Genomic DNA, 134,586 nt, shown 5'->3' with positions numbered 1-134,586 from the left:
ACCAAACCCAGAATTTGGATCTGCTCCTTCCACCTCATTTACTTGAGCAGACCAGTGATTTTGGTGGAATTGGTACATTATTCAGGCATGTCTTGTAACACCCTTAGATAAACATTACTTTCCTTTTTACAGCTGAAAGACCAAGTCTCAGAGATATCAGAAGGTTTAGGCAATGCCATCAAAAGTCCAGCTGCCCCCTTCTCTGCTGTCTGAGCCTGCCAGCACCTGAGATTTTGACATTCATGTTCCTCTGATGCCTGAAGGACTTCTCCCAGGCACATCTAGAGGCTCTCGGTTCCTGCTGCTGCATGGATCCGCTTGTACCTCAAGCCCAAGCCTGTCGGAATTCACAAACCTACTGTTTTCCTCACCCAGCCTTTTTAAGGACCATTTCTCACACATGCCCAGAGACACCTGCTGCATTGGCTGCCATGTAAAATGCAGGTTCTTCCTGGTGGAGCAACAGGTGAGGCAACACCTTTGTCTTCTTCATGGCTTGAGGCAGGAGTTTTGATCTCAGTTCCCACATGTGCCTGGCAGCTTTGCTCTAACCACCAAGCCACAGGTTCTTTGGCTTGAAGCACAAGTTGGGGAAAATGGCCTAGCTCTCCATATGAAGCCACACTGCTGGCAAAAAATAAGTAAGATGGAGAGTGATATAGCTTGAGGGCAGGAGCAGGACTACAGTCCTGGATCTTCTGTGGGAATGGGCATCCGTGCTCCAAAACCTACCTGTGCAGTTTTAATAATTGAGTCTCTAATCTCCAGCTGATTTCCCTAACCTTTAGTTTTAGCCTTCGTCACAACTGTTGCTTGATTTAAAATGGAATACAAACCCAGCATCTCTCCTGAAAAACAGCCTGTAGCAGGTGTCTAGGACACTTTTTCAAGAGATGTGTGGTTTAGTATCCTCAGGCAAAAGTGAGAATAGGAGCTGAGTGTTCTGCAGCCTGCAACTCATCTGAGCAGCAGCTATTTGTCATTGAAAGGAAGGGCATCCCGGTCCCAGCAGCTCTGTTGGAGGCACAAGAGTGACCCATAGCACAGTGCAGGCAGTGAAGGCTCAGTGTGGGCAAGGTTTTGAAATGCACTCTTTTGGATGGCATCACCTTTTCAGGCTATTTTCAGCAGCTCCCTGCCCAGCACACTGCCTGTTGTGCTTTCCAAGAAGCCGTCAATTCCCACAGGCATTTATTTGGGAACTGAACTGGGAACTGAGGATTTCTCTGCAGAGATGAGTGATTACACCTTTGGTGCTGTGAGACTGAGTGTCCCACTCCCATTAGGGATCTAGGATTAAATTTCTTGTTTAGAATAAGGCACAAGGGTTTGATTCTGGAGAAGAAAAGCAAAGAACAAAAACCCTGAGGCTCATTCCTTTAAGTCTCCCTTTCCGGTGGAGACTCAGAAGTGATTCCCTCTACATTGGTGTGGGAAGTCTCCTTGAACCCAAGCAGGCACCTCTGCTGGCTGATGGCACAGGGCATCTCTTCAGGGGACTTCGGCAGTACAGGCCCTTCAACATGCACTCTTGCAATTCAGGAACCCAATCAAATTGGTGGTTATTTTAATTATAAATGATGTAAACCTGGAACTTACCAGGGAAAGGCAGGCCGTCCTCCGAGCCTGTTCCCTGAGAAGCTGCAAAAGGCTTGAGAATAGCACCATCTTCTGGAAATGCCTCATAGAGCTTTGCTTTCCTATGTCGGCTGAATGCACGTTTTTTCCTAGTGCTACTGTCATTCAAACCGATAGTTAGGTTAACGTATGCCCTACTGCTACCAAAAAGCAGTGTGCTCAAGGTATTCCCATGCTTCGGCAATAATTGAACACCACCCATGCATGTTTTTTCCAGTGTACCCCATGCTAACGGTGAACCAAATGTGATACACGTATAGGGCAGTTTTGTCAATGTAAAAGTTGAGGACACACCGTGTTTGCCACAGGGGCATGCCACGGTGCCTTAGAAGGCTAACTGAAACCCTTTGGGATAGTAACCTGCAATCCAAGCTAAACTAACTTTTACATTTTCTCTAAAGCCTTCATCTGAAAGCTGATTTTTCTCAAGGTAACAAAGAAAAGAAAAAAATCAAAGTGTATTGGGTTTGTGTGTCAAGATTTTGGTAGTAGGGGGGCTGCAGGGGTGGCTTCTGTGAGAACATGCCAGAAGCTTCCCCCATGTCCAACAGAGCCACTGCCAGCCAGTTTCAAGACAGACCCGCCACTGGCCAAGGCTGAGCCCATCAGCAACGGTGGTAGCGCCTCTGGGATAACAGATTTAAGAAACGGAAAAAAAAAACCCTGCACAACAGCAACTGCAGCCAAAGAGGGAAGTGAGAATATGTGGGTGAAACAGAGATCTCCCAGGATTGTCCCAGTATAGCAGAATACTTATCATTCCCTTGTCGCAGCCTAGGACAGACCCATAGTCAATGCATTGCACTGCTGAACCACCCAACATCCAGAGGCACATTTCTTCTCTTAGCAGCTTTCTATTACAGCTACAACAGGTTCAATGTAAGCTAAAACTTTAGAGTATTAATGACATCAAATAGCAAAATTACCTAAAACAAAACAAGAGATTATAACTTTATGTAGTTTGGAGTCTTAGCTGAAGGTAAGCTGGAAACTACATGTTTCTTGTTAGGAACAGATTTAGGATGCTAACAAAGTATTTCTTGCCATAAATACAGCCATAATATGTGTTTTCTCTGTCTACTCAAACTGCTGCATGAACATGCCCATCTTGTATCATAATAAGAGTTTTTTCTTAGGAAACATCAGTATTATCTCACTTGAACAGACATGAAAGTAGATAACATGTAGATAGCCACATACTTTAGATAAAGCTTCTGGCAAATTTTGCCACACCAGTGTTTTATCACATATAAATTATCCTACAAATACATACAAACCTCTTTAAAATTAGCTGATAGCTAATTAATTATTAAATGTGTGGGGATAATTTGAATAATGCAATTGCAAATGTATATTTGGCAATATGGAGAATTTTACTACCGAAATCTAGAGTTGCCTGCATTGTTCCTGTCAAGTGTTGCATTCTGCCTTTTGTATTTATACCACCTTAATTGAGGGCTAGCTAAATGCACACTTTGCTCACTACTAAAGAGTAATTTTCCTGGTAGCAAACTGATTTGCTACAGCCTTTTCTTTTACAGTTATCTTAACCTTTTAATTTAACATCTTTGCCCACTCTCTGAATTGAAGACTATTCCTTGTATTACTCACTAGACTTTCTAATGCTTGAGACATGACCAAATCTTTTTCTCTCCAGATGAAACCTAGCCTGAAGATGAAGCAGCTGGCTGCAGCGATAGGACAAGATGTTTTGATTTGTTAGCTTTAATGCATCAACCAGGCTGTGTTTCAGGTATTAAGTCACACAGATCTGCATGTGGGCTTTGCATAGCCTTAAATAGTACCTTGAAAAAACAGAATATCCTTATGTATCTTAAGGCCTACCATTAAATACTGCCAGCTCTTTGCTTCTTCTAAAACAGGTGAGAGAAGGGTGCATAATTCCCAGCGTAAGTTTTTTTCCATGAGTCATTATTAATGAGTGGGTACTAGCTCATTTGGGATCTCAGCTTATACCTATAACTTTCAAGTCCATACTTCAATACTGCATCTTCTTTCTGTTTCTCATTCTTCTGATTCTGTGAATTTCAGCCTGACCCTTCCCAGAACACTTTTACCTGCATTCTGCTCTCTTGCATCTCTCCCACAAAACGTTACATTACTGAGGACAAACAAGGGACTTTCAACAAAATTCACTTTTGTTTTCTTTCAGGAACAGGGATGCAGTTTTGTTTAACACTCCAATCAGTGTCATCCTTTTATTTTTTTTCCCCAAGTCAAGCTCAAACTATCTGCCTTTGTTAAATCCAGTTAAAACTAAACCCAGAGTCAAATTGGTTGCAACTACTGCTTTCACTGCTGTCCGTCATATGTGGTACGCTTGCTTCTGCTAATAAGCTATGGCTTACAGAATGAAGAATAGATTGCTTAATAAAACAACACCCTTCACATTCTGCTGGTGATGGAAAATAATTTGCCACACTTTACAATATACAGATGCATAGTGGTTTGAACATGGAATTCAGACAGCTGTTGGCACAGGATAAGAGAACGGAGCTCAGTTTCACTGTAGGTGAAACAAATATATTTTAAAGAAAAGTCATCCAGTTGCTATGTCCAAAGCCTTTCTAGAAATGACTGCCCTTTCTTGAGGAGGCTACATGTGTAGTTACTAAGTAAATAAATACATTTTTTAAAAAGAAGAGAGACATTACAGTGGCTGCCTGGCTGCAGAGCAGTTGTTAAATAGCAGAAAATGACTTGTGTGGCCTCTGTGCCCTAGCAACCACATGACAAAATGGTCCCTCTGATTGTGTCTACTTAGCATGTCTTCCCATGTGGCATTTGTCATTCTCTTGTCCAAGCACTGTGATGGCAGTGTGTCCAGGTCAGGCTTAGAGAAACCTGAAACGAGGACACCAGTCACATCAACATACATGAAGATACTCAGGGAGCTGACGAGTGCTATCATGTGTTGCCTATTACTGGTAACCTCTTCCATCATTTTTAATTAGCAACCACTGAGACTGTCTCTTCTCAATTAGGGACCCAATTAGGAACTTTTCAGCGTGAGTGATGGTGCATGGAGAGAAGTACATTAGAGATTCCTAAAGGACAAGCAAGCAGAGGGGTGTGATGAGTGATGCTAGCCTTTAAGGTCTCCGAATGCTCTTGGCTTCATGAATTCTATTGTGAGGCTGGCTTGCTCTGAGATAGGGGAGGCAGGGACAAAAGCAGAATGAAGGTTGAAGCTACCTCCTTCTTGTATGCACTAAGCAAAGCTAGTTTATCTGAGGGAACTGAGCACTTACACAGGCAAGACCTCTCCCTGGAGCTCCCTCCTGTCTCCAGGCAACGGAGTGGGGTGGAAGGTGATTGCTCCTCACACCAGTGCAAAAAAAGATCATCTCGGTGTCAAATGGCAAACAACCTGGCTTGTTGAGTATTGAAAGGCAGTCCCAGAGGAAGGTATTATGTAATACATGCCTAAGTACACTGGTAGAGCTGGTGGTATAAAGGGAGAACAATGCTTTCTGCTTGATGGCTGACCCGCACAGATTGTGAAGCCACAAGGCTGCCAGGTGACAAACATGAGCTGAACAGGCCTGTACTTACACCACCTGCTGGGGATGGGAAGGAGCAACCAGCGGGAGAAATGTGAAAAAGTAATTTCCTCCTTTCTGCGGCACATTTAATTTCTCTCTCCCTCCCTACATCATTACTTAGGTACAGTGTATAGTGACCTATATAATTCTGGAGGGTGTTCACAATTCACCATGTTTTGGTGCAGAGGGCCATAATGGACCACTGTTGACTTTTCAAGAATTGATTAACAATTTCAATTGTCAAATGGGTCAGATTTACATTGCAGGATCCTTCCTCTCCACCAGCCAAACTGCTTTAGGGGCAGTAGGAGAAGAGTGATGGTCGGTGCAGGAGTCAGCTTCGAGAGACAGAGACCAAGCTCTGGCTGGAGGGCACAGTGTGAGCTCCAGCATAAAGGTGAAGAAACTTGGATAGATTTGATGTTTCTTGTTTAGAAGAGAGGGATCAGCGAGCTGTCTCTCAGGACATTCCCCTGCTTTCAGGTAAGGTTATCACACTACAGGCATTGCTGTATCCCGAGGCTCTGGCAATTTCTTGGGAGCTCAACTGAAGTCAGGAATGATCAGCAAAGTACTGAAATCAGCGAAAACTATGTGCAGGCATTATGTCAGATTTACTTATAAGTATTTGGAAGCCTCGGTTTAGATCTCAGTTTGTAGTGTTAAAGACAACTTTACTATTATGTTCGATCCATAAATATCGATTAAGATAATATTGACCTACTTTAAAAGGTTATGTTTGGACACGGAGTTAAGCAAGAGTAATATTTTGTATTAATACTTACCTTTCATTTTTTGAATTTGAGGATTAATTTTGGTCAACATTGAACTTTCCAAGTTAAATTTAAGCATATCACAGAGCTTATCAATTATCAGGTTGTAGAGATCTGTTTTGTAACACACTTTATTTTAATTAAGAAAATGATTATTATCTTCTTGAATCAATCTGTTTAGACAGCCCACTGTGACTTTCAGAAGAGCTCTAGATGCAGAATTAAATGGTAAACTAAAATTTTTAACTACCATGTTTTACACCTGCATTCATTTTAAAATCTGTGCAGCACCTCAGAAACTTAAAATGTCCTTGGAAAAATCTAAAATCTATAAGCAGAAGCAGAGTTCAACTTTTTTTGGCAATCTTCACAAAAGCTTTTTAGATGTCTCCAGATCTTCCCTGGGGAAAAAATGGCTGGTTTTTTCTTGCTGATCCACTCTGATACCAGTTTGGATGGCTGAATTCTGCCTATCTAAATTCTGCCCTACAATTCCAGCGGGATAGGATGTTAGACACTTCTTGTCCTGAACTGCTGCTTATGTTCGTGGTAGCCTGATCCTTCAGCTCCAGCAGCAGCAGGAGGATATTGGGCATCCCACTGTGTATTGGGCCCCATTCAACAGAAATACAATATCAGAGCGGTCTGCTCCTCATTTATTATAGTACACAAGGGGTGTTGTAAGAGGAGAAATTTTCTTTGGGACTAATGAGCAGAGTCTTAATTGCAGTGGAACTAGGACAACAACATTTCAATTGCAGCATAACTGATTGAGGTAAAATGAGGATATTCTCCTCAGGCCATCCTGGGCCTTTTGAAATGATCAGATACGCAGATGCCAGTACTTCGTAACTGTACTGTGGGGTTGTTTGCACAGTTCAATCTATGACAATTCTTTTTGATTTCAAGTGTAGCCTAACAAGCATATACAAATGTAAACTTTCTAGTAATTTGTTTACCCTTTCTGGAATTGCTAGAGCCTCTCAGAGATACAAGTGATGAGGAATTATTTTTCCCCATTAAGAATTCCATATTTTGGATTCTTGTTCTTCTGAATTGAAATGAGAAGCCAAACTCTCTCCCAATTAAAGCAGTTTGAGACTGAGGTAAGATTTTATTATTATAAACAAATTAAAAACTCTTTGATTGTAATGAGATGAAAATAATGTTCATATGATGTCAAAACCTTGTAATGGAGAGGACACATCTGGTAGTCCAACAGAGATGAAGCCACTGCAGCTCCAGACTCCCAGATCCAACCAGGAGTGAGGCTGAGTATGTAGTCCCAATAGGCACACACACAGACACACGTATACAATCCACATATACATATACACATAGCTGGCCACACTGATGAACACGGACAGAAAATGCACCACTTTTACACAAACACAAGCCACACCAATGGCCTTGTCCTGTTCATTTCTCTGGTTCATCAGGATGAAAGTCAGTTGGTGGGAAACCTATCTAGATATATAAACAAAATACGGATTGCTCCAATAACTGACTGGGACCCTTACTAACTGGTCCTGGATCCTCAGTTTCCACAGCTGCTAGCACCTGTGCAGACAAGCCTCCAGTGCCTGCAGTCTCACAGACATAAGCACACTGTGGATCGCCCAGTAAGTGTCACCTGGATCTCTTGTCTCCAGTTGCCTCGCACAGACACACACACATATGCAAATGGGTCTCTCAGTCGACCCCAGCCCCCACAGTCTGGCCTGAACCCCTGATCCTTCCAGTAGCCAGCTCCTTCTGTGGGCTCACTCAGAGATGCACGCACACCCAGCTCCCACGCCACCCGTGCTTGCTGGCTAGTCCAGTGCGATTTTTGCTAGTGCTCACGTTAGCTCGCACACCTGCACTCATGCCAGTCACTGGCACCATGGACGGATGGGTCCCTGTGACGCGTGGTCCCTGATCCAGTTGCTGGCACTCAGACACCCATGCCCGCACGTGCACACAGAGTAGAGAGTCCCTCACCCAGGAAATTGCTTAGAAACAGATTTTAGTGACAGGACAGACTGTGGTGACCAGGTGCAGGGCATGGCCAGAGAAGCGTGCTGAGCAGCAACATGCTTACTGTCACCGTGCCTTTTATCCCCTTATCCCTCTATTTCCCACACTTATTCTTTCCTAAACCACCCTGATCTCTTGCTTTCCACACCGTTGGTTTCTCCCGTAGACATCCTTCAATAAGTCTTACACAGTCCCCAAATGCTCTTCCCGGTATCCCTGCTGTGGGTTAACCCCGGCAGGCAGCTGAACCCAACACAGCTGCTTGCTTACTCCTCCCTGGTGGGATCGGGGAGAGAATCAGAAGAGTAAAAGTGAGAAAACTCATGAGTTGAGATAAAGACAGTTTAATAGGTAAAGCAAAAGCTGCGCAAGCAAGCAAAGCAAAACAAGGAATTCATTCCCTACTTCCCATCGGCAGGCAGGTGTTCAGCCATCTCCAAGAAGGCAGGTGTCCATCATGTGTAACGGTTACTAGGGAAGACAAATGCCATCACTCCGAACATCACCCCCTTCCTTCTTCTTCCCCAGATTTATCTGCTGAGCATGACATCATATGGTATGGAATATCCCTTTGGTCAGCTGGGGTCAGCTGTCCTGGCTGTGCCCCCTCCCAACTTCTTGTGCACCCCCAGCCTACTCGCTGGTGGGGTGGGGTGGGAAGCAGAAAAGGCCTTGACTCTGTGTAAGCACTGCTCAGCAAGAACTAAAACACCTCTGTATCATCAACACTGTTTTCATCATAAACCCAAAACATAGCCCTATACCAGCTACTATGAAGAAATTCAGCAGCATCTCCTTCTTGCTATTGATCCTGTTTGGAATTTTTCTGGGTAATATGTTTCACTGAAGTATTTTGCCTGTTTTGTAATTGATAGTATGAATTAAAGTCAAATTGAGAAATATGCAAAAAATAACATTTCTCAGCAAAAACAAAATCTTGCTGAAGAACCATTACTTTTCTATCTGGATAATATAACTGTTATGTGTACAGAGAGTATAACATAAAGAATTAAAACAAATATAGGTCCTGGTCCTGCAGGAATGTACGCGAGTACTTAATTAATATAATTCACTCTGAACAAGTATAATGCTAAACACAGTAAATCTCTACTTGCTCCTAGTAATCAAGGAATAAGTTGATTTTGTTTGGCTTGCCATGAATATTGATTACAGAACAAATACCCCTAAAGATTATCCTTGTTTTAAGGAAAAAAAACCCTTTAATTCCTTTGTCTGCAGACAAATTGAGGTTTAGGGGTCTTGATCACAAATGCTCCAAAGCAGAACAGTTTCTTGCAGATCACTGCACTCTGAAAGCTGAAAAATCCTCCTTGGCAGGGGGTGAGATCTGCCTTTTCCCAGGTGAGGAGGTTCTGTTCAAAGCTTCCTTAAGAGTTTGACCTTCAAAAATGAAGATCTGAATTAAAGTTACAGGTATTATAGCATTTTAAGGTAAGGCATGTTCAGAGTCACTTACCCAGTGGTTTCATTTTATTCTACATTTATATTTGTTCACCCTTTTGAATGCTTGATTTGGTAGGGTAAAAATCTCAGATTGGTATTTGGAAATATCAAAGGATGCCTATAATTTAAAGAGAATGGAACATGAAGACTAATGTGAGACTGGATCACTGAGCCCACAGCCCCTACCTACCTGTGAAGATATTACTGCTTCTTGGGAAAATCCACAGGACATCCCAGGCTGAAGTATCCGTCCATCATTGTGCTTCAGACCCTTCCAGACCTGCTAGGCTGACTTAGCAAAAGGCTTGCAAGTAACGTAGCTTGCATGTCACAAGTAATGTAGTGCCAAAAGCAGTTGCTCTGCAGTATGGGAGTAAACTCTTAAAAACTGGTCAGTGATTCTTGCAAGGAGAAGATGTAGTAGCAACAGAATGCTCAGTGGACATCAGAAAAAGCAAATGTCAGCAAACGCAGGAAATTGGGAGCAATGGTAAGAGGAACAGGCACTGCATTTCGAAAGGAGAAATCAAATGCACACCTATAACATAGGGATTAATAGGGCAGATAGCAGCCCTTAGAAAAGGACCTAAGTATTATAGTACATCGCAAACTGAATATGGGTCAGCAACGGTACATCACTAACAGGGAAGCAATTCTTTTCACTGGACCATAAGGTAATTCAGGTTGGACCTCAGGAAGTCTCTAGTCCAACTTCCTGCTCAAAGGAAGATCACCTAGGAGGTCAGACCAGGTTTCTCTGGGCCTTACCCAGACTCACTGTGAAAACCTCCATGCATGGAGACTGCACAGCCTCTCTGGTCAACCCGTTCCAAAGCTTTACTGTCTTCAGCATTAGAAAAGCTTTTCCATATATCCTTTCAGAATCTCTCGTTTCAATTTTCCAGGATGCGTTAACAGAAGTAATGGTGACTATGGTAATTATTTTGGTCTGCTTGCACTGACGGAGTCTCAGTTTTACAGTTTGTATTTTTTATATTTTTTCCAATTTGGTGTACTGCACTTAAAAGTATACTGACAAGTTGCAGTGTTAAGAGAAGAACAATAAAGGGTGAAAAGAGGATTGGAAACATGATCCTTGAGGCAAGCATGAAAGGATGGGGTAGTTAGTGAAGAAAAGAAAAAGCAATGTACAGCACTGCACATAAAAACGTTCTCTTAGGCTGTAAGGAGACTGTGCTCATGGATGCAATGACAGGGACAAAAAATAATTGACTAATTGACATGTGAAGTTTGGTTAGACATCAAAGAAAGTTTTTTTAAAACTCCAAGGCCGATGTTGTGGGTGCTTCTTCACTAGAGGTTAGAAGAGCAAGTTTAGACAAGTGTCTGCCAGAGTTGTGCCTAGGGTCAGTGCTCCCTCAGTACAAAAGGGATGGACTGGGGGTCCTTTTAGTCCCATATTTCTGAGAGAGGGCTTGCTGCTATCAGATGGAGAAGAAAAAAAAAAAGATGTAAAAAATAATACTAGGTTGTTAGACAGCCTTTTGTCCCTCTTACACTCCCATAAATGTCTTAAATGCTTATCTCTGTGACCTTACCACTCCCTGTCCATTATTAGAGCTGTGGTAGGTTTCTTCACACCCATTGGTGACTTTCTGGCCTTTACTGGGACTTTCCCTTCTGCAAAACAGTCTTCCCTACCTGTTGTCATCTAAGTGCTTCCTCTTCAGAGTGCTGCTGAGGGAGATTCCCCAGGCTTCCAGACACAACTTTAGAAGTTCTTCCTACCACCTTCCCAACAAGTCCTCCCTCTTCTTCCTCACACAGAATGCTATTCGATAATGACTGCAAGAAATGAAGACTTGAAATTTGTATTCATTCACTTCAGAAACACACTGCAGCACCTGCTCTCCTCACATGGACACCTCCTCTGGACTGAGAAAGCACAGGCATGGTCACATAGCAGTGAGTGCCAATGCCACCATGGTCCTGTACATCAGGATGTACAGACACACCCTCCCCAGCCACAGGGGAATCAGCATATAGAAACACATGGTACATAGGGAGAGCTGCAAGTGAATTTTAAAAGCAATTTTTGCTATGAATTTGGGGGGTAAAAAAGCAGAAGAGAATTTCTTTTTGAAAATGTGACTGTCCAGTAGGTCACGCCACTGCTTTTCAAGTGAAAAAACGCCTGAACAAAAAGTGTTAAGAACTAATCAGCACAATTACCAAATTTGTGTTTTGTAGTAATAAATACACATAGATATCTGAGGATGAAAGAAAGAGTTTGCTGTTTTCTAACTCTTTGACATTAAAAATGTGTTCAGGGAGAGCAATTGTTTTCACTCTTTCCCACATTGCAGACCCCTGCTTTGCACTGTTCACTTCTTGCTTTTGTTTTTAGTTATCCTTCAGAAAACCTTTAAAAGTTGTCACAAACCCACAGGGATACATACCCATGTTAAAAATAACTGTATTAGACAAGTGAAAAGATAAGGCTGAGACATTTTTACCTGCAAAAGCATATAGGCAACATTCCTGTCAGATGCACAACAACCTATGGTTCTTTTGGACGTGTTGAAGCTATGGAATGAAATCCTGGCTTCAGGACTACTGTTTGTCTGTGGTAATTTGTGTGTGCTATTTGAGGGCAAAGGCTGTCCTTCCATTTTCTCCTCTGCCATAAATGTGAATCCTGCCATAGATGGGGAATGGTCTTATCTATGACTGGAAGATAATTTCCTGTTCAGAGAACTGACAGACTCATGATAAGAAAGGAAACATGAGGGTTTATGGGCTAACAGAAGAAGCACAAGGTAACAGGGACACAATAGTGACCAGCCTGACAATGAGTGGTTTGAGCCCATCAGTGGTCTGCATCTACCCATCTGTTATCAAGTGTTTGCAGCTATCACAGGCAAAAAACGTATTAAGAAAGGATTTGAAGGGAGCCACGGAGACGTGCTTTGGCATTTACTGAAAAAAATCTCTAAAGTGCAAGGGAAGTGTGTGTATTTCTGCCAGATGTTAGGATAAAAGTGCCGTAGAAATTTGTTTTGTTTTAAAAAAATGGAAGGGGTAACTCCCTTGTAATTACCTTATATTCATCATTGGGTAAAGGTATTGTCATGGGTAGTTACCATAGGTCAGTTAAATCCACACCAAGAATTGTTTCACACTAACTTGTTCTTGTCATTACACATTGAGATAAGATAAACTGAGCTTGCTTATCTTAACTTTTTCTACTCTTCACCATTTAGGTAATATCTTGTAAATTTGGTTTAGGTTTTTCAGTGCAAATTTTTCCATCTGCGTCTTTTGCCTCTTTTTTTCCCCATGTGTGCCCTGCACAGGGCCTCTCTAACTCCTGAAGACGGCGACTAGTGAACGCCTGGTTGACTTTTTGCTGCACAGAGCAGATGGGACTGCTGAGGTATTTCATTTCACACTAGGAAAGCTGTGAGGGGCCATAAGCCTTGGGGCCAGAAGGAGCAGTAAGTCATGGGGCCAGCAAGAGGACAGGGGCCACGAGGTCAGGTTTCAAATTAACTGTATAATAAGAGCATTGTACAGGGAGATGGGGGGATAGGGGATATGCATCCTGCAGAGGCCAGACTACTGATTGCAGGCAGTCCTAACAGTGGAAGATGTGGACACTGAAATAATAAAGAATCTACACGTTAGAGCAAGCAAATTTGGGCAGTCTTAAAATGGTAAAGCTGTTTTTCAGCCTTTGTTAAGTGTCTTCTCTTGGGTTGCTCTGTGATGGTACAGCCCTCCTGGAGAAGTTTCTATAATTCCACGTGGCATCTTCTTCAAACACACTTACAGGTCTCTGCATTACTAATGCCCTTTTGCTATGAATAGCAGAGCTGATATGGTTAAAGGCCTGCACACTGTATGCACATTAATATGTCTACCTGTGAGGCAATCACACATCTGACTGTAATATGAACACGGCGCAAGGGGAGGTCTATGTTGGTGATTTACAATGCAATTCCACTTGTGTGAGGTCAGAAGATCTCCATATATATGATATGACTCTTCAAAACAATGTAAGGAGGAATTATCCAGATTTTATTCTCACCTTCCCTTTTTTTTACAAGAGAAAGCTTTCTATTTGGCTCATTTACAGCACCTTTGGTTTATTTATAAATGCCCCTTCTGTACTTGGGTAGTAAGATGATTTTTGTCAAGAAATGGAAGATGCAGATGAAAAAGCTTATGAAATAATCCTGAAATGCTCCAGAAATCTTCACCTCCTGGTAAAACTCACTATAATCACACAAAAATGTTTTCATACCAGAAGACAGAACATGGAGTCTTTGGGAGAGTAGGGGCTAGGCAAAATAAGTCCAGAGAGGGAAAGCAGAACTCATGTAGTATTTGGAGGGAAAAGGGAGATTTCAGGCTATGAAATTGGAAATTGAAAAGGAGGTGTTAACTTAGGAACTGTTATTTCTGTTACATTCTGTTGGATAATGAAATTTCTGATGACACAGAAAAATCCTTTCGCATGTGGAACAAGCTGACCAGAAAGGGAGATGTTTCTAGCTTTACTACATGAATATAAGAAGAGAGAAACAAACTTTGTTATGTGATTGTGGATGTACTGAGTTTGCGTGACAAGGTTTGGGGGCGGGGGGCTGCAGGGGTGGCTTCTGTGAGAACATGCCAGAAGCTTCCCTTATGTCCGACAGAGCCAGTTCAGGCTGGCTCCAAGACAGACACAGAGATGGCCAAAGCTGAGCTAAACAGCGATAGTGGTAGTGTCTCTGTGATAACATATTTAAGAAAGGGTAAAAACTGCTGTGCAACAGCAGCTGGGAGAGGGGAGTAAGAAAATGTGAAAGACTCTGCAGACACCAAGGTCAGTGAAGAAGGAGAGGGAGGAGGCGCTCCAGGTGCCAGAGCAGATTCCCCTGCAGCCCATGCTGAAGACCTGAAGGCTGTCCCCCTGCAGCCCCTGGAAGTCCACAGTGTAGCACATATCCATGCTGCAGCCCATGCAGGACCCTACACGCGAGCATGATGGAGCAGTTTGTGAAGAACTGCAGCCCGTGAGAAGGACCCACATTGGAGTTTGTGGAGGACTGTCTCCTGTGGGTGGGACCCCATGCTGGAGCAGGGGGAGAGTGTGAGGAGGAGGGAACAGCAGAGGCAATGCACGATGGACTGACTGCAACCCACATTGTCCACCCCACTGCGCCCCTCAGGAAAAGGAGGAAGAGAAAATTGGGAGAGAAGTTGAGCCCAGGAAGAAGGCAGGGGTGGGGGAAGGTGTTTTAAAATTTGTTCTTATTTCTCATTATCCTACTCCGATTTGATTGGCAATAAACTAAATCAACTTCCCCAAGTTGAGTCTGTTTTGCCCGTGATGGCCATCGGTGAATGACTCCCTGTCCTTATCTTGACCCATGAGCCTTTTGTCATATTTTCTCTCTCCTGTCCAGTTGAGGAAGGGGAGTGATACAGCAGTTTGGTGGGCATTTGGCAACAGCCAAAGTCAACCCACCACAGTGGAACACACAGACTTTTGCTAATAAGTCACACGGATGGACCAAATATCTCGTCAGTAGAGATGCCAAGATGACACCACTTTTACTGGAGCAAACACAGCTGTCCAAAGGATGTCAAGGCTGTATTTTTCCATGCTGTGGAGGGTGGTGGGAGAGGTTAAAGAGGAGAAAGCTGGAGGACAGCTGTACCTGACATAGCTTCTTGATATGCTCTAAAAGAACCTGTCAGTAAAAGGAACTGCAAGATGCATGTTTATTTCTTTACATTTTTCTTTCTTTACACCTAATTTAGTAACACCCCTAAGATTTCCCTTTTTTAGGAGTGAAAGGAAAGAAATACAGCAAGACAATCAGCAGCTGTGATTTTGCATGTCTTGTGTGCTTGGTTTGTCATGCTTTGGTCTGTTATGTAAATCTTGCAAAGAGCAGGTTGTCCCTTTTTCTGGACGGGTTAGGCACTCCTGACTCATGAGCGATAAACAACTAATTTCTTCTTGGCTGCCAAATCTTACTGGCCTTACCTGTGCACTCCAAAGGTGTGTAGCCACCAGAGCTCCCCCAGCAATGTCTGCCACCAGTTCTTTACTTGTCAAACTCATGTCTCCCACTGGTAAATCCCAGTATTTTGCCTGTTAAATTCTTGATTTTCTCTAGTGGTAAGTCCCAGGGTGACTAGCTGTAACATTTGCTAATGAGTACATTTGAATGAATTTTTTTACGATGAAGGTGGTAAGACACTGGAACAGGTTTTCCAGAGAAGCTGTGGATGCCCCATCTTCAGAAGTGTTCAAGGTCAAGTTGGATGGGCCTTTGAGCAACCTGATCTACTGAGAGATGTCCCTCCTCCTGCCAGGGGGGTTGAACTAGATGATCTTTAAAGGTCCCTTCCAACCCAAACCATTCTATGATTCTATGTTTCTAAGTACATCATAAGTCACTGGAACATATGTTTGGAGTACAATTCACAGAAGCTGTGCCGAATGGATGGGCAGATGCATATCTTGTAGCTACGTAGTATGCTTGAATTTAGCATGCTACGTAGCATGCCTGTATTTAGCATGCTACATAGTGTGCTCCTCATTTAGCGTATGGTATTCACAACCATGACACCATGAGAACTTGCTACCCTTCCTATTACTCCTTCTTTATTGGAAAAACCTTTAATCTAGAAGTCCACCTAGGCAGGCTGTGGGCATCTCCCTCACTGGATATTTAAGAAAAATAAGCTTAGACAAACATCTCCCAGTCTTGATCTTGCCTCACTGTAAGATTGGCCAGACAATTTGTTGAGGTTCCTTCCAATCTCACATTTCTTGGAAAGTATCAATTGCTATAAGATGCCAGAGACAGAAGATGTCAAAGTACAGGGTAAGATGCCAGACATTCCACTTCTACATTCTCTCTTTAATGGGAAGGTTTTACAGCAGTATTTAGTTGTGGGAGCATCTCCTTTTTCTCTACACTACCACGGCTGTGATGGGGTATAGTCTTTACTGTAAAAATTATCATGGCAATACAAAATGCTGAAGGAGACCTAAAGGCCCCTTGTGGCAGGTGGGAATATGTGTGTGTGTGTGTGTAATCTATTGCACACACATTCAGGGGATCACCCCAGTTCTATGTAATGTAATCTATAAGATCCTCCACTGGATATACTTAATATTACTGGTGTGAGTAGTCGTATTAGTAAGGTTGAACATACTTTTAAAAATTTGCAATGTAAGCATGACATAGGAGAGAAGGAATGGATACACAAACTCATAGTGAGATTAATATGATTACCAGAAAAAGCACTAGTCATAATCAAGCACCTTTTGTCAAGATTTCTGTAAGCCTTACAACCTAAGTTAAAGAGAAAGCAGAAAGTGCCTATTTATTTGTAGGTTTTTCACAGACGTTCTTCCAGACATAAAAGATGGCATGAAAGAAGTAATAACAGTAAAAAAAAAAAGAAAATGAAATGCAAATCTGTTTCTAAACAATATTAGATGTGACGTATGAAGGCAATAATTTATTGGAGGATTTATGTCTGAATTTATTTTTCTGCCTTAAGATCATATCTATCTTTATATTTCCGGTCACCAGTGGTGTTCCCCAGGGCTCAGTGTTGGGGCCGGTCCTGGTCAGTATCTTTCTCGATGATCTGGATGAGGGGGTTGAGGGCACCCTCAGGAAGTCTGCAGATGACACCAAGCTGGGTGGACGCGTCCATCTGCTGGAGGGTAGGAAGGCCCTACGGAGGGACCTGGACAGGCTGGATCGTTGCGCCGGGGCCAACGGTACGAGATTCAACAAGGCTCCGTGCCGGCTCCTGCGCTTGGGTCACAACAACCCCAGGCAACGCTACAGGCTGGGGGAGGAGTGGCTGGAGAGCTGCCCGGCGGAAAAGGACCCGGGGGTGCTGGTTGACAGCCACCTGAACGCGAGCCAGCAGTGTGCTCAGATGGCCCAGAGAGCCAACGGCATCCTGGCTTCTATCAGGAATAACGTGGCCAGCAGGACCGGGCAGGTGATAGTGCCCCTGCACTCGGCACTGGTGAGGCCGCACCTCGAGTCCTGGGTTCAGTTTTGGGCCCCTCCCTACAAGAAGGACGTCGAGGTGCTGGAGCGTGTCCAGAGGAGGGCAACGAAGCTGGTGAAGGGTCTGGAGCACAAGTCTTAGGAGGAGCGGCTGAGGGAGCTGGGCTTGTTTAGTCTGCAGAAGGGGAGGCTGAGGGGAGACCTTATGGCTCTCTACAGCCACCGGAAAGGAGGTCGTAGCGAGGCGGGGGGGCGGTCTCTTCTCCCCAGTAACAAGCGACAGGATGAGAGGAAAGGGCCTCAAGCTGCGCCAGGGGAAGTTTAGGTTGGATATTAGGAAAAACTTCTTCACTGAAAGGAGAGTCAGGCACTGGAACAGGCTGCCCAGGGAAGTGGTTGAGCCTCCATCCCCGGAGGTATTTAAAAGACGGGTAGATGTGCTGCTTGAGGACGTGGTTTAGCGGTGGACTTGGCACTGCTAGGTTAACGAACGGTTGGACTCGATGATCTTCTTCAGGGCCTTTTCCAACCTGAACGACTCTATGATTCTACGAAAACTAACGGCTCTACCCTTGAAGAAGACCTAACAAGCCGATAAAAGGGAACATCTTGGCACCAAAGACTGAACGGTGGCCAGCGAAGCATGAAGTTTGATAAAACTGCAGAAACCGGGCGAAAGGTAAATGCGGCGAGGGCAGATCGCCACCACCGACTCAATTCACGACCAAAAAGACTTGCCCGCCCCCCGCCCCGAGAGGAGCGTGCGTGCTAATCTACAGAGCAAGCGAGGCTAATTTAAATACAGTCAACCACGAGCGTAGGAACTGTAAATCACTGACCACGAAGGGTACATTTAGGCGGCTTTATACTAATCGTGTAGCAGGATAAACGCGCTGTAGTTTGTGCGACGGTGCGCGCGATTTGTGGAATTAGCACCGAGCACCCTGCGCAGAATCAGCCTCTCCAGAAAGAAGAGCCCTCACTTCTCCTCCTCGCTCTTCTCCTTCTTCCTCACCCAACACCCCTGTTGGCAGGACCAACGCTGCATCCAGGACTGGTGATTCTCTTTTCCTTCTCTCTCTCTCTCTTTCACTTCTCCTAAGGTGATTAAGTTGTTAAAGCTGTTAAATTGTAGTCGAGTATTGCACAGCCTACCTTGACTTCCCATAAAGCCCCATAGCTGGGGTAGATACAACCGTCAGAGGGTTGACGGGTACCCAGCATTTGCACTCAGTATTTGTCTCTATAAAAGCTTTCTACTGAAGCTGGTGTTTGTGTACGGACCTTGAGTCTTGGCCCGCCTTAATCCACTCCGAGAGGATTTGCCAATCTCACTCGCTCCAGGACGCCCTGCAGTCCGTCTTGCTACAGTTCCTTCTCTGCGATGCCAGGCAACGTGAGGGTTTCCCAGAGGCGTTGGAGGGCCCGGGGGGCTGGCCTTACCTGGGGAGTCCAGGGCTCTCCTTCCTTCCTTCCTTCCTTCCTTCCTTCCTTCCTTCCTCGCGGTGGGGCTGGCCTCCTTTAGGCACGCTTCCGTGGCCAGCACTATGCAGCCGGCAACGAAAACTCGCTCTCCCTCGCTCTCTCCAAAGTGCACCCAATGGCACAGGTTGAAGCCTAATGCGCACAACAGCTGGGGAAGGAGAGTCTTCCTAAGAGCAGCTGTAGGGGTGCGTGCTGAGCCCCACGGACACCCCCGCTGGAAGCAGCCTCAGCAGCGGAGCTGCCGCAGGTTCCAGCTGCACCTTTTCCTCCCCGCTGCCTTTCCCTTGCCACCTCAGCCTTTGGCACGCCTTTGGCGTTGGGCTGAGCCCGGGCAGCAGGCAGACAGACGCCCCTCCTGCCTCTCCCGCGGGAGGGGCCGGCAAGAGAAAGAGGGCCAGAAGACCACGGGCTGAGCAGAAGGAGCCTCGAGGAGGGGCAGCCCCAGCCGGCCGTGCAGTGCGAGCCTGCGTGCGGCCCCGGCGCCGCCGCGAGGCGAAGCGAGGGGCGGGCAAAAGGGGATCGAACCGGAGCCCCCCGGGCCCGGGGGCAGGGGCCTTGCGGCCCCCGCCACGCGCGACCCCGGGCGCCCGCCCGCCCGCAGCGCCCCCTACAGCCCCCGCGCCGCCCCGCGCCCACCGCTCCCACCCGCCCCGCGCCTCCCGCGCCTGCCGCACCCCGACGCCGCGCACGCCGCCTCCGCCCTCACCCTCACCCTCACCCTCACCCAACGCAGCACCGCTCCACCCGCCTCCTCCTACGCCTCCCGCGCCCTGCACACCGCCTCCAGCCCCGAAAACGCCCCGCCCGCGCCTCCCACCACCTGCGCGCAGGCCACGACGCCACCGCCACGGCCCCTCCGCCTGCATGCTCACAAGTCCCTGCGCCCAGACCCCATCCACCCGAGGATACCGAGGCAGCTGGCAGAGGACCTGGCCAAGCCACTCTCCATCCTTTATCAGCACTCCCGGTCAAGCGGGGAGGGCCCAGATGACTGGAAGTCAGCAAACGCGACGCCCCTCTTCGACAAGGGTCAGAAGCAGGAGCCGGGGAACTGCAGGCCTCTCAGCCTGACCTCCGTGCCGGGAAAGGTCACGGAGCAGATCATCTTCAGTGCCATTACGCGGCACGTGCGAGACAACCGGGGGATCAGGCTCAGCCAGCACGGCTTCCTGAAAGGCAGGTCCTGCTTCCCTAACCTGGACTCCTTCTATGACAAGGTGACCCGCTCAGCGGATGAGGGGAAGGCGGTGGATGTTGTCTACTTGGACTTCAGTAAGGCCTTTGACACTGTCTCCCACAGCATTCTCCTGGAGAAGCTGGCTGCTCCCGGCTTCGACAAGCGCGCTCTGCGCTGGGTTAAAAACTGGCTGGACGGCCGAGCCCAGAGCGTGGTGGTGAACGGAGCCAAATCCAGTTGGCGGCCGGTCACCAGTGGTGTTCCCCAGGGCTCAGCGTTGGGGCCGGTCCTGGTCAGTATCTTTCTCGATGATCTGGATGAGGGGGTTGAGGGCACCCTCAGGAAGTCTGCAGATGACACCAAGCTGGGTGGACGCGTCCATCTGCTGGAGGGTAGGAAGGCCCTACAGAGGGACCTGGACAGGCTGGATCGTTGCGCCGGGGCCAACGGTACGAGATTCAACAAGGCTCCGTGCCGGCTCCTGCGCTTGGGTCACAACAACCCCAGGCAACGCTACAGGCTGGGGGAGGAGTGGCTGGAGAGCTGCCCGGCAGAAAAGGACCCGGAGGTGCTGGTTGACAGCCGCCTGAACGCGAGCCAGCAGTGTGCTCAGGTGGCCAAGAGGGCCAACGGCATCCTGGCTTCTATCAGGAATAACGTGGCCAGCATCCTGGCTTCTATCAGGAATAACGTGGCCAGCAGGACCGGGCAGGTGACAGTGCCCCTGCACTCGGCACTGGTGAGGCCGCACCTCGAGTCCTGGGTTCAGTTTTGGGTCCCTCCCTACAAGAAGGACGTCGAGGTGCTGGAGCGTGTCCAAAGAAGGGCAACGAAGCTGGTGAAGGGTCTGGAGCACAAGTCTTAGGAGGAGCGGCTGAGGGAGCTGGCCTTGTTTAGTCTGCAGAAGGGGAGGCTGAGGGGAGACCTTATGGCTCTCTACAGCCACCGGAAAGGAGGTCGTACGGAGGCGGGGGCGGTCTCTTCTCCCCAGTAACAAGCGACAGGATGAGAGGAAAGGGCCTGAAGCTGTGCCAGGGGAAGTTTAGGTTGGATATTAGGAAAAACTTCTTCACCGAAAGGAGAGTCAGGCATCGGAACAGGCTGCCCAGGGAAGTGGTTGAGCCTCCATCCCCGGAGGTATTTAAAAGACGTGCTGCTTGAGGACGTGGTTTAGCGGTGGACTTGGCACTGCTAGGTTAACGAACGGTTGGACTCGATGATCTTCTTCAGGGCCTTTTCCAACCTGAACGATTCTATGATTCTACGAAAACTAACGGCTCTACCCTTGAAGAAGACCTAACAAGCCGATAAAAGGGAACATCTTGGCACCAAAGACTGAACGGTGGCCAGCGAAGCATGAAGTTTGATAAAACTGCAGAAACCGGGCGAAAGGTAAATGCGGCGAGGGCAGATCGCCACCACCGACTCAATTCACGACCAAAAAGACTTGCCCGCCCCCCGCCCCGAGAGGAGCGTGCGTGCTAATCTACAGAGCAAGCGAGGCTAATTTAAATACAGTCAACCACGAGCGTAGGAACTGTAAATCACTGACCACGAAGGGTACATTTAGGCGGCTTTATACTAATCGTGTAGCAGGATAAACGCGCTGTAGTTTGTGCGACGGTGCGCGCGATTTGTGGAATTAGCACCGAGCACCCTGCGCAGAATCAGCCTCTCCAGAAAGAAGAGCCCTCACTTCTCCTCCTCGCTCTTCTCCTTCTTCCTCACCCAACACCCCTGTTGGCAGGACCAACGCTGCATCCAGGACTGGTGATTCTCTTTTCCTTCTCTCTCTCTCTCTTTCACTTCTCCTAAGGTGATTAAGTTGTTAAAGCTGTTAAATTGTAGTCGAGTATTGCACAGCCTACCTTGACTTCCCATAAAGCCCCATAGCTGGGGTAGATACAACCGTCAGAGGGTTGACGGGTACCCAGCATTTGCACTCAGTATTTGTCTCTATAAAAGCTTTCTACTGAAGCTGGTGTTTGTGTACGGACCTTGAGTCTTGGCCCGCCTTAATCCACTCCGAGAGGATTTGCCAATCTCACTCGCTCCAGGACGCCCTGCAGTCCGTCTTGCTACAGTTCCTTCTCTGCGATGCCAGGCAACGTGAGGGTTTCCCAGAGGCGTTGGAGGGCCCGGGGGGCTGGCCTTACCTGGGGAGTCCAGGGCTCTCCTTCCTTCCTTCCTTCCTTCCTTCCTTCCTTCCTTCCTCGCGGTGGGGCTGGCCTCCTTTAGGCACGCTTCCGTGGCCAGCACTATGCAGCCGGCAACGAAAACTCGCTCTCCCTCGCTCTCTCCAAAGTGCACCCAATGGCACAGGTTGAAGCCTAATGCGCACAACAGCTGGGGAAGGAGAGTCTTCCTAAGAGCAGCTGTAGGGGGGTGCGTGCTGAGCCCCACGGACACCCCCGCTGGAAGCAGCCTCAGCAGCGGAGCTGCCGCAGGTTCCAGCTGCACCTTTTCCTCCCCGCTGCCTTTCCCTTGCCACCTCAGCCTTTGGCACGCCTTTGGCGTTGGGCTGAGCCCGGGCAGCAGGCAGACAGACGCCCCTCCTGCCTCTCCCGCGGGAGGGGCCGGCAAGAGAAAGAGGGCCAGAAGACCACGGGCTGAGGAGAAGGAGCCTCGAGGAGGGGCAGCCCCAGCCGGCCGTGCAGTGCGAGCCTGCGTGCGGCCCCGGCGCCGCCGCGAGGCGAAGCGAGGGGCGGGCAAAAGGGGATCGAACCGGAGCCCCCCGGGCCCGGGGGCAGGGGCCTTGCGGCCCCCGCCACGCGCGACCCCGGGCGCCCGCCCGCCCGCAGCGCCCCCTACAGCCCCCGCGCCGCCCCGCGCCCACCGCTCCCACCCGCCCCGCGCCTCCCGCGCCTGCCGCACCCCGACGCCGCGCACGCCGCCTCCGCCCTCACCCTCACCCTCACCCTCACCCAACGCAGCACCGCTCCACCCGCCTCCTCCTACGCCTCCCGCGCCCTGCACACCGCCTCCAGCCCCGAAAACGCCCCGCCCGCGCCTCCCACCACCTGCGCGCAGGCCACGACGCCACCGCCACGGCCCCTCCGCCTGCATGCTCACAAGTCCCTGCGCCCAGACCCCATCCACCCGAGGATACCGAGGCAGCTGGCAGAGGACCTGGCCAAGCCACTCTCCATCCTTTATCAGCACTCCCGGTCAAGCGGGGAGGGCCCAGATGACTGGAAGTCAGCAAACGCGACGCCCCTCTTCGACAAGGGTCAGAAGCAGGAGCCGGGGAACTGCAGGCCTCTCAGCCTGACCTCCGTGCCGGGAAAGGTCACGGAGCAGATCATCTTCAGTGCCATTACGCGGCACGTGCGAGACAACCGGGGGATCAGGCTCAGCCAGCACGGCTTCCTGAAAGGCAGGTCCTGCTTCCCTAACCTGGACTCCTTCTATGACAAGGTGACCCGCTCAGCGGATGAGGGGAAGGCGGTGGATGTTGTCTACTTGGACTTCAGTAAGGCCTTTGACACTGTCTCCCACAGCATTCTCCTGGAGAAGCTGGCTGCTCCCGGCTTCGACAAGCGCGCTCTGCGCTGGGTTAAAAACTGGCTGGACGGCCGAGCCCAGAGCGTGGTGGTGAACGGAGCCAAATCCAGTTGGCGGCCGGTCACCAGTGGTGTTCCCCAGGGCTCAGCGTTGGGGCCGGTCCTGGTCAGTATCTTTCTCGATGATCTGGATGAGGGGGTTGAGGGCACCCTCAGGAAGTCTGCAGATGACACCAAGCTGGGTGGACGCGTCCATCTGCTGGAGGGTAGGAAGGCCCTACAGAGGGACCTGGACAGGCTGGATCGTTGCGCCGGGGCCAACGGTACGAGATTCAACAAGGCTCCGTGCCGGCTCCTGCGCTTGGGTCACAACAACCCCAGGCAACGCTACAGGCTGGGGGAGGAGTGGCTGGAGAGCTGCCCGGCAGAAAAGGACCCGGAGGTGCTGGTTGACAGCCGCCTGAACGCGAGCCAGCAGTGTGCTCAGGTGGCCAAGAGGGCCAACGGCATCCTGGCTTCTATCAGGAATAACGTGGCCAGCATCCTGGCTTCTATCAGGAATAACGTGGCCAGCAGGACCGGGCAGGTGACAGTGCCCCTGCACTCGGCACTGGTGAGGCCGCACCTCGAGTCCTGGGTTCAGTTTTGGGTCCCTCCCTACAAGAAGGACGTCGAGGTGCTGGAGCGTGTCCAAAGAAGGGCAACGAAGCTGGTGAAGGGTCTGGAGCACAAGTCTTAGGAGGAGCGGCTGAGGGAGCTGGCCTTGTTTAGTCTGCAGAAGGGGAGGCTGAGGGGAGACCTTATGGCTCTCTACAGCCACCGGAAAGGAGGTCGTAGCGAGGCGGGGGGGCGGTCTCTTCTCCCCAGTAACAAGCGACAGGATGAGAGGAAAGGGCCTGAAGCTGTGCCAGGGGAAGTTTAGGTTGGATATTAGGAAAAACTTCTTCACCGAAAGGAGAGTCAGGCATCGGAACAGGCTGCCCAGGGAAGTGGTTGAGCCTCCATCCCCGGAGGTATTTAAAAGACGTGCTGCTTGAGGACGTGGTTTAGCGGTGGACTTGGCACTGCTAGGTTAACGAACGGTTGGACTCGATGATCTTCTTCAGGGCCTTTTCCAACCTGAACGATTCTATGATTCTACGAAAACTAACGGCTCTACCCTTGAAGAAGACCTAACAAGCCGATAAAAGGGAACATCTTGGCACCAAAGACTGAACGGTGGCCAGCGAAGCATGAAGTTTGATAAAACTGCAGAAACCGGGCGAAAGGTAAATGCGGCGAGGGCAGATCGCCACCACCGACTCAATTCACGACCAAAAAGACTTGCCCGCCCCCCGCCCCGAGAGGAGCGTGCGTGCTAATCTACAGAGCAAGCGAGGCTAATTTAAATACAGTCAACCACGAGCGTAGGAACTGTAAATCACTGACCACGAAGGGTACATTTAGGCGGCTTTATACTAATCGTGTAGCAGGATAAACGCGCTGTAGTTTGTGCGACGGTGCGCGCGATTTGTGGAATTAGCACCGAGCACCCTGCGCAGAATCAGCCTCTCCAGAAAGAAGAGCCCTCACTTCTCCTCCTCGCTCTTCTCCTTCTTCCTCACCCAACACCCCTGTTGGCAGGACCAACGCTGCATCCAGGACTGGTGATTCTCTTTTCCTTCTCTCTCTCTCTCTTTCACTTCTCCTAAGGTGATTAAGTTGTTAAAGCTGTTAAATTGTAGTCGAGTATTGCACAGCCTACCTTGACTTCCCATAAAGCCCCATAGCTGGGGTAGATACAACCGTCAGAGGGTTGACGGGTACCCAGCATTTGCACTCAGTATTTGTCTCTATAAAAGCTTTCTACTGAAGCTGGTGTTTGTGTACGGACCTTGAGTCTTGGCCCGCCTTAATCCACTCCGAGAGGATTTGCCAATCTCACTCGCTCCAGGACGCCCTGCAGTCCGTCTTGCTACAGTTCCTTCTCTGCGATGCCAGGCAACGTGAGGGTTTCCCAGAGGCGTTGGAGGGCCCGGGGGGCTGGCCTTACCTGGGGAGTCCAGGGCTCTCCTTCCTTCCTTCCTTCCTTCCTTCCTTCCTTCCTTCCTCGCGGTGGGGCTGGCCTCCTTTAGGCACGCTTCCGTGGCCAGCACTATGCAGCCGGCAACGAAAACTCGCTCTCCCTCGCTCTCTCCAAAGTGCACCCAATGGCACAGGTTGAAGCCTAATGCGCACAACAGCTGGGGAAGGAGAGTCTTCCTAAGAGCAGCTGTAGGGGGGTGCGTGCTGAGCCCCACGGACACCCCCGCTGGAAGCAGCCTCAGCAGCGGAGCTGCCGCAGGTTCCAGCTGCACCTTTTCCTCCCCGCTGCCTTTCCCTTGCCACCTCAGCCTTTGGCACGCCTTTGGCGTTGGGCTGAGCCCGGGCAGCAGGCAGACAGACGCCCCTCCTGCCTCTCCCGCGGGAGGGGCCGGCAAGAGAAAGAGGGCCAGAAGACCACGGGCTGAGGAGAAGGAGCCTCGAGGAGGGGCAGCCCCAGCCGGCCGTGCAGTGCGAGCCTGCGTGCGGCCCCGGCGCCGCCGCGAGGCGAAGCGAGGGGCGGGCAAAAGGGGATCGAACCGGAGCCCCCCGGGCCCGGGGGCAGGGGCCTTGCGGCCCCCGCCACGCGCGACCCCGGGCGCCCGCCCGCCCGCAGCGCCCCCTACAGCCCCCGCGCCGCCCCGCGCCCACCGCTCCCCCCCGCCCCGCGCCTCCCGCGCCCGCCGCACCCCGACGCCGCGCACCCCGCGCGGCTCCCACGACACGCCGCCTCCGCCCTCACCCTCACCCTCACCCTCACCCAATGCAGCACCGCTCCACCCGCCTCCTCCTACGCCTCCCACGCCCTGCACACCGCCTCCAGCCCCGAAAACGCCCCGCCCGCGCCTCCCACCACCTGCGCGCAGGCCACGACGCCACCGCCACGGCCCCTCCGCCTGCATGCTCACAAGTCCCTGCGCCCAGACCCCATCCACCCGAGGATACCGAGGCAGCTGGCAGAGGACCTGGCCAAGCCACTCTCCATCCTTTATCAGCACTCCCGGTCAAGCGGGGAGGGCCCAGATGACTGGAAGTCAGCAAACGCGACGCCCCTCTTCGACAAGGGTCAGAAGCAGGAGCCGGGGAACTGCAGGCCTCTCAGCCTGACCTCCGTGCCGGGAAAGGTCACGGAGCAGATCATCTTCAGTGCCATTACGCGGCACGTGCGAGACAACCGGGGGATCAGGCTCAGCCAGCACGGCTTCCTGAAAGGCAGGTCCTGCTTCCCTAACCTGGACTCCTTCTATGACAAGGTGACCCGCTCAGCGGATGAGGGGAAGGCGGTGGATGTTGTCTACTTGGACTTCAGTAAGGCCTTTGACACTGTCTCCCACAGCATTCTCCTGGAGAAGCTGGCTGCTCCCGGCTTCGACAAGCGCGCTCTGCGCTGGGTTAAAAACTGGCTGGACGGCCGAGCCCAGAGCGTGGTGGTGAACGGAGCCAAATCCAGTTGGCGGCCGGTCACCAGTGGTGTTCCCCAGGGCTCAGCGTTGGGGCCGGTCCTGGTCAGTATCTTTCTCGATGATCTGGATGAGGGGGTTGAGGGCACCCTCAGGAAGTCTGCAGATGACACCAAGCTGGGTGGACGCGTCCATCTGCTGGAGGGTAGGAAGGCCCTACAGAGGGACCTGGACAGGCTGGATCGTTGCGCCGGGGCCAACGGTACGAGATTCAACAAGGCTCCGTGCCGGCTCCTGCGCTTGGGTCACAACAACCCCAGGCAACGCTACAGGCTGGGGGAGGAGTGGCTGGAGAGCTGCCCGGCAGAAAAGGACCCGGAGGTGCTGGTTGACAGCCGCCTGAACGCGAGCCAGCAGTGTGCTCAGGTGGCCAAGAGGGCCAACGGCATCCTGGCTTCTATCAGGAATAACGTGGCCAGCATCCTGGCTTCTATCAGGAATAACGTGGCCAGCAGGACCGGGCAGGTGATAGTGCCCCTGTACTCGGCACTGGTGAGGCCGCACCTCGAGTCCTGGGTTCAGTTTTGGGCCCCTCCCTACAAGAAGGACGTCGAGGTGCTGGAGCGTGTCCAGAGGAGGGCAACGAAGCTGGTGAAGGGTCTGGAGCACAAGTCTTAGGAGGAGCGGCTGAGGGAGCTGGGCTTGTTTAGTCTGCAGAAGGGGAGGCTGAGGGGAGACCTTATGGCTCTCTACAGCCACCGGAAAGGAGGTTGTAGCGAGGCGGGGGGGCGGTCTCTTCTCCCCAGTAACAAGCGACAGGATGAGAGGAAAGGGCCTCAAGCTGCGCCAGGGGAAGTTTAGGTTGGATATTAGGAAAAACTTCTTCACCGAAAGGAGAGTCAGGCATCGGAACAGGCTGCCCAGGGAAGTGGTTGAGCCTCCATCCCCGGAGGTATTTAAAAGACGGGTAGACGTGCTGCTTGAGGACGTGGTTTAGCGGTGGACTTGGCACTGCTAGGTTAACGAACGGTTGGACTCGATGATCTTCTTCAGGGCCTTTTCCAACCTGAACGATTCTATGATTCTACGAAAACTAACGGCTCTACCCTTGAAGAAGACCTAACAAGCCGATAAAAGGGAACATCTTGGCACCAAAGACTGAACGGTGGCCAGCGAAGCATGAAGTTTGATAAAACTGCAGAAACCGGGCGAAAGGTAAATGCGGCGAGGGCAGATCGCCACCACCGACTCAATTCACGACCAAAAAGACTTGCCCGCCCCCCGCCCCGAGAGGAGCGTGCGTGCTAATCTACAGAGCAAGCGAGGCTAATTTAAATACAGTCAACCACGAGCGTAGGAACTGTAAATCACTGACCACGAAGGGTACATTTAGGCGGCTTTATACTAATCGTGTAGCAGGATAAACGCGCTGTAGTTTGTGCGACGGTGTGCGCGATTTGTGGAATTAGCACCGAGCACCCTGCGCAGAATCAGCCTCTCCAGAAAGAAGAGCCCTCACTTCTCCTCCTCGCTCTTCTCCTTCTTCCTCACCCAACACCCCTGTTGGCAGGACCAACGCTGCATCCAGGACTGGTGATTCTCTTTTCCTTCTCTCTCTCTCTCTTTCACTTCTCCTAAGGTGATTAAGTTGTTAAAGCTGTTAAATTGTAGTCGAGTATTGCACAGCCTACCTTGACTTCCCATAAAGCCCCATAGCTGGGGTAGATACAACCGTCAGAGGGTTGACGGGTACCCAGCATTTGCACTCAGTATTTGTCTCTATAAAAGCTTTCTACTGAAGCTGGTGTTTGTGTACGGACCTTGAGTCTTGGCCCGCCTTAATCCACTCCGAGAGGATTTGCCAATCTCACTCGCTCCAGGACGCCCTGCAGTCCGTCTTGCTACAGTTCCTTCTCTGCGATGCCAGGCAACGTGAGGGTTTCCCAGAGGCGTTGGAGGGCCCGTGGCGCGGGGCTTACCTGGGGAGTCCAGGGCTCTCCTTCCTTCCTTCCTTCCTTCCTTCCTTCCTTCCTTCCTTCCTTCCTCGCGGTGGGGCTGGCCTCCTTTAGGCACGCTTCCGTGGCCAGCACTATGCAGCCGGCAACGAAAACTCGCTCTCCCTCGCTCTCTCCAAAGTGCACCCAATGGCACAGGTTGAAGCCTAATGCGCACAACAGCTGGGGAAGGAGAGTCTTCCTAAGAGCAGCTGTAGGGGGTGCGGGCTGAGCCCCACGGACACCCCCGCTGGAAGCAGCCTCAGCAGCGGAGCTGCCGCAGGTTCCAGCTGCACCTTTTCCTCCCCGCTGCCTTTCCCTTGCCACCTCAGCCTTTGGCACGCCTTTGGCGTTGGGCTGAGCCCGGGCAGCAGGCAGACAGACGCCCCTCCTGCCTCTCCCGCGGGAGGGGCCGGCAAGAGAAAGAGGGCCAGAAGACCACGGGCTGAGGAGAAGGAGCCTCGAGGAGGGGCAGCCCCAGCCGGCCGTGCAGTGCGAGCCTGCGTGCGGCCCCGGCGCCGCCGCGAGGCGAAGCGAGGGGCGGGCAAAAGGGGATCGAACCGGAGCCCCCCGGGCCCGGGGGCAGTGGCCTTGCGGCCCCCGCCACGCGCGACCCCGGGCGCCCGCCCGCCCGCAGCGCCCCCTACAGCCCCCGCGCCGCCCCGCGCCCACCGCTCCCACCCGCCCCGCGCCTCCCGCGCCCGCCGCACCCCGACGCCGCGCACCCCGCGCGGCTCCCACGACACGCCGCCTCCGCCCTCACCCTCACCCTCACCCTCACCCAACGCAGCACCGCTCCACCCGCCTCCTCCTACGCCTCCCACGCCCTGCACACCGCCTCCAGCCCCGAAAACGCCCCGCCCGCGCCTCCCACCACCTGCGCGCAGGCCACGACGCCACCGCCACGGCCCCTCCGCCTGCATGCTCACAAGTCCCTGCGCCCAGACCCCATCCACCCGAGGATACCGAGGCAGCTGGCAGAGGACCTGGCCAAGCCACTCTCCATCCTTTATCAGCACTCCCGGTCAAGCGGGGAGGGCCCAGATGACTGGAAGTCAGCAAACGCGACGCCCCTCTTCGACAAGGGTCAGAAGCAGGAGCCGGGGAACTGCAGGCCTCTCAGCCTGACCTCCGTGCCGGGAAAGGTCACGGAGCAGATCATCTTCAGTGCCATTACGCGGCACGTGCGAGACAACCGGGGGATCAGGCTCAGCCAGCACGGCTTCCTGAAAGGCAGGTCCTGCTTCCCTAACCTGGACTCCTTCTATGACAAGGTGACCCGCTCAGCGGATGAGGGGAAGGCGGTGGCTGTTGTCTACTTGGACTTCAGTAAGGCCTTTGACACTGTCTCCCACAGCATTCTCCTGGAGAAGCTGGCTGCTCCCGGCTTCGACAAGCGCGCTCTGCGCTGGGTTAAAAACTGGCTGGACGGCCGAGCCCAGAGCGTGGTGGTGAACGGAGCCAAATCCAGTTGGTGGCCGGTCACCAGTGGTGTTCCCCAGGGCTCAGCGTTGGGGCCGGTCCTGGTCAGTATCTTTCTCGATGATCTGGATGAGGGGGTTGAGGGCACCCTCAGGAAGTCTGCAGATGACACCAAGCTGGGTGGACGCGTCCATCTGCTGGAGGGTAGGAAGGCCCTACAGAGGGACCTGGACAGGCTGGATCGTTGCGCCGGGGCCAACGGTACGAGATTCAACAAGGCTCCGTGCCGGCTCCTGCGCTTGGGTCACAACAACCCCAGGCAACGCTACAGGCTGGGGGAGGAGTGGCTGGAGAGCTGCCCGGCGGAAAAGGACCCGGGGGTGCTGGTTGACAGCCGCCTGAACGCGAGCCAGCAGTGTGCTCAGGTGGCCAAGAGGGCCAACGGCATCCTGGCTTCTATCAGGAATAACGTGGCCAGCAGGACCGGGCAGGTGACAGTGCCCCTGCACTCGGCACTGGTGAGGCCGCACCTCGAGTCCTGGGTTCAGTTTTGGGCCCCTCCCTACAAGAAGGACGTCGAGGTGCTGGAGCGTGTCCAGAGGAGGGCAACGAAGCTGGTGAAGGGTCTGGAGCACAAGTCTTAGGAGGAGCGGCTGAGGGAGCTGGGCTTGTTTAGTCTGCAGAAGGGGAGGCTGAGGGGAGACCTTATGGCTCTCTACAGCCACCGGAAAGGAGGTTGTAGCGAGGCGGGGGGGCGGTCTCTTCTCCCCAGTAACAAGCGACAGGATGAGAGGAAAGGGCCTGAAGCTGTGCCAGGGGAAGTTTAGGTTGGATATTAGGAAAAACTTCTTCACCGAAAGGAGAGTCAGGCATCGGAACAGGCTGCCCAGGGAAGTGGTTGAGCCTCCATCCCCGGAGGTATTTAAAAGACGGGTAGACGTGCTGCTTGAGGACGTGGTTTAGCGGTGGACTTGGCACTGCTAGGTTAACGAACGGTTGGACTCGATGATCTTCTTCAGGGCCTTTTCCAACCTGAACGATTCTATGATTCTACGAAAACTAACGGCTCTACCCTTGAAGAAGACCTAACAAGCCGATAAAAGGGAACATCTTGGCACCAAAGACTGAACGGTGGCCAGCGAAGCATGAAGTTTGATAAAACTGCAGAAACCGGGCGAAAGGTAAATGCGGCGAGGGCAGATCGCCACCACCGACTCAATTCACGACCAAAAAGACTTGCCCGCCCCCGCCCCGAGAGGAGCGTGCGTGCTAATCTACAGAGCAAGCGAGGCTAATTTAAATACAGTCAACCACGAGCGTAGGAACTGTAAATCACTGACCACGAAGGGTACATTTAGGCGGCTTTATACTAATCGTGTAGCAGGATAAACGCGCTGTAGTTTGTGCGACGGTGCGCGCGATTTGTGGAATTAGCACCGAGCACCCTGCGCAGAATCAGCCTCTCCAGAAAGAAGAGCCCTCACTTCTCCTCCTCGCTCTTCTCCTTCTTCCTCACCCAACACCCCTGTTGGCAGGACCAACGCTGCATCCAGGACTGGTGATTCTCTTTTCCTTCTCTCTCTCTCTCTTTCACTTCTCCTAAGGTGATTAAGTTGTTAAAGCTGTTAAATTGTAGTCGAGTATTGCACAGCCTACCTTGACTTCCCATAAAGCCCCATAGCTGGGGTAGATACAACCGTCAGAGGGTTGACGGGTACCCAGCATTTGCACTCAGTATTTGTCTCTATAAAAGCTTTCTACTGAAGCTGGTGTTTGTGTACGGACCTTGAGTCTTGGCCCGCCTTAATCCACTCCGAGAGGATTTGCCAATCTCACTCGCTCCAGGACGCCCTGCAGTCCGTCTTGCTACAGTTCCTTCTCTGCGATGCCAGGCAACGTGAGGGTTTCCCAGAGGCGTTGGAGGGCCCGGGGGCTGGCCTTACCTGGGGAGTCCAGGGCTCTCCTTCCTTCCTTCCTTCCTTCCTTCCTTCCTTCCTTCCTTCCTTCCTCGCGGTGGGGCTGGCCTCCTTTAGGCACGCTTCCGTGGCCAGCACTATGCAGCCGGCAACGAAAACTCGCTCTCCCTCGCTCTCTCCAAAGTGCACCCAATGGCACAGGTTGAAGCCTAATGCGCACAACAGCTGGGGAAGGAGAGTCTTCCTAAGAGCAGCTGTAGGGGGGTGCGTGCTGAGCCCCACGGACACCCCCGCTGGAAGCAGCCTCAGCAGCGGAGCTGCCGCAGGTTCCAGCTGCACCTTTTCCTCCCCGCTGCCTTTCCCTTGCCACCTCAGCCTTTGGCACGCCTTTGGCGTTGGGCTGAGCCCGGGCAGCAGGCAGACAGACGCCCCTCCTGCCTCTCCCGCGGGAGGGGCCGGCAAGAGAAAGAGGGCCAGAAGACCACGGGCTGAGGAGAAGGAGCCTCGAGGAGGGGCAGCCCCAGCCGGCCGTGCAGTGCGAGCCTGCGTGCGGCCCCGGCGCCGCCGCGAGGCGAAGCGAGGGGCGGGCAAAAGGGGATCGAACCGGAGCCCCCCGGGCCCGGGGGCAGTGGCCTTGCGGCCCCCGCCACGCGCGACCCCGGGCGCCCGCCCGCCCGCAGCGCCCCCTACAGCCCCCGCGCCGCCCCGCGCCCACCGCTCCCACCCGCCCCGCGCCTCCCGCGCCCGCCGCACCCCGACGCCGCGCACCCCGCGCGGCTCCCACGACACGCCGCCTCCGCCCTCACCCTCACCCTCACCCTCACCCTCACCCAACGCAGCACCGCTCCACCCGCCTCCTCCTACGCCTCCCGCGCCCTGCACACCGCCTCCAGCCCCGAAAACGCCCCGCCCGCGCCTCCCACCACCTGCGCGCAGGCCACGACGCCACCGCCACGGCCCCTCCGCCTGCATGCTCACAAGTCCCTGCGCCCAGACCCCATCCACCCGAGGATACCGAGGCAGCTGGCAGAGGACCTGGCCAAGCCACTCTCCATCCTTTATCAGCACTCCCGGTCAAGCGGGGAGGGCCCAGATGACTGGAAGTCAGCAAACGCGACGCCCCTCTTCGACAAGGGTCAGAAGCAGGAGCCGGGGAACTGCAGGCCTCTCAGCCTGACCTCCGTGCCGGGAAAGGTCACGGAGCAGATCATCTTCAGTGCCATTACGCGGCACGTGCGAGACAACCGGGGGATCAGGCTCAGCCAGCACGGCTTCCTGAAAGGCAGGTCCTGCTTCCCTAACCTGGACTCCTTCTATGACAAGGTGACCCGCTCAGCGGATGAGGGGAAGGCGGTGGCTGTTGTCTACTTGGACTTCAGTAAGGCCTTTGACACTGTCTCCCACAGCATTCTCCTGGAGAAGCTGGCTGCTCCCGGCTTCGACAAGCGCGCTCTGCGCTGGGTTAAAAACTGGCTGGACGGCCGAGCCCAGAGCGTGGTGGTGAACGGAGCCAAATCCAGTTGGCGGCCGGTCACCAGTGGTGTTCCCCAGGGCTCAGCGTTGGGGCCGGTCCTGGTCAGTATCTTTCTCGATGATCTGGGTGAGGGGGTTGAGGGCACCCTCAGGAAGTCTGCAGATGACACCAAGCTGGGTGGACGCGTCCATCTGCTGGAGGGTAGGAAGGCCCTACAGAGGGACCTGGACAGGCTGGATCGTTGCGCCGGGGCCAACGGTACGAGATTCAACAAGGCTCCGTGCCGGCTCCTGCGCTTGGGTCACAACAACCCCAGGCAACGCTACAGGCTGGGGGAGGAGTGGCTGGAGAGCTGCCCGGCGGAAAAGGACCCGGGGGTGCTGGTTGACAGCCGCCTGAACGCGAGCCAGCAGTGTGCTCAGGTGGCCAAGAGGGCCAACGGCATCCTGGCTTCTATCAGGAATAACGTGGCCAGCAGGACCGAGCAGGTGACAGTGCCCCTGTACTCGGCACTGGTGAGGCCGCACCTCGAGTCCTGGGTTCAGTTTTGGGCCCCTCCCTACAAGAAGGACGTCGAGGTGCTGGAGCGTGTCCAGAGGAGGGCAACGAAGCTGGTGAAGGGTCTGGAGCACAAGTCTTAGGAGGAGCGGCTGAGGGAGCTGGGCTTGTTTAGTCTGCAGAAGGGGAGGCTGAGGGGAGACCTTATGGCTCTCTACAGCCACCGGAAAGGAGGTTGTAGCGAGGCGGGGGGGCGGTCTCTTCTCCCCAGTAACAAGCGACAGGATGAGAGGAAAGGGCCTCAAGCTGCGCCAGGGGAAGTTTAGGTTGGATATTAGGAAAAACTTCTTCACCGAAAGGAGAGTCAGGCATCGGAACAGGCTGCCCAGGGAAGTGGTTGAGCCTCCATCCCCGGAGGTATTTAAAAGACGTGCTGCTTGAGGACGTGGTTTAGCGGTGGACTTGGCACTGCTAGGTTAACGAACGGTTGGACTCGATGATCTTCTTCAGGGCCTTTTCCAACCTGAACGATTCTATGATTCTATTCTATGATTCTTCTCCTAAAAGACTTTCACCAGGATTTTAGTACCACATCCATATCCTAAGCAACTAAGGGAAATATTTTTATTAAATTATATTGTGCATGTTTAAGTGTCCCGATCTCCTTTAAACTATCTAGTAAATAACCATGACAAAAAATAGATGAAAAATTTTTCACTAAAATAGGCCCAAAGGTTCTTGGTCCTTCCATGAAACTGTCAGCAAAAATGAACGTAGAAACCTACAACCGATTTCTAGGTTCTTTTCTTTATGTGTTGTGAAAGCAAAAAATACAGGAAGCAGAGTTACTAAGTGTAAGGATTTCCCGAGAAGATTAAATTCTTATCTTACTGCATGAACATCTCTTGTTGTCTAATACTAGATATTGCAGAACAATTTTCACTGTATAACATTGTGCAAAAAAAAAATGTTGGCTTTCTTTGAAATGCAAGTGCAACATATAATCAGTATTAGTCTAATTAGGAAGAAAAAAAATCAGGTAGTGTAAACCTTGGTCCTGCTACATAGAGCTGTATGAGTTGATCTTGGAGCTCACAAGGCTTCTTGATGGCATAAGTGTGTTTTAGTATGAACTAAAGCATATTCCCATATTAATCCCTTTTTCCATAGCCAACAGACCTTTTTCAAAGCTTGGTCATAAATGGATTTTTAAAGTAATAACTGAATTTAAAAAGTTCTGTTCATGCTGTCTCCCAATACCCCTCCTGTAATCTGATAGTTTCAGCAAAGGTGCATTATTTTAGACACGAACGTAATCACTATTAATGCACTGAATCCCCGCTCCTCTGGCCCCTGGAGGAACAAACCTATCTTTGGCAGATAGCATTGGGAAGTCCACAGAATGACCACTGTCCTACACATTGGGCAATGACCCCATTTTGTGCCCAGCCTCCTCTGTCCCTCCAACGTCACCACAGCTATGCACCTAGTGCTTCCCCAGCTCAGAGCAAAGGCCCGTATGCTGTAAAGCAAGGGTACGTTGTGTAGCGTGAGTCAAGAGTGAGTGCTGTCCTCTCGCGAGAACCCGTGTTTGATTTTGTTGTTCTTCAGCTCCCTGGCATGCAGGTCTTCTCAGGGGTGGACGCTCAGGTGCCGTGGCCAGTGGTGGTCAGTGCTAGGGAACAGGGCTGGCCGTTTCCACGCTCCTGCCTGTAATTCAGTTCAGCCGGCCCCCCGGTTTGGTGAACGGGAGCAGCGGTGCGGCCTCGGGCTGGCCCACGGTGTGGGTGTTTGTCAGAGACGGGGAGGCAGCCCTCACTGGCCAGGGCCGTGAGGCCACCTTCCTTGCAGAGGGGTGTTTCACCCCTAGCCTCACGGTGAGCTGCCCAGCGCTAGCAGCCAACATGTGGCCGTGCTCCTCCCTCCCTGCGGGCACCATCGATCTCCAAGGCAGCCCGAGGCTCCCTCCGTGTGCCAGGGCCACAGGGCAGGTACCACCACCGCCACCACGGTGAGCGATGGCGTGGGTACCACCACAGCCGCCCGGGCTGACCACGGGACAGGCACCAGGCCCGCCGCCACGGTGAGCGACGGCCCGGGTACCGCACTAGCCGCGATGGCGGGGGTCGATGGCGCGGGGGCGCCGGCAGCCGCCATGGCGGGCGGCGCGGGGCGTAGCAGCGGGAGTGCGTCAGCGGCGAGGGGCGGGGAGGCCGCCGGGGGAGATGATATCAGGCGCCGGGCAGCAGGACCGGGCGAAGCCGGAGGTGAGCTGGGAGGCGCCGTGGACGCTGCCTGCTAGGGAGCCGGCCGCCGCCTCCCCCTCCATTCATCCTTGCGCCGCCGCGGTAGGCTGCCCGGCCGGCTGAGGTGAGGCGCTGCGGGGTGCGAGGGGCAACCTTCCGAGGCGTCCCGCTTCTCCGCGCAGCCCCGCCGGGCCTGGCCGGGCGGGTGGGAGGACTCGGCGGCCGCCTGCAGAAGCCGGGCGAAGGGAGGCAGGCCCGGGCTGCCCAGCGGGAGGCAGGTGGGCGGGCCGGAGCGGCCGCTGCCCCGCGGCCCCTCGTCCGCGGCAGGCCCTGGCGCCAGGTGTCGGCCAGCATCCTCGCCGCCCCCCTCCGCGGGCGCCGCGCTCCCTCCCTGGGCAGCGCCCGGGCCCCGCCGCCCGCCGCCGCCATCGCAGCGCCGGGCAGGCCGTGGGGGCCGCGGGAGCGGGGCGGAGGCGGCTCTGTCAGGCGGTGGGGCTGGGCAGGCGCTCCCGCGGCGGGGGGGCGGCCGGGCCCGCCAGCCCTCGCTTCGCCTGGCCTCCGCGGGGTGCGGGCCGGGGCTTGCGGGATGCCAAGTTCGGTGTGAGTTTTGGCCCAGGCCACTCGGTGCTGGCTAGGGCCAGCCGTCTTCTGTGGGGGCATCCGCTGTAGCTGTGCGGTTTACGTATTGTAGCCACACACATATGCAAGGTCTATTATACATACATATCCCTTTACACATGTATATGGAAATAAGAATTGCAACGGTACAATAGATGCCTCCCACAAAAGATGGCTCTGTGTGTGTGTATGCGTGCAAATAGACGTGGACAGGCACAGTCACACACATACTCACTCGCTCTCATACTCCCACGCACACACTCCTCCTATGTGCCATGTGTGTGGTCTTTTGAATTTTATTTTGAGGTAGGGTTGATTCTCCCTTCTTAAAACAAGGGGAAGCATCTTGCCTAAGATATCCGTTGACGTAGCATTGTTATCCTGCTTATGGAGTGTTAAATCCAGCCTGAGAAAGTGGGTTACTCTGGAAGCTAGAGCAAAAGGTTTTACTAGCACTAATGGAAAACAAAACAGACTAACTCACTGATTTTATATACATATTAATGTCCTATTTACAGGAAACCATTGAAGAGTGATATTTAAGCTCTTCTGGGTTGTGGAGTTTTCAGTATTAATAACGAGAAGTTTGGAAAACTAGCCTGCGATGTGGAGATGCTGTCTAGCTGATACTTGTTTTTTTGTGTATGTGTATGCAGAAGAGAGGAGGGAACTTTTCCTTCTTTCTGCCTAAGGGCAAATACTCATTTTGGGTGTTGGGCTGCACCATTGGTCACAGTCTGGTATGTAACCCACTGGTTTTTAAGGGGAATAAATATTGTGGCAGAGTGATCGGCATGATAAAATTAGTGCTGCCTCACTGGAGGACCTATAAAAGATTGCTGCAGATCAGAGTGATCATGGTCTCACTTCTCCTTCAAACTCTTCTGTAGGAAGTGAGTGCATCTTCTCTCTGTTTCCTTAACCACACCAGCACTTTTCTTGTTTAATTGACCTCTGCTTGATTTCGATACTGAAGAGCTTCTTGCTTCTTATCTTAATGGTGGCTGGTAAGAAAACATTTCGGCACCTGTTTCATAGATGGAAAACATCAGGGCAGAGAATGTTTTATACTATAAATGTTTAAATTCAGGTATTATTAACCTCAATGATCATCTCGGTTTCAACACTGTTTTATGAATGAAAAGCTGCTGAGGACTCTGATATGGCAGACGGGTGTTTAAGTTGCTTCCCCGTTCCTCTTCCCCCAATCTGACCTTACTTAGCATCTGCTTGGTATGGAAGCAAATGTTTTACAGTGCCTTTCTTTACTGTTGTGGAAGATGAGTAATTAAAATGGGATTCTGCTGTACTTTTCCAATGTACCCTCTCCAGCAACGTGTGATCAAGACACATGGTACTAAGTCTTTTCGGAGTGTTTCATAACTAGCTCCTTTACAAAGAGGCATTACTCTGAGAAATTACTTGGAACGTACTCTTAAGTTCTTCTGTATGTATATTAAAGTAGATAATGTCTCTTCACTTTAATAATTAAAAACAGGTTTCTTGTGTGTTTTTTTTTTTTTTCCACAACTATTAGCATTGTAAAGATAACACAACTCAGAATTAACTTAAAACTCTCCTTACTTACCCAAACATCCTATCTCTGCAGGTTGGTTTAAATAGTTGTAATTGCATACCTATTACAGTGCAGAATCTTTGCCAATGAAAGATGGAGGAAGTTCACTTCACTGTTAAGGCTGACACTTATTAATGCTTTTGTTTTTGTTTTTAAATGTGAAAAATGGAAATGTTTGATATGAAATCACTAAAAGAAGAACATGGAATTTGGTGATATTAGAGGAACTCATCAGAGAAGAGCCCTTCACTTGCTTACGTTCCTAGGTATAATAAGGGTTGGTATCAATCTCTATCTCGTACCAAGCAATGAATATCGAGCAGCAGTAATTGTTTAAAGGTGTTACCAATTATGTTTCTAAACTTCAAATAGTAATATTAGAGCTGAAGTAATGTGTACTTATGCTTATTTTCACATTGCTATTCCTTAAATATTTCTCTATTCAAGTTACTAGCTTCGCATTTCCTCAGAGATAAATTATCTTCCTCCAGATTCATGAGGTTGTAGCCTCATCATCGAATTGTATGAGCTACACATTCTAGAAAGCCATAGTCATACTTTACTCTGTGAATGTAAAGTTTGGGGCCACTATGGTAGAGGTGCACGCTTTTCTTTGGAACTCCTTTCTTTTGGGTAACCATTTCATAAACTATTTAAAAACAAAAAAACTTTTTCATACAATAGAAATGGGTTTAAAAAAAAAAACCAAGCAAGCAAAATTCAGCCCTGCTCTCAGACTTTTGCTTCTAGCTGTTACAGTGTGGATTAAACAATGCTGAGTGGAAAAGCCTGCTTTAATGTGTTTCCTCTATTGCATTGTTTTAAATATGACTGCAATGGCATATGCGGTGTCTTGATAGCTCTTCTCTGGCACTCTTGCAGTTTTGTCTGCTATTGCTGACTTTTTCTTTTTTTTTTTTTTTTTGAACAATGGGATGTGGCAGCATAAATTTATCTAGTCATTATAAATCTACTTGTTGTTCTTCAGTGAGCCTGAGATTTCAAAGAAGCTTTTAAATATCTCTGTAAAATATGTAAAAAAATCCTGTCCCAAAGGAGTGACGAGCTTTCAGATCTTCCCTAGAATCTCGCTAAAATTAGTGAGAATTGTCAGGACTAACATATCTCTTTCTTTGTTTTCAACATTAACTGGAAAACCTACTAGTGTTTTAAATGATGCATCTATATGTACCAAATGATTCCTTGAACTGAAAATCTGGGAAGATGCATTTGTCTGAATTGTGTACTGAACTGTGTTGTACAGCTATTCAAAATAGCATTTTAGATTTTTGATTTCTTTTCAAATCTAAGTTGTTCCTCTCTTGGTTCTGTGCTTTGTTTTGTAGTAAAATAACATCTTACAATTTTATTATTACTGTAGAACAGGGGACCGGCATATTCACAGCGCCAATGTCTCTCCCTTCTGCGTATGGTTAGAAATTGTTCATGGGCTAGGATGAATTGAATTCACCGTTACTCTTTCTTCTAGGCTTCATCAAAACAAGTAAAGTAAGGGTGGTTAAATAGGTTTCTTTAATTTAATGTGCATCACTGAAGAGGAAGAATAATTGGTAAAGGCGTGGTCTCTATCGAATCAGTAGGCCCTGAGGCAGTGCTAGAAGAGTACACCCTGTTCAGAAGTTCGAGCATAGTAGTGGTTGAGAGCCTGCTGCTGCGCTGGCCTTTCCCAAGCACAGAGTATCGATGAACTTTGACTGGTATGGAATGCTGCATTAACCCTAACTGACTTTATACTTCTAATACACCAGGTGTAAAAATGTGAAATGTGTTTAGGTTAGCAAATGAAGTGCTAGACCAATCTTCTATCTAGCTCTTTTGCAGGTAGCAAATCCTGCAAATAGAAAAGCTTTCTAGCTTGAATAGCTGTTCTCACAGCTGTTGTAGAATTGGCCAGCAATAATTACAGCTTTTGGGAATTTGTATGATTTGTGAGTTGATAATGATAAAATAGTTGGGGATGCTAACAATAACAATATAAATGTTATTACAGTACAGACAACTTAAAAGGATTTTAAAGTGTTGGAGTATTTTATTTCTTTTGATACAGCAGCATTGAGAGTTTATGTTGTCAGCCTTTACTCTGAAGCTGCAAAAGGAGTTTTCTGAAGAAGGAGGAGGTAACAACCTGATTGCTGCAACTGAGGGTTAAAGCTGAAGACTAAGTTAGGGTTAATATCATGAGTTAGCAGTGCTAATATTGTTCCATTTTTTTTTATACAGTACGGTATGGTGATATGTTCAGAGGTATGATTAACTTGCTTATCTTTGTGCTAAACCCATCCCTAACAAGCAAGTAATGTCTGTATTTCTGGAGAAGATCAGTTATTGAAGCTTTTAAGGCATTTTAGAAAAATATTAAGTACATCCATAACAGGATATCCTAGGTACTAGGAGGTGTAGCTTAGAAGTTTGAGTCTTACCAATGTGTATTACAGTGAGGAGCAGGGGAAATGCGGTATATTCACAGAAGCGTGTAAGTTCTTGGAAGGATGTCAGGATGGTTTATGATGGAGATAAGGACAGGATGACACCAGGGAGGAGGTTGCATGTGAATTCCTTTCTGCTGTTAGAGACATTCTTGCTAACATTCTCAGACTCAGAACTTCAGTCCTGTGGTAACATGTTTACTGATAGCTAGTGAATGCATGTTAACGAATGTTTTTTTTATAATGCAGCTGTGATAGGTTGAACTAAAACAGCAGTGGCTATACCCAGATAATTGTGGAAAACAAAAATGAACCATCTGCAAGTATGAGACTGCTGAAAGCAAAGGCAAAAATGCTCAGGAATGTGCCCTGTCTGCTAAGGAGTTTGCTAAATATTGTTTCTGATGGCAGTAAGTATGGACAGTGGGGAGAAGTGATTCATTTTGGGGAAGATGGTGTGCCCTGAGCTGCTGCTCATTTGTGTGATCCCATTGGAAAACTTGGAGAAAAGGGATGCAAATCAGTTGATGTCTGAACAGATTCTTGAGGGCTCTGAGCAATGAAATACTCTTTTGATGTTTTATTCTTCCTTTGTTTTGGGAACAGGACTTTTACATAAACAAGAAATACCAGACCTTGCTACTTATTTTTTAATTCTAGCTGGACCAGCCTACAAGTGGCCTGACTCTTTCCTACCTTCTTAGTCATATTGATGCTAGGTTTGAATTTGTGTTTCTTGACTGCTTATTTTTCAAAGGATGGAGTTTACTTATAGTTTTATAGTTTTAGTTCACATCTGCCTTTTTTCCATCCTTCTGAAGATAGGATGAGGAAGACAAACTTATTCACTGCTGAGTCCAGCTGTGAGCTAGATGGGAGTAGTCTGGCTGTGTAGCCTCTGTAAAGGTGAGGAAGTATTGGTGCTGTTTTGCATGGACATATGGAAATGCTTACATCTGCCACTGTATTTGTGAGAACGGTGCCTGTCACTTGGGATGGTAGTTTGAAATATCTCTTCACAAAATGACTAGGCTCATACTGATACTCAGTAATGACTTCCTCATCACGTCTGTGGCCCGAGCATGGTGTCTGAAAGCCCTGATTACTTCCTTTGAACATTGTTCTTGATGTCTGTGATATTCTTGTCATCTGACATTCACCCTACCTTTCCCTTGAGAAAGGCAAGGTAAAAGTTCTTTCTAGTTATCTGTGTCACTAGGTCTTCTGGTGTTCTTTGATCCCACCCTGTCTTGTCCACAAACTGCATTGCCTGCAAAGTTCATCATTCTGTTGTACATTGTCAAGCCTTCATCTGTGTGCAGCTGAAAGAATTTGCTACTGTAGAACACTGAGTGCAAATAGCAGGTAAAATTCAGAATTTGCTTTTATTAAACACTTTAACTATCTGTCATCTTCTGAAGGTAGTTGGAGATAGCTGCCTATTCCCTTTCTGGAAAAAAGGCAATTCTTAATCTACAGTAAGGTTTAAATTCTTAGTGCTCCAAATATGTTATAATTAGTGTAGTGCTGGTTTCCGTATTCTGATCCTCAAGCTATTGTAAAGGGGCTGTAGGGCCATATAGTCAGACTGAAATTTCTCAATTCTGTGTGCTTGCTGGTCTGCAAGAAAGTTTTAGAGCTGACTGACAGGGATTTGTTGTTGCAGTTTCGTTTATTTGCTTTCCCTGCTTCACTTCTGTGACTTACTCCTACTCCTGGGAAGATCCTATGTTAATTTCTAACTCCCTTTCTGCATTCTCATTTGAATCATCCACAAAACCAAGGCAGTCGCTGCTTTCTTTGTTATAGGTCTCCTGCTGCAAATGACTTTAAAAACAAAACAAAACCAGCAAAAACACCTCCAGATAATTTAAAAAAAGGCAAAAAGAGCTTGAATGCTACTTAAAACTTGAATTTCCTACAGCTCCTCTGCTGAAAGACATGACATCCACAGACTTCATGTGGCACAGTTGTAGCTCAAGCAACTGTTCTGGTTAACTCCTTGGGTATGGAGGGTATAATTGCAAAGCTTAATGACCTGCTGCTCACCGTTAGTAACCATGGTCACCATCACATTTGAATGTGCATGTGGAATGTTCTGGAAGCAGCCATAAAGAGAGTTGCTGTTGTTTGGCTGATGAGCAGTAACTCATTAGACTGTGCTAACATGTGTCTGCAGTTGGCTGACCTAATCCCTGCAGCTTTGAAGTCTGCCTCAGTTGTGGGGACAGGAGAGACAACAGCACAACCAAGCGTTTTAGAAACAGAAGCAAATGCATACGTAGGGTTACTGCAACACCAGTCTCACTGCGGTGTTAGGTTAGTTACCTTAGGCTTGATAGTCCACCAGCTGTCTAACCAGATTCAGTGGGTTTTTTTGTAAGTATGGTCAAAAGAAGAGCGAGTGTTATTGTTCTTAGCTCTGAAATCGCTGGATGTATTTATGAGGTGGCCCTTCCAAATCAGAGGGATAATGTTAGAGGAAGGTATGAAGGTTAAAAACCGAACAAGTTGCCAAGAAACGTGCACCAAGTGGGAGCAGGAGATGGTCTACTGGTGGCAAATAAAGCTGCTGAAAATCAGAGAGGAGGCATACCTTATTGCCTTGTTGAAGAGGTGCCTGGAGAAGCAGGAGGTGAACCTAGGGATGCAGAGTTGTGGAAGATGAGCAAGAAGCGGCATGGTGGGGTGTGTCCCAGGTGGCCAGCCAGCCACCTGAGGAGAGAGGCTGAGTGTGGACTACAAGTGCTGAGCTGTAGGAAGGCCTTTAATAGCTCTAAGAGCAGATGCTGTGGGGATCAAGTGCAAGAGCAAAATTGGAGAGAGCTGAGGGTGGAGCTGGACAACAGGAAAACAGCTGCTCTAAACTGCTGAGGCATGGGAGGGAGAAAGAGCGGTGACCAGAGAGGAAAGGTAGGTCATTAGGGGTATCTCTGTGGGGTTTGGAGTTATTTTTTAAGACCCTAAGCAGGTTTGTCTTGTGTAGTGAAGTTTGAGTAGTTTCAAACACAGAATTTTAATTTAGTAAATCTCTGGCACACTTTCCTCATAGGAAACACTTGTGCATATTTATTTCCCAAAACTCTCTACTGAAGAAAGTGCTCTTCAAGAAACCAGATGATAACCTCATTAAAATGTGAGACTGTAGAAAAATGTAAATAACAGGTTAGTAGTTTGTATAGCTAAGAACTTAGTCTTTGATTAAATAGGCTACTTAATCAAATGCCTAATTTTAATCACTTGAGCAAAATACCAGTGGTGTTACACAGGTGCTTATCAGGAATATGCTTGAGAACCTTACCTACCTAAGGTGGGTTTGAGAGTGAAGCTGCATAACATATTCTGCTAATACTACTCTGTCACCTCAGTTTTGATAACTGGTAAGTTTTCTGTCTTGTTTTCATTAAAGCTATATAATTTTGTAGTTGTTAACAGAGTTCATGTTTTCTGCAAATCTAACCACCAGCTGATTAAAAGCACTCTTTAATGTTGTTGCTTATGCTTTCATTAAGAGTATCTAGTTTTATGCTAGTACATTTTGGTTGCAATTTAGTCTTTTAGAACTATCAAATGTTAATTTTTTTATTACATGTTAGAACATCCTGGATATTTAATTGTAGAATGAACTTTTAGATACTTGTTTTAAGGATGTATTCTGTTTTAAAGAAATTAATATACTTTTTTCAAACTTTAATTATTTTTTTTTAATTGAAAAGAAACAATGTGCACATACTTTTTATTTTTTAATGTGGAGGACTCTTTTTCGTTTCTTGTTCATGTTTCATTCGCCAAGAGACTGTTTGAACCCACTCACATAGACCTTTTGACCATAATTTTTGCTGATCTCCACTGCAATTGCGTTTTATACCAGGACTGGGGAGTTGGATCCTTTATGTAGATTTTATAATTCTGTGTTGTACAAGTAAAGTTAAATTTAAATTGTGGTGGCTAATTAATGAATGGAAAGGATTGATTATTTTTGTTTGTTTATTTGCATTCAAATCAACAGCTTTGATTTGTGTCTCTGATAGAAAACCAGAGCTGCCTAAGCTGCTTCAAGCAGATTACGGATAATGTGGTTGGCATATTAATCCAGAGCTCTTCGTGGATGTTGGCAATGGTTTCTAGACCACTGCCCTGTGTTTCCTTAAGAACTTTCTATGTGGGATTTTATAGGGTAGAGTAGATGTTATTTGGGGTTTTATGTTCCTTTTTAAAAAAAAAAAAAAAGATTACTTCTTTTTCCTTTTAGGAAAAAATAAAAACCAGAGCAAATTTATCTGAGTTGGCAAAACCTTGTATTTAAGATTGATGTGTCCATATTCTCTAAAAATGTGAACAAAAGCCACACTGCACGGAAATAGTATTTATATGCCTTAGTGCTGTGGTGTAGATAACGGTTTGAAGACCACTTAGGAATATACAAAACCAAGCTTTTTTAATTAAAACCCAAGAAAACTTACCTTTAAATATGTAGTTATTTGAGCAAGGAGGGTTTGAGTTGTCTATTCAATGTGGCAGATCAAACAGTATATTATTGTTGCTTTTTCAAGCCTGTATGGTTTTCAAGAAATCCTAATATAAAAAACAACTTCTCTTTCCTAAAGCGTCTTCCTCTTCCTGCAGTCATTGTACATTACATTACAAATTAAAATGAATAGAGTTTTAAAAGAGATGGGGATATTTATAAAACATAAAAGCTTTGTTACAGTAGTGGTCTAAATTGTTAGTTATGGGACAGGCTTTCTGTATGTATTTCAAACTACAAGACTCATAATAAAGCAGACAGGTACTCTCTATACATATTTAAATGATTAATTATCTTAGCATAAGTTTAAAATGTACTTATTTTTATATTAGAAAAGGATGAACAACTTTTTACTTATTGAAATGTTTCAGACTGTATTTGGATAGAAACAAGAAAAAACAACATTTAAAAACAACCCCTCCCAATTTGAAGTATTTGATGTTGAATAAAGAAGAAACAAAAGCAATTAAAATGTTTTGTCTATGTGACCGCTGATAGTCTAAGCAAAGAAACATTTATGTAATTTGTCTGTTAATAGAATTAGTGTTAGTAGAACTTAACAATTTTAGAAGTGGCAGATATGATGCTTTTTTTTTTGTAGTTGAAGCTAGAAGACTGAAAATAGTACTTTTTAAAAATGTTTATTTTTCTTCCAACTTTTGTGTAGTTTCACAGCTTTCACCAAACCAGCAAGTGGACGTTGCAAGGTGGGAAACTAACAGCAAAACAGAAATGATGTTCCTGTTGCTCTGGTTGAGAAGGGAATTGCTGATTTGGTGCATCATCAGATCTGTTCCTGGAGTGTGGCTCGGGACTTCTGCAGTCCTGGCTTGGTTTTCTCTGGAATATCAGCAGCTAGTGTATATATGGAGATATATATTTAGTTTGTTATTTATGTCTCTTCTCATCATGCTACCCCAGGTGTAGCTTATAGCTAGCCTGGGAGATCATTGTAGGATTGTATTTTTAAAATAGAACTTGGTTCAAGGTGTGTGAGGATTCGTAAGAAATGCATGGCAGTACTTGAAGAGTTCTGTGATCCAATACTTCAGCACTTGTTTAAATAGATTAATGCTTAGGTCAGGCACTACTGTGGTTTACTTTTTGTCCAAGTAGGCCAATACTTCATCACAGGACTGTACCTGATGTGTGTCCTGCAGGCTGAGGCTGGATTAGTTGTCCTGGTTTAGCAGAAGAGTTCTGCAGGTCATAGCTTGAGCACCTCAGTGTCTGTTCTCTAAACTTCAAATTTTAATTAAAAAAAAAATATATATAATTATTTATTGTTAAACACAAATTTAAATCTGAAGATTGTTAACCTGCTATGGAGCAGTTGATTTAGTTTTGCACATATTTGTTATACCAGGCATGTTTACCTGTCCCAGTTATTTTCTGATGAAAAGTCCTTGATGGATTGTGATTTATTTTTTTTTTTCTTTTTAAAGGGAAACAAGCTGTGCAGTTAAGTTGTGCCCTGTCAGTAATTGTCTACATCCAGTACTTGTCAAGATTTGATACAGTTTGTGTTCAAGTATGTCATGATCTCGGTAAAGTATTTCTCATACTGGTCTCTCTGAGGTAATGATTATTTGCATTTTGTAAATGAGCAGTTCAGGCTGATCAGGTAATATGTCTGTGCTTACCTGAAGCCTGTGCTAGAGCTGGAAATTCATCCTCATTCCTCTAAATCCTTGGCTGGCAGCCTAACCACTTACACTTCAGTTCCCCTAAGATAAAGGCACCCCAAACCAGTTTTAAGCTGTATTTAAGCTCTCTGACATGCTGTAAGAAACAATGTAGCTTCTGGCTTCTTATCTTTCTGCTGTTTCGTGGCACTCAATATTGAGGGTCTGCAAGGGGATGAACAGATCTCCATTCCTGCTGAAATCCTAGTGTGAGCTGGAAGCTGCATGTACTGTGCATCTCTCCTTCATGCACTTCTAAGATGAAAATAGGGTTTGCGGCTATAATTTATAGTTGAATCAATTTGCAATGTTGCACCCTTATTCTGCATTTTTTTTTTTTAACCTTAATGCTTCTAGTAATAAAGATTTTGTGAATAAGTAACCGCCTCAGTTGCACAGGAATGTGTTCAGTCATCCTGTTAAATGAGGTTTTTGTTGGTGTTCCTTGAATTGATCCCTGTTACCCTCTGGTGCTGCAGCTGTTCCTAAAAAAAGGACGTGCCATTTCTTGCACAGTAGCTTGCATAATGTTGACAAGGGAGAAAGTCATACAATTCCATATTAAAGCAGATGTTGCTCATGTGAGTTTATTATGTACACTCTTTAATACTATTATATGAAATGATATGATTATGAAGAGTGTAAGATTTCTTTTCTTTCATTTGAAACATGAAAAGCATAGTTGGCCTCAAAATAGATTTTATTACCCCCTCCAAACACACACTTCTAATATGCCTTTTGTACAGATGGTTGTGATGAGTTTGGTTGCTTAAGGCTACATCACATGTGCTCGGTCAACCTGACTGTTTGCTAACCAATTGGAGTGGTACCCCATGAGCAGAGCACAGTCCCGCAATGTGTGACAAGGATTTGACCTGACAGTTTTACAGTCACGCAACACATGCAGGCTTAGAGCAACAGAAAGGGGCATGAGGGACTGTGTGGCAGAGACCTGTGCTGTTCCTGCTGCCTCTGTGGAGAAAAATGTATAACGGTCTTGTCAAGGAAAACTGAAAAGCTATTTTCTCTTTCCCTTTTTCTCTCTCCTGTGTTACTTCAGACTGGCTAGGTGTGGAGGCATCTCTATTTTTACTTTGTATAAGACACTGACAAACCAATTGTGTTTTTGTGAGGGAAATATATTAATTTATTACTACTGGAAGCCATGTGGTTTGTCTTTGGTAGATTATTTTGCCTATCAAAATGAAGATGCTTGCATTTTTGACTGTTGGACTGCTTCCTTATGCTCTGCTGTAGATTGGCAAGGGACATTGTCCTTTCATCACTTATTTAATGCCTTTAATGTCATTTGATAACTTTCTGTGTACTGATTTCTTCAGGGATCTATGAACTTGTATGTTGTGAAATATTTCTGATCTCATCAACACTGGGATAGATTCACCACAGGAAGGACATGGACCTGTTGGAGTGGGTCCAGAGGAGGGCCAGAAGAATGATCAGTGGGGTGGAGCACCTCTCCTATGAGTACAGGCTGAAAGAGCTGGGGTTGTTCAGCCCGGAGAAGAGAAGGCTGTGGGGACACCTTATTGCAGCCTTTAAATACTTAAAGGGGGCCTACAAGGGGACGGGGACAGACTTTTTAGCAAGGCCTGCTGCGACAGGACGAGGGGTAATGGTTTTAAAATAAAGGAGGGTAGATTTAGACTGAACACAAGGAAAAATTTTTTCACGACGAGGGTGGTGAAACACTGGAGTGGGTTGCCCAGAGAGGTGGTAGATGCCCCATCCTTGGAAACATTCAAGGACAGGCTGGATGGGGCTTTCAGCAACCTGATTGAGTTGTAGATGTCCCTGCTCATTGCAGGGGGGTTGGACTAGATGACCTTTAAAGGTCCCTTCCATCCCAAAGCATTCTATGAAATTACATCACACGAGTGTTTGAGAGCTTGTCACTTTGTGTCTGATGTGCTGCACTGTGCAAATGATAGATGGTTGTTTAGCAGGGATGCTGAATAGGTTTGCTTTGGTTCAGTCTTGAAGATTGCTCTGTATTGGGTTTTTTCTGCATAACCCATTCTCTGTAAATGATACAAGATGGAAAGTTAAAAGTGACTAATATAAGTGAGTTGGGAGTGGATAAAATCAAAGTATGCTGTATGAAAGTGTTAAGTAACCCAAACAGCTAAACAAAAAGGAGGTCTGTGAATGATTTTGAGGGTAACTCAATGAATTTATTAATTAGCAGAAAAGAGGTTTTTCTTTTTTGCTTATAAGCAAAGATATGGTCGCTCTCATTTTTGTAGTGGTGTGGTAGGAACTCAGATAATCTACTGAATTTCTTATTGCATATTTTCTGCTCTGGTCCTGCGTTATTTTAGTCTAAAAAAATGTCAGGAATTTTTACCTAGAGGCTTTCAGTTATAGCTTGTGGCTTGCTTGTCTGTTTGTCATGTAATAACGAAAGCTCAGCTCAATTTGTTTGTTATGCTCAGAGTTATCCAAGCACTTAGGTATTTCTTTAATAGTGGAGGGGAGTTTCCCCTTTCTGCTAGCATACAGAAAATTAAATTTTGTGTTTTTCATGTGTCTGTGTTCCCTTAAAGCAGAATTTACCTGGCCTGTTGCAGCTAACCGGCTGCTAAAGCCTTCTCTTGTAGAAGCAGTGACATGTGATCTCACACTTCACCTCTGTTCCTGTTCCTCTTGCCACAGACTTCTATCAGGCTAGTCCATTTACGTGTACTACAGTATTGCGGGTGTGTTTCAGAACTGTAATGTGGGTGGGTAAACTGTATCTGCTAGAGGTGGAAAGACTAGCAGTGGATGAATTGCTTCCCTGGCAGCAGCTCCTCTGGATGCTGTGCATTGCTGCTGCATTCAAAGGCCTGCATGCATGCATGCCTCACCTTTGACTCTTGAAGTCCCTTCTCTTGAAAACAGGAGGAGCAAATGGAGTTGGCTGGTGTCAGGTGTCTCTTGCCTGTTAACAAGGGCAGCACCTGGAAGGTGGGAAGAAACAGGTGGAGTATTAAGAGATGCAGCTAAGCATCTGAAAGGGGCAGTGAGCAGTAGCAGGAGGAATGTGAGAGACTGGAAGAGAAGGCAGGAGAACATCCAAATAGCAGATAAGGGCAAGTGATGAGCTGAATTTGAAAGGAAATGGCTGTAGGGAATGTGTGTATATATCTAAACAACAGCATTCATGGAAAGCATTAGTGTTTTCATCAGCAGAAGCATTAAAGCTAGCAGTTGTAAATGCCAATGAAGTCATGTCCAAGTTTGTTTTTCAATTTTAACAGGGGGGGAAAAAATCTCTTTTGTAGAAGGAGCAACCTTATCTATTCAAGCAACTGAATAGTAGTATATTATTCCTGTTAAAACGCTTTTAAAATGCAGACTTTTTAAGTGATAGTGGGTGAGCTGAAATAAAAAGTTCTTTTGCATTTGATTTACCTGTGTCAGTAGAGCACTGAATGGTGGATTAAAGGGAGGGGACTGGAGATAAAGGGAAAAGAAATCACTGGAGACTAAATAGGATTTTAAAAAAAGACTCCATAGTGGAGACTAGGTATCGTAAATCCCCTATGAAAAGCTTTGTGGTTTTGAGAATTGGGTGATGAGTTCCTGGGACCTGAGCAAGACAGATCAAGAGATCCCTGTGTTCTTCCAGAACAGGTTTTCATTAACTTCTGGAGGCTCATGCTTTTGAGAGTTTGGGCCATACCTTGAAAGGAGCTGAGGGATCTGTTTCTGTGTACAGTTTTATAGACCTGGAAGAAGCCTTAGTTGAAGAGCACACAGTGGATTCCAGGAGCACTTGTTTATCTTAATTTGACACTGCTTTGACAAGGAAAATTTGAATATAAGAGCTTTCAAGGAGCTATTGCCACTATGGTTGGCCTTCATTGCTTTAGTTTTTGTCTTGTCACCTCCTTAAAGTGACTGTTTAGTCTGTTGTGGGCTCTAGTTTCTAACAAGCTTGTAGCATCTCCTGTTCACAGTTGAAATGCTTTTGGAAACAACCAGCTGGTAGGCACACTAACTGGCCAGTTGTTGGGAGAAGTTCTGAACAATGCTTTGGTTTCTTCAGATATGGATTTAAATGCAGAGTCTCCAAAATAAGTGAACTCCTCTTTCTTGTTATTATCTTTTGGGCTGTTTACTTTTTATTTGATGGGCCACTTGTTGCTTAATCTGTGGCCTCAAAAACATCAGTTGGGAGGGAGATAACTGCCTGCCACCTCAAGGCAGCATGTGGTCTATTGTACATGTGCTGCAAGCAGGGGGCTTGTATGTTGGAAATCTGCCACGTTTGGGTCTAGGGCGATCTGTGGGCTATCCTTTCCTGCTTATAAACACAGATTGGGTTCATGTATTGGTTTACAGACTGGGTGTTAATAGGCACCATCCTAATTGAATGTGTGGAGCATTTCTCCATTCTGGCTTGGATATAGAGGGCTCTAGAGAGCAGCAAAGGAGGGGGTGTTCAACAGTCTTAGTTATGTGTTTAGTACAAATATGTGATAAACTGTGCATTGCATCTCTGAAACTACCTACAGTAATAATGTTGCTTATTTCTCAAGAGGATGTCATTCCCTGTGGATATGTTGAACAGCTACCGTCATGAGGACTTGGAGAGCTCAGCAGAGGACTACTTGTCTGACCTTCGGTGTGGGAATCCAAACCATCCTCAATTCTTGTCTCTGCCAGACCACGGCAAAGTAAGAACCAGCAAATACCTTAGTCCCAGTTTTCTTGATATACTTGTAGATTTAAAGGATTTAAAATATCCAGTCCATAACTATTGAATTACATAATTATTTTAACAAAGTTTTTGTATTTTCCAAATTCCTGTTTGTGTGTTAAGCTATACTTTTTTTCATTCTGTAATTAGCTTTGAATCTGGGCATCAGTGACTATTTGCTCCTTCTAGGCAATGGATCTGTATGCGTTAAGTAATTTTTAAAAAACCTTAAAATTTCAACTGATGAGTCTCTTGCCTAAAAAGCACTAACTCACACAGTCACAAAAATCTATCATTGTAACTAAGGCGTTTGTGATTTACTGAAGCTAACTGGCTCTTTTTGAATCTCAGTCCTTCAGTGTTCTTCATGATTGGGTTCCATTCTTGATCAGCAAGTTTCATTAATTTCAGAAGTGATTCTTTTCTTCTTATCTGAAATATTCCCTGCTGTTGTTGGGAGCTCTAGTAGAGGCTGACTGCGACGCTTTGTTTTAAACACTTATCCCTTGCGTGATAAGTTGGTCAATGTTGGTTCTGTCTAGATGAACATTTATATTAGAACTAGTACCAATAAAAGTAAGGGAGTATAGCTTTAATGAAAAGTAAGTGAGCTGAGAGGATTCTCTGGGGGAACAAAAGGTCAGTGCTGCAGATTCCTTGGCAGAAGCAGAGTCTTGAGTACTTTCCTGCATTTCTGCAGGTGCTGTATGCCTAAATATTTGTTTGTATTAACATCCTTGTTTGTGGCATAGCATATCATAATAATTTTAAATTGGGTAAGCAAGTGTATTTACCACACTGTTAATGTCTGTCTAGTTTTTATGCATTAATTAAATATTGAAAACATGTGAATTTAAATATCAAAATGCATTTCCACAAAGGTACTCAGCTCCTGAAAAGTGGACTGATTTGACCATTCTCATGTTGTTCCTAAGGAGAGATGAAGTAGACAACTTCGGAATTCCTAAAATGTGTGCAATTCAAGGGAAGAAAATCCTTCTGAATCCAGCCTTCCCACCTTAGCCTATTAGGGCTGATGTTAACAAACAGCGATTTTGCTGTGCCAGTTTGTTTCTGTGCTTGACTGCCTGCCTTATTCTTCTGTTGGCTTTGACAGCTTGCATAGCTGGGACAGTTGAGGTGAACATACTGCTGGCTTTTTGCACAACTTCAGTTGTGCACATAAATGCAAACTGCTGACAGCAGAGAGCTGTAAGAGTATAAATTACTGTCGCTAAATCTGCCAGAGCATGAGAGTCAGAGCTCTTTATAAAGTAGTCTGTCTTTAGGAAGAAACTTCTAAAGTAAGGGCTGGGGTGTGATGCTTGTCCTTTACAGTTAACTGTTAAGCACTCAGTTTTCCACATTGGTCTTGCTTACCGTGCTAAACGTTCTCTGTATATTTTACTAATGTTGTTTTAGCAAGAGTCTATTGAGGTATTGTACACTCTTGTTTCAGATTCCTATTAGCTTGTCAACTGTGGGCTTCGTTCCTCTTTATGGTGAAGAGCAGACACACAAAGTTCTTGCTTTGTTTGCACCAGGGGACTCGCTCACAGGTTTCATTTTAAGATTTTAATCTCCGTGATGCTGTTTCTTTTTCTGTGACAAATACATGTAACCAGGCCCGTGCTCATTCCATGCTAGTGTAGCTCATAACTTTGCCAATTTTGCATTTGTTGTTCACTGCGTTCTTGTTCCCATACTATTATTTTTGTTGTGGATTCATATACACAAGTGATAGAACTTGGCACACTAATCAGAGTAGAACTGGACCCATTGAATTCAGAAGATACATACCAAAATAACACTGCGCTTGTCTGAATCCAAGTACAACATGTATCTCTTGATGTCTTTATGTACACCTCACCTCTCCAAAAGGAATTTATTGAGCATTCATAGAATCTGTTAATTTCCCATGAATTTAGATGCTCTTTATTACAGTGATTGATCAGCATCAAGTGTAAATTTGTCTTTAGGCCCTAACATAGCTCTGGCTAAGATGACATCTTACTGATTTGGGGGTTTTTTTGTTTGGTTGTTTGTTTTTTTTCTCCCTTCCCTTCCAGTCCTCCATGTCTCCTTCTCTTTCCATTTAATGCCATGTATGATTGCCAAATTTGCCACAAATGCCCATAGATCAAACTCTTCCTGGTTGCTAATCACATGGCCATCAGCCTTTTTACATTCATCTGACTCCCTAACGCTTGCACAGTTTCAGTATCAATATCCATTAGCAACCCTAAACTAAAATACACATATGAATGAGACTCCCCTTGGCAGGCCCAGTTTTTAGTGGAAGGAGGTGCTAGAGCACAGTGATGAAGGATAGTGCTTATGTCTGAAAAACAGTTGCTATATGTCATACTGCACAAAATCTGCATTTGGTTTTATTCTCAGTTTTCAAACAAGTTTTGGACTAGGGAGCATTGCATATGGGGGGGTGTATAGCACCACGTTTGTTGTGCTAGGGTAGTAAGAGCTGCATTAATATAGTGCCAACTAGAACATGCTTAACTCGGTTACGACAGTGTTATTTCTAATTGTTTAGCAGCTTTAATGAATATGTTTCTTTCGGAATGGTAAGAATCACTAACTTTTTATTTCCCCTTGTTTCTTTCAAGCTGTAGCCCTGTATCTTGCTGACCAGTGGTGGTCAATTGATGACATTGTGAGAACATCTGTCCCTGCTAGACAGGGGCTTCATCAGGTAAAGCTCTCCAACATTCACCTAGCAATTATTCTTATCCTTCAAGATAATGGCAAGTAATGGCCAATAGCTAGTGTGTGAGATGTTACATGTTTTCATTTCATTCAGAAATGAGTTGGCTGTCTCAAGTCAAAAGCAAGGTCAATGGGAATAGAGGAATAGGCACTAGGGGAAAGGGAACTTGGTTGTGAAGATAGTGTCTAGAGGAAGAGTGACTGTCATACAGTAGCTTCATATGTAAGCTATTTAGATGTCAAAAATGTTAAGAGGGTTTTTTTTTTACTCTTTAGAACATTGTATGTCTGGTTGTACTGAAACGTCATGGTAAAGCGGCACATTGTACCATAGCGGTACCTATTGGTCTTACAGGAGAATAGTAAGCTAAAAATATTGTCGGGAATCTGTTTGATAGAGGCAAGTTGGAGCTGGTGGCTTGCAGTGGTAACACATGAGGTTTGGGAAAGTACGTTGCCTGGTATCTGCTTTATTGCTCATCATTGATCTTTGTTACTGTTACTGACACCTATCTAGCATGGAGTTTTGTTTTTTTCCAAAACTGGAAATCCATATTTTTCCAGGAGTGTAATTTATATCTCCTTGTGGAATCTGGGCATCTTTGATTTTTGGATTTTTTTAATTTACTCTAGAGAATTTGGCATGTAGCCTTATTTTTCCATGTGCTTCTTAATGGTAGGATGGTGATTAAATCAGGAAGGCTGAATCTTTCACAGATAGGGTAGTTATAACTCTGGGCATTGGGAAGACAGCATGGTTCCTCTGTTCTTCCTTCACAGTGGGTAGGGTAGTGGTGAACTTAAATTTCATATGTAAAAGGAACGCTGCAGGACAGAGAAAAGGATATTGAGTTCCTTGTTTCGTGCCACAGAAACTGTTGTAACTAGTTCTTCCACAGCATCATGTCCTGTTGCCTGCCACTCTGTCAGCAGTGATTGAGTGTGCCAAGTCCTTCTACCCTATGAGGATCATCATTTCTCCTTTGTAAGACTCCAGTTACTGGCTAGCCTGGGAAGTCTGAGGCTGGTCTACTGCTATTGTGTTTGGTGAATGTTTCTTAAACCCAAAACCAGTTTTAAGTTAAAATGGAAACAGTCCCCCCAGCGCCCTGCTCCCAGGACTTCTCTCAGCTTTGACCCATTGGATGAGGAGTGACACTGAAGTAATGAAATATCCTGTGTCTATGGTAGTGCTTTATACGTAACCTATTGCTATGGCTTCCCTCAAACAAACCCCAGAGCTTCATCCTGCTTTAGCACTTACAGCTTCTCTTCACTCCGTCTGCAGCTGTGTTAACTGGCAACTTTGAAAAATAAGGTCCCTGATGTGTGAGTATTAACTAATCTGACCACTCTTCTAAAATGTTCTTCTGTGTTTCCTTAGGTGAAGTCTGTTGGAGAGAGGGTTGTTCTCTATGTTCTGAATCGAATTATCTATCGGACGCAAGAAATGGGAAGAAATGAGATCCCATTTCTCTGTCATGGTAGCAACCACTATGCTAAGATCATGTGGAAAAAAGGAGAGGCTATTGGGTTCTATTCTGTTAAACCTACAGGTAAAACACTTGAGTATTGTGGGATTTGGGGGAGTAAAAAGGGGGAGATAGGGAGCTTATCTGAAGAATATTGTATTTGGTAGACTTTACAAGCCTTGCAGGCCTAATGAGTTGGTGTTTACCTGAAATCATAAGAGGTCAGATTGCTGTTAAAATTTCTAGCTTAAACGCTTACGTGCTTTAGCAATCTAAGAAGGTTCTTAGATTTCTTCATATTCAACAAAATATATTTAAAACTGTAGAAATGAGATATACCCAAAAGCTTTTTTTTTCCTTTTTCTATGGAACAATTGTTTACGGTTGGATTGGGCTGTACTTGGGTTTTTTTGTTTTGGTTTTGTTTTTTTTTTCGTTGTCTTTTTTTTTACATAGCTCCAGAATGCAGAGATCCTGTTTGTCTGAAATGATTGTAGAATCAGATGTGATTATCACTTAAACATTTTATAGCATGACAGCATAGAAACTTTGCTCACAGGTATAAGATTCAGCTACACCTGGTGATAACAAAGAGATTCCCATTCCTTCCAAGCATGCATTCCCTCAGAGATTACAATTGAGGTGACAGGTTTATGTTATTAGTGTTACAGACTTTCTGTTGTTTTTCTCTTTTTCTAAACATTATAATTTCCCTTCAGTTACTTTGGAATATGTATTTTTCATTTTTTTTGCTGAATAAAATTTGGTATTTGGGTAGACTGTTTAGCACCTTGATAGCACTTTGTAGAATATCAATATTTGGATCAAGGAGAAACAGTCTGGCATTTTTGTTTCATCTCTAAAGGGGGTTAACTAATTCAGGATTAATGATGGTACTGGAGACTTGGTGGAGACTTCCTCCATCTGACATACATATATACCTTTGCAAACTCTTAAAAATAAAATAGTAAACTGTCTAGGTCACTGACCTATTCTGGTCTGGCAATCAAGATAGGAAATCAACCAGCTAATTTGTTCTGATATCTTTTTGTGGTTTTTTTCTTTATTTTTAAAGAAATTCTGCATTGCATAATGTGTGTAAGTCTCAGTATTATTTTTAAGGTCAAAATTCCTGTAATGTGGTGGTCACAAAGTAGTATTTACATTCCAGTGGTCTTTGTTGTGGCCTTATAAAGCTGGAAATTAGCGTAGTGATTCTATTTTTGGTCTAGAATGGGGACACTTCTTTATGTGGCACTGAAGTTTTGCTGTACTGATGCTCACTTGTTATATTTCTCGTGATGTCCTCTCATCTACTTGTCTTGAGTTAGCAAACACTGAAGGCTAATCTTTCTAGGCATTATGAATATTTCACCCACATTTGATTGTGTGCTGCGTTCTCCAAATGAGTAGTCTATGTGGAGAAAGACAGCTCTGGAAACAGATGGTTAGGAAAGAGTGGTGGAGCTTGACTAGTATCCCAAAAGGTACCCAAGTAATGTAACCTCTCTGCCCACATTTTCCTTGCTTGAAGAATGAAGATAAGTATGTTCATTCATCTCAGAAGTACAAAGTTGCAACTATGTTGTACAGACAGCTGTATGCTTCTCTTTGGCCTTGTTAGAGGAAAGTTCATGCTGACTTACAAAATGAGGGCCTGAAAATGGATTGAATAGTTGATGGGATATCTTAATGCCACTATATGGTATCCCTTTGACACCACTGAGTCCATAGTTACCGTTTGAATCCTCTGATACTGAAGTACCTAAGTGTTGTGACAGTCTGTTTCATCTTTGTTTAATTATGAATAATGTGTTGTTTAAGGGAGAATTCCAGTGTAAAGTGTCCTAGGATTTTTTGTGGAATTATTGTTTCAGTCTTTAAACAAGAGCTGAGTTATAGTCTTCATATTTGTCCTGAGGAGTGATGTAATCCACATAAAAGTGCAAGTCAAGAATTTTATTGTCTCCTTGTCCCTCCTCCCTCTTTCAACTTCATTTTTAGTATAGTTTTCCTATGGATTTTTATAGTGAGATTTCAAAGTGAGCCTTTCCTCTCTATCTCTGCTATTCTTTTCTGGTATTACAAACTTTTCCTAACATATGAATCTGTTGATATGTCTTGGCAACATTATGAAGCTCTCCCAAAAAGCCAATAAATGGCTGATAGCAATTATTTATTTTTAATCAACATTATAAATTATTTTTATTATTTTAATACAATTTTATATGACTTACAATTATATAGGTTGGTATAATTTTTATAAATTATATTAGTCTTTATTTGAATACGCTAAAATCCATGCTGCAGCTTGTCAATGCTGAGGTACTGATGGATATTTTTTCCCCTCCTATTATTGCAGGAAGTGTTTGTAGCTCTTATGGTAGTCAGACTTATCTGCTGCCAGTGCTAGACACAATGTTTGTAAGAAAGAAACATCGTGGGAAAGACTCTGGGCTAATCATGTTGGAAGACTTTGTGGATTCCTTTACTGAAGACTGTCTTGGCCTACGATACCCGCTGTCAGCCTTCATGTACACAGGCAAGCTCTTTAATTTATTCTTTTGATCTTTGTGCTTTCTTTACATGTCCAAATGCGTGCTGTCATTCAAGTTCCATGTTTGTGGCTGCATCGTCAGTTTCTGTATTAAATGTTCTGCTTTTCAGTGAAGGCTAAAAATCCTGATTTGTTTAAGATAGTGAGGTAGTTACTGATTAGATTTTTAATCCTCTACATGAGATTAGATATTGGATCTCCATTGGCTTTCTGCTAGTGTGAAGTTTACCACTGTGTCCCCTCCAAGCCTCCAGAAAGGGCTGAGGTGTTTCTCTGTGTGATCTAATGCATATCTTCTTTGTAGCACCTTTTTCTTTCTCACACCTAAGCCTCACAAGGTCATTTAATTCATGCTTTCTAAGAACTTCTGGCCAAATGGACATACTAGGTTATGTTTTAACTTGGGTATAAGAAGGCACAGTCCTAATGTTCAAGGAAAACACTTATGGCTCTTCCATTAGCAACCCAAGAGGGTTATGTCATCTAGGAAATGGCATGCATTCTGGAAACAACATTTCTTGGGACTGTGTTCAGGCAAGAAGCACATTTCCTTTGCCCTGTTTCTCAAGGATTGTTCTACTCTTAGGCCATCTGCCAGACTTCTTTCTATGAACATTTTCATCTGGCCTTCTTAGCCACTGGAAATTTTCAGCTTTTTCAAATACCACTGTCTGTTGTTGGACCTGACTAGACCTGGTTTGTTAGGCTTCAACCAGCAAACTGTCCTGAGCAGAATTTGATGACTAATCCATTTCCCTTTGTCAAGGAATGATACGGCACGGATCTTGTCCAGTGAGAGTACGCGTTAATAATGAAACGGTGAAAAACGGTAGTTTTCCCAGTAGCTACTACAGAATAATGTGAAGGCATGCCTTTCCACATGGATGTTTAGTATGTGTATTGGAAGAAAAGAGGTGGAGGGACAGCAGAGAAAAAAATATTCCAGAAGTGAACAGTGAGTGGATGATAAACCATGCAATGGTAACATGTTCAGATTCTCAAAGAGTGCTTTTCATGAGTGTCTGTAATAACATGGGATGACAAAAATCACTTGACTCTATCCTCTGCCTAAGAACCCTTCCATCCTGGGCTGTGTCTTGTGATTGGCAGGGACAGTGACCAGTAAAGCTGTAAAACTCTCAAGTATGTGCTCAGAGAAGAAGAAGAAAATCCCATCCATCTTTGTTTGCAGTTTAAGATAAGAATGGAAAGTGTTTAAACCTGGAGAAAGGATTTATTGAGAAGGATGAGTAGGGTAAAGCAATATTATGTTTACTTCAGACTCGACTGTTTTGTTGAACAGTTCTTTCTGTGATGGTTTATGTGTACAATGGAAGATAGCAAATTAATTTGATTTCAGATAAACTTTAAAAACTGAGGTACAGCCAAGTATATAGTGTATATATAATAGAGTGTTTTTTTCTTATGTTTGTTCAGCTTGTAAGCAGTATCTTGAGAAGTACCCTGGGGATTATAACCTTTTGTGGGAAGTGGAGGGAGCAGGACATTGGTACCAGAGAACATGTATTATGTCTATATTGCAAAGGGAAAAGCTCAAAATTGCAGGTATGGATGCTTTGTTTTGTTGTTTTCTGACAATTTGTAAAAGTTGAACAAACACTCTACAAGTACAACAGTGCCTTCTGTGAGCACGGGCCCATGGAAACTAGCAGAAAGATTTTCACTTGTCCTGAGATCTGTGAGATCATATTTGGAATGGTTAATTGTTACATAAAGGTACTATAATTTTCCATTTCCCTGTTTCCTCTTTTGAATCTTAACAGCAGAGGCCTCACAGAAAGAAAATAAGAGTTTCCAAGCAGAGGATCACTTTTGGCCGTCTGGAGCAGTATCTGAAGCAAGTGGACAGAAGACTGAGCTAGAAACACAGCTAAATGTAGGTACACAGACTGTTACCTCTTTTTTGATTGCTTTGTTACTAAAAAAAAAGCGTGAGAAATGCTCTTTGTCCATCTCATTGTAATTGAATTGGCTCAAGTCAGCGCTATGTATAAAAGACATAACTTTTGTTACTTTTTGGGTGGATATTATGCTTCCCACTGATGTAACACCGATGACTAAGCTGGGGTTAAAAATACCTTTTTTTTTTTGCAGGGGAAAGGGTCGGATGTCCCCATGAATGTAGAGGGTCTGTGCCACAGCTGTAAGGGTCTATAATTTGAGCTGTTTGCTAGCAGATTAGAGAAGGGAGAGTATTTCAACTGGCTCTGAGATTAAACTGTCTAGAAATGCTGTTGAACAGTAGAGTCATTGTAAGAGTGCAGAGAATGAGGAAAAGTGTTTATAAAAGTGCACATTCACATCACAGTTCAATACAGTGGAAAGTGTTTAGTTTCCTATTAGAGTTGTACATTGTCCATATAGAAGAACTGTAGCTTTCATTGTACGTATTTGAAATATTGACAGATTCCAGCTACATATGGATATGTGGTCACGAATATATTTGTGTCTTTGAATAATATGAAGCTGTTTCTCTGTCTCATGTTCTGGGGCCACACAGAATGTGCTTGATAATAACTTGTAGCACCAAATACAGTGAGCATGGATTTGTGTGCTTCAGGACTGTCTGTAGTATTGACATGACCATGCTCTCATAGAAGTCAATGCTTTAATTAAAAATAGGAAATAATGGCTAAATTGAAACTCTCAGCTATTAATATCTAAACTTTAGATTTGAAATGTAAGTCAAATGTCCCTTTGCCCAGTTGAGGAAATTAGAATTTCCCTAAGCAAAACTTGACAGCAAAATAGTGGGGATTTTGGTCTCTAAATGACCAGAAGCAACAACTCTTAGTTGTCTTTCATTTGTAGCAGCATCTTGAGGATCATCGCTGAGTTCTAGATTCAGATTCCAATAATGATCATATCAAAAAAATGATCTAAAAAATGCATATTTTGGTTGTAGAGCTATATGGATATGCTTGGAGAAAATAGCAGAGCAATAGTAGTTCCTATGATTTTTGTTGCTGTGAGTTAAGAACTCAAGCCCCGTCTCTTGCCTTCTTCCAGAAGAGGAAGATGGTAGATGCCGAAGCGCTTCAACTCCTCGTAGCTTGGTAGCATTGCTGACAGCTCTCTTCTTGGCACCTGTGCTATTTATAAGCATATCTGCAATGCTTTGAAAACTGTTGGACCACTAAACAAAATAAAATACCTCACATTTCCCCAAAGCAAGAAAAAACATTCCTCAGCGTTTTTACCTTTCACTTAGTGCTCCTTATTTTGTGTGTTTTGATGCTAGAATAATTTGTCATTAGTCTACAAATACTTAGGTATGTAAAACTCACTTGAAACCATTTCAAGTAGCAGAATGTAGATATGGCTACTTCTTGCTGGCCTTCTTGGGTAGTACTAGAAGTGAGGCTGGAAAGGTGGCAGAACACCTGGATGCTGGTTATTGCCAGTTCTAGATTACTTCCAGCAGGTAAGAGCAATGTGCATAACTTTATTTTACTTGCGTGCAGCTTGTACCCGCTTCAGAGTATCAAGTGGTTGACCACTGAGTCCTCAGCTAACTTGCAGAAAGTTACAAATGGAATGGTTAGGAAAAAAAAACAAACTTGGTAGTGTTGTTTATAATGACAGGTTACTTTCAAGTCTTATCTTCTATGTTGAGACCAGAAGTAAAATGCAGAGAAAAATATTCATCCTTGTAATAAAGATAATTTAAAAAAAAAAAAAAAATCTGTTGAGATACATGTAGGTATCTTAAATTAAGAATGGTTGTAGCTGCTCTTCCGTAGGATCATTACTATGAAATAGTGCTTTAGAAAGATGCAACCACAGATAGGCAGATGAAGGTATTTCAGTCAATTCAGAAGTTTTTGGAGTAACATTAGCTTTGCTTTTGCTTCACAGGCTGACTCTCAAAAACGTAAAGAATCAATAGATGTCCATGCAAGCACATCTGAAGGTAAAAATAACCTTGATTATCGGTATTGTGATTACTGTGGATTAATAGGTTAGCAGCCTCTTCTACCGCTTTCAATCTTAGCGTATGCATCTGCACAGTGTATAAAAACATGCCTTCCTTTAAGGTGCTGAGGGTCAACTCATAAACCTTTCAGAGGATTTTGGATAAAATTGTTATGAGTTTTGGTAAAGATATTATGCATGTGTATTCAGAGGAAAAAAAAGTACCACAATGAAATGATGGTTTATTTGCACTCAGTTTCTTTAATGAAATATTAGGGGGAAAAATTATATGCAGATCTTAAACTGCATTTGTTCACTTGCATTTATTTTGTTGTTGTTTTGTTTTTTTGTTTTTTGTTTGTTTTTTTTTTTTCCTAAGACCCTAACATAGCTCCCATTTCCATTCGGACACGAAGCAGTCATTTAAAACGTCCCAGGATAGGAAAGAATAGCCAGGAATCTGAACCTGAAACTTCCCAAAGAGATGAGGAAAATGCTCTTCATGTGTCAGAAAACAGGTAGAGGAGCCCCATATTTTACTGATTTCTTGTTTTGTTGCTTGGGCAGTCACAAACTACGTCAGTGCCTCACAGTGTACTACTTGGTATTTCTTCTCCTTTCTTCCTACTTTAGTTGCTTGATTTTAAAATTACTAAAAATAAAGCCTGATGTGAGAAAGAAAATTGGGACATCACCTGAAGAGTGATTGCACCAAAATGTAGTGTCTCTGAAAGCTTGGCAGATACTGGAAATAACAGTAAGAAAACAGTGAGGGCTGAGGGTGTTCTGTTATAACTGAGTCTGCATGAAGGTAAAAATATGTGTATTCATACAGCATAGTTTCTTACGATAATAACTGGACATGTATCCACAATGCTATGTGTGATCTTTGGTGAGGTGTCCCTTCCTGACCTCTTGTTATGGTGGCATATTGCAGTAAAATAAAGTCTGACTGTTTAGTTAGGGAGCTGGTTACTGCTTGCCACTTAATAACAAAGAAGTTATAGGGAGCACTTGTCTTCAGAGTAAAGCCCTTTGTTTAGACAAATTCTGACTTAAAAACATAGTATGCAAACTTACATCCCAGAAAAAAAAAATTGTCTTCAGTTTAAAAGATGCTATCCTGTGCAATAATTGTCAAATGGGGTTGTGAAGAATTGTACCACTTGTGTGCCATAACAATTCATACAAGACAGGGCCTGAAGTACTAATTTGCACTGGCTTCCATCCAGAAAGCAGAACTGTGGCTATTTTAAATAAATAAATTAATTGTGCCTTCCTCCCCCTTCCTGTGTGTGAGTATATGTACACTCATAGACACACACTGCCACCCACCCACCCCGTGTCTGTCTCTCCCTCTCTCATTTGCTTCCAAAAAAACCACTGCAACCCCAAAAACCTCTTTTGAGGAACTGAAGATAACCTGACTATTTTCCAGGAAATCCCTCAAACTTGTTCCATTGGGTTTCTTTAAACAAAATTAATTGGTTTGGGATTTTTCATGAGAAGCTGAGGTCTTCAGCTAGAAACAGCCTAATTTTTGTGTTTAAATAGCTCTGCAGAACTACAGAGATCCAGCACTGCTGTCCTGTGCTGTCAGTGTGCTGCCCTAAGCAGGTTCAGACAGGCCAAATGCTATGGTTTGACGCTGCCACAGGTTGAGAAACTTTTTGCCCTGTTACTACGAATAATTGGCTAGTTGGTATGTGAGAGGACTAGTCTGTTATTGAATATTGAGGCACTATTGAGTGCCTTCATCTCAAGCCTGGCACCCTGGTCTAAAACCCTCCAGTACTGCCCTTACTATGAGATCGTGAAGCAGCCTCCTTCAAATCTATTGCATGTATTTTTTTTTTCTTTGCTTGTGTCTAATACTTCCAGTTCATCTAAGTTTTATCATCTCAAAAATGAGAACTGAGTGTTTGAGATAGTGTTACTACCCATCAGGTGCCTCAGAGCTTCATCTCTACCTATTTGCTAGTTTAATCTCCGGCTGATTGAATGTTCTTCAGCCATGATGTGTTTATTGCCTTGAATTCTTCTCCAGTCATGGTCTTTGTTTTATATATATATATATATATATATATTCAATGATTATACAAACGTATTTGCTCATAACTCCATAATTTTAAACTGTTTCCACAGTCAGGGTGGGAGAAGTTGCTTCCTTTTTCACCCCTTTGTGGCTTCCAAATATGTAATGGATTACTGCTTTCTAAAGTCAAAATAACAAACTTTAACAAATTTCTGACTTTTATTCCCATAAAATGGAAGTGAGATAGATGTCTTCATTTTATAATTGCCAAAGCAATTTTCCCCAGTTGATTTTTTTTTCCTAATGAGGAGTTAGCCATTTTCAGATGTATTGAGTTTTCTGGATTCTTATTTCCTATGGCAAGCATGCAATACAGCACTCTATAATTGGTCATGAAAGAATTTCCCTTCTGAGATCACCAAAATTATGTATTAATAAAGGATTAAAGGATATATCTTAATACCTGCTGCAGGCTGGAACTTCCTGCACGCACAGCTGAAAGTTCTGAAGACTTAGAAGTACTTGAGGAGAGTACTGTTGAAACAAATGAGGAAATGATTGTTCAAACAAATGAGGAAACGATTGCTGAAAATGAGGGCCAGTCTGTATCAGAAGTGGAGCTACATGTATCACCCCCTGAGAAATGGAGTGAGAAGGAGGTGAGCTGGATGTGATAGCGATAGCAGATAAGTTTGGAATACAACTACAGTTTCTGTTAAATACGGTCCTTGCTGCCTTGATCCATGTAACTATCAACTCTTTGATTTTCGTACTGATGCTTTGTTGAGAAGTACATCTGAGAAGCTAAGGCTAGTATAGAATTAGTTTCAGGGAATATTCCATTATACTTATTTTAAACAATAGAGTTCATAGGATCTTCAGTAAGGTGAATTTCTACCTTGTCTACCAACTTAATTTTCTTAATTGATTTCTCCTACTCAAATATTCCAGAGAACTGGAGTAATGTCAAGATCTGATCCAGTATCTCTAATTTAAAAAAAAAAAAAAGCTGCTTTGAAGACGTGAGTAGCTGGTATGCTTCTCAGTGACTACTGTTGGCTCTTTTTACTTCTCCACTTAAAGCTTGCCTGCTTTGATGTTTAACTGCAACTTTTATCTACAACTTGTTAACAGCTTGAATTTAAATCTGTGAGTACCCTTTGTGCCTAATGATGCCTCCAGGGTTTTATGTTCTTACTGATAGGTGAGAAAGTGGATCTTATACTATGTTGGGTTCAAGGAATGACTGCAGCATGTATGCTTCTGAGATGCATAAAAACTGCTTGGCTCCTAACAGTGTAAGCTATGGTCAGAAATTTAGTGCAGGTGACAGCACCAAGCTGATACGCTGGTTAAGTTAGCTACTCTGCACTAAGCTCTGCCATCTTAGTACACATTTCTAGGTACCCAAGCCATCTGCTTCTTGCATTAAGCTGCAAATTTAGATCACAGATAGACCCACTAGTGTTGGGCAACAATGGCTGGGCATAATCTTGACTTAGAAATGTATTTTTTTGTTGTTTTTTGTTTGTTTGTTTTAGGAAACTCCATCAGAACCTCTTAATGGTGAGGTAACAGAAGAAGCTGGTAAGACTTCGCTTATGGCTGAAGAGGAAACAACAAATGAAGTTTCAAGTGGTGAATCAAAACTGCAGTCTGAGAGTCAAGGAGAAGAATCCTTAACGCTGTTTGTTCCATTAATCCTTGAGTCTCCGGCAAAACCTTCAGAAGACACTGTATCAGAGAAGGTAAGAGAATTGAAGAAAACGTGAAGTAATCTTTCCTTCAGAATGTACGTATTTTGCTGTTTTTTGTTTTGTTAAGTAACAGATAGAAAGTAGACCCTACCATCACATGAAATTCTTGGGAGAAGCGATTACTAGGCCAGATGATGTAAGTCTATAAACAGAATATACTAACATTTCTGTTTTAATGTGCAGAAGTGGGGCATATATCCATGTGACACTAAAAAGAAAGATATGTTGCTCCAGTTTGCCTTGGCAGTAATGAAACATCTCTTTCTCACTATACTATTAGTTGGATATGAGTAAAAAGCCACATCCTTATTTTATGTAGTAATTCTGCCCTGATGAAGTGTAGAAGCACTTAATTACTGGTAAAATACCCTTGTAAGACACAGATTTTACCGGTTTTTGTTTATAGTGCAAAAGCAGATTGTAAAATGCTAGCAAAATGGTAATTATATATGTCTAAAATATTTTTTTTTTCCCTGGGATTAATTTCAGAATGTTTTTACTGTACCTGAATAATCCTTTGAATAATTTCAAAATAGGAGAGCAACTCTGGATATCAAATGCAGTTCGCAAAATAGTCTCATGCAAAAAGGAGGAAAGGACTGGTTTGTTGACAGTACGCGTAGTATTAAAAACTGCTGAATGCAAAAATATCCTCTGAGGTTGCTAGCTAGGGATGGTAGTTGTTCAGCCTCTTGTATCTTCAATTAATTGGCCCTTTGGTTGTTTTGGCACCTTTCCCCTCCCCCCTGCAGGTTCTAAATGCAAATGATTCAGAAATGCTGACTGAAGAAAGTACATCAGTAGAAAAGGAAGGCACTGAAGAGCAGCAAGAATCTGAAAAGACCACCACTGAAAATGCAGCTGCTTCAGCATCGAAGGAAGAGCCCTCTGACAATGGCCTGCCCAACTCTATGGTAACCGAAGCAGCAGAAGAATCGGTTTCTGAAAATCTATCGCCCAAAACAGCTTCCTCTCTGGAAGAGCAAAGTGAGGAAGCAGGGCACAATTCACAGGAGGCCCCTGTTGCCTTGAGTCAGAGCTCTTTGATAGTGGTTGAACTCGAGGGTGTTTCTTTTCAGCAGCCTTCTGGACAGGACGGACAGAAGAACCAGTTGGAAGAGCACTCAGAAGAGTCTGCTGAGCAGATGGATCAGTACACGCAGACAGCAGCGGAGCGGGCTGCTGACAGCAGCTCTGAGGAAGCAGAAATTGAGGTACCCATTGTAGATCGGAGAAACTTGCGAAGAAAGGCCAAAGGCTACAAAGGTCCACCCAAGAAAAAAGGAAAGCCAGCTTAAAAGTGAATATTGATTGTTAATTCATCTATTTATAAGAAATTTATTATTTTGTGTAAAACACTAGGGTGTAACTAAACCATATGGGACACAGGACACATGCTTAAAATTCTGGGTTGGACTTCCTCTTGGGATTCATCACCTTTCCTCAAGTTTTCTTGAATTTTTAACCACTAGACATTGAGCTTCATCAAAGTATGAAAGTAAACAGCCAGTCTCCTCCTTTTATAAAGGATAGATGCTGAATAAATACAGTTGTGCTAGCAAAGGGAACTGTTTGCATATTTGAGGTAGCAGTTGTGGAAGAAAAATGCAGCATGCAATCCTGGCCCTGTCAGGGTCCCTTAAATTCCCATAGACTTCCATGAGGCCAGACATCACTCTAGCATTTTTCTAAATAACTTTGTGTTCTCTACTGTGGATAGAAGCAGAACAACAAAAATCCTTCCTCGCTTCTTGTTCCCTCCCCATAGATCTTATGAGATGAGATTGAAAAAATGTAAGATTCTGTGATTCTAGTTCTCAAAATGCACAAGAAGGTACAACTCAGTAGATCAAAACAACATAAGCAGCATCTGTCTTTCATAAGAATCACTTGAAACAACTGAATCAGTAGAAACACAGCGCAATATCTGCCATAGCGCACTCTGATAATGAAGTTCTTTATGTGAAGATTAAGAGATGCCTACACAGTAAACTATTTGTAGCTTCTAAAGCAAGCATCTTGGTAAGCCCAAGTTTTTCCAGAGTGTACAGAGTGTAGACTCCAGTACATATATACGGAATCGTTTGAACTGCCTTCCAAACTACTTGCATGTGTTGAGTGGATACTTGATTACTTGTTACATTACAGGAAAAGGATATGACAACTTTTGATCTCGTTTTGGTGTGAATGGAAGTGGTGCTTCGTGTTTTCCAAATACTTGGCTGGTGCTGTGGGGTAACTATTAAAATGTTGTGTCTGTCAGGTGTGTGACTCCTGTGAGTGCTGGCATTTCAGGTGGTTGTGACATTCATTAGTGTGAATATTAGTGGGTGTTTCAGCAAATGCTTGTTTGCCAAACTTCTGTGGTTTTAGGAGTTAGCAGGTGATTGCTTGCAAATACTTCTGATTCCCACTTTCTTTTTCTAACTTGGGTATAAACTATGGGATGATAGCTTCCCAGTTCACAGCTTTTCTTAAAAGCAGCAGCCAAACTTTGCTGTATGCAAATAGAAATAAAAACAGGCTTTTCATGCGTGTCTCCCTTCAGAGGTTCCCCTGGCAAACAATATTACTTAATTTAGTTTGTAGCACATACAATAAGTTGCTCCTTAGTTTGATATGTGTTTATTTCAATAAATGAAGCTCCTTTTGTAATGGGTTAAAACCTCAGGAATAAGAAAGAACAATGGTTCTAGGAAAAGGAAATCGCACCACTGTTTGTCCTGCTATATGCCTTTGCTAAGATGAGTGAACTAGTCTCCCACAGTGTCTCAAAAATAGAGGTATCTAGAAATTGCTGTTCAGGACTTCTGAGTACAAGGTTCACTTAAATAATTGCAATTCTGTCTTAGCTTTTATCCCTCTGTGAAGCTAATACAAGAATCTGGTTTTGGATTTTATGCTTATACAGTTTAACTGTATTGATAAGATATTTTAAATGTAGAAGATATATTTGTACTGTTTCTTTCAGCTGATGAAGTACCATGCTCCTTTTTAATCTGTTAAGAGCAGCTTATGGGAAAAAAAAAGGGTGCAGTTTTTAAGAAAAGTGTATTATGTAAACATTAGATTTGGGGTGCGTGGGATTACTGAGTTAAATCTGGGTTTCTTGAACTATTGCACGTAGCTGTACCTTCCTATCCATGTACATACAGGTACTCCTTATGAACCCCATGACTGATAAATGTTCAAGATCTTCCATGATTGTAACCATATTCAAGTGAACCTTAAGCATTTCTAAAGCTAATGAAGCATTTTCTATAAAGCACATGAGAAAACTTCTATTATCTTCTCTATGGCTTCTTTTTTACTGCTAAGGTTTATTGCGTAAAAAAAAGAGTGGCTAGAAAACACATCTATTACTTTGCTAAGAATTTGGGATTTGTGAGGGTTGGTGGCTTAAAAAAGGATGGTTGTATACAGTATATTGTGACTCATCTTCCATTTTTAAAGCAAGCTTTACTGAAGATTAATCTGCTAAATACTTCAATTGATACAAATGTATCACTTTCAGACAGTTAAGGATTCTTTTGCTTATGAAAAGTGAGTCCCAGTAATTTCAATTATTTCTAGGTGGATTTTTGATATGTATGCTTATTGCTTGTATTCCCTGTGAGGTTGGAAAACATTATTCATGAGAAGGTAATGTCACTCATCTGGCTTTTACTTTTCATGGCTAAGTTGGAACTGATTTTGATGAATATCTTTCTTTTAAAACACTTGCATACTGAATACATAAATATTACCACAAGATTATTATATTAGGTCAGTCTTGCTTTCTGCTGAGAACAATCAGATTTCTGATCTCATTTCAGTGAGCCAGTTTTAAATACTGAACTTAAATTCACATCTTTAAGTATACTCTTGAGTAGATACCTCTGTAAATCTGGGGGACCCGAGATAGTAGCTGATGGCCAGACTGTTGTACAGAATGTGGGCAGTTGGGGTGCAATTAGCAATTCCGATAACCAGTACAGACTTGAAAACTGGACATTGTTCTAATTGTGATCGCAGCAGTACTTTGAACTAAAGGGTGCAGTTTATTTCTACAGTAAATTCTTTGGCATCAGTCATCTTACAGCAAATACGGAGTAGCAAAATCCAAATACTGACTTTAAATAATAGTTTTTATTGCTGTACTGATTGTCCCATTGGAACAGTAGTTTAATAGTCCATACCTTCTGTTATATTAATGCAAGGGAACATATCTGACAACTGTATTGACTGAAGTGTTTTGCCTTGGGAAAACCAGCGGTTTTTTTAGGCTTGGATGATTTTTTTTTTCATCTGTTAACTGTCTGTCTTATTTCCATCAAACTCTTAAAGAATTTTTAAGATCTTATTGCACCAGCAACCATTGATTAAAACATCAACTTTATACAAGTTTGTACCAAATGCTATTACAACATGGTGTGGAACTACATGTGTACAGTGAAAGCAGTATTGAGTTTTATTTAGTCTAGGAATAGAGTTTAAAGAACATTAATTTGTGACTTCAGCCTTGCACTTAAATGGTAAACGGTTTTGTATTTGAATCCAACATTTGTTCAAATGTCTCTCTTGTACTGCTTGTTAATTTTTATCAGGATTTGCTTTGCTTCTCCCACATTCTCTTTTGGTCTACTTTTATTTCATGCAGGATTCGTGTTTGCTGTTGTCATGTTTCATAGCCCTTTACATGAAAATGTATACATGTCATTTCAAAAGTGCTTTTAACTTATTTGAAATGATGTCTGACCTTGGTTTGTTTTTGGTTTTTTTGTACCATTTCATGGATATCAGTAATCAAATTGATCTTTTACAATGTCATCAACACTACTAAGTTAAACATCGCAACATATAGGTCTAAGCTTCAGCTTCTCTGCTTTAAGTGACCATTCTAAAGTTTTATTTCCAAGAGGATGCACTTCTAAATTTATTTTCACAAATGTGGTGTTAGGTGTTTTCTAAACTAGTGATACCCTGTTTATAAATCTTACGAAAGATGTGTTGCTATTCTAGAGTATTGTACTTAAGTCTTGTTACAGTGTTAGTTTTTCCTTTTCTTAGTACTGTCTTGGCTGCTTTTGAAATGTTTTGAAGTAGTAATTAAACTTATATTTTGTGATTATTTTTTTTCTTGGTTTTTAGTATTTGAGTCCTTTCTGCTATACAGAAGGCATGTATTAGTGGTTCAGTTCACTGGAACTAGCATCATTTTACAATTTGTCAGCTACCAAGGTGCTTTAAAAGCTTAAAGATTATTAATTGAGAAATCTTTTATTGAGTAAAACAATTTCCTATACTTCATTCGCTTATGCATCAGACTTTTTAATAAAAAAGCTGTAGAATAGGCTCTTCTGAATGTTACAGCATGCATTCTGCTGTTTACCAGCTATGCCAGATGATGTAAACTTAGCAGTTATTAATGTAGTTTGCTATAGACAGGCCAACTAGAAATGCTGTAACACGCTCCCTACAGTGTGGTACATTAAAATCTCTTTAAGTGCAACAATTGTGTTATTCAGCCAACAAGTCATGTTTATAGCACAAAATATAGGTAGAGGCTGGGAGGTGCAATTGTTCAGCCTGGAGAAGAGAAGACTCAGGAGGATCTTACCTTGTGTACAAATACGTGGGGGGGGATAAAGAAGATGGAGCAAGACTCTTCTCAGTGGTGCCCAGTGACAGGACAAGAGGCAGTGGGCACAAACTGGAATGCAGGAAATTCTATTTAAACATAAAACATCTTAGACCGTAAGAGTGGTCAAACACTGGATCAGGTTGCCCAGAGAGGTGGTGGAGTCTCCATCCTTGGAGATACTCAAATGGGTGGGGTCCTCGGACACCTGCTGTAGTTGACTGCTTTAAGCAAGGGGCTTGCACTACACAATCTCAAGAGGTCCCTCCCAGCCTTAGCTACTCTGTGATTCTATAATCTGCTACTCCGCCTGCTTATTGCGCATGACCACCTCTAGCCTTAAACTTTTGTTAATGCAAAAAACCCCAACGCAAACCTATTCACATTCTGACTTATGAAATATCTTAAGAGTTTTGTTTGAAAGTTTCCTTCTTACAATGTTGAGGGGTGAGAGTGCCCTCATAAACTGGAGAAAGCTTATAAGGATTTGACTTGGAATTTATGTTAAAAGCTCCTTGGCTTGAAGTGAAGTACTGTTTGAGAGTAGGAGTATAAAATGGTGAGTATGTTTATTCGTAGTGATACATTGTGTTAAGTTTGTTTACTACCAAATTCTTGACTGGAAGGTTACTGATGCAGTTGTATACAGCATTGCTGGTAGTTTAGAAGCAGCTTTTGTTTCTTGTATTTTGAGGATGCAAGCTAAATATATGTTGATCAGCTGACACTCGTGACCTTTAGTTTTTCTTCAGTGTTTCTTAAAGCCACTGAAATAGCTACAAGTAGTTGTAATATCAGGGTTGTCAGGCCATGCTCAAATTTCACATCTTAAAACCCCTACAACTTCATAAATTTAAACTTCTGAAACTGTCCTCTTGCCTGGAACTGTGGTATGACACTCTCCAGCCCTTGTTCTTTCCATTAATGCAGTCATGGAGGCAAAGGGGAGAAAGACATGAGGTAATGGGGGGATGAAAATAGCTGCCCTCCCAGTTACCTTCCCCTCCTGCATCGCTATGCTGCTCATGTGTTCTCAAGCCCATGCTTCTGTAGGGGCAAGTATGCAGTTGAGCGTTCAATTTCTGATGCCAGTCTGCAGCTAGATTCTAGCTGCATTCGTCCAGCTCTTCAGCTTTCCCAGAAACAGAATACAAGTTAGATACTCTTCTGTATCTTCAGCTATGACATTATGCCATCATGGGTGACAGCGGCTGTGTTTCCCATCACTAGGAATGTGAGCTGAATGAAGTATTTATACAGTATATCTAAGTCAGGAAACTGCTACTGTAAAAGCACTAAGAATCGTAGAATCATTAAGGTTGGAAAGGACCTCTGAGATCAATCATCAAGTCCAACTGTTAACGTAACTGCCAGGTCCACCTGTAAACCATGTCTCTAAGCACCATATCCACATGTTTTTTTGAATACTTCTAGGGACTGTGGTTGCACCACTTCACTGGGCAGTCTGTTCCAATGCCTAACCACTCTCTCTGTGAAGCAGTTTTTCCTAATATCTAATCTAAATCTCCCCTGGCACAACTTGAGCCAATTTCCTCTTGTCCTATTGCTTGTTACTTGGAGAAGAGACTGACCCTCACCTTGCTACAACCTCCTTTCAGGTAGCTGTAGAGAGCAATAAGGTCCCCCCTCAGCCTCCTTTTCCCCAGACTAAACAACCCCAGCTCCCTCAGCCACTCCAGACCCTTCACCAACTTTGTTGCCCTTCTCTGGACACGCTCCAGCACCTCAATGTCCTTCTTGTAGTGAGGGGCCCAAAACTGAACCCAGGACTCGAGGTGTGGCCTCACCAGTGCCAAGTACAGGGGCACTATCACCTCCCTGGTTCTGCTCTGCTGGCCACACTATTCCTGCTACAAGCCAGGATGCCATTGGCCTTCTTGGCCACCTGGGCACACTGCTGGCTGTTGACCAACACCCCCGGGTCCTTTTCCGCCGGGCAGCTCTCCAGCCACTCCTCCCCCAGCCTGTAGCGTTGCCTGGGGTTGTTGTGACCCAAGCGCAGGACCCAGCACTGAGCCTTGTTGAATCTCGTACCGTTGGCCCCGGCGCAACGATCCAGCCTGTCCAGGTCCCTCTGTAGGGCCTTCCTAAGAAGGCTTAGATTAAATCCATATTGCATTAGCAAAACATGAAAATTGAATCACTTTATTTGGACAGTGTTCAGCTGAGCAAACATAATAAATATAAAAATGCGAGCAGTCGTTTCTGGCATGTTTCAGTTCCTCACCAGCTTGTGGGGTCAATGTTCTTGAATGGCTGAAGGTTCCCGAGATCTTGCGAACTTGTTGAAACTGTACTGATTTTGCAGGAGCCCATGTCCAACGCTTAGTATCAAACACAACTTAAACAAGTAGAACTGCATTAATACAGCCATCATTTTCTGGATTGTTTGTTACTTGTGCATATTTCCCTAAAGAGAAAAGGGAATTAAATGTCTACAAAAGCTTGAAGTAGTTCATATAATTATTTTTTTTGTTAATGTTTGCAAGTTCAATCCACAAGTCTCTCTAAAGTATATGGAATTCCTGTTCCAAAACTGAAATTGATTTTGAAATCTCAATCTACCTTCTGCTGAGCTGCAAACTTAGGTTCTCAAAATACTTTATTCAGACTGTTTTTTTAAAATGAATCATTTAGAGTTATGGGTTGATTTAAAACAAAAAATTCATAGGTTCTGCTACTTGTCCAAGTCAACCCCGCTGTTAAAAGAAGTCAGCCTCATCCTCTGAAGATACTTCTACACAGAACTTCCACTGAAAACATTGTGCAATTGTTCATAGTTCACATCGTTAGGTCTTTATAGACTTGTAACATTGCTTAATGTGAGACGCGGGCAAGCAAGTTGAGTCTTTGTTCTGAACTTCACCTGATTGGATTTTGGAAGTGTGAATGGAAAGCCTAAGATTAAAACTTACAGCTTGCATTTTTTTAGAGTTGCCTAGTAGTTGCTTCTGCTACAGCCCAAACCTAACATTTAGCAATCAATCTATTACAACTATAGGATGTGGTCTTGACAATACATCAGGCAACGATGACTTAAAACTTTTAAAAGTAGTCCTGCAGCACAGCTAGTTTAACTACTTACCCCAGATAACTTTGCCCCCTTGCGTCACGAGACCAAGCTCACTCACGTTCACCTCAATGACGGTACCCTTGGTAATAACTCCCAGTGTTGTATACAAAGGAGAAGAAGGATTCTTTTTTACACCAAGGATAGGCAGGCAAAACGTAGCTTTAAGTTCAGGATGTGTCACATGTGCCTTCTTGAAACGTAAGCCCTGTTGCATAAGGAGTGTTCAAAAGGGTTAGTATTTGCTTTAAGCCCTCACGACTAATCTAGTTTAACCCTTTCAGCATTATGTCCACATGTTTTGAGAGACTGGGAGGAATGAAACTTAGAATACAGAATGCTATCTGCCTACTATAGCATGCCAATCTGTTTAAAAAGCTGATTAATGACAACAAAAAGCGTTGCGTGTATATTTTCAGGATGTCAATTTTAATAGTAGTACAAGAATAATACCTGCTACCTCAGATGGCTTCTGTTCCATGAAGAAATGAGGCATTTATGGTAACACATTTAACAGTGCTACTGGTTTTTAAGACTAGAAATTTTTCCTTTTTTCTTGTAAAACTGAAAAACCTTTCACATATTGTAAAATATTATAGCACTTTCTAGCTAGCAACCTGTGCTTCATAAAGGGTACTTTACCATTAAGTACCATAAACTTTTCTCTGTCAATAAAAATCTATCCAAGGCTTCTGTGCAAGATGGCCATCAAACTAGCAATGAGGTACAATCCAAATGGCAGCCTGCATAGTGATTCTGTTGATTCCTGTGAGGAAACAGGAACAGGTTTCTATAGAAAAATTACACTGCCTTAGCGAATGTAGTTTTTCCTCCTGTGCATTACCAGGCTCCTACAGCCCAGGCACTGTTCCTGCAGTCGTGTAAGAAAAGGTCAGGCTGGAGGCACAGCCTTTTCCTTGCATATGGTCACAACTGTGCTTCAAGCTTACTTAACAAGCCAAAAGGAGGGAGTTCTGGAGTCCTAGAACAGAGTTGGGTTCTGCCACTGACAGAATGACATCAGCTTGAAAAAGAAGCCTCTAACTTTAAAAGCTATGCAAAGTGCCTTTGCTAAAGACCTTCCCGTGCTAATTCGGCAGCTTGTAAGCTTTAACTTACTGGCATCATCTGAGTTACGGGAGTAAGAGCAGAGATATTTCAACATAGACTGTGACTGCAGGGGCATCTCCCCACCCTCAGGCTATTTGAAGTTTAGATTTCTGCAAGGAAACTAATAGGAATGTTCTACATCAGCAGTAACCAAGTGCACTGTCACGGAAGAAAGTTTCCCCGCCACAGGAACCCAAAGCAGTACGTCAAAAGAATTATTACTTAAACATTCTTTAAGGCTCAAGAACATTACCATTGGTCGAATGAATCGCTCGTATTTAGGAGGCTTCCTAGTAAAGCCATCGCCAACAAAACAAACTTTTGTAACCATTCTCTTCCAGGCCTTCTTCTTTCTCTTTCCTGTACGAATCACTTTTAAAACTTCTGTTTCTCCTTGTGCACGGACCTTTGGCACAGGAACCTCCCATTTCCCCTGGAAGGGGGGGAAAAAAAAGTCAATAGTCTTACATGCTGCATTGCTAAATGAAAAGGGGACAACCAAAGCATAAAATAAAATTTCCCTAAAGCGCAGTGGTAGACCATACTTTTTATACAACTCATAGCTATTTATTTTAATTAGCGTTTAAAGGTATGAAATTCAAGATATTGCATATGATTACTTTCTTCTAGATTGCTCAACTATTCAAGGTTTCAGATTTTATTTAGACTTTGCTTGTAGGCTGTAAGTCACCTGAACATCAGAAACACAAAGTGGTCATTGTCACAAGTAATTTTAAGTAGCTGAATGTTAATACAGTTACTTACAGCTTTTTCTTTTCTTTTCTGCTTGATCATGTTAGAGAGAACCTTAGCCCGGGACTGGCCCTCTCTGTCCAGCAGGTATGCTGGTACAGCTCCTTTAGGTGTTTTTTCATCATTCTTTCTCGTTGTGTTTCTCTTTTCATGCATTTTAATACTACAAGGAAAGAAAAACAGTGTTAAGAGAGAAAAAAGAAAGGCTCATTTTAGATATATCCTTTTGACATAGCTTGTGCCTGCTCAAAATTTTCTTTTAAGAGGTATTCGTAAATATAAATATGTACCTGTTTAAGGAGTAATCCTAAATAATTGTCAAGGTAAACTAGTAATTTCACTTAATGTAACAACTGACAGACTGCACAGTGCATAAAAGCTTGTCAGTTCCCATCAAGACAGGAACACAAGACATGCATCTTATTAAGGAACTTCTGAATGACTTAAAACAAGCAGCCAAACACTTTGAGAGGCAGCAGCCTTCCTCTCTGACAAAAAATAACATCCTAGTACTTTTCTGAGATTTGATGGCAATGCTTACAAATCTGAGGAACTTGTGCTTGTAAAAGGGGTTGTGTTTCGTTAATTTTGAGGCCATCTAGGGGGAAAAAAAGAGACCCACAAACTAGTTAACAAACCCAATACCTTTACAACTAGCAAAGGATAGCAGCTGTCTACACTTGGAAAACAACAAAAACAACATGGTGGATAAATATTAAGTTCATTAGCAACAAAGAATATTGTTAACAACTTTGATTTCAGTTTCTGAACACCTGAGAAAATTTTCAGAAAAACGCTTTTGTGTATCTATGCTTGATATTGTAATTTATCCTGAAAGACAAGCCTCATGTTCTGCTGAAACACTGTACGTTACTGTACTTTTTCTATTAACGCTGTTAAAAAATGTCTGCTGGCTTTTGCTACACTAATACAGCAGCGGATATAAAAGACCTAAATGAACGCCTTCGTATTTTTGTCATAATTACATTAGTCACCGCTACTGCTAATTAACACTTATCTTAAGGTACGCTTTCAGGGGCATAATTGTTAACACCCACTGAGAAGAGAGGAAATCAGAAATGTCTCCACTGTGGCAAAACCCACTTTCTCCTACAACCTGAGCGCTATTTAGAAGTACAACGTGCGACCCAAGTAATAAGCCGTTCCTTGTAACGACGTTAACGTCTCATCTCATCCTGCAAAGGTCAGGATGACTGGACGGCGTCAGAGAAGCGGCGGGTACTCACGTCTTCTTCATCTGTATCTTCTCAGCATGCCGCTGCTTGTGGTAGAGCTTGGCCTTCAGCCCGATCATCTTCTTGGCCTTCCGCGACCGCTCGTGAGCCTCGCGGCCCTCCTTCTTCCTCCTCCTCTCGTGGTAGTCCAGCCGGTACCCATACCGCTTGCGGTGCAGCTCGATGTACTCGTTCTGCGGCTGTGGGCACAGGGCAGCGCGGTGAGCGGGGACCGGCGGCCCACGACCGGGCGGCCGGGGCCGGGGCCGGCGCTGCGCCCTCGCCGGAGCCCGGCGCCGCTGGGACACGCGGCGGGGGCCCGAGCAGGCCGCGGCCCGACGGCGGCACCCTCAGTGCGGGGCGGCGGGGCCCGCTCGGCCGCCTCCACCCCTTCCCCGTCCCGTCCCCTGCCCCGTCGCCCCCCTCCCGCCCCCTCGCCCCGGCTCCCACCATGGCGGCGGCCCCGCGGCGTCTCCCCGCGCTCCGCCGAGCCCTCCGCCCGGCAGCCTGCTCCGCGGAGAAAAGGCTGGGCGGCCCGAGAAGCGGCCCCGGCTGGAAACGCTCCCCCGCGGCGCTTCGGTTCCTGCGGCCGGAGAGGCGGCGGTCCGCGTCCCCCGAGGGCTATGCGCCCGACTTGGCGGGAGCGAAAAGAGGGAAAAAACAGAAGGGGAGAGGCCGGAGCGGCGCTTTTTGCCGCCTGGGTCGGACAGATCAGGGCGGAACGGCGGGAGCGCGGAACGTTAGGTTGCGGGGCTGGCGGGGAAAAGAAGAAGGAGCGCGCCTTCCTGCGGAATGGCGGCTGTCCCGGCCGGCGCCCGGGCTGTGCCCGCGGCGCAAGCCCAGGCTTGGCCTTGTTAAATCTCTTCGTCCGGGACAGACGATAGCGCGGGGGCCGGCGGAGTGACGTCCCAGCGGTTCGTAAGGCGGCGGGCAGGGCCGTGTCGGTTTGCGGAGCGCCGCCGGGGAGCGGCCGCCTGGGCCGCTGGCGGAGCTGGGCTCGGTGGGCTTGTGACGGGCAGTGCCAGGGCACCGCTCTCCTCCTGCTCCCCTGGTCAGCAAAGTGCAGCGGCTGCTCTAGCAGGCGGGTGTTTGGGTCGCGGGATGAGGGGGTGAGCCTGTATGCAAGCTTCTTTCCTTGTATTGTGAAACTCTCCCACGACGCATAAAGTCCCTGGAGCTGGCTATTGGTGTCTCCCTCAATAAGCAGCAGCCAGCCAGGAATGCTTCGGAAGCTTCTGCCCTTGGGCTTTGTGCCGTCGTCGTTTTGGCGATGCTTAAAAGCTCGTAGGAGCTAACAAATGCTTTTATTTCTGTTCCAAATAGGTACTTTTCCCTGCCCCCCTTCCTCCTTCAAGATCAGCAGAGCTATTTACACGTCACTGGTTGGTAACTGGTACTCTAGAGCTTACTTGAGCATGAGTGTCAACTCCGATGTCAATTTTTCTGGTTTACTGTTTGCAAATTGCTTTGAGGAATACGTTTAATGTTTGTGGGCATGCATTTATGCTGCATTTTTAAGGCTTAATAACATTATTTTTACAGATCTGGCACCAATTTAATCCACAAAGCAGTAACCTGAAAAACAGTTACCTGGTCTAACTTGAAAAGCAATTAAGTTTTGTGACTGATCTATGTGGAACTAGTATAGTTACCTGTTTCCTGACATAAGCATTTTGTGCTTATCCTGGCAGGGAACAGCTGTAGAGACAAGAGCAAGAATGTTGAGAATTATGAGGAAATTTTCGGTGAATGCATTGAAGTCATCAAGTTTCTGCAATGAGGTAAACTTTTTCCCAAATTTTCATACTTCTTCTGTGAGCAAAAGAAATACATGGGTTACTCTGAGTAAGCATTTTTTTGGTCTTTCCTTTAAAAATTGGTATCCAGAGTGCATAATTTCATGTTGGAATTGGGCTTCACATAAGTCAGAATGTAGAAATGGAATTTGTAATTTTTCCATAAACTTTTTTAGTTATCTGTAGTTTTGATTGCCTAACATTTGTCATTGTTAAATTTATATTATTTACACAAATAATAAGAAGTATTTAAAATATTGTGGCTACCGACAACGTTTGATGCTATTGTAGATTTTTACTGGACTGGCCAAATAATATTGAGGTTGGACTTGGTTTAAACCTCGGTGCTACCATCTTCGTGCTTCTGCTTCCAAATAGCTGGTATCTTGAGCTTATATAAATATCTAACAACAGTGTCAGTTCCTGTAGTTTTTTTTTTTTTTTAGTTTAGTTTTCTACAACTGGCAAAAATGTACCTACAAAGTAATTATTTATAATGATAAATATTCTATATGTTTTCTTTTTTTCTATTAAGCATGTGTATTTCAGGAAGACAAAAATGAGAGTCCTAAGTGTGACACAGCAGAAGTGCAGTCTGAGAAACTACAGTTCTCCACCAGGTATAAGTTCAAACTGTTTTTTTAATAGTAGGGATTACTTTAAAAATGAGTAGCATACTTTCTACTGTTTATAGAATTAGGCGTATGAAGCACAAACAGAGCAGTTAAAAGGTTGAAGGAACGAAAAGACGTGGTTTGTATTGCTGGTCTTTTCTCAGTAGGTGTATGGTATAAAGCCTTTAGAAAACAAGAAAAAGAAAAGATACAGATGTCTAAGAACTCAGGTCGCTTGTGAAGTGTGCTGGAACCCCTGTCCAGTTGCCTGAAGTATTAATTGGTTATCAAGTAACTGATGACAGCCAGCATGTAGACAAGGGGAGAAAGACAGGAATCTGATTAAATAGAAGTTTTAAGTTATCGTTAGTGTATTTTCTTTGCAGACTCAGGATAAAAGAGTAAAAATAAAATACTTGGAAACCAAAATTTCAATTAAAAGGAATTTTTGCCAGTTTTTGAGTAGCTGCACTGAGATTGAACGGAAATCAATTGATGTGAGGTAGTGTTGGGAGTCAGGGCTGCTTTTTCTACATCAAGATGGAGACAGAAGAAAATATTGGTAACTGGTGGGTAACCAACTTCTTTAAAAAATATTAATGAATTCAGCACTGTGTATTTTAGTAAAAGTCTTTAACCTGCAGTCACATACGTGAGAAGAAGACTTACTCTTCTCAGTCGATGTAGTCTCTGTTGCTGCGTATCACTGTTTCTATATATTTGTCTACGCGATGTCCTTGCTGGCTACTGTGTTTATCCCCAGTTTTGCTGTGCTGAATACCTCAATGTGTCATGTGGAGGCAGAGCTTCATTCCATACACAAGAAGATATCGTGCCTTAGACAAGCAAGAAATCGCAAACATACTAATGTGTTATTTTGTGGGTTATTTTAGAAACTGGAGGGAAAAAGGCAGTGTTATTTGGAGCTTTTATTTGGGGTGGGGTTGGTGGGTGGTGGTGAATTTCCAGCCTGCTCCCTTGCTTCTCCTAAGATCAGTCTTTCTCCTCATCGAAATGTTAATTTATAAGATGCCTCTTTAGTGTCTCTCTGATGAGAGGGATGATCTGTAGATGGTAAAGGAACATTAGTTTAAATATTGTTGTATTTTGTTTCGCCTATCAAAGATAAAGTAAAGTGCTAGGAAAGCGAGTTCCTGGAACACAAGTTAAATGGCTTGAGTACCTGAATTACAGATTCGTTTCATAAAAATTTAGCTTGGCAGCTTATTTTCCAGCTAAATAGGGTGTGAGAGAGGAAATATCTTTAATGAAAACAGGAATGCAAACTCTTCAGTCCCGTGTTTTCTTAACTTAGGTCAGTTTACATTTTCTCCCTGAGAATTATGCAGTCTAGCTTCAGTGTTTAAAGGAGAAATGGCTTTTGAAATTTGTCATCTAATAGCCAGTTCAGATGAATGTCAGCATTACAGTTGTCTTGAAATGTGGCATGTTTTGTTATTACTTCTACAGAGTAAGATTTTACTGTGCTGATGATGCTTTTTTGTGTTGGCTTTTTCCCATTGTTTCTAAATTACAAGTGTTGTGAAGTTTCTTTTTTTAAGAGAGGGAGAGGTATTTATTGAAAATTAAGTATGTATCTTTAGAAATTTGAGGTGGTAGAGATTACAGATTGTCATGATTTGTGGCTCTGATTTTTTTTTTTTAATAAGCTTTTTAGGAATTTTCTTAAGTATATTTGATTTTGCTAAAATCTATCATTTCTATGTTGGGGTCAGTCTTACAAATTGTTGCTTTGTTTCGTTTGTCTCCAGGAGATGTTAAGTCTCTGCGTTCTGTCATTAATCCTCATATATCCAGGTACGTCATCCTAGCTTATTTTTTGGATGTAACCGACAATCAGGGCAATTGATGTGATAAAAAGTCGTGGATTGTTGCTATGCCCATCGCATGCATAGTTCATGCGCCCATTCTAAACTAAAGTTAGTACTTCCGTACTTTTACCCTTCTGACATTTCAATATAGGGCAGTTGTTGGTGTCAGAGAGGTCTTGGACTGTCTCTTGCTCACATCATCAGAACTGAAACGGGGCTTTTGGGGATGCTCCAAATCCATGGTGGTTGCTGGGAGCTGAGCGAGGGGGAAGGGATGTCTCGGCAGCTAGACCACTGCTATATGGGGCAGGGCTGTATACTTTGTGTCCCTGGGATCACTCAGCCGTGTTAGATGGGGGCCTTCGTAAGGAGGGCAAGGTAATTAGGGGCTGAGCTGCCAAAGGAATGGCTTGGGGGTGAAGTTCCCTTGGAAGGCTACTTCTGTCCTGAGGTCAAATTCAGCTGGCATTAATGGTGAATATGGGGGCTATCGCAAGCCTGTGATGCCCAGAGCTACTGAAGCAGTTTTGGAAGCTACTGACGAGGTACTTCAGAAAGGAAGACTTGGCTGAACAGAATCAAGAACAACTTCATGGGAACTTGGATGCTAGATTTGGGGCATAAAGGGTATATGTGCAATGGATTGTTTCAGGCACCAGGGATTAGGGATTGGGATGCATGAGAGGGTGGAGAGGGGCTGCTTCTGTCTGTGGGGAGGGCAGATGGGTGAGGATGAGGCCAAGAAGTGGCCTTCCCCTGAACTGAAGCACGGAAACCTGTTCTAAAACTCTGGAGTACTACCGATCTGAAGAAGATCCACCATTTTAATACTAACATACTTCAGCATCAGAATGTTCGCTGTATCAGATACGCAACAGAGGAAAAATGTTACTCATCTGGTATGCTATTCTCAGTGAATATTACTTGTTTATATGAATAACAATATCACTGAATAAAAAAATTACCACAATAAAAGCAATGTTTTTGCTTTATGCAGAATCCGAAACATTGGCATTATGGCCCACATTGATGCAGGGAAAACTACGACAACAGAGAGAATGCTGTATTATTCTGGATACATAAGAACACTTGGAGGTTAGAAATACTTTTTGTATTTCAGTAGCTTTGAGAGATTTAATAGTATACAGTAACATGCAATGCAGTTAGAGGTTGCTGGTGGAGTACTTAGTGTAGAAGCCAGTTGTTCCAAAGTTGTGCTGCAATATAATGAAATTTTAATGCACATTCCATTATGTTCCAAGGCAGTTGTACTTTGAGAGATCATAGGTTCATATTTTTCTTTTATTGCATTATGTTTTGTTTGACATTTAGCTAGAGGTTCTCCTTGGTTTACTTGTTGTGCATTGGCCGTTCTGGTAAAGCTGTTTCTTCAGTTCTCTTTTGACCTGTAATAAACCAGGTTAACAAAAAGTAACCATTTCCTTTGAAAGCCATAGCACAGGAAGAATTCCTTGCTTCAACAACTCTCGCAGAATTCTTCAAGATTGAAAAGGTCACAGCAGCCTCCATTTGTGCTACTTTTTGACCTTAAAATTTAATTCCCTGTTCTCTACCGCGTATGAGAATGGTAAAAGATGTTAGGACTTGTGGAGTTGTTGAACTTGGTGGCCTGCTTGTTTACAAATGTGGAACTGCTTCTCTTTTTATTAAACATTAGAAAAAAAAATCACAAGCAAAACCCAACCTCTTACTTGTTTGGTTTGGTTTTTATTGTTTTGGTTTTTTTTAAGTTTAGTTTTAACTTTATTACCTTTTAATTAATACATTTTAAAATGTCAGTCACATTCCATACAGTGAATGCAGCCAGGTTTTTTAAAACTGTAGTTTGTTCATGATTTTGGACTTTGCTTTAGTTTGTAAGTTTCCATGGTGTTACTAGGATTAAGAACAACAAACAGGTTGTTGGAATTGCTTTTCTTTGACTTACAGAGCATTTGTTACCTGGAAAGGGAGCCTGGGTAAATTAGCTGACATGATAATTTTCTGAAAAAGGCTAGTTTTCATAGCTTATACATATATAAAAGGGACAGTATTTCCAAATCTTCCTTGGCATCTGTGCTCCAAGACAGTTTCAGCTTTTGAATTATTTACCTGCCCAACTGTAATCCTGCTTCCTGTTCACAGATGTTGATGATGGGGACACAGTGACAGATTTTATGGTACAAGAGCGAGAACGTGGTATTACCATTCAGTCTGCTGCTGTTACGTTTGACTGGAAGGACTACAGAATCAATCTGATTGACACCCCAGGTACTACGCTTGAGCAGTACTCATGTTATTAGGGGAGAGTAGATGAGGTGGGGTAGAAAGTAAGTCTTAGTTTTAAATATGGTGCAATATTTAATTGGTTTGTCTCAGTAAAAAGGCCTATATTGAGCTCTTTTCAGCTTTGGCTAATTGTTGTTTGCTGGTGCCTAATCTAGCGTGTTTGAAGTGAGCTCAGACATTTCCACACAAAATTGCTCTCAGTTCTAGGATTGCAATGTAAGAATCTTGTGTGTTTCAAGAACTGATGGGTGTACTTCTCTGCAAGTGAAGGCAGGGTTGTTTTGACATGATTTTAAAAAAAACTAAAAAAAATATAATGATCTGTTGACGTTGCCTGTTTGAATTATGATGGTATAAAAGGAAGATTATTTTTTAGGTCACGTGGACTTTACAGTGGAAGTTGAGCGTTGCTTGAGAGTCTTGGATGGAGCAGTAGCGGTGTTTGATGCTTCAGCTGGTGTTGAGGTAAAAATAATGGTAGATTATTTTTTTTTGTCTAATGACTTAAATCAGGCTGAAATAATAATAGTAGTACAGAGATATTGCTCTGTATTATCTCTTGTGATGCTTTGATCAAAATTCAGCTTCCTGAAGCTGAGCATTTAATACCAAGTCCTGTAATGTACAGGAATTTCCACGGTAATAAGGGGCAAATAAGTGGGGTTCCCACTGAAGGTATTGTTGCTGTCCTTCACAAATGTTGATTGAGGTGAATGCTTCTGCCTAGCTCCACCAATGGAAAGAAATGAATATCTGTTAATTTCTCATTTTCGGTTTTATGTAGAAAATGAGTAATTTTCAGCCAGAATTTCTCCCTCCCCAATGGCCTATTTAACATGCCCTTTGGGGCACGGTGCAGAAAAGGTGGAGGCAGGCTGGAATTTGTCTTTATAGCATGAGATGTTTGAGTAGTTCAGTCCTGTAGAGAAGTCGCATGTTGTGAAGTCACTGTGTTCCACAGGACAGACTTTTTTCCTAGATGGGGGATGAGGGAACTCTTGATCACTATGAGTCACACTATTTAACTTGCTGTTGGAAAGTATTTAGGTGCCATCATGTATGAACCTGAATTGAGTAACAGCCCCCAGCCCCAACAACAAAACAATTGAATCTGCTTGCATTTTTTCTAAAACGGTAGGAAATTCTTGCATTATTTCCATGTATTGGTAAGAAACTGCTTCTCAGTCTGAACTGATTTTCATATATACCTGTATAAATTTTCAAATAAAAATGCATATCATAAATGGCTCAGCAGTGCACAAATTACTAGCAAAACCACAGTAGTTTTTAGCGTTGATGTGCAGCCACAGAAATGCTTGCCTGTGTGTGTAAGTAACTTGGCAATAAAGTCTTAAGTGTCTACTGAGTTTTTTTCCCCGTATATATCCCCTATAAAGCTTGGTTTCTCTCTGTGTTCCCTTGCCCATATGCCTGTGTGCCCTTAGTGGAGGAGGGGGAATGATGACAGCTGAGAGACGAGATGAGACAAAGCTGCTTGTGGAGTTAATCTGTGCTGCTAGATACGGGACCGTCGCAACACATTCAGCTCAGTTCCCTTCTGTACTTTGAACTCGGTCCCTCAGCGGTATTGGGGAGGTATCAGCACTAATGTTTCCATTTTGTCTTTTGCTTTAGGCCCAGACTCTGACAGTGTGGAGACAAGCGGACAAACATCAGATCCCACGGATTTGCTTTTTGAACAAGATGGACAAAAACAGGGCAAGGTATTTAAACAGCTATTTTAATCATTGCTAAACACCTTGTAAGAGAATGTATCTAATCAAGTTAAAGTTCTTCTGTTAAGCATAGAGGAAGCCAATTATGTTAATACTTGCTACATGCATCTTTGATTATGCAGATGCATATTTTTGTGTAATTGTAGGAGTAATTTTTGCAGTAAATAAGGAATGGTAAACCTATTTTACCGTGTCATTAAGTTTTGTGTAACTTAGTATCTGTTTTTTTATATAGTTTTACATATGCTGTTGAGAGTATCAAGCAAAAATTGAAGACAAAACCTTTGCTTTTACAGGTAAGCTTAGAAATTAAATGTTTATTTGCTTTCTTTCGAATGGAACTCCTTTCTTAATTTTTTGCAGCTGTCTAAAATCTCCACTCTGTTTGCAGTTGCCCATTGGGGAAGCCAAGACCTTCAGAGGACTGGTGGATGTAGTGACTAAGGAACAAATCATTTGGAAACCTACTTCTGATTTGGATGATGGAAAAAATTTTGAGCAAAAGCTGCTGCTGGAGGCTGATGATCCCAACCTGTTCCAAGAAGTCCAGGATGCCAGAAGTACCTTAATAGAACAAGTAAAGTTCTAAAGTAAATACGTAATATATTTAAAACCATTATTTAGAACAGTAGAAAAAATAGGCTCTGGAGGTGTCTGGTGCAGTGACCTGCTGAAAGCAGGGCTAACTACAGCATTAGATCAGGTTGCTCAGGCCTTTTCAGTTGATTTTTCAAGTCTCTAAGGATGGAGATCACAATCTGTCTAGGCAGCCTGTCCTAGTGCTTGATCGTCCTTGTAGTGAAACATTATTTCTTTTTGTCCAACGGGAATTTACCCTGTTGCAACCTGCAACAGTGCCGCTTGTCCTTTCCTTGTGTACCTCTGAGAAGAATCTGGCTCTATTTTCCCTGAAGCACACCCACCACCACCACCACCACCACCATTTCAAGTAGTAAGAGACAGCATTGGCATCCTCCCTTAGCCTCTCCAAGTTAGACAGACCCATCTCTCTGGGCTTCCAGGTGCCCGTCAACCACCTTAGTGGTTTTCCATTGGACTTCCCACAGTTTGTCAGTCTCTTTTGTCCTGGGGAACCTAAAAGCAGACAGTGTTTTAGATGCAGCTTCACAAGTGCATGATAGAGAGTACTAACCACTTGCCCTGGTCCACTGGCTGTGCTCTTGCAGATGCAGCCCCGTATGCAGTTTGCCTTTGTCACTGGAAGGGGACACTGCTGACTCATGCTTGCTTGTCCAGCAGGACCTGCTGGTTGACTTCTGCAGAGCTGTTTCCTAACTGGTTGATCCCCACTCTGTATCAGCGCATGGCTTTGTTCTATCCCAGGTGCAAGATTCTGCATTTGTCCTTATTGAACTAATTTCAAGTTTTCTTCAGTTCCTTTCCATCTGTCAAAGATGCTTAATGCATGTTGGAAATGTTAATACGTGATGGGAAAACATGCTGAATATAGAGACTTGGACTCCCTGCCTGTACACTAGATGCATAAAATGGAAAGTACTCTCTGCTTTATAAATAGGGAACTGAAGAAAGCAGACAGGATAAGGTTTAGTATTCAGCTGGCTAACATGGCATCTTGTAGTGTCTTAGATGCCAAAAGATACTTGGGACATTCACGTGAGGCCTGGCAGATGTGACTCAGAACCTACAGGATATCCATGCCCTTCTGGAGTGGCAGCTAGAAGCTGGATGGGGTGTTGCAGGCTGGTCAAAATGGCACTAAATACTGTGTTAGAGGCAGCTGAATCCCACTATAAGTCTTACTCCAGATCCATCCAAAAAGTCCATGGGAGAGATGAGAAAAGAACACCATAAATATTTCTTTAACATAAATTGTCATAGTGTGAAGCTAAGAAAGATAATAGAAACTTGATCTAGCTGCTACCAGGTTTTGCACAATTGACAGTTTAGAAGGGGTGAAGAATGGAAGAATTAATGGGAGTAAAAAAATAATTTGCCTGTTGAGCAGTACAGAACGTTTGAAATAGTTTGTCCAGAGTGTTTTTCTTCTCCCCTCAGCTGGCATTTTAAGGTCCCACATTATTTTGTGTAATTTATATAATCATATTGGAAGAGTTGGTTGTACTTGAGACACTCTAAGCAAGTCGTCTCTCCAAGTAAAAAGGTGTGGTAGTGATTACATTTGAATGCATACTTTTGTAAGGAAAAATATGGGAGTTTAACGATGTTTATCTCAGATATCGATCCATTTTGCTGGAAAGGCTGCCCCCCGTACTACTTTGAATAACATTGTTCAAGTGTGTAGAGAGATCTCGCTAGGCTTTCAGTTTTCTTTGAAACATCAGAATTGGAGAGATCCATTTTATATTGCTCTGACTTCAGTAAAACACATACACAATCTGGTTTTCAAAATTTGCAGGTTTTAAGTGGGGGTGTTATTACTCAGCATCTTATCTTAAGAAATATATTGTTAGCTAGAAATCTTTGTAAAAATGATGTTGGGGGTTTTTTCCTTTGGTTTCTAGGCCCTTCCTGAAACAGGACGGGATGGACCAGTAGTGTGACAATTGAGATAACCTTGTGTTTGTAAAATACTTTTTTGTATGTTTTCTCTCCTATTAATAGTCCTCATCAGAAACACTGTAAAATTTAGTAGTTCGAACACCAGCCATCTTGCATGCTTTGCTTTCACTTAATTAAATGAATGCTTTCCTTCATCTCTCCTGTTTTAACTATTAGCTTGATTAGACTTCTATTTGCTTATCAAGGATGCATTTCAGTATTTGGCCAATTGCTATCGTAGCCACTAGAGGGGGCAAAGTGCCTTCCTGCACTTCAGGTGTCCCGAGTCTATGAGCGTGCAACGGTATCTGTGAGACGAGGTTTAAAGCGTCGTTAACTTATTTGTCAAGCTAAGTGGTACAGTTCGAAAGCACAGATGACCTCTTGGACCTACAAGCCTTTGCCATGAGGAAGGTCACAATGCCTGAAGGCTTGTCTGTTTTTTCCAGCTGTATATCTGTTGGCTCGCAAGGGTTACTCACTGCTTACTTCAGACTTTGCCTTGTTTGCAGATCTGAAATACATTCAGTTATACCCTTCATGGTTGTCCCTGTATGGCTGCAGGCTTTTTCAGTTTCAGGGAGAAGTACAAGCATTCTCTCTCCCGCTCATATTTTGCCTGGCAGCAGCTTTATGAGTTAATTTTCCCCACCCCCACCCCATCCTTTCTCAAAACCTTCATTTCCGTAATTTTCTGTGGCTTGAGTTCATGATCTCTGATGTCTTTAAAGGCTTTGTTCCTGCTCTGTTTAGCTGTATTTCCTCAATAATTAAGATTTGTGACTTATCGGTGAAACTGCTATATGCCAAATAATAAAGAACTGTTCTGTTGAAGGTTGCAGATCTGGATGATGAATTTGCTGAATTGGTTCTAGGAGAATATAGTGAAAATTTTGACTTAATACCAGCTGACAAGGTAATTTTTACATTTCATTATTTATAAACAAGCTTTTACTAGCTGTTATTCTGAAGGGCTGGGTTTTTCTTCCTTTGGCACATGCAGATTATGATTTTGCAGATGTTCCTTGTTGAGGAAGGTTTTGTTTGTTTCTTTGTTTGTTTTTAAATTAGGCTGCTGCAAAAGTGTTTAGGGAAAGGCGAATGGAATTTCCAGGTAGAGTCCATGCAGTTTGTGTCTGAGCTGCTGATTCTTACCAACAAAAGTAGCATCCCAACCACTGTGAATTGGTTGGATCTTTGACACTGCGTGTTGGAAGTGGTGAGGTACAACATTCTGAATTAAAAGGACTGTTAGAAAAAGAACAAGAACAGTGGCAGATCTGCATGAGATGTTTAGAAATCTTAAAAGCAGTGTCTTTTATTTTAGCATCTAAACATTTGGGTTTATGGTTTGGATCTCATTAAAAGCAGTGAAAGGAGTTGGGATGCGTGATGTTATATTTGCAAACATACTTAACTTTTGGGGATTTGTTAGCAATATCTGATAGCTGGAATGCCATTTAAGGATAAATTGTAGTTCACATGTTAACAGAAAAGAATTCTTTTTTTGCAGTTACGGTCTGCTATCCGCAGAGTCACGCTAGCTCAGAAAGCGGTACCTGTACTCTGTGGCAGTGCACTGAAGAACAAAGGAGTGCAGCCATTACTGGATGCTGTTACTATGTACTTGCCTGCACCTAATGAGCGTTCATATGAGTTTCTGTAAGTACAAGGAGAAAAGGAGGCTGAGGAAAAATAAGTAGGAAAGGATAAAAGGAGAAAATGAAAAATATCAACAAAGCATTCATATCTTTAAAAATGTTTACTGTTTTTAGGTATTAAATAACAGTAAACATGTACAGACATAAAAATACACTTGAGTACTGAACCTGCTTTGGTCAGTTCAACTGGAATTGTATGCATTTGTCTCCAGTTGTCAAACTTGTGCTTTAGAGTTCAGATTTTTAATCTGAGGATATTGCCATTTTACAAAATTGGGTCTAGGGATCATCTCTAGTACTGGCTGAGCCACATGACATCTTACATATCCTACCGGACCTGGAACTGCTTAGGTTAATATTTTTTGGTATAAATTATGACTTTTAAAAATCTGCCTCTATTAATATTACAATAAGAAACATATTGCTTCTTATATGAGTGGAAATCTAAGTAAATGTGAGTTTGAGTGGTTAATCCTACAAGTATGCTTTTTGTTGTGCTTTTTATTTTGCAGACAATGGTACAAGGATGACCTGTGTGCCCTAGCGTTTAAAGTTCTCCATGATAAATGTCGTGGACCACTGGTTTTTGTTCGCGTTTACTCAGGTTCACTGAAACCTCAATCAGCTGTATATAATATTAACAAAAGTTGCACGTGAGTAAGCTAGAGGTGTGGTTTAGTGTAGCATTGGAATGTCTGTTAAAGTCCTGAGTAATTCAAGAATTTCATTTTCAGAGAGAGAATGAGCCGGCTGCTCCTGCCTTTTGCTGATCAGCAAATTGAAATACCATCACTAATGCCTGGCAACATTGCCCTTACTGTTGGGTTAAAACAGGTAACGGAAAATACTGATTCTATAACGGAGCTTGTTTCACTAGTGTGCTTTCTACTTCTATGGTATTGTATGTCAGATGTGTTCTTGATTGTTGTAACATATGTAAACTTGCATTATTTGAAGTACATGTACTTCCTCCTAAAATGAAATATTACAATGTACAAATGTCAGTAATTTACCTGGGGAGATGCAGTGCTGATTACATGGAAAGGATTGAAACCTGAAGGTGTATTTTAGTAGGGTTCTGAGCTTGTATTTATATTGTAACTCTTAAATACAATGTAATGCCATAGAGAGACCTCCTATGGGGAAGGAGAGGGATGTTCCAAATGAGTTACCCAAAAGCAACAGTTTAACTTAAAGTTCAAATAAGTTTGTTTTATGCTTGCTTCTATTAGTTTACTAATTCAGTGTTTATTGTTTGAACAGGCTGCATAGATCTCATTTGCACAGATTTTCTAAAATGTAACCAATTTTGGCATGCATAAGCAAATTTTCCTTTACTAATATTGTTCTTTGTGGCTTTATATCTTGTAAGTTACATTTAAAATGCAGTGAACTGGACAAAGAAATGTTAGTCTGAATTCGAGGACAATTTTTCCTCTTCCAGATCATTTTAGTTATTTGAAGAGAGAAGTTACAGTAATTGTTTATAAATAAGTAAGTAAGTGGAGTTTAGCACAAGTGGTTTTGAGAAAGAGAAATGGTAAGGGTTTGTGGGTTTTGTTTTTTTGGTTTCTTTTTTCATATCATATTTTTCTCCCCCTCCTGTGTCTTGTGGGTCACTGGGTGTTGATCTATAGAGTGCCACTGGAGATACCATAGTGTCATCAAAGGCTTCAGCAGTAGCTGCAGCACGCCGAGCTGGAAGGGATGCTGGGGGAGAGAAAAGGTCTACCAGTGACGTAGAGAGCCTTCTGCTGGCAGGAGTTGAGATCCCTGACCCTGTCTTCTTCTGTACAATTGAACCTCCTTCAATGGCCAAACAACAAGGTACAGTGTAGCTGCCTAAGAATATAAGATATTCTACAAACAAGATACTCAAGAGTAAGCATATTCTCCTATGTAAGAAACGGTGCTCGTCCCCAGTCCGTGCACATCTGGTTGACATGAGTGAGGTGCACAAATTTATCCGTCAGTGATCTAGTAAGGCCCTTTTTGGTGTTTTGCACACCAAGTGATATACTTTAGATTGTGGTTGTCAGTATCCTTTGCTTTTACTACATCAAGCAGTACTACTAGTAGTACTTTTCTAGGTTTTGTGCCTAGAAAAGTAGTGGATCTTCATTTTGAAAGGAGAGATGAAGGCACTTTCATTTCCTGCTGTTGTGCTTAGTTTTGCTGCAGTCACACTGGTGTGCTGTACATAGTGTCCTGAGTTCAGATAACCTTGAAACGTGTTTTTTTCTTTCAGTCAGCATTCGCAGTTTTACTCTGTGGTGTAAAGTCTTCAGTTACCAAGACTTCTGTGGGTCTAGTTAGGGTTTGCCCATGCAGCGTGACCTGTAATCTTACTGCCTTTCCCAAGAATCTGTACCAGAGAACTGGGTTTCATTTGACTCTTTTTGGAAATACATCCTTTAAATGCTGTGTTTTCATTCCAACAAAGCTGAGCTTGGTTGGGGGTGAAGGGGAGGAAGGAGAAGTACCAGTGTAGTATGATGAAGTGGAGCAAGGTAGAATGCAGGTTTGGAGCAATATGTCTGCAGGGTGAGCCACTGGGTTGCAAGGTGTTCCTGGTTTTGGCTTTTTTTTGGTTTTGTTTTGTTTTTTTTTTCCCCAAAGACTGTAAGATAGAGAAATACAGTCTTAGCTGTGAGTTTATCATTCGGTAGCTGCTTTCCCATACCTGCCTTCCTCAGCAGTTAAGATAATGTGGAATCAGAAAAAAATAATTTGCATTTGAACCTTTTCGTGTTGAACTCATCTTGAAATATTTAGGCAAATCACATGAGAGTTAGTTGACAATTCTTCTTATCTGTAAAAAGGGAGCAGTAATTTTTACTGACTTGATGACGCACTTACAGGTTCCATTCTGTCTTCACGCAAGTACAAAATATCACTCTGAAAATCGTATTTTTAATAATTAAATTAAAGCACTCTGTAGCCTGCAGTTAATTTGTTGGAGAGAATCAGAAGTTGCAAGTTGCTTGTAATTCGAGTTGACTTTGTTTGCCAAAGTCTATGCTTTTCTAGGGTCCTTTTGATTCCTTCTGAAAATAACATTTGACCTTATGAGGAAAGTGATGTTTAGACATTCATAGTGATTCTCTAATTACTGAAGTCTCTTTAGATATCATGTTTCATATTTATGTACAGACTTGGATAACGCATTGAGCTGCCTTCAGCGTGAAGATCCAAGTTTAAAAGTGAAGCTAGATCCTGACACAGGACAAGTAAGATGAATCTTCTATTGCTCACCTTATAACCAAGCTTTATTTTAGAACTGTCAAGACCACCCTTCAGTTAGTTCATTTGCATATTGAGATCTTGAATAAAAAGAACTCTCTAAATGTTCGTATCATATATGTACAAAGTTCTGTGCATCAAACTAAAATGGAGCCTTTGCACTTGGGCTTTGCAGAGTAGAGGAAGTCATCCTGTGCTGTGCATGTTTTTGACAGTTCTGTATTTTAAAAAGTTTGAATTACATAGTCTTTAAGATAATGGAAGATGAGCTTTTTTTATAGTGGTCACAGTAGTGGTAATTACCCTCTCACTTATATGGTGTTTATGTCAGATAACCTAAAGCAGTCCTGTTTTGTCTCTAGGCTCCTTAGAATTTGAAGTATTTCTAAGAGACTGTTAAGAGCAGGCAAGTCCGTGTCTAAACAGTTTGTATTAAAACCTGAGTTTTGCATGTTTTTCCTCTTCTTTCTTAACTCTCGTCTTACTAGACTATTCTCTGTGGCATGGGAGAACTACACATAGAGATCATTCATGACCGAATCAAACGTGAATATGGAATTGAGACTTATTTGGGACCTCTTCAAATAGCATACAGAGAAACCATCCTAAATGCTGCCCAAGCGACAGGTAAAATGAGTGAATGGAAGGAATGTCTTGTTCCTGGTTTTGTAGCTTGATTTACTTTGGGTGATCTTACAAGTAACTTTCAGATGAATTTATGTAGTAGTTTTTTTTCCAAATGGTTGTTTTGCCTTTTTTTTTTTTCCTGCAGATATATTGGACAAAACAGTAGGAGATAAACGACACTTTGTAACTGCAGAGTTAGAGGTTAGGCCCAGGTTAGGGGAGAGAGCAACGACAAAACCTGTCATCGGGTATGCTGCGAGTGTCATTGAAGTGCTACCCAAAGAACTCCAAGAAGCTATAGAAAATGGAATCACAAATTCATGCATTCAAGGTAAAGGAAGTGCTATGACAACTATACTGGTCTAACATTTCTGTAAGAAGCAATTTAATATGTTTCTAGGAGGTAAAACTCCTTGGTAGCCTGAAAATTAAAAGCTAGTACATATTAACTGTAGATGCAAGAGAACATTCTGAAATTTCCTTAACTACAAAAATTGCCGAACACTCCTTTCCCTATGCCAGGAATGGGAGTCAGCATGCCTTTGGTTTCAAGGTTGATTTCTTCTCAGTCACTCAACAGTGAGCTTGGGGTTCTTTTGGTTTGCTTTTTAATCTGCTATAAGAGATAAGGCATTTACTCAATGACATCACATAAACCACAGTGATGTGACAGAAGTGGTTTCGGAAACCAACAGGTACATACTGCACTTCTATTAGAGTTACTGATGGGTTTTTTTGGACTTTCAAATATGTTAAATTCATGAAAGTATATAAAAAGACTTACCTAAGTGCAAAGTATAGGCTTTCCAAAGGACTAAAAGCATCCTTTACGTTTGATTAAAAATAGGAAGTATTTAATAACCTGTGGCCAAAGAATTCTCCCTTACATTAAAATTAACAGGCAGTGGATTGATAAATGAGAATTACTCTAGAAGCAGCAGCACGAGGTGTTTTTTCCATGTTGCTTTGTGGAGTTGGAAAGCATCTCATCTCTGGCTGTGGAATACCTCTTGACTGTGTGCTTTCTTCATGGTCCTTGAAGACACTTCAGAACTGAGCTGTCTCCAGCCTAAAATTCATGCCCTTAATTGCTTCTAAAATAAATAAATAAATAAATAAATAAATAAATAAATAAGGCCATGTTCTGTGTAGGGGAAAAAAGTGATGTGTTTTTTCTCAGATGTGGTTCAGGCCTCCCATCCAGTCCCAGTCTAATACGGTTTTTGGTTTGGTTGAGATAACCTGCCTTGGACATGAGATGTGGTTCATCCCTTCATCCCTCCCTCAGGAAATTGCGTTAGCCCTGCGGTTTTGGTAGTGGGTTAGTGTCAGGCTTTGCTGTGATCACATTGTTTTGAAAAGGAAAATACAGAAGATATTCTGGCTTCTGGTTAAAGAAAAGGTTTCACTGCTTTTTCAAATGAGATCTTGTTTCAATAGACAAGTTTTAGATATTACAATGTATTAAAAAAGTAACTTCATTTTTGGGAATGGTTGTGCGGATGAGCACACTCGGGAACTTGTGGTTCTGAAAATTATCTGTTCTTTTGCTAAAGAGAGTAAGAAAGTGTAAGTAAGTCTGCATTCCTTTGTCTCTTTTGGCAAAGCTACGTGATGACAAAAATCACAAAATGAGGAACAAGACCAGTAGTCGTGCCCTTGGGGGGAGGAAGGGGAAGGAGAGGGGAAAGAGGAAAGTGAGAAGCTCCAAATTAATCCTGAAACTTTTTGCATGTGTCTTAATATTCTGGAAAACAAATGTGCTTTTTTTTCTTTTTCTCTCTCTCCCCCCGCCCCCGCCCAGGACCTTTGCTTGGATTCCCAGTTCAGGATATAGATGTGACAGTGCAATCACTGACGGTGCATCCTGACACCTCCCACACGATGATATCAGCCTGTGTCTCCCGTTGCATGCAAAAGGTACAGTGAAACTGTAAGCTGCTGTAGAACACAGTAGCATGATATACTACTGGGAAAACATATGTGTATCAAGATCTGGTAACTGTTCTTCTCTGACAGTGTAATGCCCTCGCTGGGGAGTTTATAGCTTTTGGAAGTAGAGAATTTGAGAGGCAGTGTTAGCTTGAGTTATGTAAGTACTTATTATGTCAATTTTCTGCGGGGAAAAAAAAAAGGAGTCAACATAACTCTCCCTGCCTTCCATGTAGGCTTTGAAAAAAGCTGGTATACAAATACTGGAGCCCCTGATGAACCTAGAAATCACAGTAAGCGAAGATCATCTCAGCGCAGCACTCGCTGACCTTGCACAGCGGAGAGGTAGTATTCAGGAAATCCAGAGTCGTCAAGATAACAGAGTTGTGGTTGCTGCTGTTCCACTAGCAGAAATGATGGTATGTGATTATCTTATTAATCGTAAAATGCAAATCTGATCTTTTTTTTACATGCTTAAAAACAATTAGGCTCCAGTGTACTTTTCCTGTTGTTATGGATGAATAAGTTTGGAATGGATGTCTTTTATTGTATTTTAATTATTGAAGGTCTGAAGCAAGTGCCCACAAATCTAGTGGTTTTGTGCCTGATTCAGATTTGTTAAACCAGCATGTTTTCAACTGTAAGTCAGACAAGTAGTAAATACTACTAAAACAGGTTTTACAGAGAATAGTTTTTTAAAAACTGTATTATCAGGTTGACTCATGCAGGTATTGCACTTTTAATACAGTAATATTAAAAAACTAACTTCTGACTCTGTCTCTTTCTGAGACCTAAGCAGCTCTCTGTGCTAACTTATCTTCCCTTTATCCTAAATTGAGTGACAGGTGTTGTCCATTTTGTGCAGGGCTACTCAACAGTTCTGCGTTCTCTAACATCAGGCTCAGCAACCTTCACTTTGGAGCTTGCCAGTTATCAAGCCCTGAACAGTCAAGAGCAAAGTGCACTTCTTCAGAGGAGGATGGGGTTGGTGTGATCACTTTACTCTGTAGAACAATAAAGATACCTTCTACCCTCCCTGTTAAGTACTTTCAGGAGCCTATTTATGTACACCACTGTGTTCTTTGGGGACCAACTGGTTGTGGTAAATGATGAAATAAGCTGTATGAGCAGACTGTGCTTTTACCTGTCCAAGGGAAGGTTCAAGAGACTGTGTTCTTTGGCACACCCTTGTAATTGCAAAGCAGCTGAACCAGAGATGCAACCACAATTTGCTGCTTTGGAAACTCTTATCTTACAGATGTCTGCAATAAGTGATGCAAATCCTGTTCACAGAAATGAGCACTAAGTGCACTTTCATGTGCTACTAGGACTGTTTCTTACTTTAGTAAGCAAAGTTTGTGAAGCTTATGTCTATAAATGAAATATCTTTACAGTTTTGGCAATCTGTATCTTGAGTTGTTTTCAGCTGAATAAAAGAATATGGTTAATAAGCATTTTCAGCTGTACAACTCTAAGTATTACTTCCTGTCCTGTTAGAAACCAGTTTGAACCAGAGTTCAGGACTGGATGTAACTTCTACCTGAGTTTGCTTTGGCAAATAAGTGGAGTGGATGCTTCTGCAAATTGAGCGAGATCTGCGCAAAAAAATACAAGAAAGGCAGAGTTCTCCCAGGACAGTGATCCCTACCTACCACCTTGGAGTATGTTGAGGGAGGATTTTTTTTGACCTTTAGGAATGAGTGATTTAAGCTGTAATGGTTCTGATTTGCTATGTGTTAAAAATCAGTCGAATTTGCAATTATCTGGTTACATAGAAAAGTGACAAATGATAAGATACTTTGAAATAAAAAGATAGTTTGCGCTTTATTTAAATAGTGTCTTCGCTTTATTTTCCCTCAACTTTAGAATGTAAGGAAACTGGAAGTGGTTAACTCCATGGTATCAAGTTTCAGGATTTCACAGTGAAGAATCCCCATTTCTAATGAAAGCTAAAACCCATCACTTTTACTCCAACATTTTATTTTAAAAGTGAAAATTCTAAGTCTCCCTTCAAATATCAAACTGCATATATATATATTCATACCCCATACAGAGGCACTTCAGGTTGTTGACTAGAAGTCTTTGCAGCAGTTACTGCCCTCTTGCTTCATGGGCACAGTATCCAACAAACACAGGTTCGGCTGCTATGCCACGGCTGTTAAAATAAAGTAGAATGTGTATGATTATAATCAAACAACTGGCTGGTGCCAAAGATACTGGCACTCTATTTTAATCTTTGTGTAAACAAAACTACTTCTAAGAAATAACAGATGGCCTATTTAGGGAGTGAAACAGGGCCCTATTCTACCATCGATTGTACTCAAGTACAGTTCTCTGTTTCAATATCAGATGTTCCAGGATATTAGAAAACAGGTTGAAAAGCTTAAATTCAGGGGCCAGTTGTCTTGATGTTCTGCAGAATCTATTGCTTTTATTGAAAAGAAGTCGCAAGAATGTGAAAAGATGACACTTGCACACTCCTCCCAACCCCCGTGTTTCCTTCATATGCAACTCTAATTGTGTCATTTTCATTCATTTTTCTGGGGAGCCAGTTTTAGTAAACAGGATTTTTTTCTACCTACACTATCATAAATTGTTCCGTTCTCATGTGGCTTTAAAAACAAACAAACCCACCCCTCCCATAGCTTATGATGGTGCAATAAGACAGTATAAAAAGATGTTTCAGAGTTCAAGTAGTCATAGTCAAAATTCTGCTTCTTAGATATTTAAGAGCTAGATAGTACTGCTACAGTGATTTGTAGAATTATACATGACGGTGTTTAAATTGCACTTGAGAGCTGCAATGGAAGAAACTGAATCATGAAATTGTTCAGCTGAACGGTTGCTTGCCACTAAGCAAGACCTACTCTTAGGAAAAGACAGGGTTGTTGTCTAGGCCTCTGGAACACATGCCCACCTTTTTGTTTCCCTTCTCCCATCACCATTTCTCTGCAGTTTGGGTTGCTGTATCCTACAGGAAGCTGAGTTTAGATCTGAATAGCAGCTACTGCTTTCGTGGTACTATTTCAACAGCAGTGGCCTCAGCCTTGGATAGGCAGAGCTACTGTTCCTCCAGTGACCATGATCTAGCTGTTAGGAAGTTCTACCTACCCACCCTCTCACTCCCTGGTACCCAGCTGCAGAGCAAGCCCCAGCTGTTTGTTCTGCTTGGAAGGTCTGCTTAGCCTGCTACAACTGCCATGGTCTGTATATACCATGTATAATGTTAGTAGGGACGTAGTCCTTTGCCCACGCTCTAAGACTTTACAACAGCCTGACTGATCAAATCAGCTCTTTGAGGTCACACAATGCTAAGGAAGTCCCGTACACATGAAAGGCAGCAGAACTGCAGCTCCAAGGAATACTCATTTCATCAGTGGAAAGCGAATAATTTCTCTAGTGTTTTTCTGGTTTAAAGCCTATATAAAACAAATAATTTTCAGGAGGGCATGTCCTTTTATTAAAGTAGTCTGTTTATAACAGGAATTGTTCACCATAACCTTATTGCTCTCTACCACTACCTGAAAGGAGGTTGTAGTGAGGTGGGGGTCAGTCTCTTCTCCCAAGTAACAAGCAATAGGATGAGAGGAAATGGCCTCAAGCTGCGACAGGGGAAGTTTAGGTTGGATATTGGGAAAAATTTCTTCACCGAAAGGGTTGTCAGGCACTGGAACAGGCTGCCCAGGGAAGTGGTTGAGTCCCCATCCCTGGAGGTATTTAGAAGAGGTGTAGACGTGGTGCTTGGGGACATGGTTTAGCGGTGGACTTGGCAGTGCTAGGTTAATGGTTGGACTTGATGATCTTAAGGGTCTTTTCTAACTTAAACGATTCTGTGATTCTGTATGCCAGCAAAGCAGTTTTAGCACCGGAAGGTAGCTTAAAGAAAAGCATGGTACAAGTACAGGGAGTAGTCCTTAGTCTGCCCCTGCATTCTGCATCTCTCATGCTAGCACTACCGGAGCAGCTGCAGTCACCTGGATCAGCTCCCTGTACAGAAATACAAGCGCCAGCATTAAGGAAGAAGATGGAGATGCAGCAATAGTTAACCAGGCCCAGGAACAGCATAGCTTAGTTGTCTGTAAAACCTTAATCTGAGAGGTACAGCCACGGTACGCTTCACTGTTCATTGTATCAGTGTTTTCTCTGAGCCCCATCAAGAGATGCACCATCCTGTGAAGTGAGAAGACCTAAGTTTCTAAAGCCCTTTAATCTTGTTTTTAACATGTATTTGTTAACTCTCAATGTATCTATTTTCCTCATGACTGAGGAAGATAACACAATTTACATGTAGCTATTTTCCTATAGCTTTATTTTAAGCCAGCTTGAACCAACAAGTCAAACCTTACAAGTCTTTCAGTCACTTTTAACTTGATTAATTACATAGCTAGTTTATACTGTAAGGTGAAAGTCAGTGATTCCAACAGATAATCATGCTAAGACATCTACAGGAACATGAGCAGAGTGCTTGAGTTTTAAGTGCTGACTGTAACTGCCATTGTATCTTGTTCTCTAAAAAGCTAATTTGTATCTACCTTTAAATACTTCTTCACACTCTTGGGATTTTCAATGATTTGTCCTAAAATCTTGTAGAGAAATTAAATGGCACGTTGCATTCTTGCTGCAGTCCAACTTTGCAGCAGCATTTGGGAAAACCTAAAGGGCTCTCTGACTGTATACTTTTAAAAGCAGAGTCAAACTTGGACTTAAGACCTAGAAATCACTCATTTCTACAACTGCAAATATACAAAGACTAGCAATAATTAACCAGTAACTTGTCTAGGTACTTTTTTAGGAAAGAACTGCAGACAAGAATATGTTATGAACTGACCTTGTTTAGAGCAGTCATAAATGAATTAAAATTTATCAGGCACTCCTTATCTACCCTTTTCAGTCCCTACACTAAGGCAATACCTGAAAGAATAGCTTGCTCAAGCTCACCTCTCATGCAAACAGCTCTACTTCATTGCCTGCTGCAGGTCTTTAATTATTATTTATAATAAATAATCAACAACCACTTTTTTTTAAAAGTCTACTTTTTCTCCTGTCTGTGTACTCCTCCCATATAGCCTTTAATATCCTTTTTGTCTGAAATAAGTCAATCATGGTGTTGGTTTTTCCTTTAGAGGAAAGAGAGACATAGATGAGTTGTAGTATTTCACTGAAGAAAGTTAATGAGTTCTGAAAATGTTAGTTGCAGAACTGTCTAGAACTCCTGTCTTAGTATATCTGTTCTTCCTCTTCTGTGGATACAAAAACACACGGGGTGACATTTACACAGTCAGATCAGACTGCTAGCTCTCCTCCCTTCATTTCCAGGCCAGCAGTTTAGGCCTGTACTTGAACTCCATTGGTTATAAGGCATGACAACCAAGCTTTACTATAGCTATTAATCTTACCGGAGCATGCGGCATCGATGATTAGTCAGTCTTCTATAGGCATCCTGCAAGTTGGTCACATTCCTGCTGCTCCAGAGTCTTTCCCCTACAGCACTTGCTCGAGGCCTGTAAAGATATACTGAATTTTAGAGTAGGTATGGTCTATAATCAATAACGGATTAAAGTTTTTAATACCAGGTCTTCTATATCCAAAAGCATCAATTTTTATAGCTGCTCATGTTCAGCACAGAACACTGTTACCACTAACATACAGTCCTGTTGGATTAATTAATGCTCTTTGTAGCTGGATTTCTAAAATCTAACAATAAAGCAGTTCATACCATAATCTTGGTGTGAGGTTAGTTGCATCCACAAATTCCCCCCACAGGCAGGCTTCTCCACCTATTAGAAGCTTTTTCTGTTTTTCAGATCCTGAATTCAAAGCAGAAAGTTAGAATTTCTATTTGCCCAGAAGATGGGCGTATATCACCAATTTAATTTTCCAATACTGAGAGAGGATTGATGTTCAGTTGTTTGTTTTATCATATATCTATCCTGAGCACTAACTTAACGTTTTGGTAGCCTTGTTACTGAACGTGAGAACCACCAGGCCATTTGCCCAGAGAGCCCATTTCCCTTCTCTGTCAGAAAGGACGTTACCTTTTATCCTCTGAAGACATTCCTCAGCCTTCTGACATTCTTCAGAGATTTCAGCCCTGATTGAAACTGTTCATTCCACCACACACAGCAAATTCCTTGAGAAAGCTACAAAGTCAGGTGCTCTCCCTAATCAGCTCTGAGAGCTACCTTGCACAACATGACAGCGCCGGGGAAAGTATAAGATGTTTGTATCGGCTTTAGCCAGAGGGAGAGAACATGTCTTTTTCTAGAACAGTCTAATGCTCTAGAAGCTTGCTAACATATGAATTCAGTGTCTGTCTACCAACAGCCATTTTGCACAACTCTGCCCCTAATGCATGATGCATCTGTCCACCTAGTCCAGCATCCTGTCTCACACAAGCACCAGTGCCAGATGGTTGAGGAAGGTAACACTTTTCCCTGTGAGAAGTGGAAAGTTGCATTTTTTTTTATTTGAGAATTTTCCAGAGTTCTAGCTGACATTAAAGTCCTTTGTTTACAGCATATCTGATCATAGTAACTGCATGACCACTCTCAATAGCCTTATTCTTTCCATTTACACCTTACTACAAACCAAAGGCTTTCATGCACAGAACATGCATATAAAAAAAGTAACAAACCAGGGAAGTTAAGCGGTTCAACGCTGTAGTATTTCTTCCAGTCTTGCCCATAACTAATGTAGTCTAAGTACCAGGGAGCTGCCAGGATAGCAGTGAACCCAGCTCCAGTGACACTGCTCAGTTCATGAGCATAGTTGTTTCCCATCCACACTTGGACTACAGTGTCTGGTTTCAGCTAAAAGGGGGAAAAACAAAACAAAACAAAACAAAACAAAAGAACCCGAAAACATTAAAGACAATCCTAATTGCTGTTATCAGGAAAAAAAGGATGATGGATTTTAAAACTGGGGTTTTTTTTTTGTTTTGAAGAGGAACATTTTGGAAGCTACCTTTTGTCACTTTTTTCCCCACAGTCTAAAGCTGATAAGCTCTTTGCTGGTTTTAAACAGAGTTCACACTACAGTGAAGCCTGAAGTTATACTATAGACAGTTAATGCCCTAAGAGAGCTCCTACATGCACCAGTTATCTGATAAGCTCTGAAAAGCTGAGCACTTGGTGTTACTAGACCAGACGCACAGTTATGTGAGGGAAAAAAAAACCAAACATGGAAACTCATAGAAACTTCCCTACCCTTTACTCTGATGCTCTAAAGCATATTATATGATCTGTGTTCACCTTTAGAAAGCACTTCAATGCTGATGTTCCTGTTCTGCCTGTTTTACATGCTCAATAAATGATAATTTCAAGGCAGGCCCCACACCTGGGGAGACTTGCTGAAGTCAGCAGACTTGCTTTAACTCTTAAGAAACACAACCATAACTACTTAATAGTCTACCTTGGAAGCCTCTCACAATATTGTGCTGTTATGCAAGAGTATCTTATTTATTTTCCCATCTTACCTGCGCTTTGTTATCAAACACTTCTTGCCAGACTATGTATCCTTTGCTATAGGAGGAAACAATGTCCAAAATCCTAGAATTTAGAAATAAGATCATGTTTGTGAACTTCAACGAGATCAGTACAGGCACAGGAAGTAGCAATGTTTTCTACCCTAAGGCACATCAGGCCTGTCCCAGCACTGCATAGGGGACCAAGAAAAAACCATTTTTTCTGGTTTTAGCCTTCAGTGCTCTGCCTCAAACAGGATCTTCTCCCATGTATAAGGATACACATGTGCATAAACTGATGTTCAGAACTACCAGCTGCTCATACAGGTGTCTAAATCCATGTTATTTAAGAATGAGAGAAATACATGGCTGCAAAAACCTTAGAACTTTTCCTCCCCACCCTGTGTGCTGACATTACAGCAGATACCTAGTTTAAGATACCCAATACATTCAGAGTGTGCATAGAGGTAGCCTACATGTCCTTGTTGTGTCCCACACTTAAGAGTTATGAACTTTACATTTATTAAAATATATTACATTTACATTTATTAAAACGTATTAAAATAAAAGAAAGTGGGTAGTCCCCAATACATGGCAATTTTTGAAAACAATATAGGCTAACCTGAATCAGCTTCAGTATCTGCACCTCAACACCACCCTCAGATAGTGGCTGTGAAAAGCTGAGAAAGAATTAAAGAAACAACGTACTTTTGAATATAGTAAGATTCCAGTTTAGCATAGTCGATGCCAAATCCTTGCTTCTTCATGAACTTTTTCACTTCAGGGTTAGATTTCCTTAAATAATAACAACAAAACAAGTCAAAAAAAAAAAAAAGAAAAGAACAATTTTGTTTTGTTTTAAACCAGATTTCCTAACCACTTCCACCTATGCACAACACACTAGCTGATGCTTTAGGCACACCGTAGCCTGGAATGCACAACAGAGCAGAAGCTGCAGACTAACATGATTTAGGTATTTTGAAACAGTTTCATTCTTATTTGAAATAAAGCCAGTAGTCCTGCTTCTCTGGTAGAACTACTGGAGTCCCTGTTCTGAAGCAGTCTCTGGCAGGCTGCCTCAAGCTCCTAAGAGCTCTGGGGTTCCTGGCTCTGCGACTTTGTGGGAAAGTTGCCAGCAGGTCTGGAAACTGAGCAGCCATAGTACCAGGGGATCCGTGGGAGTGACATCAAGAACTGCAGAAAATACCCTAAAAGCAAACCAACTCTTTTGTGATAAAGCATTTGTCAGAAATTTTCTTTCCTTTTAAAAATTAAAGCAAGTCCTGAGTGTTCAGATTTGATGTTTCAAGAGAACGCACAAATACTAACTAGATCAATTTGAACACTCATCCAATTAGATCTGCTCCAAATTCTGTATTATTAGTTACTCCAGCAGAGAGACTCCAAAATATTCAAAATCCACAACCAATTGAAAAAAATCTATTAATACATGCCATACTCTTAATACAAGCACACAAGAGTCAGTATTGTAATACTTAATGTTAGCAGGCTTTCTGGAAGGCAGAACTCAATGGAAAGAACTGCTTTTCCTTAAACACAAAGCATTTAAATGTTAATTATCTTATGTAGTACTTTTCTACCATACTAGTTCTCCTTCCTGCCAGGTTAATTTTCATAAAGAAATCCTTTAGAATACCTGAACATTTGTAAAACTACTAGTCTAAGCAAAATTCTGCACAACATCACTTGCTTGCTGAGGATCACAAATGCTCTGCCTGTAAATAGTTTCAGAAGTAGGAGTGGAGATCTTTGGATTAAGCAGTGAAAACTGCCTCATGCAACCAAGTTCCATAATTGATGGATTTAGGCAAGTTTAAGAGGCACTAGATATTTATTTTTTGAACTGTCACCGTACCAACAATCGAAGTTCACTTCATCTCCTCCCAAATGAATGTATGCATCTGGAAATACACTGCTGATCTCTTTGAAGAATTTAGTCATGAAGTCGTAAGTTGTATTCAAAATGGGATTTACAGGTCCAAAGGACCCAGTTGGCTGTTCTCCACTGTAACAAGGGGTGAGGAGATCTTTTTGACCTAATAGAAACAATTAATACAGGATATTCAGTTCCATGTTGGTATGCTAACTTTGCTAGCAGGAAGAGGCAGTTACACATATTAAAAAGAATAATACTCATGACTTAAGTGCTCATCTGTTCTAAGTGTAATCAAATAGAGGCACAAGGAAATAAAACAACTTGCCCTAGGTTGAAGAACCCCATAACTGGAAATCAGGACTCTAACTTCTAGATTTGTGATTTAACACACACTAACTTATGGAACATGTTACTATACCTGGAAAACAGCTTCTGGGTGACTACTTGAATAAAAAAGTTTTAATGGATTTAGGAAGGAAGCCAATATAATGAGTGTGCTCCAGAGGCCTCTTTTCTCTTTTTATCACTCTGCTTTGTTAACACCTAAGTAGGTGGGAGGTATATGGCTCAAGGTAGATGTCCTACCTCGGTCTGCTAGGAATTTACCTCTACACAAGAAAGGAAGGCTATACAGACACCAAAACTAAGCACTGGTTCTTGAGTCAAGATATCTGAAGCAACATGAGTCAGGATAATAAAACAGGAAAAAGTTATTATATGTAGGTTGGAGATTCCTAAGTCCAGTTTATTTGGTAAACTGTGGTTACAGCAGTAGCACCTTCCTGGCTGTTTGTTTCCTATTCTGAGCACATTTCCCCCAAACAGGGCCCTAGTGGTAGATTGCTTCAACTAAGCTCCTCACGTGCCTTAAGACTCCTCTCCAATATCTTGAATTTGAATGCAAACAAAGCACAGCTACCCAGGTTCATAGGCAAAGCCAGGACTGGCTCCTGTGCACCACATTAAAAAAAGAACATATACATTAATACAAGAAGCTATCAGGAACAATTTATTTTAGGCAAGGGAGCTGAACCTTGCTCTTAATATGAACCATTTCACATATCACCAGGCAAGCCACTGGCTTTTATTAGTCTCTGTAACAGCAAAGACCATGAGACGAAGGATTCAGAAAGACTGTTTAGTAAATTCAGTTTTTGTCTTGTTCCTTTCCTTGTCGTTTTAAATTAGTGAGAAAGAGCCTGAGGTATCTTCCAACATTATGGCCACATCCCCACAGGATGAGCACAAGACTTGCCCCATGGCTAAAGCTAAAGCTATGAAGCACTAGAAAAATCTTTACTATTTCCAGTTTGGCCGAAATCATCTTATGTTAATTGCAGTGAAATTGCAGTCAGTGCACCTTGAATTAAGGCACAAGTTTCCCCAGCCCTCAAATAAACACCACCACTCTCAGGATTCAAGCATTCTCTATCAAGAGAAGTATTAATCTGAAACCCAGAAGATAGTGAAGAAGCACCCAACTTTGCTGTGTTTTGTACACTGGCAGCTTACCACTTTACTAATAGACAGAAGCATCAGCCACTTTGAAAGAACCTTCCCAAAGCAGAAATCTCTACTCTAGAGACAGCACCTCACTATTTGTAGCCACTGTCTTATGACTCTAAACTCAAGAGTACTGGATGGCAGGGATACCGACAACATGAAGTCTAAGGCAGACATAATATATCTGTGCCTTCACACACACATCCAGCACAGGAAGTGTCAGCTTTCTCTGTTCACTTTAGTTCCTCTAACATGTAAGGTCATGACCATCACTGAGTCTGCCCCTTGCTTACCTCTTATCAAGGGCCTTTCAAAGCACTTTAAAGGCTGCTTTTTAGCAAGTTCATTTGCTTGCTACAACCTACTTACCGCGATCTTTTAACCATTAATACTTCCTTGGACATACCTCTTCCCCAAGACTGCGTGTGTCCTGGGGTATCAAATTCTGGGATGACTCGAATGCCTCTTAACCGGGCATACTCAATCACCAGACGGACGTCAGCAGGAGTATAGATGTGGTTATAGGAGTACGCTCCCTGTAAAGTATCCACATTTAGCAACAGTTTACAAAACACACCAGCAGCTCACAAAATTGAAGTGTTACAACTTAGACTGCAGAGCAGTTTTACAAGTTGGCCTTTCCTGGTTTATCACATGTGCAATTGCAGTGACAGAACTTTTTGGCTGACTAGTAGGGGGGAGACACACCAAACCAACCCCACAAAAATTAATCCGTTTTTCCAGACTAAGACAAAGCTCCTGAGGAGACCGTCCTTTTCTTGTTTGCTCACAGTTACTGAAGAAAACAGACAAGCTAGTTTCTATTCCATCAGATTTTTGAAAGATACATTTTTCAATTCTTCTGTACAGAGGCAAGTTTTCCCCTCCACCTCTGCATCATCAGTTCTGAAACACAGGGCCCTTGTTACGTGACATGCAAGACTAACAGAAAAATTCTGCCAAGTCAGAAAGAATAGCATCTTCTTCCAGCACCTCTGCTTGTTAGTTTTGATACAATGCCTAATTTAGCATCAGGGCGTTGTTTGTTCTGTGACACTGAATTTGAGCATTACTCCACTCCCACACAGACAACAAATGTGACAAATGACCCAGACTGCTACAGTTTGGTGAAACAGATGCTTTCCAAAGAGCCAAACTACATAAGAATAGCAACATGACTCCTAATGATTAATAGCACCATAAGCTTCTATTTATCTGGAAACAGCTTCCACAGCTGAGTTACTCAAAAAAGATAATGGTAAAGAAGAAGCCTTTCAAAAAGAAGGCTATTGAGACAAAGGCCATCTCCCTCTCTCCAGCTGTCAGTGGGGACTAGGACAGAACTCCATGGACATTACTAGGAAAAATAATCTGACTAAACCATCCAACATCTAGAATTTTTTAATTATAAAATTCTTCACGGCATCTGCTCAAGCACTGCCTACATAATTTTCATGAGTGTCACATTCTAGCAAGCATTTTAGAACAGAATCACAAATCTTGTGCTTAGGCTCAGTCTACTTAATTATTCATGCTTGATTCGGTTACTACTGCACTGTGACTGAGCAAGTACCTCATGATGGCTTTCATTAATTAGCAAAATCTGCTGTGAATCAGGAAATAAAGAGATACATTGCACTGTATGTGTTTTAGAAAACAGTCTCTCACTTTTGGACCTCTTATAGATATGTTGTGTTTTGTAAAGTTAACTAGATCTCAGAAAGGACAAAAGTACCGCTGCAGTGGTTCCAAACCTAGAGCTGACAGGAAACTCTCTTACGTTTGTTTGAGTGGCAGGAAGTCTACCAGTTAAACAAACAAAACAACAGAAATTCAAGCAATGTTCACCACAACAGGTTATTTGCACACCATTACTGCTTGAAAGCCTGCAAACACTGAGGATCACTCTCACCAGCAAATATGCACAGAAGAGTTAGGAAGGTCATTTACCATGCATCCACCAAGGAAGACCTGAACATGGTCCACACAGACCCTCAGGCGGGATCCTAAATTACTGGTCATCTGGTACTGTTTCACAATCAGCCAAGGCAGATGTACGCAACCATTGGTAGGCTCTGCATTTTATTTTCACAAAATATGTGCCAGATTTCTGCCCTCCCACCCTGCTCCAATGATGTTCACTCACCTTGTCACTTAAGTCAGGGAAATAAATGCTCTGGTAAGGGAATGACTGATCATCTACTATATGCCAGTGGAGAACATTGAACTTGTTAAAAGCCATGGCATCCTGTAACAAATAATGCAATACAGTCTAGTTAAGTACTTCACTCTCACAGAGAACCTATGCAAAGAAGGTGGTCTTGTCCCAGTATATTCTGCATGCCTAAAGCAACAACTGAAAAAAAAAAACCACAAAACCACACCAAAGAAAAAGTGCACCATGTTTCACTGGATCCTAGAAGCATACACCAAAATGCACCAGCCTGTTTATACTACTGCTCCACTCCTCTGCCATCTATTTGCACCACTCCTGTCAACAAGCTCTTGATCTGAACATGCTACACTGGCTGGTAGAAGAGGAACTGCCATAAATGCTTATTAATTTCTTCCACTTCGGAACATATCTGGGTAATTCTCTATGCACCATCAGCTATTTTAGCTTACAGAAAAGCTTATACTTTTCTACCTAAATACTTTGGACTCGAAAACTAAACAGCGTGAGAGAGTTTCCTACTATTTAGTACATCCTCAGTTGCTAATGACTTCTGCAGAACCCATTTCAAATACATGCAAAATAAACCATGCATTTTCCTCACAGAAGATAGTGTTCCCCTTATGTTTTCAGTCATTACAGTGCGAGTACTTCCCTTTTTTGAACTTGAAGATAATCAAGATAAATGTTAACAGACTTATTTTAGAATTATGACTCCAGATGGACAGTTACACACAGATCCTGAGTTATGTAAATCTGTTAGAGCCACAAGAAGTGCTGTGTGCTGCAAGCAGGCAGAGTAAGTGTTCTCTACATTGCTCAGGATTAAGTAATTGCAATACAGTTGTTTCCAATCCCTTGCTACAATACAATTATTTCCAACCCTCCCACTTCCGTTTTTCACCAAGCTATGTTTAAAGAAGTGACAAAATCTCTTCAGAAACGCCCACCAAATCCAAAGGAAGATTTATACCTTGTCCATTCCCCAAAACTCTCTCATCTGTTTTAATAGACAGCAAAAGTTTTAATTACTGCATGTCTCCATGCATTTCTATCAAATACCATCTTTCTACATAGAAAATTATATCTTCTGACCTTCACCTCAGCCACTCCTTCCTCAAGGACAACGCCCTTCCTAGAAATACAGTACAGCAGCTGAACACAAACAAGAAATGTACTGGAATTGTCGCGTTATGCATCTAATTACCACACATCAGAGAAGGGGATTACTGCTGCTTTTTAAGCACACTTGCTCTTAAACCAGCAAAATGTCATGAACTGTAGCTCTGGGAAGTATTAGAGCCACAGGCATAATTTAAGGAAAGAAAACAGAATAGTAACAGCTACAGAAACACAAAAAATGTTTAGAAATGCAAGTCTCAAAAAGTCAAGGTACTCTTTGGACATTGTTGCCTCTTTTAGAAAAGACAACAAATACTGACACGAGTAACTACTTCAGTCTTCGAAGCACCTGCAGTTGTAAATGAAACACTGCAGAAACACTACTTGCTGAACAGGGACTGATCTTAAAGGTAAATACAAGTGTTAAATACCCATGAAGGGGCAAGTTCTGAGCACAGTTCAAGGATGACCTCAGAAATGAAGACTGGATTTACCTGCACTCTCTTCCTGCCCATCTTAAGCCTGCTCTGCAAAGTTCTGCAATGTGGAAGGGAAATTTCTAACACTATTTCATCTTGGAAAAGCAAGACAGACAAAACAGGAAACTGCATGTTCCTCTACTCCAAGATTCCTCCATTTCAACCCACCAAATAAGCCCTGCTACAAGGATTTCAACAGCCGAAAAGGAGAGTACAAAACAGAAAAACCCACAGCTTTCACTGCTATGATTACACAAATTCATCACCTTTCCATCAAGGTGGGAGTATACAATTCTTAGTGTGCTTACATAAGCTTTTTGGAGGAAGTTTTGTTTGGGGTTTTTTGTGTGGTTTTTTTTTCTTTTTGAAGGGACATGGTGAAAGAAATCAGTACCTTCCAACGAACATTTCCAATTTTCCCCCTTGCTCTGTACTACTTCATTACTGGCTTGCTCTTAGCAGCCTAAGAAAGGACTAGCAAAGCCTGGTTATAGAAAAGACTGGAATTTTCCTGCAAGCACTGGCATTGAAGCCAGGACTTGCAAGGTCTCCCCTGTACTGCTTGGTGACAGTCAGATGTCTCAAAACTTGTTTCCAAGAAATATGTGAGCTGGTTTAGGCAACAGAAAATACAGAAAACCCAAGGTACCACAAATCCCACAACTAATTGTGTCTGCCTGCTCAATTCCTCTCTGGTGTACGCTCTGACCTTCACTTAGCAAAGTTCACTCTGTCCTTTTAGAAGTCAGCCAGAGGAGACAGGTTCTCCTTTCATACCAGTTCCAGTTGCTACCTACTTCAGGAGGCAAAACACAACAAAAAGCCTTCATTATTAATGATACAAAACCACCCACTTACCAGGTTTGTAAGAATAGATTTCAATGGTAAATAATGCCTTGAAGTGTCTAGTAAGATTCCTCTATGAGCAAATCTTGGGAAGTCGTCGATTTCAGATTCATTGACAAGAAACTATGAGAACGAGATTTAAAAATTAGAATTCCCATTTTATATTCATAATTTCAAACAGGAAACACTTACTTTTCAGTTTGTTAACAGCCTTCCAGGGATCATTTTCTGAAAAAATACTTAATGAAACTAGTAGATCTGCCACTTCTAGAAGAGCACCTGATGAAGAATGTGGTTGTCTGTTATCAGGACAGTGGTTTCAGTTAATAGCTATACTTACGCTTCCATAGTCATCTTCGTGAACCAACTGGCTGAAGGTTTCCAAACCTGGAAAAATATCCAAGAAAGGGATCTGGAGTACAACCCACTACTTGTCCTTAAAGTTTTAGTTAAAGACAGGACCATAACTATTTACAGGCATTCACATAAGCTAGAAAGAATGTTTTGTAGCTGAGTTTCTTTCTCTTTAGCACAGTTTCCTTAATTGCTCAAGCACCACAGTTACTGAAGTTCTGAAGACAGAACCGTTCAAGCTCTCCATTATACACAAGTACTGAATATTAGCACTACAGCCCAGCTGTACCAAATTAGTCCTTGAATAATATGGAAGTTATGAGAGTAAGGTGGAAATTTCTGGTGTTGTCATGCATCTATTCCTGTAATTTCTGGAACTGGTGAAGTTTCTAATTCAGCATGAAAAATCTGCTAATTTTGACTAATGTTCCAGTAAGAACAGCAGACTGAAATTTCAGCATTATGGTCTTCTTGGTGATATGTCCAGCATGTTCAGTTATTAGGTGCAGTCAGAGAATAATTTGTTCACACTGTAGATCAGAGAGCTTTTTAGCACTCAAGATTTGGTTGGCTTGGCTGATTTCAGGCACAGCAAGAGTGCACTTATGCTGTGCCACTGGATCGGAGATGCTGAGCACCTGGACTGAGGGTCTGACCAACACACATCTGGGTACCCTTCTGGCCTCTATGCCCAAGCTTACTTCCCATGAAGGACCGAATGAGGGCAAGGCTCAGTGGTCAGCTGGTTCTTAGTCTGGCATGGAGCTTGTATAAGCGCAGAACAAACAGCTCTACAGGAAAAGTATCAGCTTACCTCTTAAAGCACCCCATACCTCATCTGCTTTCAGTATAGCCACAGGCTCAGTTACAGTTAAATGATCTAAAGAAAAGGAAAAAAAAAAGTTATTCCTCAAGGAAGCATGGATTGACAGGACAATGCTAACAGTCATTAAAGAGATTCTTCAAGTGCCATGTCTCTCTTTGATTTTCAAATTCTAACCAATGCTGTTTTTAACAGTGATACCGTGCTGCTATTTTTCATTTATGTGCTCCTGAAATAATGCAAGCTACTAGTCAGAGAGTCAACAGTTAACTAGCAAGATGATAAAACAAATACGGTGCTTAATAATGGCAATGTTAAATATTGCACATGAGCCAGAATTCCAGCCAAGTTTAACCCAACTGATTTAAAACACATCAGATTATATTTTTTTGTTTAAGACATAGGTGATAAAGGTTGGGTAACTAATCTAGACCTAACCGCAGAAGTTTATTCTCCTTTTATCTTCCTTTTATATAGATTATGCTTACATACTTTTTCAGAGACATAGCTTGTCAAGTAATATTGTTAGGTGCTTACTATAAAGGACTAATTACAAAGTGGGGGGAGAGGGGAGGGCAGAAATTAGACCCCACCATCTAATGAACACATGCATGGGGGCAGTGAGACGAAGCAAGGTAAGTAAAATGAAGAACGGTATCTGAAGGCATTCATAACAATCCTCCCTTAAGTTTGAGTACTGAAGTACAGTACAAAGAAAAAAAAAAAAGCTAAACTAATTTTGTTTTTTTTTTTAAGGTGATTCAGTAAATTTTAGTGAAGAAACAAGTATCTTTTAAATATGTTAATTAAAAAAAATAAATCACATATATATGTATAAAAACACACTATATCTATAAATCCATAGGGTTTGTATTATTATTTAAACATCAAAGCAATAATAAGCTGACCAGAGTCGCACATTTGAAGCAGCAGAGAAAAAAATCGGAGGGCTAAATTGCTGTATAATGATTTATTGGATCTGCCTCAGCATGAAAGAATGGTTGGTTTTAAGTTATACAGTCCAAACGTTTGTCTAAACTACCAGAGAAAAGACATTCAGGGACATGAAGAAAGTACCTCAAGCTTCCATTTTAACCTAAGCATAGATTGCATATACTGGAAGTTCTGGGTAAGAATCAGAACTTAGAAGACTACTGCAATCTCCACAGGTCTTTCTGTGGTAAACTGTAGTTCAGCCAGGGATTTAATTCCAAGACAGCAGGCTTTTTTCTGAACGTATGTCATACCTATTTGGATCCTTTACACAAGCAAGCAAGAAGCCAGCGGGGAGAAGGGCAGATAACTTGTACTTTGATTACGTATCCATTGCATACCTCTTGCTATAGGATAGTCACTGACTGATCCATACTATCTCTATTAAGAAAAGGAGCCAAACTGCTCAATCCAGCAAGTGACTAATAACTGCCTATTTTGGCATTCGTTCCCTGAGCAAGCTATTCCATTAAAAGTGAAAAATTAAAACCCTGCTGAAGTCTAAAGAGTTCAGCTTACTACATGAGGAAAATTTCATGTTATTTGTAACAGGAAACTCCTTTCCTCCAGCAAAGGGAAAAAACTCTTGACTGTTCTGAAGAGTGCAACCTAAAAATCACATGATCTGACAGATTCCCTGACAGAAGAGAAGAACTGGCTCTGGCTAAAATCTGAAGTTCACAAACCAGCTTGAAGTTCAACTTGTAGTAAAGCAGTATAATAACCTGACTGTGGCAGAAAAATTCTAAAGTGTTAGCAATTTTGCTGCTATACCTCATTTGCATTGAAATGCATGATAAACTTGCACATAAAAATTGCACTACTTGGCTAAATGTACCAAAAAGATTGAGTAAACTTAAAATCCTTACATTCTACCACAAGTCAGGTGGAATTAATCCTGCTGCAGATGTATGACTTAAGATTAAAAGGATCTTTTTCTAAGGATCTGTATCCTGGATACCAAACAACTGCCCTGCCTGGTACAGAAGATTATCTCAAGACAGAACTAGATGAATTGGATATGTTGAACTCTGTGCTAACCTGCCCAGACAAAAAGCAATACTACCACATCCTTATTTCTGTTAAGGAACTTCTCTGGTGATTAGGACTTGATTTTAGAGTACTTCTCCACTCTGGACTTCAGTCATAGAACTAAAGCAGCGTAGCAGAACAAATGCACTATAACCATCATGTTTTTAAATCCTTTCTTGTATCTACTGATAGAAAGAAAGTGGACTTATAATACTGCAAGATGAATAACAGGAAGTTCAATAAACATTTTCTGGTTTTCCAGGAAAAACAGAAATATCACGTACATAAGCTATTGTAGGTAGCTTCAGTTCAAATGTAGTTACTTCTAAGGAGAGCAGATGAATAAGCAATGCCAGCCTTCGCTCAACACCCTGTACTGAAAGGATGATCTCTTGACTACGCCTAGATCTCACCACACGTAACTGGGTACAGCACAGCATAATACCTCTGACTCTTAATGACAGTTACCAGAAAGGACAGCAGCAGGTAAATGAGTTGAATGCTAGTTAAACTGCAGAAATCACAGGTTACGCTTCTAACCAGCTTCATGATTCACTGTGGGCTGAGACTTCCCGCAGCATTAAGAGCAAGAATTATTTTCTGGTTGCCGCTGTTGTGAAATGTTCTTGAGCACCTCAGCGACCCTGTGATCTCCAGTTCCTTAAAAAAAAAATCTGCCGACTTTTACACTGGACACATGATCGGAAAACAAGTGCTGAGGCTGCCGTACAAGCCGCGGAAGGCGGGAGGAGCGCGGCGCCCGGCTGTGCGCGGTACTCACAGGCCTCGCTGGAGGCGAGGTGCGGGTGGCTGTGACAGCCGGGGTCCCGGGACTCGATCACCACCTGCAGCTGCGACAGCTCGGGCTCCGCTCGGGCGCCGGGCGGCCTCCGGCTCCGCTTCCGCCGGCGGGACTGCCCGAACATGTACTCGTAGTACCTGCCGGGGAAGCACAGACGGCGGCGGGGTCCTGAGGTAACCGCTCCCGCCACCGGGCCGCCGCCCGCCGCCCTCCCGCGCCGCCGGCCCCGCCGCCCCTCACCTGCGGAAGGCGTCCTGCAGCAGACCGCAGGCCGGCCCCGCCGAGGAGCCGGCGCCGTGCACCAGCTGGAAGCGGGCGGGGGCCAGCTGCAGCTGGCGGCGGGACGTGCGGAGCCACTGCGGCAGGGGCCACAGCGAGTCCCCGGGGACGGCGCCCGAGGCCAGCTCCCACTCGGCCGCCTCCGGCGTGGGCTCGGCCCGCGGGGCGCCGTGGCGAAGGCTGGTGCTCACCAGCACGGCGGGGACGAGGAACAGCCCCACCAGCAGCCCGGCCAGCCCCATGGCTCTGCCCATGGCGCGGCGGCAACGCCGGCTCCCCCCAGCCCGCGGCGGCCCGCTCGGCGGGAGGCCCGCCCCGTCACGGGACCGGCGGGGGCGGGCCGCGGGAGCGCGCCTCCGCGCCCGCCCACCGCCGCGCCTCCCCGCGGGCTGCTGGCGGCCGCTCGGCGGCCCCGCAACGGCCCCCGCGGCCCGGGGAGGCGGCCGCCGCCAGGGCGGGAGGGAGCTCCCGCCGCCGCGGGGGGCTCGCTCCCCCAGCTGTCGTCCTGCGGTCCCGCTCGGGAAGCCGCTCGGAGGAATAACGAGGGAGCGTTGCTGGGTCGGAAATTGTCAGCGGTTTAATTTCCGTGCGGGAAGGTCTTGCTTTGGGTTACGTTTTTATAAAGGGAAAACGAACGCATCTCTTGTCCTGCCACAAACCAGTTTCAGTCTCAGCAGAAATTACTTTTTTAACAGAGTTAATCCTGCAGATTGTGTTATAAACTATATTGTGCATAAGCAGAAGTCTGAGTTGCAGTGATTTCAAGCTTTAACCAAGCAAAACTAGGTGTTTTGACAGATCCCGGTACAAATTTTGGAAAGTTATTGTGGAGACTTCAGAAGGCAAATCAAGCGTTCGAAAGCTGGAAGTCCCAGTGGGGAGGACTTCAGGTTTTAAGCCACCTCTAATGGAATGGTTAATGCAAACGCTGAAGCGTCATCGCTGTTGCTTCGGCTGATGCACCAGTGAAACCCACGGTGGTGAGGGAGCTGCCACCTGCATGCTGTTTTTGCAGTGGAAGCAGGGAGCCGGTCAGCCATCCTCCTCGGCGATCTTCCTTGTGTGGAAGGTTATCTCTGCAGTCACGTGCTCCAGGTTTCGAAACAGGCTCTTCACTTTAAAGTAAAAAATAAGGAGTGTCTTCACAATGAAGATTACATCTGTTTGCAAAGAACACAGGCATCTCGCTGTAGAATTACTAAGAAGCAAAACCCCTCTTCTTCGGTAGGGTTTGTCCTCGTCTTTCGGCCTACGTCACTTTGCAAGTTTGGAGGAGAAGCTCTCCCTACTGTCCAGAAGGCTCCCCCGGGAACGCCGCTGCCTCACCCACTTAGTGAATCACTCACTGCAGGGCTGGGCTGCACAGCAGTGTAAGAGGAGGTGAGTCCTACCTGCCCTGTGTCCCCAGCGCTGCTCCTGTTCACACGTTCAGATTTATGTGATGGCACACTCAGCAGGTCTGGGGAGCTGACCGAATCTTTCCCCCCTCCAAAAAAAGCGATGGCACACTGGGAAGAGGGGGAATAAACGGCAGGATGAGGGGAAGGTTGGGACTATGCCAGGCCTGTTTAGACTGTGAACTGCACCTGAAGGGAATGAATCACAAAACATCCTGGTTTTGTCATTAGCTGTGGCCATCCATGCAACTGGAGCGTGAAGGCTTGATGGAAGCTGTTTGATGCAGGCTATCCATAGCAGAATGTTATTGAATCTTGTCATGCTGTAGGTAAAAAGCAATTCTTCGTTATGTGACACCAAACAGGTGCACAGCACGTAACACCTGCACATCTCCCCTCGCGCCCCGCAGCGTGCCATGAGATATGCGGAAATAGCAGTGCAATCTTTTCTGGCCCTCTCAGAGGTAATTGTTACACTTTGCTGTTCAAGTGGCGGCAGAGGTTTTGGGTTGCCTGTTACCATACACCCTTCCCTTTGCCTTGCGTGACTGCCTCCTCAAATGTGCTGCCTCAGCTGTTCGTGTTGCTTGCCTCTGTTCATCTTTTCAGGCATATTTAGAAAATCTGGATTATTTCATAGGCTTCTTTGGCACAGCTGAGAGATCAATAAACTCTGTTGGGGAAGTAGAGGGGAAGGATGAGTAGCTGAAGTTGCTGGGAGGGCTGTAAGATACTAAACTAAGTCTGCTGTTTACAGGTAAGTGTTAACCAGCCTGGCCATCCCAAAGGGCTAGTGGCTATAAACGCACTGAGTGTTTTTGCTTTCAGTTCTGTTTTCAGTAGTTGTAGCTTCCATAAAGCAAGGCTGTTCTATACCAATTAAGTACGCCTATTTATTAGTCACCTAATAAATATTCACCTATTTATTTATTATTGTCACTCTTTGAATAAGCTGTTCTGTGCACAGAAAACTAATTAAATAAATTTTGCCTTTTTTTTTTCTTCTCTGGTTAGATTTTCTGATGATCAATAAAGAGAGCAGCTAGTCTTTCCTTGTGTAAGTCCATGAATATAGTTTCTTTCTTTTACTGTCGTGGTTCAACCCCAGCCAGCAACTAAGCACCACGCAGCCGCTTGCTCGCTCACTCCCCCCCGGTGGGATGGGGGAGAGAATCTGAAGGGTAAAAGGGGAAAACTCGTGGGTTGAGATAAGAACAGTTTAATAACTAAAATAAAATAAAAATAGAACAGTAGTAATAGTAATAATAACAGTAATAATAAAAACAAGTAATAATAGTACAATGGAAATACAAAGCAAGTGATACACTGTACAATTACTCACCACCCGCTGACTGATGCTCACCCGTCCCCCAAGCAGTGATCGTTGCCCCTTCCCCGGCCAACTCCCCCCGCTCATATACTGAGCATGACGTCATACGGTATGGCATAGCCCTTTGGCCAATCTGGATCAGCTGTCCTGGCTGTGCTCTCTCCCAGCTTCTTGTGCACTGGGCAGAGCACGGGGACCTGAAAAGTCCTTGACCAGTGTAAGCGCCACTTAGCAATTACTTAGCACTACTTACCAAGAACCAAAACATCATCCTAAACCCAAAACACAGCCCCATACCAGCTACCAAGAAGAAAATTAACTCTATCCCAGCTGAAACCAGGACATTTACTCATTTGTATATTGGACAAACTTGTAGGAACTTAGTATCTCTGAGACATCTGCCTCTCTGCCAGTTTTGCTTGAAATTGGCCACTGGGATTTAAAAGTTATTGGGTGGAAGAGTGGAGTAGACAGACATGAACGTGCCATCCTCATTTTCTGAGGAAACCTGGCAGTAGTGTCTTTAATAACCACAAGCAATCTGAGTTAGCATTGGTATTTTTAGATACTATTATGTTTGAAGTGGTGTAATGTAACCCAGTTTTATATTGCAGCTGGGGACTGGTTCTAAGCTCACAGGGACGAAGTAGAGGATAAGCAGGGAGCCGTAGAATTCAAGGGTATTTGACGGCAGGCTGCAGTCCTCCAGTATGTCAATGTCTTCAGAGGCCTGCTGATTTCAGTGGGGTTTCCACTGAGCATAGCACACTGATGAAACTGCAGAGCTGGGACTGTAATTGTTTCCAGCATGGGCACAAGGAGAGAAGACGTCAGTGTGATTCATGCTTGTCGTGGTTTAACCCTGGAAGGCACCTAAACACCACACAGCTGATGGAAGAATAAAAGTGAGAAAACTCATGAGTTGAGATAAAGACGGTTTAACAGGTAAGGCAAAACTGCGCACACAAGCAAAGCAAAGCAAGGAATTCATTCCCTACTTCCCATCAGCAGGCAGGTGTTCAGCCGTCTCCAGGAAAGCAGGGCTCCATCACACCTAACGGTTACTTGGGAAGACAAACGCCATCACTCCCAACGTCCCCCCCCCTTCCTTCTTCTTCCCCAGCTTTATATGCTGAGCATACCGTCATACCGTATGGAATATCCCTTTGGTCAGCTGGGGTCAGCTGTCCCGGCTGTGCCCCCTCCCAGCTTCTCATGCACCCCCAGCCTACTCGCTGGTGGGGTGGTGTGAGAAGCAGAAAAGGCCTTGACCCTGTGTAAGCACTGCTCAGCAATAACAAAAACACCTCTGTGTTATCAACACTGTTTTCAGCACAAATCCAAAACATAGCCCCATAGTAGCTACTCTGAAGAAAATTAACCCTACCCCACCCAAAACCAGCACAATGCTCTTTAAAAAAAAAAAAAAAAGAACCAAAAAACAAACCAAAAGCATTAGTCAATTCAAGGAGCATATCAAAGGGAAATTTAAAAACAATAAAGAAACTGGGCTAGTACTGCAGAGGTGTGGAATGGAGTCTGAGCTTAGACAGCAACAGGCTCATGAGTGTCTGTGCTTTTTCTCTGTACTTCCTCAGTATGGGATGAACATAAGATCTGGAAGATTGAATGGATCCCAAGCACACACAGTTGACGCTTTCAGTTCCTTAAAGGCAGCTAACAAAGCAGAAAGAAAATATGTGCGTGGCATAAATCAGTTGTCAATATGAAGCAACTTCCTTTAGATTAATTAATCCCCCAAACAAAATTTTTTTTCAGGAGGGTACAGGAAAAATACTAAATTATTATTAAAGCCAAGGAAATGACAGGCACCCTGGCCAGACAGGATGTTGTAGTTACCTTGTCTCTTATGAACCTCATAACCACACCCCATGACTACCCAAAGAGCTTCTTTCCATTTCCCCCTCTCCAAACAAACATGGTATGCCCTCTCTGCCACATGAATGACAAACCCTGGTGTCAGTGATGGAAACACATCCACATGCACTGGCAGAACAAATGGTTCTTTATGTTCTCAGGGGACAGTAGGACACCAATAGAAGGTATTTTATGTGGTGTGTTATTCCCTATTAGTCTGTAGGGAGGGGTCTGGGAGATAAGGGCTTTCTTAGTAGAATTTGTTACTAGAACATGTAAGTGGCAAGATGTGGCATGGTCATTTCCTTCACCTGAAGAATATGCACTGTGGGATTTAATTCTTGAATAACTTTTCTGTTTTTTACAGAATTACTAGTTAGTTGTCTCTAACTTGCCCTTTTTAGAGAATCAGATATGGATGTTGGCAGTGGAGGAGAGAGGCAAGATGAGACGTAGTAAATGGAATAAATGTGGATGAAGCAGGAGTCTGGGAAGGAATATTTTGCAGCTATCTGTAGAAGTAAGGAAATGGGGCCATAACGGTTGGAAATAGTGATGGAGAAAACACCTTAGCTGAGACATTTTAACCTCATTTGTGTAAAGAGGCTTTGACAATGGAAGTAGATTTCAGGTAAGAGGTACACCGTATTTTAGATACTCATTACAGTGGGTTAAAGAAGTGTCACAATTTGGCAGAGAATTGTTCTGTTTGTTTTTCTTTTTGAAATCTGTAGGTAGGCTGATACATCAAGTGATAGCTAAGACTTTAATGATAACAGATATGGTTATGCTTTCAGACTCTACTAAGATTAGCAAATGCTGTTTTAAAGTATCTGTGAATTGTTTATGACTTTATACCTCTAATTCATAGGACAACCTGGGAAAGCAATGAGAGTATTTTGCAAAGATCACTCTGCTCCAGCATCAGCTCAAAGTCTTGGATGTGGAACTCTATCATGCCTTATCCTTAGCCTGTTCCGTAAGTTTGATGTCATGCTCCTGAGAGGAATGGATTTTGATCCTCTTTTTTTGTAGACTTTTTGCTTAGACTGTAAACTGTATAGAATGGGGATGTACTCTTATCTATGCCTGTAAAGACTTACACAACTTTATAGCTTATACATACCTAGTGAATGAGTACTAGAAGTACTATTTTGCATTTTTGTGGAAATTTTTAAAAACTCAGAAGTGCAAATATAAATCATTATTCAGCTAAGGAACCTGCATCCCCTGGTTCTATCAGAAATGGCTTTCCCATTCTCAAAGGTAGAAGTTAAGTGTTAATTAGTTATAGTCTAATCCTTTCTTCTGGGAGGTCTGAAGAAGGTTGCTACAATGAAAAATAAAACATGTCATGAATATAGCTGAGCTTGACTTCTACAACAGAATTATACAGATTCCTTCACACACACATTCTTGTGTTAAATAGGAGAAAAAACAAAAGCAGGTTTGGACATTAAGGAATCTCAATGGTTCATCTTGCTAAGCAAAATGGTGGAATAGGGCTGGACAGCAGTATCTTTTATAGGAGAAAGTGGAAAGGTGGCTCTCAGTTCTTCCAATTCTGCTGTGGCTACAGCAGTCACTTCAAAGTGACTGGAGATCTTTCAGCAGTCTTTCCAGGTCTGCAAAGAAATTTACCATATAGTCTCTGCAGTTGACTCCCCTTAATAACAATGCTGCAATAACAAAGCAGCATAGAGGAAATACTGACTTATTATCACTGAGTAATATTCTGTGGCCACTGTAGTCTGGTCAACATATGGGGACGTTACTGCCCAGTAAACTAGAGTGTGAATTGACACCAGACTGGGAATTCCACATGAGTGTCTCTTGAAGACATTTTTAGAGTATGTTAAAGGCCCCTCCATTAATTTTTGAAAGAAATTTATCACAGTTAGCACGAAGTGTGACTTTCCTGTTATTTGGAAACCAGGTGATATTTTACTTGCTGCATTTCCAAGCTAAGCTAAATTCCTAAATTAACTGAAACTGACTTAAATTACAAGTAAATATTTTCACTGTGGTTGTAAGTAAGTAGTTTAGCTGTTCCACTACATGAGTAGCGGAACATATCCTTTAAGTATGAGAGGTACATAGCCTTTGCAGGCAAGCCTGGATCTTTACATGCAGTAGCTTACTCTCTAGGTAAATGGCACAGGGTACCTCAGCTAAAGGGCTTGCCTACAAGGAGGTGTTGTGGCTGAGTAAGGTAGGGTGATAATTTCACACTACAAGTAGCTGCTCACATTAATTTCCTATAAGGAAAGGTTGTGAAGTTTGGAAATGGAATAAACTTCTAGCAGGGAGTCACTTGCTGCACTGTAAATTCCTAACCTAGCTTATACACGGTGTTGGGTATGGTGATTGTATGTCCAGCTTTTCCCAGACATATCTTTTCTTTTATCCTGGCCACTTTGTACAGGTTTATTTTTAAGGACATCCTTTATATATCAGGGTATCCAGGCACCCATTAGATCTAGAAGGCTGGAAACCTGCAACAGCCTAGAAATCCTGTGTATGACCACAGGGTGCTTGAATTATGGGCTTAGGACCTGCTGACTTCAAGTATGTTTGGCTGAGGAGAATTTCAAAATGGAAGAAAATTATACAGGAGCTGCGTGTGAGCTACACACTGAGAATGCTGGTACTGATGTTGACATACATAAGTAATTAGGGATGAGAACTAACCAAAACAAGATGTTTAACTGATGTAATTTGAAGAAAACTCACAGGCCAAAACTGCTTCAAACAATAGCAAGGACAGTTTGTGAATAGATGCACATGCCAGACACATGATTAGTGTAAGTATGTGAACCAGCTACAAAGCAAACTGTGGACACAGCATATATAATATACACATATTGTTTTGTAAAGGGAATTGTGGTTTAGGCTGCCAGCCTCACTGTGTGTTGCTGTCTGATTAGTGTTTCAGTGTTTGCTATGTTGTTTGAATACAAGGAAATCTGAATGATTCTGGTACTGAGTCAAGTCTGTGGCTTCAGTATTTAAGCCCTTAGAAGGTGTGAAAAACATGTTGGGAGAAAGCACCAACATATGCCAGATGCAGAAACATTCTAGTCTACTGGCTGGCTATAAAACTCCTCATGGTTTTTTGTTGATTTGTCTTTTTGCTTCACAGCTGTCTGGGAATTCTGAGGTCCAGAGCGGTGCTGACTCCAGGTTTGGGGACTTCAGACTGATGGATTCTCCTATGCTGGTGGAGAACTGCTGGTCCCAAATAGATTTCTCCAGGGTCTTTAGTTTCATCAGCCCTGCTTCTTCGGTCTGCAGCAACTGCAATGAGGTATTAGAGGGCGCAAAAGGCTGAAGCGAGTAAGGGCTCTTTTACAGTCTGTTTTGAGTAATGATTTGTACCTGATCATTACCTGCTGGTTTCTCAGACCACTGCCCATCACTGCACTCACAGTTTGGCAGGGCAGAACATGGTAGAGCTGTCCTGGATTAGAAGCGAGGTAGTCAGCAAATGAATCACGATTTTGAGCATGGAGTTAATAAGGACTCCTCTCCTCCTAGCAGAAAGAGCATTTCGTGTGCTTCTAGGACCACTTCCCTGAAGATCTCCAGATCTTTTAGCACTACAGCCCAAACATTCAAGTAGCTCTGGCCTTCTGCTAAATAAAGTTGTCCTTAAAAATAGCTCCAGTTGTTCTTCTTTGACTTTCTTCTGGGCAGGCTTCCTCACAATTATGCACTATAGTCTCCAGCCCCTTATCTGTCTGGCTTCCTGCAGCTGCATTCCCTCAGTCATGGAACTATGTGCTATTAAAGGTCTTTTAGTGCAAAACTTCTAATCATGTTAGACCTTCTTTGTATGTAGATAGAGAGGGTGCAACTCAGATGGGGAGAGGGGACTCAGACAGGACCACTAGTTTGTCTGTGCAAGGTAGCTATGATAGCAGGCAAGACAGTAATTTCCTCAAAAGTTTTCTGCTGTTAAGCATTTAGGGCATCCTGCCTCTTCGCTGCTTCCTTGGGGAAAATACAATCCAGGATCCCAGCATAGCTCAGGCTGATAACATGACAAGGCATCGTAGCACATAGACCAGGCACCGAGTTTGCTAGTTAGGTGCTCTGTGTCCTGGAAATGGACCAAGCCCGGTTGCACAGCAGCATTTTTTCAGAGAGGTGACATCAGGCTTCTAAGATCTCAAGAGAGCAGAGCGCATCTGCATGAGTGGGCTGGTGAATCAGGAAGAGGTGCGGTGCAGGAAGGCACCTGCTAATGTGTTATGAACCAAAGGCAGACCCACACAAACCTAACTACTCTACGTTTGTTTGACATTAAAATACTGTCAGAGCATCTTAGTCACTTACCCGTTGCATCACTGTAATAAATTACACATTGAAGACACAGATCCTTCTACAGCCTTGCTTTATGCTAGACTAAACTAAACTGCCTGTGTGTACAGGTTCTAAAAGGGATATTTTCTAGAGAACCACCTTGTCAGCACCAAATATGAATGTGACAGAATAATTGAAATGGCCCAGAAACACCTAGTAGGAGTCCCCACACAATGTCCGAGGCACAGAACCCTTGCAAGTTTTACATGCTGAAGACTTCTTTAATAATCAAAGAGGATCAGGTCTATACAGATAGATAATTCTTTTCTTTTCTTTTCTTTTCTTTTCTTTTCTTTTCTTTTCTTTTCTTTTCTTTTCTTTTCTTTTCTTTTCTTTTCTTTTCTTTTCTTTTCTTTTCTTTTCTTTTCTTTTCTTTTCTTTTCTTCTTTCTTTTTATTTTCTTTTTAATTAAACTTAGCAATTTTATGGTGAAAGATGGCAAAAACGTTTCCTCCCTTCTGAAGCCTTGTCTTCGGCAGCAGGTGGAGCTATGCTCTCACTGAATCCGCGTTTGGCTCTCATTCCTGGGCACATCACCCTGAAATTGGAACTACAGGCGTGATGGAAACCGCAATTAGTCTCGTCTGCACCTTTTGTTCTCTGATTAGAAACCGCCCCGGGATTCCACACACGTTTTTTTTCTGAGTTCCTCCATGCTGTGCATATATGGCAAAAGAAATATTATTGCATTTTGTCACTGAAGAAATCCATGCAAATCTGATGCCTACTTCATGATTACTTGTATTCTGAGTAGTTAACATTCAAATTTACTGATTACAGATTACAGGACAATAGTTAATTGTGTAATTGTTGGAGCTTCTGAGACAGGTCAAAATTCAGTGCACAGGTGTAAGCCCATGCTCTTTAAGGACACTAAAAGAATTTTCCAGTAGTAAAAAAGCTAAACCAACTGTGTTTAGAGAGGCAAGAAATAAAAATTATTATTTCTCAGGACCTGAGTGGATCTTGTTTTGTTCCTGCCTCCCTCCTCGCTATCACTGAAAATGTTAAACTCAGGATGAATTCAATTGCCAGGGCCTTGGAAAAATTTCAGTCTCTTCCTCCTAATTATTTTATTCTGTATTAAGTCCCCACCAAACAAACACAGAGGGGTTTAAAGTGGAATCCCAGTTCTCTAGGGAGGGTTATGCTGGGTCTGTTGTGATGAGATGTCCAATTTGTGGACAGTAGTAGGAGAGGATGACAGGCCTACAGGTTCAGAGAGACTTTGAGAAACTTGAGGATTGGACTAACAGAAAACTCATGAAGTTCAATGACAAGAAGTGTGCAGGGGCAGAATAGCCCTGTGCATCAGTACAGGCTGGTAACTTCTTTGGTGCAGCACTGGAACAAGCTACCCGGAGAGGCCATAGTGTTTCATCCATAGGGGCTTTTGTGCTTGGCCAGGTAAAGCTGTGGCTGACCTCATCTGGTACCGGTCCACTCCACACAGAAGTCCTTTCCTGCCAATACTCTTCGATCAATGCTGCAGTGGCTTAGTGCCAGCTTCAGTTGATCTATATTATACACTACGGTTACATTAAGTATATGCACTGACTAATGAGGTAAATGTGTGTGACATCAAAGTTATTACGCACAGTACCCTAATGATACTGTCTTCTGTCCTCCTCGGATACCCTTAACTAGGTTTAGCTGCTCTATGCCACCTGGCCATGCTGTGCCTCTCCCAGCTGCAGCTTCGTTGTGACAGTGCCTTGGTATGCTGGGTAGGTAGGGTGCAGGAAAAGCTGACCTGGACATGGAGCAGGGCTATCCGCTGCATTTATGTGGTCCTGGAAGGGGAGTAAGTCTTCTAGGGAGAGCAGAAGAGAAGAAAAAGGGGGCATGTGTCACTCAGTGCTCCACGTTTTCCATCGAGGTGAAGTCCGATAAGTCAAGTTCTGGCTCAAGAGCAGTCAGATCACCTAGCAAGAAAGGGGTTAGCAAAAGGTGAAAGGCAGAGATGCTCTGACAATGTTTGGGATGCTTGTGTTAAGATATCTGTTTGGTATCTGTATGTCTAAAAGCTGTGATAGTGTTGCCCACCACTAGTGTGTTCTAGTGTGTTGCCAAACTAGATCTGGTGCATTGTTCACTGCTGGCAAATTGTTTCTGATTTTCCATTATTTTAAAACAGGACTGTGACCCTGAAAAGCAGCAAGCTGCATGCAGCGTAGTCTGTTAAGAAGAAAATAACCTAAAACCTTTTTTTGCAATGTCAAATACAGACTCCTTCTTGCAGGACAGAGTGGATAGGGGGTATGGAGGAAGGAGGTATGAATTAGCCTCCTTAGGCTCATTTCATTTTTATCACAAACTTTGATTACAGAAGAGGCACACTTTATGGCGCAGTAAAGAAGCCAGTGGATACAAAGTCTTCCACTGGTCCTTATAAAATGAAACAGGAACATGTGTTAGGATTACAGCATGTATGCAAACAGGACCCAGAGTACATACAATGCAGACACATTTTCTAGCCCAGAAAATCAAAGATAGATGGATATCCTTTTTTCCTTGGATTTCAGGAGAACTGCAAAAGGAATACCCTATGTTTTAGTCAATAATATAGGTAACAGTATATTGTAAAATCCCCAGAGGATCCTGGGGAAAATCCTCACTTTGAGGATACTGTTTTGTTTTTAACAACACTTTTCTTTCTCTTGGACAATAGAGTGTTGTAGTGAGAGCTTGCAGATGCTTTCAATAAAAATTGATAGTGGGACACAGGTTAATGCATTACTCTAAAGACTGAGGATGAAGCCAGTTCTACCTGCCATATAATTTGCAGCTGTTCTGATTTAGCTTGGGATTGTTCCATCTCTGTTGACTTGGTTAGCATGTTTTTGGCTAGCATGTTATGTTTGGACAGTTGTGTCTCCTTTGCAAAGTATTTGGAGACCTCCTAACATAAACACGACTACTAGTATTTATAGTCCTTATGTTCTTAGGTTTGGGAAAAAAATTCATTTTGAACATAGAGGTGTAAGTCTTGTGATGTTTGTAACAAGCTGCTTGTTTTGAATATTCTTACTGTTATGTGTTTATATTCCTGTAGTCAGTCAAGTTTAATTTAATTCTGTTAGATACACTATAGACATATTCTAAGTGACAGATTTGATTCCCTAGAGGTGTCAGGATATTTAGCAGTGCAGAGAAGCTAAGTTGTTTTTACTTTCAATAGCAGGAGTCATGCAGAGTCTCAAGATTAATTTAACAAGTGCTTCTTTGTGAGATCCAAAAAGGAACAATTCATTTACGTTTCCAACACAGAAACATTGCAGAGAACGTACAGGATGTTTTTCTTCCAGCATTGTGCAAGTGCCTTGTCTCTTTCTTCTTGGTGGTGTTTGTACACGGGATATTTCTGAGTAGTCTGTCCTCTTTGGGCAATCCATTGTACAAGCAGAATCAGACATACTCTCTGTCCAGATTGCTTTCCATTTACTACCAGAGAACAAAGTGTTTGAAAGAGAAAGGGGAGGGAATGCATTAGTGATTAGGTTGACACATACAGTGAGAAATATTAATTACCTCCTTAGTCTTATCACAGCTATCTCAACTATTATATACAAACCTTTTGAGAGGGGACATGAGAACTCTCCTGGCTTTGGCCACAGACTACACTGAGTAGCTATTCAGCTGGATAGTCACTTCCACCAAGGGGTCTTGTGTTTACCAAGGATAATCTCCTGTCCTGTGCTACTCAACCTGTAATTCCCGAAGTCCTGGTCTTGTAGTTGGCAGTACACTAAACCACAAGTTTTCTGACTGGTTTAAGGGGCCTGCTGAAATGTTAATCAATAAGGCAATCACTGGAGCTGTCTTTAGAGAAGAGGGCTAACGGCTGTAGCAGGACGGGCTTTAACCTGAGAAGTAGGGTATATTATTGATGATCATTCTGACTTGATTTCTGAGGAACTATCAGTGATGGTGGAGTAACCATGATGTTTTTCATGGACAGGATGATGAATATTTTCCCATTTTTTGAGTCCTGTCTAAGTCTTGGGTCGTGTTTATAGTCTATGTTGGGTTTCAAGTAAATACAAGTTATGGGATCATGGTATTCATAGGACTGAAATTAATTTTACCCTCCCAGCCATTTCCAACCAACTTGGAAATGTTTTCTAGGTTTTTAGTGGATACAGTGTAAAACTGTTTTAAATGTTGGTATTTAGTAAATCTGAAGAGAGGTAGTCAAATTAATCATTTAACTGGGAAGTCGACCTTAGAATCATAGACTGTAGCCTCCACGTTTCTCTGAGACACTATTAGGACTGCCTCCCTTTACCTGATCATTGAGATGTTTGGGTTTTTTTTAAATGGCTGTGCTCTCACTCGGGATTTACCAAAAAAGAAGGTATGGTGTGAGAAGTAGTATGTAATTTGAAACAATACCCAGAATGAATTGAGGAAAGAAACTTCTAGGTTTTCAGTGCCAGTATAGGAAATGTTAACAGGACAGAGAAGAGCCTGGAGTTAATGTTACTTCTTAGAAACAAAAGTTATGAGGTCACATTATGATGCCGTTTTGAATGGGATTGTAAAGTAAATTTACTATCTAATTTTTTTTCAGTGATAAAATCAGAAATGTCACACTGATATGCCAAATATTCTAAAAATCAGTGTTTTCATTTGGTAATCTTCACATCTCTGGATGGCTTGTACTTCACTAAATGAAATCCTGTGTTTAGTGAAATGTACTTTCATTACAAGGAAAGCTAGTGGCTACTCTCCAACCCTTACGTTAGTGCCTACTTTCTAGTGGCATTCTTACAATTGCTTCATTTCTACCTTGCTGTGCTCAAACTAAACCTAGCCCTGTCTCTTCTGACCTCTTGGTGAAACACCATTTTTATGATACAGTGTCTGTTGCTTTTCCTTCCTTTATGCACTCACCTACATGTCTTTTCATTCCCTCCTCTACCTCATACTTTTTTTCACTTTTTTTCACTTTTTTCACTTTTTTTCACTTTTTTCACTTTTTTCACTTTTTTCACTTTTTTCACTTTTTTCACTTTTTAAACTTTTTTCACTTTTTCTCTTTTTCCATTTTTTCCGCTTTTTCCGTTTTTTCCGTTTTTTCCGTTTTTTCCGCTTTTTCCGCTTTTTCCGCTTTTTTCGCTTTTTTCACTTTTTCCACTTTTCCACTTTTTCCACTTTTCCACTTTTTCACTTTTTCCACTTTTTCACTTTTTCCACTTCTTTACTTTTTCATTTTTTTACTTTTCCACTTTTTTCACTTTTTCACTTTTTGCACTTTTTGTACTTTTTGCACTTTTTGTACTTTTTGCACTTCTTACTTTTCTTTTGCACTAGAAACCTCGCTTTTGTGGGGCACCCAAACAAGCTTTTCAGATGTCATATGGCTCCTTGAGAACTGTCACTTTCATTTCAAATAATGTTTGAAAACACATTTCTGTTCCTTACACAGAAAAAAAAAAAAAAAAAAAGAAAAATCCCACAGCTGAATTCCAAATTGGAGGAATTAAAGGATATTAGTTTTCAGTGTCTTCAGAATTTTTAGCTAACTGCTTGATATGTTTTTGGATATGCTTATAGTTACCAGCAACTTTTGTACTAATGGTTTCCATTTCATTTCCATTAGTTGCTTGGTCTGTTTTTTGTAAATATTACCTGCAATTATGTGCTATTTACTGCTGGAAGAATAAGTAAGTGCATATTTAAAATGCAGTCAACTGAAATTTTAATCTGAAATTGAATTTTTAAGTGCATCTCTTTAAACGTGATAGCACTGATGATTCAGTCACATGACTTGCCATTAACTGTATCACAAACATTTCCTGTAGCTTAACTTGCTATCCCTGTCCCTTGCCCTCTTGAAATAAATGGACTTCCAGCAACAGTTTTGACAATACTCTTGTCTACAAGTAATAAAACATCTGGAAATTAGGCTAGATGGATAAAACAGCTCCATGTAATAATACGTATCTGGCATTCATACAACCTCTGTATAATGCATGTTTTTTATGGACCAGATGTGGTATTTATGTGTTATGAGGAACAGAGGCATGTTCAGTCATGTTTTTTATTGCATTTAGATGCAAGGTATATTTTAATAACTCTCAAAGGGAATTGTCTCCTATTGATTAGAAACTGTCAGTGTGTTAGACATAAACCTGAAAAAGCAAATGAATCTGTCAGAAAACTGTAGATGTAATTTAAGTTGACATTAAGCTGTACACTTATTGTGAGCTGGCTTCAAAAAAAAAAAGAAAAAGAAAAAGGCAACTAATAAATTTCTACTTATTCCTCCAGTGAAGGCGATCTATGAATCCTTTGATCTGAGAGTTGTTTATTTCTTCTCTAGGACTGTGTTCTCTTACATTTACAAGTCTATGAAATAATTATTCTTTTACGTTTATTCTTCAGCCTTTCACAGTTTCCCATTAAGACAACAGCTTTGCATAAAAGCCAGCTGCACAGCCTCCATTTTTAGTCTTGCACAGCATTTTCAAGTAAGGTGAATTTGAACATCTATTGGGTGGAAAAGGGATTCCACTGAACCCTGTCCACCTTGCTTTTGTCATTGTTACTTTCCAAACAGCCCTGAAAAGCATGTAACCGAGCTGTTCTCTGCTCTACACCTTTTCTTTGTTTAAGTTTTTTACTATTTTCACCCTGAATCATCACTGCTTTTTCAAGAATGGCACCTATGACTTTCTTTCATTTACCATTCCCATTTCTGTTGAGCCCATTGAGCTCTCTCTACAGGAGATGATTCTATAATATTCTGCATTTGCTATAATCCTTCTGTTCCATGTTGTTTTCCATGATTACTACCTGTAGAAGAGCTGTCAATGTCAAATGTCTCTTACAGCTTCTTTAATTATTTTTTTTTACTCTGCAATATCTCCTCAAACAAATAAATCCTCTACATGTGTATTTCCAAATATATGTTATAGGTTGTTTTAAAGCAAGTGCACTGAGGCCAGCCTTGACAGGGGTCAGTACCAGAATACCACTGTAGTTCTTCTAGTGCATCCCACCTTCCCTTAACTTTTATTGAAAGGGAGGAAAAGCCTGCAGGGATGCTGGCTTGGCAGCTATGAAATTTTTTTTTTTTAACTTTATAAGAGGACTCCAACTAATGCAATAATTTGCTTAATTGTCTTCTGCAGTAGTGAAGGCCAGAAATCTTGAAGCCATCCTTGAGCCCGAACTGATTTTTAAGCCTGCTACCCTCCTTACAGTTTGCTTGTGTGTCACTGACCTCTCACAATCTCTACAACACTGCCAGGCTTCTTCATTGCTTCAGCTCTGGCTCTGCTGAAATTCTTATTCATTCTTGAATCATTTCCTGTCTCAACTATTTCAGCTCTTTCTTTTATAGTTCTTCTAAATCCCTATACTCTTAAGCTTCAGGAGACCCAGAATACTGTGCTTAGATTACTTTTTCATATTCTCCATCCATCCCTCCAGCCAGACATCTTTGAATTCAGGTTCAACACCAAGCTTCTGCTTTTTAGAACTTTTTCTGGATTTGTATCTCCTTTTCCAATTTTGAGTCTGTAATGAGCAGAGTGGGTATACATGTTTTGTTCAGTAACAAGATTGAAGACCAAAAAAGGAAACCATGGCTTAGAGAAAAAGGCCTGACATTCAAGTCCAAGATTCAAACAGTGTTTCTGTCAACCCCTTGATTGTAGCAATAAGTAAACTGTCACATATGGATTTACTCATAATCTATAGCTCTGACAGAGAGGGACTAAGGCACTAGTATGTCTCAGCCTTAATGTGTAATTTAGATATGAGGGACAACATGATGCAGTTACATTACGGAAAAAAAAAAATCATTTTAAGCCAAAATATTGGAGTGCTCTCAAAGCCCAAATTGGAGACATTTTTTTTAAATTTGTCCCGTCCTGTGTCCGCCCCACCCACCCCATTTTCAAGTAGACTGACATCTTTATTGGCCAGTGAGTTTATCCCAATCTGCAAGACATACAGCAGGCATTGCAGGAAACCGGTGTGGTCAGAGACCATCTGACTGAGCTCAAACACAAGAAGGAAGTGTATGGGAAGTGGAAGACAGGATATACCAAAGAGGGGTATAGAAGCATCACTTGGGCATGCAGGGGTAGAATTAGCAAGACCAAAGTTTCACTGGTATTGAAGCAGATAAGGCGTGTGAAGTGCAACAAGAAGGGCTTCTGCAGGTATGTTGGCAGCAAAAGGAAGACCAGGGAAAATATGGACCTGCTGCTGAATCAGGCAGGTGATCTACTAATGAAAGGCATGGAAGAATCTGAGGTACCCAATGCTTTATTTATTTCAGTCTTTACTAGCAGAATCTCCTGCTAAGCCTTTCAGGTTCTGCCAGTTCTGTTCAATCTTTTTATCAGTGATCTGGATGCAGGAGTTGAATGCACCATTAGTAAGTTTGCTCATGATACTAAACTGGGAGGTGCTGATCACCCTCTTGAGGGATGAGAGGCCTTGCAGAAGGGTCTAGATATACTGGTGCATTAGGCAATCATCAATGGCATGAAATTTAACAAGAACAAATGCTGCATTCTCCACCTGGGACAGGGTAATGCCAGACACAAGTATAAACTGGGAAAGGAGTGGCTGAAAAGCAGCCCTGCAGAGATGGATCTGGGGGTGCTCGTTGACAGCAGGCTTAATATGAGCAGCCAAGAGGGCAAACTGCATCCTGGGGTGCATCAAACACAGCATAGCCAGCCAGTCAAAAGAGGTGATTATCCCACTGTATTCAGAGTTGGTGTGGCCTCACCTGGAACAGTGTGTGCAGTTCTGGGCCCCACCATTTAAGAACAATGTTGAAGTCCTTGAATGCATCCAGAGGATGGCAACAAAGAGGTGACAGGGCTGGAAGGCATGTCTTGTGAGGACTGGCTAAGGACTCTGGGTTTATCTAGTTTGGAGAAAAGGAGGCTTGAGGGGTGACCTCATTGTTTTCTACAGCTTCCTGAGGAGGGGAAGTGGAGAGGGAGGTGCTGAGCTCTTCTCCCTAGGATACAGTGATAAGACACCTGGGAATGGGTCAAAGCTGCACCAGGAGAGGTTCAGATTTGACATTAGGAAACATTTCTTTACGGAGAGGGCAGTCA

General features: G+C 43.5%; 4 protein-coding genes across 17 annotated transcripts; 2 read left to right on the top strand and 2 right to left on the bottom strand.

The window, feature by feature from the left end:
* Nucleotides 1–36,353: 36,353 nt before the first annotated feature.
* Nucleotides 36,354–71,789, top strand: FAM169A (family with sequence similarity 169 member A). Of its 8 annotated transcripts, none has more exons than XM_087742784.1 (14): nucleotides 36,640–36,763; nucleotides 47,254–47,339; nucleotides 52,038–52,175; nucleotides 53,658–53,757; nucleotides 54,823–54,908; nucleotides 56,307–56,478; nucleotides 58,757–58,936; nucleotides 60,389–60,517; nucleotides 60,736–60,848; nucleotides 62,831–62,885; nucleotides 63,267–63,405; nucleotides 65,395–65,581; nucleotides 66,464–66,670; nucleotides 67,432–71,789. In XM_087742784.1, exons 3-14 carry the CDS (start codon nucleotides 52,041–52,043, stop codon nucleotides 67,975–67,977), a joined length of 2,049 nt encoding a protein of 682 aa, XP_087598910.1. In that variant the 5' UTR covers nucleotides 36,640–36,763; nucleotides 47,254–47,339; nucleotides 52,038–52,040; the 3' UTR covers nucleotides 67,978–71,789. The 8 variants fall into 8 exon arrangements, with proteins under 8 accessions (XP_087598912.1, XP_087598914.1, XP_087598911.1 ...); XM_087742787.1 differs by lacking the exon at nucleotides 36,640–36,763 and having other exon boundaries at nucleotides 47,337–47,355; nucleotides 67,432–67,666; nucleotides 67,759–67,956; XM_087742786.1 differs by lacking the exons at nucleotides 36,640–36,763; nucleotides 47,254–47,339 and adding an exon at nucleotides 36,354–36,476.
* Nucleotides 71,790–74,449: 2,660 nt separating this feature from the next.
* Nucleotides 74,450–79,073, bottom strand: NSA2 (NSA2 ribosome biogenesis factor). The gene is made up of 6 exons (XM_087742780.1): nucleotides 78,939–79,073; nucleotides 78,501–78,688; nucleotides 77,266–77,416; nucleotides 76,754–76,933; nucleotides 75,406–75,598; nucleotides 74,450–74,730 (listed from the first exon to the last, which is right to left on the bottom strand). Exons 1-6 carry the CDS (start codon nucleotides 78,939–78,941, stop codon nucleotides 74,663–74,665), a joined length of 783 nt encoding a protein of 260 aa, XP_087598906.1. The 5' UTR covers nucleotides 78,942–79,073; the 3' UTR covers nucleotides 74,450–74,662.
* A 191-nt stretch (nucleotides 79,074–79,264) lies between these two features.
* Nucleotides 79,265–98,586, top strand: GFM2 (GTP dependent ribosome recycling factor mitochondrial 2). 6 transcript variants are annotated; one of them, XM_087742770.1, is made up of 22 exons: nucleotides 79,265–79,402; nucleotides 79,812–79,870; nucleotides 80,180–80,269; nucleotides 80,820–80,904; nucleotides 82,671–82,716; nucleotides 83,728–83,825; nucleotides 84,876–85,001; nucleotides 85,396–85,484; nucleotides 86,655–86,743; nucleotides 86,991–87,051; nucleotides 87,147–87,332; nucleotides 90,132–90,212; nucleotides 90,810–90,958; nucleotides 91,470–91,610; nucleotides 91,692–91,791; nucleotides 92,595–92,784; nucleotides 94,111–94,187; nucleotides 94,689–94,827; nucleotides 94,973–95,158; nucleotides 96,632–96,747; nucleotides 96,996–97,178; nucleotides 97,625–98,586. In XM_087742770.1, the coding sequence occupies exons 3-22, from the start codon at nucleotides 80,207–80,209 to the stop codon at nucleotides 97,751–97,753; spliced, it is 2,334 nt and encodes a 777-aa protein (XP_087598896.1). In that variant the 5' UTR covers nucleotides 79,265–79,402; nucleotides 79,812–79,870; nucleotides 80,180–80,206; the 3' UTR covers nucleotides 97,754–98,586. The 6 variants fall into 6 exon arrangements, with proteins under 6 accessions (XP_087598896.1, XP_087598901.1, XP_087598897.1 ...); XM_087742775.1 differs by having other exon boundaries at nucleotides 97,605–98,586; XM_087742771.1 differs by lacking the exon at nucleotides 79,812–79,870.
* On the bottom strand, nucleotides 95,241–116,832 carry HEXB (hexosaminidase subunit beta). 2 transcript variants are annotated; one of them, XM_087742778.1, is made up of 15 exons: nucleotides 116,486–116,832; nucleotides 116,225–116,382; nucleotides 113,410–113,475; nucleotides 112,582–112,628; nucleotides 112,254–112,364; nucleotides 109,768–109,869; nucleotides 108,028–108,157; nucleotides 106,098–106,278; nucleotides 104,930–105,016; nucleotides 104,234–104,306; nucleotides 103,394–103,568; nucleotides 102,476–102,566; nucleotides 102,156–102,260; nucleotides 98,804–98,914; nucleotides 95,241–95,921 (listed from the first exon to the last, which is right to left on the bottom strand). In XM_087742778.1, exons 1-14 carry the CDS (start codon nucleotides 116,776–116,778, stop codon nucleotides 98,851–98,853), a joined length of 1,683 nt encoding a protein of 560 aa, XP_087598904.1. In that variant the 5' UTR covers nucleotides 116,779–116,832; the 3' UTR covers nucleotides 95,241–95,921; nucleotides 98,804–98,850. The 2 variants fall into 2 exon arrangements, with proteins under 2 accessions (XP_087598904.1, XP_087598903.1); XM_087742777.1 differs by lacking the exon at nucleotides 95,241–95,921 and having other exon boundaries at nucleotides 98,719–98,914.
* Between the last annotated feature and the right edge of the window lie 17,754 nt (nucleotides 116,833–134,586).

Source organism: Nipponia nippon, unplaced genomic scaffold (genome assembly GCF_047370975.1).
Source record: "Nipponia nippon isolate SJK-2023a ecotype South Korea unplaced genomic scaffold, ASM4737097v1 scaffold_8, whole genome shotgun sequence".
Lineage (NCBI taxonomy): Eukaryota > Metazoa > Chordata > Aves > Pelecaniformes > Threskiornithidae > Nipponia > Nipponia nippon.
This window is presented reverse-complemented; position numbering and strand designations above follow the sequence as displayed.

What these genes read in the sequence shown, in the direction of transcription:
- FAM169A (XM_087742781.1), top strand. An exon ending in CTAGACAGGGGCTTCATCAG is followed by an intron (nt 54,909 to 56,306) that starts GTAAAGCTCTCC and finishes GTGTTTCCTTAG; the next exon opens with GTGAAGTCTGTTGGAGAGAG. An exon ending in AGCTAGAAACACAGCTAAAT is followed by an intron (nt 60,849 to 62,830) that starts GTAGGTACACAG and finishes TTTGCTTCACAG; the next exon opens with GCTGACTCTCAAAAACGTAA.
- NSA2 (XM_087742780.1), bottom strand. An exon ending in AGAAAAGAAAAGAAAAAGCT is followed by an intron (nt 76,934 to 77,265) that starts GTAAGTAACTGT and finishes CCCCCCTTCCAG; the next exon opens with GGGAAATGGGAGGTTCCTGT. An exon ending in AGGGGGCAAAGTTATCTGGG is followed by an intron (nt 74,731 to 75,405) that starts GTAAGTAGTTAA and finishes TTTTCTCTTTAG; the next exon opens with GGAAATATGCACAAGTAACA.
- GFM2 (XM_087742771.1), top strand. Translation starts at nt 80,207, where the DNA reads ATGTTGAGAATTATGAGGAAATTTTCGGTGAATGCATTGAAGTCATCA. An exon ending in GAGCGTTCATATGAGTTTCT is followed by an intron (nt 90,959 to 91,469) that starts GTAAGTACAAGG and finishes TTTATTTTGCAG; the next exon opens with ACAATGGTACAAGGATGACC. An exon ending in AATATTAACAAAAGTTGCAC is followed by an intron (nt 91,611 to 91,691) that starts GTGAGTAAGCTA and finishes TTTCATTTTCAG; the next exon opens with AGAGAGAATGAGCCGGCTGC.
- HEXB (XM_087742778.1), bottom strand. Translation starts at nt 116,778, where the DNA reads ATGGGCAGAGCCATGGGGCTGGCCGGGCTGCTGGTGGGGCTGTTCCTC. An exon ending in TCCCTGACTTAAGTGACAAG is followed by an intron (nt 108,158 to 109,767) that starts GTGAGTGAACAT and finishes GATACTTTACAG; the next exon opens with GGAGCGTACTCCTATAACCA. An exon ending in CATCGATGCCGCATGCTCCG is followed by an intron (nt 98,915 to 102,155) that starts GTAAGATTAATA and finishes TTATTTTAACAG; the next exon opens with CCGTGGCATAGCAGCCGAAC.